We start from the raw sequence: 144,179 nt of genomic DNA, 5'->3' as shown, positions 1-144,179 counted from the left end.
CAGACAACAAAAGATGGTGAAGGGGGGAAAGTTTTTTTTTTATTTTTGGAATGGGGGAGTTGTTTTTTGTTACAGGCCCTGCGTATGTCCTATTTATATTAGCAGGTAAAACCTAATCCTAATTAGGTTGAGGAATACAACAGTTCAATTCTAATCATAGAATAGACCATCAACAGTTTTACATTTAGAGCACAAATTTGCAATAGATTGGTCTACACAATCGAAATGACAAGGTCGACGCATTTTGAATCCCTTAGAATAATGGGATTCTCTTCAGGACCAAACACAAATAATCTGAAAGACATAAATTAAATATCATACTGTCAGTCGTATACATGAACAACTCTCAACTTAACGTTTAGTCCAGCATACACTCAGGTCCTACCTGTGCTTCTTTATGAAGTCTTCTCTGTCGAGAAACTAGAAGAAGGGATGACAAACGGGCCTAATGAATTATAAAGATCAATTGGAATATCTTTCTCACGATATCCAGTTGTGTGTGTTACTCACTTGATTGCTGATTGAGCGTTGCCTACTGTGTCCACTATAATTCGACAATCCAAATCTGTCACATCGTTTTGTGAAGAATTTCTTGTTTTTGGTCGTTTCTGAAAGAGGAACCGGTAATTTGTGTAAGAATCATGGAGCCAAGTGTGTTTTGATGCAGGGGAAACACACTGCCATTTACAAGTGACTGCGGGGTATTAACGTGAACCGATCGTGTAAGGAACCGATCATTCGTGTGAAGTTCTTCAAGTCGAGTGGATTTTAAACATTACTGCGAGGTCACGTTAGAATTAATAGCGTACTCGTGACTGATGGAAATGATCCATTTGAGCTATTGAAAGCTTCACTCAAAGTACTCCGTTAGAAACGGTGTTAAAGAAAGTGCATCTTTGTGATGGCATCCAATCTTATTCAGTCTGGATATGTGACCTACTTCGTAAATATTGATGCGGTGGGCCAGTTTGAGGCTCACAACAATTCAGAATTTTATGCACCGACCTATAAGTACATCTGTTTGTTCTCAAAATCACTTTCTATTCGCAAAAAACTGGGACCTAATTTTCGAGCGCTCGTGACAAATAGAACTTTCATGCACCAGGCCCCTAGTTCGCATTTGAGACTTTTCCTTATTGTTTGATACTTGTGACGGCAATTAACATTAAGAATCACGATTAGTATCACTTACCCATAATGTGAGAGTAATAAAGATAGTATGGACAAAAAAAACACAGAAACAAATGTCTGACACTTTACTCTGAACAGAACTCTTGTCTACTGACCATCCAGACCTTGAGCCATCTTTACCACCTCATCATCAACTCTTTTGCTCCACTCACCATTAACTCCAGATGTTACATATTCCTTGGTGACCTCAACTTTAACTTGGAATACAAAAATGAACCCTGCTCCACAGCATGCCTCGAAAGCTTGAGCAACATCAGACTCACACAGCTTGTCTCAGACCAATACACACCACAGGACACACACTGGACCCCAACTTTTCCATGAGTGACAGCATCAAATACAACTCCGCCACAACACTCACATGGAGCAACCTCTCCATCATCCACATTCAAATTAACACACCTCAAGTTAACACCCCCACCAGGTTAAGCATTTCAAGTTGACTACCTCAAGAAGGACATCAACAACTTCAACAACTGGCTCAAGATCTGAGCAGACTACCTCACACCCATCAAACCCAACAAGCATAGTAGATCAAACAAGAAGACCAGTTGGTACACATAAGGCATCTGAGACAGAAAACAACACTGTAAACAACTGAATGAAATGGGGAGCTAGCCACAAAACCACTGACAAAACTATCTTCACAGCTGCACTCAGAAGCTATCATCAGCAAATAACATACACCAAGAATAAAGCACTAGTGGACCACATCAAAGCAAGCTCCAACAGCTAGAAGGAGATCTTCTTGATCATTAAATATTTCACCTCACGCTCAGCCACTGTCAACAATATTGCTGCCTCCCAAATCTGTGACAATCTATCCAGTTTCTTCCACAGCAAAGTCTCAAACATCTATAGCAAACTCGCACACCAAGCCAACCCAAGAGAAATTGATAACCTACCCACCACCAATGAAGACAGCCACCTGACCGAATGGACTACCCCCACCAGAAACGGCACAGCAGCAATCATGCAGCCCATCCACTCCGGGGCCCCAACAGACCCATGCCCCATCACATCTACAACCTGGGAACATCTCCAATCAGCACCACCGTGACACACATCATCATCTGATCACCTCCAACACTTACCCAGATGAATGGAAACTTATAGAACTCAATGCCCTCTTCATGAAGTGCACAGCTGACCCGAATCAGCTGAGCAACTTCCGATCATCTCCCTTCTCCCCTATTCAGCCAAAGTGATTGAGAAGGCCATGAATAAGCAACTCACAACCCCCTCAAACTTCGCAATTTTCTAGAAAACACTCAATCAGGATTCACAAAGAACCACAAAACCGAAACAGCACTCATTGCTTCCACTGAGGACATTTCAATCATCCTAGATAGAGGAGGAATAGCAGCCTTATCCAGCTCGGCCTCTCTGCGGCATTCAATGTTGTTTCCCATAACACTCTAATTAGAAGATTCTTTGAGACTGGCATCCAAGGATCAACTCCCATGGGAAGTGATCAGAGACCGAGAAACTGATATGAGGGGTCCCACAGGGATCATCCCTTTGCCCCACCCATTTTCAACATATACAAGTTAATGCCTGCCAACATCCTCCAATCACAAGACCACCATAATCTCCTACGCTGATGACACCCAACTCATCCTCTCCCTGATAGACAAGACACCTACCGCCAGTACCAACTTCACCACCTACATGACCATGGTACTAGACTGGATGCAAACCAACTGCATAAAGCTCACCTCAGACAAAACAGAAGTACTGATCTTCTGCAACAAGACCTACGCATGGGACTTCACCTGGTGCCTATTGGAGCTAAAACCAACACCCACTTCCACAGAACACACAAGAAATCTAGGGATCTTCCTTGATGACAAGCTTTACATGACTTTTCAATTCAATGCAGTTTGCACCTCCTGCTTCCACATCCTGCACATGCTGCAAAAGATCTTCAAATGGTTACCTCAGAGCACCAGATGACAATCACGCAATAACTCATCACCAGCAGGCTGGACTATGGCAACACTCTGTATGCTGGAAGCTCCAAGCAACTCCTAGGTAGACTCCAGACCATCCAGAAAAACCTTCAAGAATCATACTTGACCTCCCATGCTGCATACACATCCCACCACAACTCAGGAATCTTCACTGGCTGCCCATTCACATGCATAGCCAATTGAAACTTCCCTCGCACAAATACAAAGCCTTACACAGCACAGGACCAGAATACCTAAGCAGCAGCATACAATTTTGCCAACTCATCAGTTACCTATGCTCTGCCACACTCACTTTCATACATTGCCTGCTTCTGCAATAGCAAAACTAGAGGTTGCTCATTTGCCTACATCACATCCAAGACATGGAAAAATCTCCCACAACACTTCAGAGCTTCCTCCTCACTTCTGGAGTACCTCAAAAAGCTGAAGACCTGGGTCTTCACTTAAACACCTTGGGGACCAAATACCTACACACCTGCCCAAGCGCCTGGATACCATCTTGAATGATTAGTGCTCTATACTGATAGAGCACGCAGGGATCAACTAGCACAAATTTACCATACTCAACTTGGGTCCATATAACATTCACACATTGAACTAGTAGTCCTGCCTAACCAATTTACTAATTTAATCACTCTATCAGTTTGCCCAGAGGTCCGATTTAGGATTTATACCTGAAACCATAACTTAACAATCCTTGTCACCTTACTATAAGTCCTGTGGATGAGGGAGTTAGCATAACAGGTTAAATTTAAGCACATTTACTTTTCTTATAATAACCACAGACTCTGGAAAAGTTTTAAAACCTTTATCTATGAGAGATTTTCTGAGTCAAATGGGAAAGGGCCACAATCTTGTGACCATACATTTTACAAGCAAGAATATAATCAGCAAGACATAAAGTTTGTAAGACAAGGACCAGGCTCCCAACTAATCAGGTGCCCACGGGAAAAGAGAGATGCAGATCAGGACAGATGACCTCAGCTAAGTGCAACACAAGCATCACAACCCTCTCTCTAGGAAAGCCAATTTGTACCCCGATTGGGTAATCGATTCTTCTGACAGAGTGCTCCCCCAGCACCTCTGCTCTCGATCACCTATTGAGTGCATTAGATCAGTGACAGGTCAGCTATTCGGACAAGTCAGACAATTTCTCTATCTAGGCCTACCTTAGTTATACCATTTTGAAGGCAATGTACCTCCCCTAAATGTTGCAAATCTATGTGTTCCCCTTCAGTGATTGGTTGGAAAGACGAGGAGAGGTCATCACACCATACTAAGATGATGTAATTTCAATTTGATTCATATTGATTGAATTCCCAGCCACAATTTACTTTTCCCATGATTTTATTCCTCCCAATAATATTGGTACACATTTTGAATACATTGTATTTGGTAGCTTCCTTTCTAGAGGTCAGATGAGCAGGTTCCCAGGCATATCGTGGGTAGGAAGTGGGCTGGAAGAGGTTCAATGCCAGTGCTTAAGCAAATTCAGAGTCAGGATGCGCATGTGCAGAGTCATCCAAGATGGAAGATGTATCTGGGGTCAGGTCCAAAGTACGAGCTAGTAGCAAAGTCAAAAAGAAACATATCAGAATACAAAAATAAATGAATGCACTGTATACCACTTATCTCTACTCTATTTCCATTACTTTATTTTAACTTGTGCGTTAATGATTAATCACAACGAGCAAGTTTAGTACAAGCTGCAGCATAAGCATTGGCATGTTAAATTTAAAGTAGCCATTTCTGGCATTAGTGCGCATAAGCAAAGTTTTCCCACCAAGCAGAGATGTACGTCACACCACGAGAGTGTGGCAGACGCATGCGCAGAAGGTTTCCCGAGTTTTCAGCGGCCATTTTAATACATTAGAGTCACTATTAGTAAAAGCACATAGTTAAGCTTCCCCTAGATTCTAGAAATGTCGTGAAATGTAAATATTAGTAAACAAAACAAGTTGGTTAATATATAATAAGTTATTTAGAGAGGGCTGAATACAAGTAAGTTTTGGAATATGTGAATCCTTGCTCCATCACGCTATAGAAACCAAGATTACGTAATGTAACATTCGAAGAGAGAGATATCTCAAAGGGAGAGAGATAGTTGCACTTTCCACTTCAAAGTGTATGAGTATATTCCGTGCATGGGCCCAGCAGCGTCCCAAAATGTAGTCATTGCCTGAAAAGTAAATTATGCCAGAAAAGCCAACCATGTGCATCATGACACTGCGACATATTGTGCCCTTGTTCAAAGTACAATCACCACCAGCTTTGTACCCATTCAGACACTACATGATTCTGGACACATGTCACTTTTGCTGAAAAGAGAATGCTACAATGCTACTTGGCTAAGGTGCAGAGCGCTGTGATGTAGTTTTGGCACTGCCCACCGTTGGCAGTTGTGAAAATATTTCATTTTGTCGTCCTCATCAATATACTCCTGATCTTGAGCCAGAAATGTGGTTTCATACTCGTTGGGCTTCACTTGGCAGAATAAAGCTCAAAGCTCACTCTCTAAAATGCATTTTCGAATTGTGAGAAATATTTGCAAATTTATGGTCACTTGCAAACAAGTTGATACAGTTTGTACCAAGCTTCATTTGAATGCAGATTGCAACTTCTTCCGTCAGAGCACCAATTCGTATACCTCTTTCGCTGAGTTTCCTTTTAAAATGTTTGATTAACACTTAACACTTGGCACGTGTCCTGTAGATTCTGAAAAGAAGCCCAACATAGAGTGAAAGATTCTCCTGGTAGAAATGATGTTCTTTGGCAGATGTCTCTGTGAAAGTCCCTTTACATGCCAAGGACACATTCATCCAAAAAATTCACAGCACTCATTCACGCTGTCGTTTTCCACATGAAACACATTTTAAAGCTAATCCACTGATCTGGCACATGTCTGTTTCATTTGGAAACTAACCAAATGAGAAGTAAGCAAGGGCTGCAGAATTAGTTTGGAACAGCAATGTTGCTTTTAGAAAGATGATGAACAGTTTCCAAATGGCATGCAGCAAGATTCGCATATGTGTCAAGAAATCCCTAAAAGGATTCATAAACAATCAGGTTGATTTTTCGTAATATGAAGTGTGAATGCTACAAGTTGTGTGCAAACCCGAAGGGGGCTAAGGAATTTTAAACAGATTGACTGAAATGACGAGTGAGTACATACGATGTCAGTGAAAGAATTAAATAAACTGAAGCAAATGATTTCCCACATAGGCCAGAATACTGCAGAATTGATCATTAATGTGTTTCCTCTGAATAGATACGTTTTGCAGCTTCTGTCTACATAGCAGTGCGGAGTACTTCTTGTCCTAAAATCAAATTCAAACTCTTAAGAGAGTGGAAAGAACATCCTGCTAGAAGTCAGCTCAGTTTCCCCCGTTAACTTCTGGTAGTTGCAGTTAATCGTGTTACTGAAACACTGAATGCGTAGAAGAGTGCTTGTCATCATCAGTGTTGAACAGCTAGTGCTTCAATTTCTGCATATGTTGTTCTGGGTTCTCGCCCATCTTCAGGAGAAAGTAGCAAGTGGGTTTAGTAGTGTTTGAAATACTCCTTGCAGTATATCAAGTAATGCAACACTCCAAGAACGCAGGTGCATTCTATGGCTCGCAACCAACAGTATGCTGGTACTACACCATAGAGGCTTTGGGTTAGATGGAGCCTCCTTACTCAGCGGTAAACCTTGATTATAAAGGGGGTTTGATTGGCAGCACAAAAAACGTACCTTATGGCACAAATAATCAAGCTAAATAGCTGCCAAGCCAATCAGGTGTTGGAACATAGCACCTCTAATGGTTAAAACTAGCAGTCAAATAAGAAAAGCTGGCTCAGGGAAGGAGTGCCCTCAGCAGACCACCTACACTTACTGCAGTAGTTTTCTACCTTCATCTGATCTCCACTGAGGTAAAGAGCGAACTTCAGGGCACTCTGTCTTTTTCTCTCTTTTCCTGTTAAAGGATGGGGTCTCCCATAAAGGAAAAATCAACAGCAGAACTGGCTGCCAGAGCTTTAGCACGGAACCTCAGACTCATTACTAAATAGGAGGAAATGAGAAACACTCAGTTTATTTTTTGGTCGCAACAACAGCAGCAGGACAGTCTCAGCTCCAGGTCCAAGTGGTGTTAAATCAGATGGAGGGAAGCTGCAGATTATATTTCCAGCATCAGACAACAGGAATATTAGTCACTACCAAACAGCGACAGTGCATCCTCCAATGGAAGGATTTCAGTCAATCAGGCAGAGCAGATGTTCCCTCTTTACAAAGGAGGCTGTGAATATCCTCTCCTCAGAATGTATTGAGCAGTCGACCCTTGTATATCATACAGGGGATTTTTTGCTTAAGACACCAAAGCAGCCCTGGAGCCAACCCCCATTAATACACGTCTGTGAAAATCTATGGGCAGCTGTAACAACAGGTTCACCTGTAGTGTTCGTGAAGCATTTACTACGCACACGTGTCCGTCATGGCTAGACGTATTTCAAAAAGTGAAGCATAATGTTTGTGAATGTCTTAAACATTAGAAAACATAAACATGAAGGTGTCCCATCTGCCACAGTTCCCTTGTGCACAACTACTGCACTCCATAAACCATACCGCACAACCACCGGCTAAACGAGTGCAGCGGGATTTCCCTTTTCAGACTACAGAGTCGCAGAGCAGTGGAGCTTCGCCCCTACCAAGGCATGTCAATGAGGTGTCACTGAAGACGCCATTTTCAGTTGAAGTTGTTCCTAAGAGTCAGTGTTCCTCAAAGAAATAAACATTGAATCTTCAGGTGCAAAGTAAAAAATCATGGGGGAAGCACAGCTCCACTAAGTATATATATGTATGAAGCTAATTTTCAGTCGCAAACGCTGTGAATCGGTAATAATAGCGTTTGCGACTGAAAATTAGCAATTTCCAATGTATGAAGGCAAAATTGATCGCAAATGAAGGAATCGCTAATATAGCGATTCCCAAAAATTGCGAGAGGCTGAAATTTGCGAAATCCATAGAGATTTCCAAATTTGCGATTATACCAGTTTGCTATAATCGGAAATCGCAAATAAGGATTCGCAATGATATGTACCAAAAATTCGCAAATTGCGAATTCACGCAATTCGCATTTCTAGAAATCGCAATTACCACCAAGTGGGAGCAGGTGGTAACCAGGTGCAAAGTATTTAAGGAAGCCCACAATGGAACACACTCTTTTCCACAATGTCTGGGCTCTACGTGATAGCGAGGAGGCGAAGAGTGAGAGCTGTGGCGCAGAGGAGGAGACGGCAGGAGAGGATATTCCGTGCGCGCATCACCATCTACCAGCGCACTGAGAGGACATCTACACCCACTACAGACTGGAGGAAGAGAGCATACTAGAATTAATTGAAGAACTCAGACCCTATCTAGAACACCCCACATGCAGGACACAAGCTATACCCACACACATCCAAATCCTGTGTTCACTACACCTGCTGGCCTCAGGTAGGTTTCAGGGGCCACAGCAGGAGGGGTGTCACAAAGTGCCCTGTCACGCTTTTTCCATGCGTTCCTTGATGCCATGACACAAAGGATGCAACACCACATACACTTCCCCAGCACCCCACAGGAACTAGCACAGACCAAGCAGGACTTTTACAACATCGCCCAATTCCCCCACGTCATAGGATGCATCGATGGGACACATGTTGCAATATTCCCCCCCTCAAACGATGAGTACGTATACAGGAACCGGAAATGCTACCACTCACTTAATATACAGGTGGTGTGTGATGCCAAAAACATCATCACTGACATAGTGGCAAAGTATCCAGGAAGCACACATGACGCGTTTATCTTCCGTCACAGTGGGCTATACCGTAGACTCTCAAGAGGTGATTTTGGCGAGGGATACCGACTAGGTAAATGCTCTCATACATAGGCCACATTTCAACTGACTAGCATGTCCATTACAGTGACTAACCGTTTACATTTCCAACCACAGGAGACAGTGCTTATGCAGTCCGGGATTTCATCATGACACCCTACCTCAATCCTGCCACTGCTGGGGAGCAGCGCTACAACCGGGCACACATTTCAACAAGAGGCACCATTGAGAGAACATATGGCATATTGAAGAGCAGATTCAGGTGCATTCATAAAAGTGGAGGAGCACTCCAATACAGCCTCGAAACTTGCTGCAAAATTGTTGTAGCATGTGCCATGCTGCACAATATCGCTACCAGGAAAGGCACACCAGTGGAGTTGAGCGAATCTGAATCCTCTGACGTGGAGGGGCCTGGACGTGGACGCATGGCAGCTGGTGTAGCTGGTGCTGCAGCTGGGCGACAGAGGCGTGATGAGATTACGCGCAACTACTTCTAGGTGAGTAATAGTGACACAATGACAACTTCAATCTGTGCAACTGTGTTTTAATAGCTGCAGCAACAATGCCACACATCCTCATAGGCAAGTACATACACTCCCAATGTAATGCACATGTTCAATTCACTGTGCAACTATGTAACTGGAGTGACTGCAAAGTCAACACTGTAGTTGTCCATATTTTGCCCCTGCTAATCATTGGTATTTGGCTGCACATTCTAATGGTATGTAGCAGGCCTATTGCTCCTGCCACTACGGCGCCTCTCTACGGTGGGTGGTGGGGTGGTGGCGCTCCGCACTGACTGGGAGTCCTCCTCACTTGGAGTCAGTACTCCAGGGCCTGTGGTACGTAGGGCACGCAGTACATCCAGAGCAGATGTGGACTGCACAACGACAGTGGCGATATCCTGTACGCCGTGTGAGAACTCATGCTGTGTTTCAATGGTGCGCCTGGACAGAATATTGGTTGCTGAGGCCAGGCAGTTGATTGCGCGCGTGTACCGGTCCATGCAGCCCAGCTCTTTGCGCCTAGCCACGCGTTCGGCACGCAACTCCTCAGAAAGCACTTGCACAGCACCCCTCATTTCTTCCCGTATGCCCCTGAGTCCTGCCCTCATCTCACGCTGTATCGCCTTCATGTGTTTGGCTTGTAGGGGCTGCACCTGGAGCATGTGTAATTCCAGCCCTGCGAAAACCGAGTCTTCCTGCTGATCAACGTAGCTGCTGGCCGTGTTGGGTCTACGCCTGCCTGTGACCTGTGGACCCTGGCTGTGTTGTGGCCTTGACTCCTGCTGCGAACCTATGGCATCAGACTGCACATTGTTATTGGTGTCCTCATCATCGTCCTCCATGACTGCCAATGGCCTCACAATCTTCCTCCTCGGTCCCTTTGGTGGAATGACAGGGCTGTCCTCCCCATCTGTTTCCTGCACCTGCCCAGCGTCTCCAGAGTCTGGAGGTTCTGTGTCTCTTCCACTGCCTGTGAACTTATTAGTTGCAGGTGCTGTGGATAGAACAGGACACATTAATTTAATTTACTAATTTCCAATGTGAAAATAAAATATTTCACAGTTTACCCTTACTTTACTTTTGTTATTCCTCTTTCCTGACCTGCCCATGTGAAAATTGCCTAGCGTGGCTGTTTCTCGCAACATTTATTTTTCATGTGACTACATCTCCCACAATGCATTGCTGTTACTGCCTGTGTATTTGCTCTAGCGTGACATGTGGTTCCCCTAATCCCTAGGTTGCTGCAGGGGGTGGGGGGGGGTGGGGGGGGGGTTGGGGTGTGATGGCATGCATTTTACCTGGTCTGGAAGCTGGTTGGTCGGAGCTGTCTAGCACAGACACGCCCGCCACACTCTCTGGAGCCAGTGTTCCCTCTACAAGTTCCTCAAGCGGTGTAGATTCTGGTACATTGGAGGTCCTTCCACCGGTGAGCTGTGACTGCTCCAGCCTGGTTGCCAATTTTTCTTTTGAGCGCTGGTGCATTTCGTACCTGCGCTTGCTCAGTACCTCCAAACTCCTGTGTGTAACTCCCAGGGCATTGACTTTCGCCTGTATGCCTGCCCAGATGCGTCTTTTCCTTGCCTCAGGAACCTTGTGTGAGCTCTTTCCAAACAACAAATCGTGGTTTGGCACCATCTCAGTAATGAGTGTCTCCAGTTCAGCTTCTGAGAACTTCATCTTTCTCTTTCTAGAAGTTTCTCCTTCTTGCTGATCCTGCTGGGTTGCAGGCAATTCCTTGTTCCCACTCTCAGCCATGGCTCCCCAGTAGCAATCCTCACTCTCCCACTCTCTGACAAACAATACTGTTGCAGCATGGGTAGTCAGTCACTTCCTAGATGGTGATGTCATCAAACTGCATCAAGATTGCGATTGGCTGATTTTGGAAAATCGCAATTTTGCGATTTTTCCCGTTAAGGAATCGCAAGTTTGCGATTTTTCCCATTTAAGGAATCGCAATTGTATTTCTCGCAAATATTTAGCGATTTTATCCGAATCGCTTAATATTTGCGATTATGTTGATACATTCCGATTTGCGATTCTGAATCTGCGATTCGGTAAAAATCGCAGATTCCGAATCGCAAATCGGAAAATTCATACATATGGCCCTAAGTGTCATAAATATTTATCCTTACAATATGCACATTTTCATGAACCTAAAGTGCAATATTAATGTGGTATTTGTTTTTCCAAATTACACTGTTTTATTGGTTACCAATCATACATTAAAATCAGTCAATTAGCACGGGCTAAGATGCAGAATCTTGATTGGGACTGTCTGAGGCAAAGCTAAATGAAAGGTACTCAGGCTAATTGGGAATCCTTTGTGGGGTGTAACACTAGACTAATCCTCAGGGAAACAGGACATATCCTTTGTACCTATTGTTCTCCTTCCCTCATAAACAGAATGTTGACTCCACACATGGAATGAAGCAGTTCTCCTCCTCCCTGGCTGATCTGCCATGTGTTACAGAAATCCCTTACTGGTAAACATGCAGCTCTGTCCTCTTTCACGGCAAGGAATGTCACAGTCGTGCATAAGAGGGTGTTAATCGACCTAGGAAATGAATATGTTGGCTGTCTTAGTATCTCAAAATATTCACAAAATAGGTGACAACCTTTCCTTTAAAAATAGAAAAGTAAGCCCTCAATCCATATTATGTTATGTTAATTGTGTTTATTCTGTGCATATTTCTTCTGGGTGCTATAGTAATCATCCTAAGCAACTAAAGTGATGTGACGTCATAAGAATATATTACGAATACTTAGGTTTTAGTGATACATAACCCTTGCAGAGTTCAGCTTATTACACGTTATTTTATATATTATTATATTTATATATAATGTTGTATAGATGTATGAGTTGTTAAGTAAGTTGCTTCCCTACACACGCCCATCAATGTCAGCTACTTACCCTCTGCCCATGATGCTGCATTACTGCTGGAAGAGTTATCCTAAATGATGAAAGGGAGAGAAAAACCAGATGGGATATGAGTCAGAGAAAGAGAGCATCTGATAAATCTTGTCAGGCAGTCTTAAAAAAATATTCTTTGACTTATTGAATGTTTTAATCCTATGAAAATACATTGCACATGTTTACTTACATGAAGTATCAAGGAGTAATGTTTCTGGTTCTAGCCTTTGCAACTTACAGAGCCTTAAGCATAATTATTGTAAATAAATTAAGATTCCTTAAGGGCCTCAGGCTTTTCCACCACTTAAAATTGCTCCTATGCAGAAGGGTCCCATTCTTTCAATATTGCAGATGCCTTTGCTCTCACAGGGGCATATTATCAAGGGATGTATCTCCGCTTTTTTGGCTTTAAAAGCCAAGAAAGCGGAGATTGGGGAGTAGGATTGGTCTCAGATGAATAAAGTGTAGAGTAAAAGTGGGAAAATTTGTCTAGAATATCATTGTCTTTATGCCTAAGAACAGCATTGTCATCAAATACAGATTCAATATTTAATTTGTTGTGTTTGATTTTCAAATAATTAGCAGAATTTTCCCTGCCTTATTCCTTCCACCGTAAAATTTCGAGCTAGATTTCAGTAGGTAAAGAGAAGCGTCTTCTGTAGATTTTTTATTAAATTTCAACTTAGCGTCAATAAGTGCTGTCAAGCTTTCCATTGAGCGAGAGGTATAATAGGAATGCTCCAGCCCCTTGATTTTGTGGAGAAGGTCAGTAGTGTATTTACGTGCAGATTTCCGCGTCTTAGCCACATACTGGATAATAAAATCTCTAGCCGTGGCCTTGAATGCATCCCAGATAGTGTGAGTGGGAATAGAAGGGGTATCGTTAAAGGTAAAATATTCATTAAAAAAGTCAGTAAAAGAAGTGGTGAATTTGGGGTCTAAGAGCAAGGAATTATTGAAACGCCAACTTTTAGGTCCAACGACTTTAGGTAAAATATTAATATTAATAGAAACTGGGGCGTGATCAGATAATAGAATGGGGCCAATTTCTGCATGAGTAAGAGACTGCGAGAGATGATGGGATACAAAAATGTAATCAATGCGTGACTGGGAATGGTGAGAGGGAGAATAAAAGGTAAACTCTTTGGCCGTTGGATTAAACAAACGCCAAGAATCAATAAGTTTATGCTGCAAAACTGCGAGAGTAAAGAGTTTATGAGACTTGTTTGGAACGAAGGAAGCTTTAGAATTATGATCCAAAAAAGGATCAAGGGGTTGATTACAGTCCCCTGCCAAAATAAAATTATCATCAATGTGAGTGGTGATGCGAGTAGACTTCTCGCGCCAAAAAATTGGGTCACCACCTGTAGGGGCGTAAACATTGTGAAAAGAGAGTGGAACACCCCTCAAGGAAAGCTTGACAAACAACCATCTACCATCAGAATCCGATTCAGTAGCCAACAAGGAGTAAGTAAGAGATTTACGGATGAGAATAACAACACCATTTCGCTTACCATCTCCAGGAGCAAAACACACCTCTCCCACCCAACCTCTTTTAAGCTTAACAGATTCCGTTTCAGATGAATGAGTCTCTTGCAATAAGGCAAAGTCCATATTCAATTTAGCAAGGTGAGAAAGAATTCGTTGTCTCTTAATGGGAAAGTGAAGACCTTTAACGTTCCATGAGACAATACGTACTGACATTAAAAACCAGTAGAGAAAAGATAGTAACTACAATGAGAAGAAACCTCATAGCAAAGCAAAACAAGAAAAGATGAATGAAGGAGAAGCAAAGGAGATGATGAGATAGAAAATAAATGATGAGAAAGAAACTGAAAATGATAGAGAAGAAGTGACACCTTTAAGAAGAGAACAAGTAGAAAGAATAGCAGGAAAAGAGAACAAGAATAGTAAAGAAGAAATGACACCTTTGAGCAAAAGATAAAGGGGGAGGGCAACATGAAATGGGAAATGGGATCAGAAGCAGAAGCGAACATGACAAGAAAGGAAGGAACTTGTACTTACAGGGAAGAAGAGGAAGGGATCGTTACCAAGGAAAAAACCAAACGTGAAGGGAGGGAGGGGAAGAGCCAACTGAAGGAGACAAGACGTCCGGGCCAGCGAGCTGTCCAGCCAGAAGAACAATACGGAACGCGTTATATGATCTGTGAAGACCAAGAGGAAAAACATTAGGAAAAGGGAATAACAAAATTTAACATATAGAAAAGAGGGCAGTCAAGAAAGATTATAATGAGATATGAACAACATAACTTACATGAAGAACTGATACAAAATGCAAAGGAGGTATATTATGTCTGATAAACCTATGAACGGAAAACAAGAACCCAAAAACAGATAAATTTCAACAGGCTGAGAGAAAAAGTCATGGAGGGAAGGAGGAAGAGGAACCAGAAGCATCCATGTCTGTAGAACCGCAGGAGTACAGAAAGCTTTGAAGTCGCACTGGATCCTCGTAAGTTGTTGTCTTGTTGTTATAGGTGACTCTAAAGAGACAAGGATGAAAAAGCCCATATCTGGCGCCAATGGATCTAAGGGCAGGTCGCATATCCAGGAAGGCTTTGCGGCGATTAGCAGTAGCTTTGGCATAGTCCTGCGCAAAGAACAAGAGGGACCCAGACCATGTAAGCCGTGGAAGTGCCCTGGCTGCGGAGAGGACTTTTAAAAGATCAGTGTATTCTAGAAAATACATAATCACGCCTCTAGGTCTCGTTGAAGCTGAGGTAGATGAGGAGATTCGGCCCAGCCTATGAGCACGCTGTATATTGAGCACAGTGCTCTCTGGAAGATGCAGAAGCTTGGGAAGGAATGATTTGAAGAAAGTGATGGGGTCATTCCCCTCGCATCCCTCCGCAAGGCCGTAAAGGCATAGGTTGTTGCGTCAATTTCGGTTTTCAAGGTCCTCAACCTGTCGTTGAAGAGAGGAAATTTGAGAATGCATATGAGATACCTTGGCGGCTGATTCCTGAAGGGAGGAAACACTGCATTCCACTGACGTGACTCTCGCATCCATTTGTGCCCAGTTGTCAGTCAAGACTTGTAGCTTAGAATTAGTTTCCTCCATGAAGGGTCAAAGTGCTTGAATCTCTGTTAGCAATAACTCCATGGAAACATTGGATGCCGAAGCCAACTGTGAGGGTGGGTCTTTTTTAGCCGTTTAACAGTAGTTTTCCCAGCGGGCTGTGAAGAAGGCTCCATATTTGACTGTGGCATAGAAGCAGAAGGTGTCTGAGAAGCTTCCAATTGGGCCAACTCAGAGAACAGTTTAGAGTTTTTGTTAAAAGTGCGCTTCCCAACCTTGATAGCGCAGTACTTTGTAAGCTTGCCCATAAGAAACAGTCTATATCAAGAAGACATCAAGAAAAAACAGAGCCAAAGGACCTCCACAGCCTCCACGAGGTAGAAATGAAAGAATGGTAGCGAAAGTACACTAACTGAGTCCACTGTAATAAGAGACAGCCAGCAGGAGTCAAGGGGCCATGTCCACAAAGAGGTAAGCACAGATGATAAGCTTCTCTAAAGACAGAAACCGTAATTAGTGAGGGAAGCGCTTAACCCTACAATTCACCATTGCAGCCTCCAGTTCATACAAACAGCGACAGGAAATGAGCGAACATTAAAGCAGGCCATGAGGGAGAGAAGTCCAACTAATGCCACTGAAACACGGTGGTGAAAGGGCATTCATGTGCTGCGAGAAGATGAGGAAACGCAGTATGAGTCACAAAATGGCCACATAACATGGAGATAAAAAAAAAAACAGCTTGCAAGGATATAAGAAACGTCATACCATGTTGAAAAAGTCCATTCAGGAGAACAATATCAGCACATCATGTGGAGTGCAGGAAACGCTGAAACCACAGGACGTTGTAGGGAGCAGGAGCACAACGTCTATGCGCTCGTCACAAAGCCATGATTGCACAAAATGGCGGCCACGGGCGTCAGAGAGCCGTGGTCGCAGGAGTCACGCCGCCGAAGGAAGGAAAACTGCCGAAATAGACCTCAGAAAAGGTCTCAATCCATTCCCCAGGTCTTTAGAAGCTGGAATCCTCCGTTTGCGGGAGCAGGGAGATGCGTGTACCGCTCTTTTCTCCCGGCCGCAACGGAGCGCTCACACCAGCGCTGCCATCCGCGCCGGGCGCTTAGCCACGCCCCCTCCCAGTGTCATCTTGATGTTGTTATAAGTCACACCTTCTCATTTCTAGAACAGAGGTTAAGTTGACCTGACCATTTAGGGACAACCTCAACACTTGAGGGAAGATTTACGGAGCAATGGTCTCAAAACACTAGTTGCAACAGTATTTTTGCAACAAGGGCAGTATTCTGCAAAGTGCTTGATGTACTAACAGGGTGGTTCATAACATAAATATATTTTTGTGGGTTGCAAAATGACCTAACCCATGAACATTAATGAGGTGGGTCGCATTTATGACCCACTAGAAATTGGAGCCATCACAGGGATGGTGGCCTGCTGGGGTCAGAAGACTATCTGTGAAGGCTTTTAAATAAAGTAATTTCCCCCAAATGCAGCCTGTATTCTAGCATTTGTTTCTCCCCCAGATGCAGCCTGTTTTGTAGCATATTTTAAGAGTAGGCAGTGGCCAACTGGAGCTCTGAAGAAACCCTTTTCATTAAATTTACTTTTGCTATCATTTTGGGGAAATCCAGTGGTTGATTTAATTTATTCCTCCTACAGTTTGCTCTTTACATAATAGGGTTGACTCAATCATTGCTCCTCTTTCCTCTTGCCAGTTTACTTATTTTTTTTCTTTTTGTTTCAAATTTGAGGTTTGATATTCTAGTTCCTGTTTTCCTCTATTCTTTATGTGTGTTACATTTTCTCCCTTTTACTCTTGAATGTTCAAATTGATTTTAAGTACATAGAGTGGGTAAATATTTGAGACATGCTCTTTAAACTTTCTGGCTAATCTTTGGTGCAGTTTGTGTCCTTTTGGATTTTCCTAAGTTCCCTTAATAGCTGCTTGATAGCCTGATAATGGTAGGGTTTGGACCCTCCAGTACACACTTCACTAAGATGTAAACTGCTTGTAGAAACATGAAACAATAGTTGCTGTTTCCCTCCTTAGATACGCCACCTTGGAGTCAGATGAGGAAGCAGGAATTCTGACAAATAAAGTATTGCATTTTAAGGCAAAATGAGAAGCACCTCACAGAGCTCCACAAATACAAAATACCTTCCAAGACTGCATCATCAACAGAAAATATCAAATATAAATGTGAGCACATGTTCTAGGCCATTGTATATCAGCCCTATCACATTTGTAGCATCATATTAAGATCCAAATCGGATATGCTAGCCAACTCCCATATCTACCTGGTTGCTTTCCAGTTGGTTGTCAGCATTATCATATTGACACCCACTTTTTTCTAATGAACTAGCCCCCAGCCGTACCCTCTAACACCTACTTCATATTAGGGACAAGTCCAGGAATATAGGACATAACTCTGACATCTTGAACATCTCTCTGGTCTGTTAAGTAGCACCCAGAAAAAATGATTGCTATCCAGACATATGTAACATATCATGATGTTTTATGGCCAATATTCTGTTTTTCTACCAAATGTTTGGTGCTTCTTCATAGTTGAAGGTATTGAGGACGGATTTGAGTGATCACAATATTCTCTCGATGGCCATTGATTGAAAGCCTAAGGCTCTTGAGCCCTGAAATTTCAGAAATTATACTATTGTTAATAATAAAACAAATGGGCACAGTTTTTGGTCAAGTAATATTATGACGAATTTGGCCATTCATGTTTAAGTCCTTCACAAGAAAGCCCTATTGCCTGGTTTGAAAGCAGCTGTTAATGTTGGAATGATGTGGAAGTAAGTAAATACCTACCAGTATTAAACTCTCAGTGGATACTCCCGAAGAGGTAAAAAAGGTAATTGTCAGTTAAATTCCCTAGTAAGAAATCAATTTAAGCAGCCATTGCTATTGAGGCAAGGGGAAATTAACTGGTTAAAACCAGTGAGAACAGGACAGATGGTGTCTGAATGGTACTCAGACAAAATATCGAAAATAAAATATCGTAAAGACAAAATATCGAAGTCAAAATATCGAAGGTAAAAAATATTGGGAAGCAAAAATATCGGATACAAAAATATCGTACTAGGTAAGTAAGTATAAATATCGATAATAATAATATCGTATGACAAAATATCGACAATACTAAATATCGTGTAGTAATGGAAAAAATAAATAGTATAGGAAAAAATATAATAATTGTACATAAAAAATTGATAAAAAGGTCTATATTAAAAAATTAAAATATATTGAATAACATTTTTTTTTTTTTAAAAACATATCTAGTTTTAGGAGCGGGTAATTGGGTTTATAGGGGATAAGGGTGGGGAGTGTATTAAAATGTATGTAAAAATACATAAAATAATAAAAAATATGAAAAAAAAGATTAAATTTAAAATAATATTCACATTATTAATATTAATAAATAATAATAGATATCAAGTTTTAGGAGCGGGTTATTGGGTTTATAGGGGATAAGGGTGGGAAGTAATTTAAAAATAATTAATAAATTAATATATGTTTGTAAAAATGTTTTATTAATAATTAATTGGTAAATAATTAATATTAATTAGTTAATTAATTAATATAATTTTGTACATTATTTTGTATAATAATTAATTGGTAATTAATGAATATTAATTATTTAATTACTAATTATAATGTTGGACATAATTTAAAATAATAAATAATTGGTAATTAAATAATAATAATTAATTGGTAATTAATTAATATTAATGAGTTAATTAATTAATATAATTTTGTACATAATTTTAAATAATAATTAATTGGTAATTAATTATTAATAATTAGTTAATTAATTAATATAAATTTTTACATCATTTTAAATAATAATTAATTGGTAATTAATTAATATTAATTAGTTAATTATATTAATTAGCTTCATTTAGTTAAATATATAATTTTTACTTATTGTAAATTAATTTGGAAAAAATAATATTAATAATTAAATTTATTTATTTACAGCTAATGTGCTAATATATTTACTTTATTGTTATTGTTAATTAATAATTAATTTGTAATTACATAATAATAATTATTTTTGGGTAAAGGAGTATTGTTAGAGTTCAGGGTCAGTTTTCAGTTTTTGGGTAAAGGGGTATTTTTTGGGTTCAGGGTCAGTTTTCAGTTTTTGGGTAAAGGGGTATTTTTAGGGTTCTGGGTCAGTTTTGGGTTTTTGGGTAAAGGGGTATTTTTAGGGTTCAGGGTCAGTTTTCAGTTTTTGGGTAAAGGGGTATTTTTAGGGTTCAGGGTCAGTTTTGGGTTTTTGGGTAAAGGGGTATTTTTAGGGTTCAGGGTCAGTTTTCAGTTTTTGGGTAAAGGGGTATTTTTTGGGTTCAGGGTCAGTTTTCAGGTTTTGGGTAAAGTGGTATTTTTAGGGTTCAGGGTCAGTTTTGGGTTTTTGGGTAAAGGGGTATTTTTAGGGTTCAGGGTCAGTTTTTAGTTTTTGGGTAAAGGGGTATTTTTTGGGTTCAGGGTCAGTTTTCAGTTTTTGGGTAAAGGGGTATTTTTAGGGTTCAGGGTCAGTTTTGGGTTTTTGGGTAAAGGGGTATTTTTTGGGTTCAGGGTCAGTTTTCTGTTTTTGGGTAAAGGGGTATTGTTTGGGTTCAGGGTCAGTTTTAATTTAATGTACGCTGGATTTGGTATAGTAATAATTAAATTATTAGAGTCCAACATATACTCACATTTAATATACAGTGCAAAATTTCTAATAAGATTGTTACATTATAGTAAGATAATGATACAAATTGTTCAACATGATTGTAGAAACATTATTTTTATTTATGTTTCACAAATAAAATGTTATTTCATAACAAAAATATTTTTATTACATTTGGTTTTATAAACATATTTTATAAACACAATGATAAGCAACTATACAGAAGCATTATTATTTTCATCCTTTTTGTAAAAAAAAGAAAATTATTTATTATCTCTTTTACATATTGTAATTTCAGAAAGAAATGTAGAAATAACAAAAGTATTTTTTCCACTTCATTTCAATACATCAAATATTTATTATATAATTCACACATTTTTTACACATTTTTTAATTATTATAATTTGTGACAATGTACTTATATTTCTAGACATTGTTAACATAAATATTATTCTTTTTTTAATATGTATTTATTACATTCATTTATATATTTGTTAATCAAATCATTGTAGGATTAAAGTAAATATTTCTTTACAATAATAGAAACGTAATGTTTATTTTTGCCTATTTAGTTAAGTATAGATATTATATTTTATACTTGGGACTATTTTATTGCATTTGGGTGCTTTATTTTGTAACCGGGTTAGGTCTTTTTGGGTTATTTGGAAGAAGGGCTGATCGCGGTTGGGAGACACTTCACGTCGCTTCAGGTAAGGTTTATTTTATATGTTTTATGTGTATTTTAATGATGTTTTGAGATTAGTGACCTTATATTTTGTGTTGTTGAATGTGAGGGAGTTATGTTTTAGATTTCGAAAACAGATAATTACTTATGGTATATACACGTAGTGTTAGTTAGTTAAATCATTATATATAGAGTGAATTTTAGTCTTTTATGGTATATCTACAAGTGAAATCATCAATTTCAATATGTTTGTACCTAATTACTAGCTAATTAATGTGGGTGGGAATGTCTGTTTTCTATGTTTTTGTCATAGGTGTACGCTACATCGGAAGTTCCGTTTTTTTTTTAAAGGAAGTGTTTGTTTGTTTAATTCAACACTGCTTTACAAACACTTCTTTACATTTTTCGGTTTTGCTGGAGCGATTCTTTCTATTTTTCCAATTTTTTGGGTTTTTTATGGTTATTCGATGGCTCTGGACAACGTGGATATCTTAATTTTGGAACAGTTGTATTTTTACATTTTATTTTGGGTTAATTTTGCACTACCTGGATTACTTTGGTGGAGAAGGACGTTATTGGATTGACAACATGATTGATAAGTCCTTGCTTTCTTATTTTGTGTGGGTGGGTAATGTTATTTTTATTATGGAATTGTTTTTTACTTGTTATTTAGTTTTAATGTGTGCATATATTATAATAATATCTCTATATATTGCATACATTAAATACTTTAGAAGCTCACGTTACATATTTTTGCATACTTAGGTGATACTTTTAGTGTTTTATAACATTTTGGGAATTAATTAGAGTAGTGTTTTGGCAATGATGTTTAGGTATTCTATGCCTTTTGTACTAGGGTAAAGTTTAACTTGTTCTTCCAGGTACTTGTGCATTTGTTTATTTTGCTTTGATGTTTTAGGGACAAGTTCAGTTACAGATTGGTCCATTCTAAATTCCTGGTAGCTCTGTTCTTTCTGTAGGCATTTAATGAAATGTTCTAGAGTTTGTTTGGTTCTGCCAGTTGATTGTACAAATGCATTGTGCCAACCTTCCACTGCATTGTTAGTTTTTGATTCTCCGTTAAGGGTACTTCTGTAAACGTTCCACCAGGGTATGAGGAATTTGGGATTTCGTCTGTGGCCAGATCTGTGGAGTCTGCCTACCCAGGTGTCTTCAAAGTAGTCGAGAAATGGACTTAATTTAGCTTCATTTTGTTTGTAGAAGGGGCTGTCTATAAGAATGTTGTAGTGTTTAGCTACGTCTGTTTCAGGGACATAAGCAAGTGCAATGAGTTTTTTAATTTGGAAAGCAAAAGATGAGTTTGTAGCATATTCGACACTTAGGGTAGTTTTTTGAAGGTGTCTCCATAAACACTGGTTTAAATGATAATAGCAGCCTTGAATGCAGGTATGGGGGTGGATTTTTAGGATAGTTGAGAGCATTGCTTGCTCAAAATCAAGAATGATTTTTTCAGGAGAAAAATCATTAGTTTTTTGTTTAATTATATTTATTAATTCCATATATGTGGAATTATTTTTGTTTGGTAATAGTGCATATAGCAAAGGTATGTTGCAGTTGTGGTAGAGGCCATGTATTGGGTATAATTGGAAAAATGGTTTGGGACAGATGTTAAATGTTCCATCCATCATCCAATGTTGGCTTTGCTGCAGTTTAACTAAATTCATATTGGTACCAAAAATTATAAGCCTTTTGTCATTGTTTTCGTTGTCGTAAACTATAAATGGTTGTTTATTTAAAGTTATTATTTGGTTAGCAGTTAAATTTATATCCTGATATGTTCTGGGAGATGGTGTTGTAGCAGTAGTAGCTTTTTTAGATCGTGCTATAGTTCTTTTTAAGGAGAGGATATTTGGCATTTGAGTTGTGGCAGTTTTTGGGATTTTAGGAATGGCTTCTTTTAAAATGAAATTTGTTTGCTTTTGGGAACCTGTACTAGCTTCTTTTATATTTTCCAAAGCTGTTCTAACTTCTATTTCAGTAACATTAGGTGGATGATTGTGTTCCCTAGTATACAGTACTGTAGCTTCTCTAGTTGTTGCTCTGCCATAGCACTTGTTAGAATAATATTTACAACATTTCCAATTAACTTTCATGCCATATTGCTTTTCTTGTGTATAAGTGTAACCCATGTAGCATAGTAATAGTTTTCCTTTCTGGCTGGTCACAAATTCGGCTCCTTCGGTCTTTTGTACTTTGTATATCTATAAAATATATATATAATAGTTAATGTCAAATTAAATGTGATAAATAATCTATGTTAGTGATAAGTAGGAATGTTTATACTTACGTGTTTTAGAATTTACAGCAAAATTAGGAGTTGCTTGCTTCTTTTGTTGGGGATAATTGTTTGTGATGTTGTTGTAGCTGTTATGAAAAACATGAAAGTAGTATATTATTAATTAATGTTTCGGTACATTTGCAATGTTAGAGCTCATTTCTACTACAAAAGTGTATCTTCATGATTCACATTGTGAAGATACTTACATATTTTTTTAGGTTGGTCTTTGCCTGTATAGTTGTTTCTTCAGCTTCTGGAGAGTAGTTTGTAGTGTTATCTTAAATAAAAAAGGAACATATGTGTTAGAATAATCACCATGTTGGTATGTTTTTTAATAGATTATCTGGTAATTATGTTCTTTAATATACTTACTTTGTGATTAGTATCTTTATTATTCAGAATGTGGAGTTCTGTATTATGTCTGTATATCTATTCGTTGTGTTTGCTCTGTAAATAAACAATATATAATAGAAAATAATTAGAACAGTTCTAAATGTTTGTTTTGTTTTTCCACATTTATTTCAGTTGCATAATACTTACTTAGTAAAATGTATTGGAGAAATAGTACTGATGTCCTTAGTTCATTAGTAGTGCAGTTTTCAGTAGTAGAATCTACAGAAAAAAAGAAATATGTGGGGCAAAAGTCATTATTTCTGTGTGTTTAGATTTATGTGCACATAATGAAACAATGTGAAATTACTTACATAGTTATTAGAATCTGTATTCCTATGCTTTGTTCACAGTTATTTTGAGTAGAATATTCAGTAGTCGTTGTATCTAAAAAAAATAGTTTCATATAATTATTTAGCATGTTAAGTAGTATGAATAGCAAAGGGGCACTGGGTATTTAGCAGGTAAGTAAGTAGTAGTAGCAAATAATGCAGTTTCTATTTTATTTACTTACTTAGAAGATGTGATAGTAGGTTGATAGTCTGGTTCTTCTAGTTGTTGTGCAGCAATTCGGATAGAGATAAATCTCCTTCAGTGACTTTTGGCAAGTAGTTTGTGCTTAGATTTTAATTATTTATATAGGGGAGTGTCAGTAGTAATTACTTTGCTATTGGTTCATTTAAAAAATTAGGTTTGTGATTGGTTAGTTAGTATATTTGAATTTCAGTTGTGATTACTTTGTAATAGAAGTGAAAAACCCAAAAAAATAATAAAATTATACAAAGTAGTATAGAATATTTTTATATGTGTAGGTGATATAATTATACCAATAGGATATTTTTGACAAATTAATAGTGTGTCTATAGTATTAATTTAAGTATTGTGTGTTTATTTAGATGTGAAAACATATAAAACGTTAATTAATTATGCAAACAGATGCATATAAAAAGTCGATATAGCTGATAATCCGATATTGAGGTACACGATATTTTTGATGTCGATATTATAGTTAATGTCATTATTTTTTGTAGATAGCGATATTTTTGTTTTCCGATGTTAATGTAGTCGATATAAAAGTAAACGATGTTTTTGTATATCGATATTAAAAAATCGATATTTGTGTATATATCTAGTTAAGTATAGGAAGCGGATATATTTGATTTCGATATTTTTGCTCCGATATCTTTGTACGTCGATATTGTGAATGTCGATATTTTGACAGACATTCGTCTGAATAGAGGAGGGAGGTGGATCACAAATGGATTAATCTGAAAGAAGGTGCATTTTCTGGTGGCTTGCGTAAATATTGGTCCTTAATAGCCATATACTGTGATTCTAGAATTAAGATTGAGGTCATTTTAATATCTGACGCAGAGTCGACCAAATATATCTTACAGCTACACGCAACCAATTCTGGTTGATTGATGAGTTTCCTTCATTGGAAGTATATGTCCCACCTTCCTGTGAGGAGATAGAGAGTTTTATTAAGGGTGCAATGTATTTCGGGGTGATGGACCAGGTTGAAGTCCCAAAATCTCCTATTAAACAAGAGTTTTCAGCAAGGGCTTTTTTTCTGCCCGTGGTGTTTCAATATTATTACTAGAATGCAGCTATACTGCCTTGCAGTGGTGCCTTTATATAAAAAGAGCCCTAAAACTTCACCTCTAGCTGACAGATTGCATTATTGGATGCAATTGTGAAATTTTTTGCCAAAATTATTCCTCTTCACCGTCAGGATTGGGCATTTTGTAATTTTTGTGCACGGGTGCCCACCCCATTTATAGGAGCCCTGGAGGGTGCCAACCCCGCATGCCTGCTTTGTTTTTGGCATCAAGAGAGCCTACCCCTCACTTTAAGCCGAGAACCAAGATCGCTGCCGCCACCGTCCGTGGCCCGCCTGGTTGTGGGTGGGGCCGCCGGACGGAAGTGGAATTGACATTGCCGCGTGCTGACACGGGGCTCCCATGCGAAGGGGAGAGCCCCGCAGTTGCGGCCGAAAGAGAAGAGTCTCGGGTCCCAAGAGGGGGCCCGGATGAAGCAGTGCAGCCTTTCGTCTTGGGTGGAGGCGCAAGGCACATTGGCGGTGCCTGCCCCGCCGCACGACGAAGAGAGAGACTCCCCTGCGCCGAGCCGGTAAGTGAAGCCGGCAGGGGGAGGTTAGAGGAGATGCGCCACGTCGGTGCCTCTCTTCAGGGCCCGCTTGACAGAGGGCTGCCCCAACAATACGCCCCTCATGTGTGGAGCCCCTGGTGAGTGGGGGCTCCATGTTACCTGGTGCCAGTTGAGGCACCCTGCCTGGGTTATCTCTCGAGCAGCCCCATCTTGCAGCGGGTCGCTCCCACGTGGGGCACAGAGTCAGAGCAGCCCCAGTTGCACAGTGGGGCGCTCCAATGTTGTGATTGTGGTTTAAAGGCCAGAGGGGCCCAGGGGAATTCCGCTAGTTCTCCCTAGAGTGAGGTTGATCTCTACAGCGGCGCCACAGTTGCGGGCCACTGCAACTGTGATGGCATGTTTATTTTAAGAGCCAGATGGCTCCCAACCTTTGGCGACCGGTCTTTGCCCAGGACCTGAGCGGACCATGCTTTATTAGGGTGGCAAAGTTGTTTTCAGAGCCTAGATGGCTCCATCCCTAGCCTACTCTCTATTTACAGCGCCAGTGCGCTCCACAGTGTTTTGAGTGCATCATTTACTTTCAGAGCCCGGTGTGGCTCCAACGTTTGGCGCATTTTTGTTACAAAGGGCCGGGGAGAGCCCATGGCTTTACTCTTTTACAGCTGCCCAGCAAGTAGTGGGCAGCTGCACCGTTTAGGCGCAATCCTTGAGAAAATCCCTGAGAGGGACAGAAGTGGCACAGAGGTGCCAGGCCTTCCAATCCTGTGCAGCACTTTGTGCCAGCTGATATTTTTAGGCTTTCCTGTGAGATTCTCAGCTGCCCAGCAAGTAGTGGGCAGCTGCAACGTTTAGGTTTTGCGCCGTGGCGCATCCTTGACTTTCGCTGCTTAGGCAGCAGCCCTGACTATGGGACATAGGGCATTTGAACCCCTTTTTAGATGGCCAGTTGGCCAGGGGGATTGTTAAATCTATAGGGCGCAAGGCCCTAATGTGATTTATGTGCTAATGCTTTTTGGGTGCTAGGAAATGTATTGTGTATGGTATGTTTTGCGCACCCTATTTGATACCTTTAAAATATGGTTTATGACTATAAGGTTGTTTTACCTATCTTGGTTTGTGTTAGGGAGATTATACGTCCCTGTTTGATTTACGGCCCTAGTGTAATTTTTAATAAAGGTTGTTAGGGTCTAATGTATTTATACTTGTGGGATACTGTGCCTGTTATGATTTATATTACAGGTTGACGCTGAGTATAGTGTCTGATAGTGATTTCTGGCTGTGTTCTAAGTTCATATATATTCTTTTACTATTTCTTTACCATGTTCACTCTGTGATAATTCTGACAGTGGCCCACGTGGCCCTGTCATGTGTAAATAATCCCTTGTAAATATTGCCCCGTGCCAGTTGGCACAGTTTGCATAATGTGATTATTATTCTAATGTGTTTGAGACTACAAAGGCTATTTTTGATATAACCTTGTGTGGAGTTCCTTTTGTGGGGGGCCTGGGATGTTGTTGCTGGTGGGTGCGTGTGCAAATGCTTTACACATTTCCTTCGGGATCAGCCTTACTGCTTGTGCCATGCTACCAAGGAGGTGAGCAGTGGTTATCTTTGGAGTGTAACTCCCTTGCCCTAACTAGAGTGGTGGTCTCTGCCTGGCTTTGGCGCAAGCCTCAGCCACCCAGAGATCCCATTTCTAACAGGCTGCATTCAAATATGGAATTTTTTTATTGTCTGAAGCGGAGAAGTGCCATTGTCTCAAATTACATGAAAGCTTTCAAAGTGTTTGAAGCTGGTCAGAGTGAGGTGGCTTCCTCTCCAAAGCTTATTTTGGAAAATGTGACAAAAAATCAGTTTACAAAGTTTCTATTTTTAATTTTCTTTTATTATTTATGTCAGCAAGCATTCATTATAGATTATCATACAAATTGTACAGACCACATAACTTTATATATACATCATTATTCAATATTTAGACCATTAAACAACAAATTCATATCCATTTTGCCAGAGGAGCTAAAGGTTCTGACCAAATATCGTTTTTCTTACCCCTTTTGATGTGTATACAGCTGTCTCCAAATAATATGTAGATAATAACCTAGATTGCCAGTTATTAAAGTTTGGTGGATCTGAATCTAACCATTGAGAAGTGATACATAACCGAAAGATTGACATGCAGATAAATAAAAATCCTTCCTCTACTTCAGTCCTAGATCCTACTTGATCTGCTTGCATGCTAAGTATTACCATCTCTAATAATAGTTTCAAACGAATCCCCAAAGTAACATTTAAAAAATATTGAACATCAGTAATAAATTGCAACAATTTAGGGCAATGAAAAAACAAATTAATGGAATCTGCAGCAATGCATCCACATCGGTTACATTTATCACCTCTTTTCGAATTTCATTTTGCCAATTTAGCAGGGGTGTAGTATAAATCGAATAGAGACATAAAGTGTTGGCTTTTTAACGAACCATTGATCAGAACTGTAGTTGCTAATTCAATTACTCTAGTCATGACTACGTTATCAATTCCAAACTTTCTTCGCCACTTATCTTCAAAAATACATGGATCATCTTGTAGGTTATTTAACAAAAGCTGATAAACTGGACCAATCTTTACTTTAACTCTTATGGCTTCCAATATATCAATTCTTTTCACCTTTAGCTGATCCTGCATCCTCATTTTATCCAAAAAACTTCGTATTTGTAAATACTTAAAAAAATCTGTCTTGGCCAAATTGTATTTATGCTGCAGCCAAGTAAAAGAGGCAATTTGATCCCCCTGGCACAAATCTCCTAATATACATATCCCTGCGGAATGCCATCTATCCATCACCTGGTCCCTAAAAATATCTGGTAATGTACGACCAGCGTTTAGAGGTGTATAGCAATTCAGATTAAAATTCAAACCAAATCTAACTTTTAATCCTTTCCAGATTTCAAAAACAGTCAATAACATTTTGAATTTCGTTTTTTATAGTAACTGGCCTCAACTATTTTAACTAAACATTGTCTGGCCTTTTCGCCAAATACCATTTCGTAAATTGAGGGGCTAACAGGTTTTTCTGTCATTACATCATGAAAAATCAAGACACCCATATGTTTCAACAATGCAGCCCAATAATACAGCCGAACATTTTGAATCCCCCAACCTCCCCTAACTCTAGGTAATATACACCACTTCATTGCTCTCCTGGACCTACGATAGCCCCAAAAAAAACGAGAGCAAACCCTCTCAATTTTGACAAAGAAGGAGGTTGGAAAAAGCAAAGGGATCGTTCGAAATAAATACAGAAATTTTGGAAAAATTTACATTTTTAAAACATTACTGCGACCACACAGAGATAAGTGAAGATTATTCAGCCTTTCAAGAGTTTTATTTACTGAGTCTACTATAGGATCCATATTCAACCGAACTATATAGTCTATCTTTGCTGAGATTTTAATACCTAAATAAAGGGCCTCAAAGAAAAACTCATATCTATTGGCCGACCTACATCCGAATGAATTAACTGCGTTTTGGATATATTCAATTTATAGCCAGAGAATGCCCCAAATCTTTCAGCCAATTCCACTATCTCTGGTAAAGCATTTTTAATATCTGTGGTTACAACAGCGACGTCATCTGCATATGCAAATACCTGATATGCTACCTGATGTATCCTAACCGGGTTGATTCCTGCTTCTGTTTCTAATCTAATTAAAAAAGGCTCAATATAAAGAGCAAATCACAATGGGGAACAAGGACAACCTTGTCTAGTCCCCCGTGTTATTGCCAAGCTGCCCGAGAGAACCCCGAAAATACGAACTGTAGCCTTCGGGTAACTATAGAGTATTTGTATCGCATTAATGAATATATATATATTTTTTTTTTTTAACTTGTAAGGCGCAACAGCTACCCAAAAAAGGTTTCCCGGCGCCGAGACACAGCACAAAAGGTGGCGAGGGTTTGCAGGGTCGTCCATGTTATTGCTCGAACAACCAGATTTTGATGTTCTTTCTGAACCTAGCGTGGTTTTCCTCCTTACGAATATAAGGAGGGAGTGCGTTCCAAAGGGTTGGACCTAGATGAGCAAAGGATCTGCCTCCCATTCTTGCAAGTTTGAACCTGGGCACGCAAAAATTGGCCACTGATTGTGACCTTAGGCTGCGTTTGGGAGTGTAGGGATGGGCTAATGCAAGTAGGTATTTGGGTGCAGTACCCGCTTTTATTCTGAACATATAGTTCAGGGCTTTAAATATAATTCGATTTTCTACCCTGAGCCAATGCAGTTCGCGTCGGTAGTTCGAGACCCTGGTGTTTTTTGGAATTCTAAACAGCCACCTGACAGCTGAGTTCTGGACAAGCTGCCGCCGCCGTACTACGGCTTTATTAGATCCTAGGTACAGAATGTTACTGTAGTCAAGCCTGAATGTAATGAGGGCATTGACTACGGTTTTTTGGGTGGAAATGGGCAACATCCAGAGGATTTTCCTCAACCCCTTCATGATGGTAAAACAAAGGCCAACAACTTTGCTGGCCTGTTGTGTCATGGAGAGGGAGCTATACACGGTGACCCCCAGATTGCGTACCTGGGTGGCTGGGGTTGGGAAATTTCCCATCTGGGGAGGCCACTGGGAGGAGTTCCACAGTTCATGATGTTTCCCCAGGAAGAGAATCTCCGTTTTTTCTCCATTGAGCTTCAGCTGGTTTCTAGTCATCCAGCTGAAGATGTTTTGGAGACCATGTTTGAGGAGCGACGGGGATGAAGGACTAGATTCAGACAGGGAGAAGATGATCTGTGAGTCATCGGCGTAGGTCATGAGGGTGAGACCTGATTTGTCCACGAGGTCGGCCAGAGGTCTAAGGTAAAGATTAAAAAACAGAGGGCTCAGAATGGATCCCTGGGGCACTCCGTGTGGGGCATTAAACGTTTCAGAGCATGCTGAGGAGGATGTAATTTAGAATGTCCGTTGTGTCAGAAAGGACCTAATCCAATCAAGAGCCATACCACAGATTCCATTTTTTCTTAACGTGAATATGAGGTTTTCATGTGATATGGTGTCAAAGGCCGCGCTCAAGTCTAAAAGAATGAGAGCAACCGATTGACCATCATCGAGGAGTTTCCGGATGTTTTCGGTGACTCCCAGCAGAGTAGTTTCTGTGGAGAAACCTGCACGGAATCCTGATTGAGACGGATGGAGGAGGGAGTTTTCTTCGGAAAAGTAGGTTAAGACCGAGTGGATGTGTCTTTCCAGTAATTTCGAAAAGACAGGGAGCAAGGATATAGGTCTGTAGTTTGCCAATATTTCAGCGTTTGCTGTGGGCTTCTTCAGCAATGGGCTAATCATGGCGTGCTTCCAGAGTGCGGGAACTGTGGAAAATTCCAAGGAGGAATTTAACGTGTCAACGATGACTTCAAGGGAGGGGACATCCAGTTGTTTTAGAACTTTGATGGGGATAGGGTCACGGGGGAGACGGATTTAATGGTCTTAAGGATGGCCTTCAGTGTGTCTATCGTAATGGGAGGCCAGTATTCCAGGGTATTTTTAACTGTGGGGACATGGTCTATGTCTGTGTCAGCCTGCAGGGTGGGGTCATTGTTATTGCTTTTGATATCAATGATTAGTTTGTCGATTTTGTCCGAGAAGAATACGGCAAGATCCTGACATTGACGTTCGTTTAGCGGAGAAGCAGTAGCTGTAGTTTGTGCACCTGCAAGTTCCTTCACCGTATTAAACAGAGTTTTAGGTCTGTTTTGTTGCTTCCATAATGGTATTGGAAACATACAAGGCTCGCGCTTTCATGCAGGCTGTGTGGTATTTGTTTCTGGCGTAATCGTATCTCTCCTTTTTATCGGGTGCATAGTCTTTTCGCCACTGACGCTCTAATGCCTTACATTTGGATTTCACGGTTTTCAATGAGTCGTTGTACCATGGGGCTGGGGGTCGGTGGCTATTTCCCTTTGTATGAGGGTTGGGTAGGCAGGAGTCAGCCACTAAACCACAGTTGTGTAGCATTTGCTATGCTTTCCATATTATGTCCTTTAGTGTTTTTTTTTTTTACAAAGTACCTTGTTGTGTTGTACAATGTCGAGTGATTTCCAGTTTTTCCTGGACGTGGCAGGAAAAACAGGCTGCACAGAAGTGAGGGTTGATAGTTTAAGGCTGATTTTTATTTGGTAGTGGTCTGACCAACATATGGAGGTGGTATCGTGCCATAGTAGTTCGGTGAGATTAGTAATATTAGGGTCGAGCAGGTGTCCCGCCTTATGTGTGGGTCCGGAATTTAGTAACCTCAAGTTTAAAGCTGTCAGGTCTTCTAGCAAGTTGGAACAAGTGGGGTTTGATGGATCCTCCAGATGCAGATTGAGGTCTCCAATTAGTGAAAAGTTTTTTGAGGCTACATGAAAAGATGAGATATAGTTAGCAAAATTGGAAGCCCATTGGGTGGAATTTCCGGGGGGTCGATATATAAACAGGCCTGATAGCGTAAAGTTGGGTTTCATGGATATTTTAAAAAAGGCAGCTTCACAGTCTGGGATGTCAACTGGGTCGAGGCTACATTTCAGCTCTCTATTAAAAATGATTGCAATACCCCCACCGGTTTGGTCCACTCTATCTTTCCTAACGATAGCATAGTTGGAGGGGAGAGCAGTAGCTATGTCAGGGCCTGCACTATCGTGAAGCCAAGTTTCAGTCAGGAAAAGTACGCTAGGTTTATCTTCAAGTAGCAAGTTAAAGATATCTAGTTTGTGTTTCGGTAATGAGCGGCAGTTGGTACTGTAAAGCAGGAAGTCTTGCGCCCTAGCATTTGGGTGCCATTTCCGCTTCCTATATCTGTTACTGAGATCCGGGTACGGTTGAAAATTAATGAGTGTGAGATTACAGTTGGGGCAAAAAGTATTTCCCAACTGGTGTGTCTCAAGTGTAGTGCACAAAGCGTTTGTGGGCGGGCACTTGATTTTAACTGACTGGAGGACCTTACCAGCCTGTTTTGAGCCTCCGGGGCATGGCCCTCAGCCCCGTGCCCCGTCCACGCCCGGACGGGCACAGACGGGCTGGTCTTTGGCGTGTCTTCGGCGCGTGGACGGCGAGGACGCTGCGCGCATCCGCTGCACGTATTCAGAGGCATCTGGTTTATGTAGAGGACGGGCTAGCATTCAGCTCTGCCTCCACACACTCGCCCAATCGGTGCCAGCACCGGGAGGGAACCCGGAAGAAGGTACCGCCCTGCACCCTCCACAACAAACAAGCCTAATGCTTGCGGTGGACCGGGGTTGCAGGGGCGACAGAGTGCAGCGATGTCAAGCGTGAGCAGAACAGTGAGTAATACAATTTATTTAAAAGGGAGCAATTGCTTCAGTGAAATTATAAAATCAATCACACGGGAAGCGTTAAGATATTCCAGGTCACGCTACAACAGGAAAGTGCATCTGTGCATCTGTGCAATTTTTCAGTCAATAATACGAGATTAGTTAAAAATATTCAGGTTACAATACAAGCAAACGCGCTGCAGTCATTCGTGCGCGTGTCATCAATTCTTTAGGGAATCCTTTCCAACTTAGAGTGGACCATAAAAATTTCCAAGAAACCCTGTCAAATGCTTTTTCAACATCTAACAGGGCTACCGCAACAGGGGATCTTGTAGCTTGTGCCCAATCCAAGAGGGAGATAATCCTTTTCACATGATCTGTTGTATCTCGATTTAAAATAAATCCATGCTGCCTTATTGAGACTAAACTTGGCATTAAATCTATTGGCTAATATCTTCGAGTACATTTTGCTGTCATATAGTTGCCATAGACCAAGATTCTGGGGGATTACCTGAAAAAGCTTGTTGAAATAATTCTATCAAATCTGTTTTAGTGCTTTTCTGAAAGTACGATAAAATTCATGGGGAATATTGTCCGGTCCCATAGCTTTTCCTGAAGCTAAACCTAATAAAGCCACTTAAATTTCTTCCCACGTTATAGGGGCTGCTAACAATGCTTTTTGTATTTCTGTGAGTTCTGTAGTATCTACATTCTCCAGATATTCCACAGCGCCATTATCAGCTTGCTCCCTATCTTTCAGTTCCCTATATAATACTTCATAAAAATCTTGAAATACTTTTAATATGCCTGTTTTAGATACTTGCACAGCCCCCTTCAAGTCGAAAATCTTTGAAATATCATTAAAAACTGCCTTCTGACATAATCTTTTTGCCAAGACTCTTCGAGTTTGTTCACTCAGGGGCATATAATCAAGAAAGGGCGTTACATTATCGCCGCTTTTATCAGCAGGAAACTGCCGATAAAGCGGTGATAATGGGCTTGATAATATGCTCTATGAATTCCATTCGAAGCCCATGTTAGATGTGAAGACATTTGTCTTCCAAGGTCCTTAAACACATCCCTAGACCCCGTTTCATGTGAATAGCTACCCCTCTCTTAATCCCTGTTTGTTTTGAGCACACAACTAAATCTAAACCTAAATTTTTCAACCAACCTCTCTTTTCCCAAGCAATGTGTGTTTCTTGTAAACATAATATGTCAATTCGCAATAATTGAATCATTTTAGACAATACATCTCTTTTCTTAAGATCATTGAGCCCACTAATATTTAACGTGCATATCCTTAATTTCCTATCAATTTTTATAGAATTTATTTTTCTAATTTTTAAAATATATGATTTGCTCTACATATCTAAGGTACCTCTTTTTAGCATTTATGTAGTAATGAGCCATACAGTACATTACCAAAAAAACTAACACAGACTTGAAACAATCAGTGAATGCTGCTGAATTTTTACCCCCCCACCACAACCCCACCTCCACCCTTCCCTTCACCCTTCCTCCCCCTTTCTCCCCCATCCCACCCAGCCAACCACATGAGGTACAAGGACTGTTAATACCTGAGAATATGGAGTGCCACCCTCCCCACCCCTCTGCTAGGTTGGAAAAAGAATATAATTTTCATTAAAGTCAACTTTGAATCCCATTAGATCGGGTGTTCACACTCTGGACAAAAAGTTACCTGCTTATCATCATCATAGTGGCATCAAATATTCTTTGGCCACGATCTCAGAAAAAAAAACCTGGTTTGACCTTTTACGATGATCTTTAACTTTGCCGGATGCTGAAGATAGACTACTGCTCCCTTTTCATGAAACCCAGGAATAAGCTGACGCAAATGCCAGCGTTTGGACACTGTAGCCTGACAGAAATCCAGCCGGACAAAAAAACTTACAACCTTTAGCTTGCCTTCTCTAGCTAAGAAATTGTTGAATCGAACAAGAATAGCTCTTGGGCGATCTTCCTCTCTTTGCGTTCCTCTTTTAATGGTAAACAGAAACCGATGCGCCCTCTGTATCTCAGTAGTCCAATCCCACAAGGTCAGCTCTGGGAACGCTTCTGTAAAAAGTTCACATACAAATTTATGAACATCAGATTCTTCTCTTCCCTCCGGAACCCCCAAAATTCTTAAATTATTCCTTCGTGCTTGATTTTTCGAATCCGATAGTTTAAAATTAATATCATCTCCTTGGGATTTTACAGAGCTAATTTCTAGTTTCTGGGCGGCCATATCGTTCTCTAATGTTGATATTCTTGATTCTGCTTCCGTAATTCCGAGCGAAATATCTGAACATGTTTTGGCAACGCCCCGTATAGCATTCTGCACCTTTCGACATGTAGCTTGTGTGCGAGTTATTTCCAACTTTATTTCCGCTCTATGTATATCATAGTCTGATAAATTATAGATAATGTTACTTCCTGCTCCGGACTCCGTTCGTCTGGGCTAAGAGCCTCACTGGGAGGGATCCCCTGTATACTAAGTTCTGGAGAGGCCACACCCATGTCCAAAGATTTGTTTTTACAATTTTGAGTCTTTCTTGCTCTATATTTTTTAACTGTAGTTATTCCTGGAGAGGTCTCACTCGTTCTCAACTCCTCATCCAAACTACTGACATCATCTTTATAGTCAGCCCAATCTTTACTCAGACTCTCATCAGATGAGTGATCAGATATTGAATATAAATTATCTGCAATATCCTGATGACCGGTCAAATCCTGTGAGCAAGCCCCCTCCGTTACCGCAACTGATTTTATACCAGAAACAGGGTTACACAAACTGCCATCAATTTCTGAAGATAGACTACTGCTCTCTTTTCATGAAACCCAGGAATAAGCTGACGCAAATGCCAGCGTTTGGACACTGTAGCCTGACAGTTTCCGGCCGGACAAAAAAACTTACAACCTTTAGCTTGCCTTCTCTAGCTAAGAAATTGTTGAATCGAACAAGAATAGCTCTTGGGCGATCTTCCTCTCTTTGCGTTCCTCTTTTAATGGTAAACGGAAACCGATGCGCCCTCTGTATCTCAGTAGTCCAATCCGATAAGGTCAGCTCTGGGAACGCTTCTGTAAAAAGTTCACATACAAATTTATGAACATCAGATTCTTCTCTTCCCTCCGGAACCCCCAAAATTCTTAAATTATTCCTTTGTGCTTGATTTTCCGAATCCGATAGTTTAAAATTAATGTAATCTCGTTGGGATTTTATAGAGCTAGTTTCTAGTTTCTGGGCGGCCATATTGTCCTCTAATGTTGATATTCTTGATTCTGCTTCCGTAATTCCGAGCGAAATATCTGAACATGTTTTGGCAACGCCCCGTATAGCATTCTGCACCTTTCGACATGTAGCCTGTGTGCGAGTATTTTCCAACTTTATTTCCGCTCTATGTATATCATAGTCTGATAAATCATAGATACTGTTACTTCCTGCTCGGGACTCCGTTCGTCTGGGCTAAGAGCCTCACTGGGAGGGATCCCCTGTATACTAAGTTCTGGAGAGGCCACACCAATGTCTAAAGATTTGTTTTTACAATTTTGAGTCTTTCTTGCTCTATATTTTTTAACTGTAGGTATTCCTGGAGAGGTCTCACTCGTTCTCAACTCCTCATCCAAACTACTGACATCATCTTTATAGTCAGCCCAATCTTTACTCAGACTCTCATCAGATGAGTGATCAGATATTGAATATAAATTATCTGCAATATCCTGAGAACCGGTCAAATCCTGTGAGCAAGCCCCCTCCGTTACCGCAACTGATTTTATACCAGAAACAGGGTTACACAAACTGCCATTAATTTCTTCTTCCAAAAAATTCATGGGGACTACAGCTCCCATAATGACAGTCACTGGATTTATTGCAACAGTGTCTCTTAATCCTCTGTTTTTTCCTGAGTTATCGGATAGTGTTTCTGTTAAATCCGTTTGTGATCCAGTTGATGGAGAGTCTAAAGAAAATTGTGCACCCTGAGCAAGAGAAGAACCCAGAAATATATCTTTATTTACGATTTTAGATGTGTGCTTTATTTGGGTCTCTACGCTCGATGTCTGTATATTCTTGGACAACTGTTTCCCAAATAACGCTGGTAATGTTTGTGTCACCTGTTTTCCAGAACGAGCAACTAAACTTGCCTTCGTAGATCGCTCCCCTCCTTTTTCGTTAGATTCATGAGCGAGGGAGCCTGTGAGACAGTTTGTCCTCCCTCTTCCGCCTCTCCCACCTCTCCATGAGTTTTGCCCTCCATACCTGCAGTCAATACGGGCTGTACTATAGTTTTTCTGCTTCTAGTTGTTGGCTTCGGAGGCATTCTGGGCGCTACTCTACTTCCACAGATTACTCCCAGAGGCAGTCCAAAAAAAAAAAACGGGAACCGCTAGACTGGCGCTCTTGGCGTTCCAAGAAGCAGCAGCTGCCACACCATCCGACCTTACGCATATGGAGTCCGTGGTGTAATCTCAGTAATTGCCAGCAAGCTTCTCTCGACAATGCTGGTAAGTTTGTTTTAATGATTTTGCAGAATCCAGAGTTTTTCAATGCTAGACCCAGTTACAAGGGTCTGGCTAGGACCTAGTTACGAGAAGCACCGTGAACACACCGCATCACGTCCTTCTTTTCCCAACCAGGAGCGGGGAGCTGGCTGCTCACACAGCCATCCCAGCAGCCGCCATCTTGCCTCACGATGCTCCCAGGCAGCAGTTCATCAGTTTACAAAGTTAGTCAGAAAAGGGATCTTGTACTGTGTAATCAGCATGCCTGGAATGATACAGTAGTGATGAGTAGCATTTGTAACAACTCTCAACCGTATGTTCTATGGAACCTTCTCCATGGTTTGGGTAGAACTATTTTGCTCCTAAGGCTGAATGTGCTCCCGCTACGAATGATTACTGGACCCCGGGATTGGATTACCCAGGAACAAGAGGCTTTGTGACCTTTGTGTAAATGATGTCATATATCTTATTCATGTGTTAGTTGTCTGTTCTCTCCTACCCCCATTGTGTCATCAATTGTTAAGACCATTGTTTCTAAAGTATAATATTACTTTAGAAGCGCAGGCTCGGAAATGTCTTTTTCCACCACCTTCAGAAAAAGTTTGTTAACATTAAATTTTTTTTAAACAATTCTTAAAAATGTTTTAAATATGTTTGTATGTTGTAATTCTATGTTAGCCATAATTCGCTCAGCATTTGTGAATTTGAAACTTTAAGGTTATAAGATGTTGCACAGGGTAAATAGATTTATAGTATTTGTATTGTTTTGTAAAAACGTTTTGAATTACTTACTTGTTACATTTTCATTGTCAGGACAGTTTCCTGTACTTTCTAAGAATTGTTTTTACAGATTCAACTGTGCATTTGCACTTATTTGTCCGAGGTTATTATTATTTTTTTTTTTAATGAAAGTAGAGTTTGTTTGTTAACAGAATGGCATTTTCGTGTATTTTATACTTCTGTTTGTTGTATATTGTGTGAATTGTTTTATAAAACTTTGTGTATATTTTAAGTGGACCTCTTTGAATTCCAAATCATAATAAATGTTGACTTTGGTGACATCCTCGCATGTGGAACATACACTGAAATAAGTAAGAGAATCCTGAGGGAGACCTGGATTCATGCATTGCACAGGTCCACCCACCAATGCTCAAACAAAAAATGAATGTTTGTGCACATGACAATGATTTTATGTGATTTTTCAGTCTAAATAATTTATTTCTTAGTATCAACCTGATTAGGCTAAATCTTTGACATTGTTTTGGATGAATGAATAAAGAATGCCTGTAATTCCCGATATCATTCCCAAACCATCCGGATTATCCGATTGCCTCTTTTACAAAATGTAGTTTTCATTTTTTGAGTCAGGGATCTACTGATTTCTTTTTCTTTTAGCATTCCTTATCAACAAACGTGTTTCTTCTTCTCTCTCATTTGTGTGCTTGTTTTGTTTTACATGTGTCATATTTTCAATTTTAGCATCTTCATGGAAACCTGTTTTTCATTGCTTTGTCATTACCCCTGCCCTAATGTTTTACCACATACCAGTTAGTCCCTCTGATCTCTGCTCAATCATTACTCCCCTCCTCCCTTTGCTCCCTACTTAATTTTCCCTTTTTTTTAAATACCAGAAGGTGTTCATATCACATTCCTTTTCCTCCCTCCAACCTCCACTTATCTGTTGCACCTCCAGCATACCTTGCTTTAAGTTTCATTTGCCCTTTTATCTTAGGGCCCAGAAGCTCCACGCTGTTGGCAGTCTATACACTTTGGGGCATATTACCAAGGCAGGCGAAATGAAATTATCGCCGCTTTTGTGGCCGTTTTTGGCCGTAAAGTGGCAATAATTTAATCGCCCTATTAGCAAGCTGTCGCTAACATCAGTTAGGGACAGCTTTTAGGTGATAGCGAGCGGTTTGGGGCCCACTTTGCATGTCAGCGATATTTATCGCTAATGACATGGAAAGTGGGCGTACCCAACCTGTTAGCGACAGAAAGCAGTCGCTACCATCGCTATCGCCTATTATCAACGCAGGCGTAGCGACAAAAAAATGTGCGCTAAGCGCGAATATCACTGAAAACTAACGCCTGCTCAGACCATTTCGTAGCCTGTATATACAATGGGAGGTGGATATTCAGGCTAAGTCCTTATTAGCGATAATGCCTGAATATCGCTAGATTTCCAGCGATATTGACACATTTCGCCACTATCCCCGGATATTTTATCGCTTTGGAGATAAGCGTTGCTAATAGCACGTTATCTCTGAGATAAAATCTGGCGATGCACGGTGATAAAAAAAAATTCGCTAAAAGCTCATTTAGCGATAAATATCGCTAGTTGTGGATAATATGTCCCCTCATTTCTTGTTCTGCTTCTTACATCTTTGAACCAAAAATTACACAGATAAAGTACCGGTGGCCATAAAGCAATTATTTCGTTTTCATAAATGAAGGTCTGGAGATGGCCACTTCTTTGTCTCTACACCAGCAGTGGGTATGTTGGAATTGCCTTCAATGACTGGTTATGCATTGTCACACATTGGTAGCCATTGTTTTTTTTTTAACAATGACCTACAAACATGCATTGGGTAAAAACCAATTGCTTAGGACTGACATTATGGAGGTAAAACCTATTGACTTTGCCATTGCTTGACTAATTACTTTCCCTATATTTGGTCAGAGTTCCTCTGTTGACAGCAGCGACCACTCTCTCCTCCAAATTTTGGCAGGCATATTTAAGGACCTGCCTGTGGTACACAGGAGCGGCCTGTGCAGGTAAGAGGGGTGGGATGGGGTGGAGGGGCAACAGATGACAATGAGGTAAAGTTAAGTTAAAAAAAGAAAATCACTAACCTTGTGCTCACTGCATTGCCGAGTCTGTGATGTGGTGTGCCCAAGGTAAGCAGTTTTCTTTCTTTTTATTTAACTTTACCTCTTCTTCGTCTGCCGACTCCCGACTTCCCACTCCTCTTACCTACACAGGCTGCTCCTGGCAATAGGTAATGAAAGTAGGTTATGCAGTGGGTGAATTTCAATAGGAATAGAAGGCACAGTGAGGGAGAATGAGGCTAATTTGGTCACACCAATTTTCAGCATGGATGGTAACTGAATATTAAAGTTCTGTCATGACTAACATCATTGTATGTTACACATACGCCGGAGTCACACTGTAAAAACTGAGGATGGTAAACTGTGTTCATGTAAGAAGTGTCTTTTTGATGTGGCAGCATAATGAAAACATATTTTATGATATAAGAATATATTCACAAACTTACGTTTCCCTAGATTTCTCTTTGTCTCCTACCTAATACATGCCCTCTCATACCAACACAAATGGAAGTCTGAGGACTTCTGAAGTTAGCACACCTTTACCTCTTTGGCCAAATGAATAACCTAGTAGCTATTCCTCCATCAACAAACAAGTCTGATATGTGACTTTATACTTTTTCGTCATGGAAAGAGCAGTCACACATCTGCCCTGGAACCGTTGCATTTCGTTTGTGCTGTAATTTCAACGTAACAAGACACAGTACCCTTCCACACCCCATCCCAGATTTACTAAGCTTTCAAGCATGGCGATACAGCAAGGCATCTTGCTCCACAGCATGACAGGGACAGAGCAGAAATGCACCAAATCTACTAAGATATGGCACTCTTGCCAGTGCAGGCACCCTTGTGTCATGGCTGGACAGGCAAGATTGTTTTTGGGCAGGACGGGATACCTTCTTGCACAAAATCAGTGATAGGGCAACCATAATGCTAAATGTTAGTACTTCTGGGTCCCATGTGTGAACCTTTTATTAGTTTTTATGATGGTCACATTTTCAAGCTCCAGAAGGAGTTTCATACTAATCCATTGCAAAGAAATGTTTTTCTTGCATTTCTTTTAAAGTATTTTCTTTTTGACCGAAGGTTGTCAACTAAAGGCCCACTATTTTATCAGAGATACAGATTTCCCAGAAGCAAACTGTGTTTCCTGTAAAATGTATGAATAAATCATTTAAATATTTGAAACAAAGCTTTCACTTAAATTTAGCACTAGACTCAATAATTCACTAATGTAATTTACCAGAGTGTGCTGCTTTTATGCACATATACGCATTGTGGTTGAACTGCAGCTAACCAGGACTGGAAACAACATTTTGCCTGATTTAGAATTTTGAAAACTGAAAATGAGAAACGTATATGGGTCATCCAGTGCAGAGAACACAGATATTCTCTTTAGCTAGTCCTGCATCTCTAACATTTGCAAACAAAGGGCATTCCAGAATGTTTCTTTGTTTCATGACATCGTATTGGGTTTTGAGACTAGGGCTGAATCACATAATAACATTTTTGACTTGCACTTTTTCATTTCCTTGATCATGAGATAAAACAGTGCTTGCATCAGGCACCTTTTGTCACTGTACTATGAAAAGTAATTCTGGCAGAGGAAATGTGTGACAAGGATTGCGTGGCATACTTCTTTTCCATATGTTGGTGTGGTGATGTGTTCTATTATTTATTAGGCTTCCATGTATTTCCTTGCGGAAGAGGTGTGGTGCAGCGGCCAGGGTGCCTGACTTCTGACCACAGAGTTTAGGGTTCGATCCCCGGCTCCAGCAGCACATCAGCCCAGCACCATGGGACTCTGGGCAATAACTCACTTAATCTTCCCAAGGCCCCCCGCGCCAGGAAACCACTTTGGAGGTAGCTGTGCACTTTACAAATATAAGGTTATTATTATTATGGCAGTATTGGTATGATTTGTTTAAATGCAGTTATTGCCTTGCATTCTGTTTTACCTCTTTTGTTCGGCTGTGCTCTATGTTTTGTGTTGTTATGCCGCTTTGCATTCACTGGTGTGTTATATTCTGCTGTTAACTTTAGGTGTGTCATCAAATGATTCTATACTTCCAGCCACATGCAGAGAATGCCTTAAAAGTTCCTAGGATAAGCAACCATGCACTACTTTCAAAGCTCTTCAACTTCTTAAGATCAAGCCAGCCAAAAAGTATGGCAAGATTGTGTCTCAGGTTAGGTTTCCCAGTGCTGACTTTATAAGATAAAGCCCCAGGTCTTAACTTAGTGTTCCTAGTACTCTCTATTCATGGTATGGCCGCTCCTCTTAAGTCGACTCTCCCAAAGCACACTGTATAAGATATGGCTCCACGTCTTAATTTAGTGCTCCCAATACTCAGTTTATGTAATGCAATCCGTATTGTGACCCTTTATTTCAAGCATGAGTGAGTTTGAGGTAACAAAAATGTCCGCAAATTTCTTTTCCAACTTCAAAGTAAATAAGCCGAGTGTGTGGTTTCTCACTATAGTTAAGATCCTTACACAACTCCTACAATTCACATGAAACCATCAACAAAAAATATATATTGTGACTAAAATCTGCTTTCACCCATTTGTATGCTAATGTTTGTGCCCTCAAATTGAGCCATTCACTACAATCCATTTCAATGGGACACGTTTGGCAGAGCCTCATCCACAAATGAAAATCACACGATCTAACAATTTAGTGGAATACATCCAAATGTTATGGTCTGGTTTACAATAGCAATATTATCCAGGAGGAATGGCAATCCCAGGTAGTTGCTGTTGAAGGTGGCATAACCCTTGGACTCTCTGACTGTAATTGTATCCCACACCGCGGTTTTAGCGGCTCACCTGCGCGCTCCCTCGGAGTCTCCTCGCCATCTTGGGGGTCGGAAGAGGACGTCGGCCGGACGCCCTTGCGGTTAGCGCTCTAGCAGTCAGGCTGACTGGCTAGAGGAAACCGAAAAGCCTATTTAAGGTGGAGTGAAAGCGGGGTCAGTCTTGACAAGGCAACCCTGTACTGCGCGTAACGCTGTGACATTCTAGCGCTGCTTGATCATTTTAAATCCCTGTTTTGTCTAATTTTAATTTAATTATACTTTTCTCTTTTTCCCTGTTTTTAAACTTCCTCCACATTCTTGCACCATAATTGTATCCCACACCGTGGTTTTAGCGGCTCACCTGCGCGCTCCCTCGGAGTCTCCTTGCCATCTTGGGGGGTCGGAAGAGGACGTCGGCCGGACGCCATTGCGATTAGCGCTCTAGCAGTCAGGCTGACTGGCTAGAGGAAACCGAAAAGCCTATTTATTTAAGGCGGAGTGAAAACGGGGTCAGTCTTGACAAGGCAACCCTTTACTGCGCGTAACGCTGTGACATTCTAGCGCTGCTTGATAATTTTAAATCCCCGTTTTGTCTAATTTTTATTTAAATATACTTTTCTGTTTTTCCCTGTTTTTAAACTTCCTCCACATTCTTGCATCATAATTGTATCCCACACCGCGGTTTTAGCGGCTCACCTGCGCGCTCCCTCGGAGTCTCCTCGCCATCTTGGGGGGTCGGAAGAGGACGTCGGCCGGACGCCATTGCGGTTAGCGCTCTAGCAGTCAGGCTGACTGGCTAGAACCCTACTTAATCTTGCATATGCATGCGCACGGCACATGCGCACGGCGTGTGTGTCGTAGTAACGCCGGAGTCACATCAGAGTCCAGCCCGTCTGTGCCCGTCCGCGCTAAGGACGAGCTGGACGAAGGGGCGATGGGCTCTACTAGGGGTGGACTTGGCTGCAACAGGTATTCTCATCATGACCTGCTGAAACTGAAACCTTCTCGGCAGTCGTGCCACTATTCATTCTCCCCTGAGGCTTTTCAAAATCCACCTGGCTGTAGATGCTTTGGAACAAGCATTACGGGAGCGGGGGTACATCCTGGACCCACTAATGCAGGCACTATTAGTAAATCTATGCAGAGCACAAGTAGGGACCATGGATTTCTAATTAATATGAGGTCCTTAATAAAAAACAATGTGTCTTTTAAGGATTTCGTTTTGGATAGGAGACCCTCTTGGGTCTTCATTACAGAAACATGGGCTAAAGATTCATCTGGACTGGATTTGGTTGAGGCAGTACCGGAGGGTTATACTCTAGTTAGGCAGGATAGAGTGAGACGTATAGGTGGAGGGTTGGGTATTTTGTATAAGGACTCTTACTCATGTCGCATTACTCCAGTATCAGCCCCATATGATGCCTTTTAGGCTCTCCATTTCTCTATCAATGCATTATATGCTGTTCCATTCATGGGTTTCCTTATATATAGACCTCCTGGCCCAGAGTAGATTTTGGACAGCATCTGCTCGGTATTTTGGAACCTCATTTTGGTTGTGAGCATCTAACTGTATTGGGAGATATTAATTTCCATCTAGAAAATCTAGAGGCGAGCGAAACTCTTTCTCTCCTTGATGCCTTATCTGCTTGTAGTCTGCAGCAGTTAGTTAAGGGTCCTACCCACCAGGCGGGCCATACGTTGGACGGGGTTTTTTCGAATGATATTCGGTTGGCTGTCGATGCCCCTATCCCACTCACCTGGTCGGATCATCTTGCAGTCCCCTTGAAATTGGAGGTCACCTCTGTAAACAACATCCCGAAGGGCCCCAGTAAAATGGAACTTAGGCGAAATTTAAAGAATTTAACTAATGATTCTCTGGCGCCCCTGAGTTCCATTTCGTCGATTTCTTTGGACGAGGATGTGTGTTCAGAGGTGTCTAAGCTAGAAAGCTCCATTATAGTAGCTATGGATGAACTGGCACCTGCCTCCCTACGCTATTCTGCCAGAAAAAGGCCATCTGCCCCCTAGTTCTCGGAGTCATTAAGACGTTTAAGACAGGGGTGCAGGAAGCAGGAGCGACTTTGGAGGGCCAGCTGGGATATACAGGATAGGGAAACCCACAAAATCCTTTTGAGGGGATATAAGGCTGAGGTCACGAGAGCTAAGCAGGAGTATTTTGTGAAGCTTACCACCGCCCTTACTTCGCCTAAAGAGCTGTTTAAGATCGTGGACTCACTGACCTCCCTGCAGACCCCGGTCCCCGTTACCTATACTCAGCAGCTTTGTGACGACATCGCCCTTCATTTCCATACAAAGATTATCGAGATTGTCTCGACTTTAGAGCTACAAAGGGCTTCAACTTTTTCTCCCCCCATTCAATCCATTTCTTCTCTAGTATCGGTTGGGCCTTCTACTATGGCAGGTCTGTCTAGTTTTCGCCCTCTTTCTCTACAGGAACTGGATGTCCTCCTGACTAAGACCAGATCGGGGTCTCCTCTTGACCCCTGTCCTCTTAAAATCCTTAAACAGTGTAAGGAAACTCTCTTGCCCCCGCTGTTGGAGTTCATGAACAGGGCAATGCGGGAGGGCATTTTTCCTCCTCAGTGGAAGAGAGCGGTGGTTAAACCCCTGTTGAAAAAGCCTTCCCTAGACCCGGAGGTTCTTAAAAACTTTCGCCCCATTTCACTGCTCCCAGCTCCTGCAAAGATGTTGGAAACTCACCTTAACAAACATCTTCCATCTTTTCTGGAAACCTCTGGTCTTTTGGATCATCCGCAGCACGGATTTCGGAGGGGCCACAGTACGGAAGCGGCCCTTACCATAGTGCTCGATAACATCCACACTACAGTAGATAAGGGCATGAGTACCCTCCTTATCCTGTTAGATCTTACGGCTGCGTTTGATACCCTGTCTCCCTCGGTGTTAATATCTCGGCTGAGGGAGATAGGGGTGGAGGGGCCAGCCCTTAGTTTGTTGGCCTCTTTCCTGGACCAGAGGGAACAGAGAGTCAAGCTGGGGGAATTCCTATCTCCATCCAAGCCTGTGCAGTGTGGGGTCCCACAGGGGTCAGCATTAAGTCCGACCCTGTTCAACATCTATGTGACTTGTCAGGCTTATTAGATCGTTTGGGATGGAGGTAGTCTCCTACGCCGATGACACTCAGATCCTGGTGTCTCTCGCCCAGTCTGCCCAGTCTCCTGCCTCCAATTTTAGACACTGTATGAAGGCAGTTGTTCAAAGGATGATTGACAATTCATTGCGGCTAAATGGCGAGAAGACAGAGATCCTAGTGTTCGGCGGGAAGGATAACATTTGGTCTGCTGAATGGTGGCCTTCATCTCTGGGGACCTGCCCGGTTCCTACGCTCTTAGCCCGAAACCTTGGGGTCATGATTGACCCGGCCTTAGCAATGGGTCAACAAGTAAATAGGACTATCTCCACGTGTTGGGGCATTATTAAGATCCTGCGGAAGATCAAGCATTATTTGTCTCTTCAAGCCCGGAAGCAAATTGTGGTCGCACTAATAGCTTCTCGGCTTGATTATTGCAATGCTTTATATGCAGGAATAAATAAGTGCTTAATACAGCGCCTACAAACTGTTCAAAATGCTGCGGCGAAGATTGTGCTGGATCTGCCCAGGAGGTCATCAGCCACTGCCGCTAGGAAGTCCTTACACTGGCTTCCGATTGAAGCCAGAATCTCCTTCAAGGTTCTTTGTCTGGTCTATGGGGCCGTGACCAGAAAAGAGAGGGGAGGAATGAAAGACCTGTTGGACCCATATGCTCCTTCTAGAAACCTCTGTTCTTCTAAGAAGTTTCTATTATCAGTTCCTCGAGTTCGAAGAGCTAAGTGGGGAGGCAGGGCTTTTTCGAGCCTTGGCCTGAGATGGTGGAATACTTTATCCTGTGAAATTAGGACCCTGCCATCGTTGCAAGTCTTCAGAAAGGCTTTGAAGACATGGCTCTTTGCCAAAGCTTACCCTTAGTTTTGGGCTCTGCCTTTTATGATTTTATGTTATAGGCACCTTGATGCCTTCGGGCAAAGTAGCGCGATATAAGTTTTTATTCATTTCATTTCATTTCTGACTCCACCTCGATCAGCTATTTGGATCTTCAATTGGATATTATTACATAAAGATCAGGTAATCCAAAAGTGATATATTAGAAATCGGTGTTCTAATATTGAGAATTCACTCTCCTTGACAACTGTGCATGGACATTCTTAGATTCAGAGCCATTCTTTGATACTGAGCAAAATATCATAAAAAGGAATCAACACTCATCTTAAAACTTGCAAACATCTGCACTGCTATTTCATTTAAAGAATGCCTTTTATTGCAACTTTTAACATCTTTTTCTATGCAGAGTGAGAATGACAAATGTTTAAGTCATTTCAGACCACACTCGCTGTTTAGCAAGAATAAATACAAATCATAAGCTTAACAACTCTAACCTCTTCCAATTCATCAGTGAAAACGTTTTAACTCCAATGATTACTTTATGCAATATACTATCTCTTTCTCTCAAACCCATAGTGAGGCTAATAACTGAATTTCCTTTTAATTGTTTTAGCCAGCGGCCTGACTAATGTGTGCCAGTTTTTCCCAAAACTGTGAGCCAGCCAAATGTTGGTGGATCAGGAAAGGCTGAGCACTAAATAAAGATGCCTTTGATTTCTATGTTTATCTTGTCTCATTTGCTGGTGCTTCAAAGTCAGAGATTACATTTCAGGCTATGTCTTCTGACGCATTGCTGCTTATCCTTTGAACATGAGGCTTCTTGTTTACAATACATTTCTTTCGCTGACTGCAATGTGAGAGGAGTTTTTGAAGTGAATTGCATGACATCTTCTTGGAGTCAATTAATCAATCAGGGGGTTTGTTAAGCGTGACTACTCACCCATAGAGGTCTCAATGTGCTGGGGGTAGGGGGCGTGCAGGTTTCATTCCATCAAGGCGGGGTTCTGTCGAAGAGCCAGGTTTCGAAGTTTCTTGCGAAAATGGGGAGCAATGTTGTCTGTCTGAGGTGGAGTGGAAGGGCATTCCATGCTTTAGCCACGAGGAAGGAGAAGGAGCGGCCTCCCGATCTGATCTTTCTGGTGCGGGGTACCACGGCGTAGGAGAGCTGGGCTGAACATAGGTTCCTTTGGGGTGTGTGAAATTTGAGTCGGCTGTTCAGGTATGCTGGTCCGGGGCCGTGGAGGGCCTTGTGTGCCTTGAAGGTTATTCTCGCCTCGATGAGGAGGCAGTGGAGTGTGCGTTGGTGCTGGTAGATGTGGCAGTGTTTTGTCAGGCTGAGGACCAATCTTGTGGTGGCGTTCTGGATGTTCTGAAGCTTGCGGGTGAGGTTTTTGTTTATTCCGGCATAGAGTGCGTTACCATAGTTGAATCTGCTTGTGACCAGGGTTTGAGTGATGGTCTTTCGATGTTCGAAGGGGATCCATTTGTAGGTCTTACGAAGGAGGCGGAGGCTGCGGAAGCAGGAAAATGAGACAGAGTTGTTCTGGCGGTCCATTTTGAGCTCGGAGTCCAGGATGATTTCCTGGTTGCGTGCATGGTCCGTGGGGGTGGGCGGGTTTCCGAGGGTGGGGGGTCATCAGATGTCACTCTAGGCATCGGGGTTTGTCCCCATGATGAGTACTTCTGTTTTGTTGGTGTTTAGTTGTAGGCAGCTGTTTTTATCCATTTGGTGATGGCTTCCATGCCTTCTCAAAAGTTGTGTCTGGCGGTTTTGGGTTCGTTGGATAGAGAAAGGATGAGTTGGGTGTCGTCTGCGTATGACACAATGTTGAGTCCGTAGGTTCTGGTGAAGGGGGAAAGTGGAGCCATGTAGACATTGAAGAGCGTCGGGCTGAGGGAGGAGATCTGGGGGACTCCGCAGGTGGTAGGTGTAGGGTCAGAGAGGAAAGGGGGGAGTCTGACCCACTGCATTCTGCCTGAAAGGAAGGAGCCGATCTAATCGAGCACCTTATCCTGGCTTCCTGCGTCATAGAGTCTGCATATTAGGGTGCGGTGAGAGGCTGTGTCTAACGCTGCTGAGAGGTCGAGGAGGGTGACGGCTACTGTTTCTCCTTTGTCCAGTAGTGTCCACATGTCGTCTGTTGCGGCGAGGGGGGCGGTTTCCATACTGTGTTTTTTTTTCCAATGCCTGATTGGGAGGAGTCGAGGATGTTGTGTTCTTCGATGAAAGTGGCAAGTTGGCTGTTGATGGCTTTCTTGATGAGGGAGATGGGTCTGTATTTTTTAAGTTCGGTGGGGTCCACTGAGTGTTTGTTTAGGAGAGGGTTGACCTCTGCATGTTTCCAGTCGTCGGGGAATGAGGCAGTTGCCAGGGAGCTGTTGATGGTGTGGCACAGCATGGCTGCGATGGTGTCTGTGGCTCTGTTGAAGATGTGGTGAAGACAGGTGTCCGTGGGTGGTGAGGGCTGTCCAGTTGTCAATCACTGGTTTACGGTTGTCGGGGTGGTCAGTGAGGGTTCAGTGTGTTGCTTGTCTTCGCTGTAGTTGTTGTAGATGCTCTTGATTTTGTGGTGGCAAAAAGGTGCTGAGTTTGTCGCAGAGGTATTGTGAGGGATGGATTTCAGTAGACTCGCTGGTGGGTTGGGTGAACTCCTTGATGATGCTGAAGAGTTCTTTGTTGTGTGCGTGTGTGGACATTCTGTCTTCAATCACGTTTTTCCTCATTTCTCTGATGAGTTGGTGGTGGGTGTTGGTGACGCTCTGAAGTTGTTGTGGGCTTCTGTGGATTTGGTGTTCCTTCAGACCTTTTCAAGGCAGCGGCAAGTGCATCTGGACTCTCAAAGTATCAGCTCAGGTATTGTTGTTTTTCTTGAGGGGAGCTATGGTGTTGAGGCTGTCCGAGATGCATCTATGCAAGGTTCGGGCTGCGGTGTTGGGGTTGTCTTTTTCCATGAAGGTTGGGGTGGAGTTGTTGTGTGAGGAGGTCATCTGGTAGTCGGTGATTTTGGTCCAGTTTCTTCGTGGGAGCAGGTGCTGGTGTCTGTGGATGGTGGATGTTCTGAAGGTGAAGTGGACGCAACAATGGTCGGTCCATAGGAGTTAGGTGGTGTGGCTGAAGGTGATGGAGTTTCTGTAGTGAAGTGGGGGTCAAGGGTGTGTCCTGCTGAGTGCATGGGCTTGATCATGATCTGGCAAAGTATAATGTTGTGGAGGTTGTCCAGGTTGGGGTCCAGTTGGTTGTAGAGGTGGAAGTTGAGGTCTCCCAGCAGGGTGTAGTTGGTGGACGCGATGGCCTGCGGGAGATCATGTCCGTGATGGAGTTGGCAAAGGGTCCGTGGGGTCCAGGGGGTCGGTAGATGAGGGTTCCTCAGAGGGTGGGGGTGGAGCTGGCCAATATCTTGAAGTGAAGGTGTTTCATCAGTTCTGGGGGCTCTTTGGGAGTGTGCTCAGGCAGAGGCTGTATTTATGGACGATGGATTGTGAAAGGAAAGTTTGTTGTCTGTAATTTTTTTGCAACGCACAAACAAAATGGAACTACCTGTGAATTAACTGTACATATTCTTCAGTAAGGAAAGCTTAAAAATCGCTAAGTGGATTGAACAATTTACATCTGTCCCGGGTGGGTAGATGTAATGTAATCCAGTTGATCTTCTGTCTCCATATTTTGTATTTAATGAAAGCTATCCCACCCTGTTTTTCCAATCAGTGGTTGAAGACATTTGATAATATCTTTTCCCAATTTCTATGGGCTTACCCAAGACCAAGAAGATCTGTTAAGTTTCTGTCACTCCTTAGAGACCGGTGTTTGACTCTTCCTAATCTTAAACTATATTACTGGGCTACCACCTTATTACATTGTGTGGTGCTCCTGCAGGAACGCCCGAGTGATGATGTGTCAGATACTCCCTCTCCCTTTGAGTTATTAATTGCTACTGAAGCCTGTGGCTGTCTTTGGAGGTGGCTTAAATTAGGAGACTATAAAAGGGTTCTCTTTAAGACCCTTCAGGGTGCCCTTAAAGTTTGGACATCAGCATGTTGATTGTTGGGTACTGACAAATTAAATTTTGACATTCCCTTTCAGCGCAATAAGAATTTACCAGAAACCTTTGGAGACCCATATATAATCACATGGTTTAATGCCAGGATTAACAAATTAGGGAATTTTTATTTATTGGATAGTTTTATATCTTATAATTATCTTAGATTTTTTTAATATCTTAAAATTAGGAATTATATACAGTAAAAGTGGGGCAGGCCTGCAGGGTTTTTAAAAGTGATCTCAGAAAGAAACTGATTGAACCAATACCCCTACGCATAGGTAGTACATGGCATTTTTTTAATAATCTAACGAAAGATGATCTAGAAAAATACTCTGTAAAGTGGCAAATGAAATTAGCCTTCTCGGACGTAGTTTTTAATCAAGATGTCCTGTTAGGGCAAGCTATGTTAATGTCCGCAAATCTTCAGGTCCAATTTTATAAGACGTGTTTTTGACTATATTACACCCCACATAGAATCACTAAATGGGGGGACGGGAACGGAACACACTGTCCACGGTGCGGTCTGTATGGGGCAGATATAGTGCATATGTTTGCCACATGTGGCTCTCTTTTCCTAGTAATCAAGTAAATTAATATTTTTTCTAGAGACAAGCTATCATTGAATATAGTTATAACTCCTCCTTTAATTTTACTTGGAATACAAGACTGTGTGGGAATGTATCAGGGTGGGGTTTTTCTTAGTATTCATATGTCTATTTTCAGGCTATGTGTCTTCTCAGCCTGGCTGGATGTAAACCCTTTTCAGCAATGGCCCGCAAGATTACTAATAGTGTATAATTTGGAAAAAGCGGTATATGCAACAAAGGGTCACTGAGCCAAGAAGACAGGACTGAGATTTCGGAAGGATTTAACCAAATCAGTTAATCAATCGGTTGTATAAAATACACATTATATTAGTTTAATATCTTAGAATTTGGCAGGGATTCCACTTAAACTGGGTGATCCTGATTGGTTATTGTATATAAGTAAGCATGAAATCTGCATGTTTCAAGAGACCGGGACAACCAAAAAAAAAATTGTTGATGGTTTTATGACTTATGGTGTAGAAGCTAAACCACCAGAACATTTCGGGAGGGCTTCAGGGGGTCTCTTGATTCTTATGAAAAATTATGTATTTAAGTTGTGCACCTTATTACAATTAGAATGTTTAGATCTAGTGAGGGTTGTCGCTCTGTTACCATCAGGACTGGCTTTGTTATTCCTAAACATTTATGTAAGAACGACTGCAGCTAATATTGAATCCCCTACTCTCTCTATTCTTGAAGAAACTTTAGACTCATTCCATCTGAATTAAAAAATAATACTGGCAGGAGACTTTAACACATCTTACGAGCCATCATCTTATATTAGTGAGGTAACAGAAAAGGAAGATGAACAATGGGGCATTAGAGCACTAACCGGGAAGCCACAAACTAAAAACAGTGGGCAGAGAATTGAGGGCATGTAATGATTGCACTACCTCAGATCCTGATCGAGCACCCCCCTTTAGAAGAGCTAATTATGCAAGTGTTATTGACTTTGCTATCCAAGATGTGAGTTGTGGCCATTTTTGGCTGATATGAGAGTATATAGGCGATTTACCAGTGACCACGATCCATTGATATTATCACTGGTCGGAGCTCCATTAGCTAGGGCAACACATACATGCTATACAGTCGTGCCCTACCTCTTTTATAAAATTGTAGACGCTATGTTTCCTGGCCTAAAGTTATGACAAACCCACTTTAGCTGGCCCAGATATATGGGCTTTATTTTAATAGTTTTACAAACTATGAAGGAAAGAACAAATTGGAAATACCAATATTGAGCATACACAACTTACTCTTTGAAGAGCTGCAACAGGCGTTCTATAAAGATCTGGCCCACAAGAAGCCAGCCCAGGGTAAATATATTAAATGGTATGATCTTTCCTGTAAACAAGCTAAAAATGTTTTAAGGACAGCTGTTCTAGGAGGTGAAAGGAGCCCGATAGCCCAAGCTAGGCATACTTATGAAGTCTCACTAAAACAGGCTAAAAAGAGTTGGGACGACAGAATTTGGGAGTGTTAGAAGTGGCATCATTGGCATTAGTCTCCCTTCCATTTTGACGGATTGCCTCCTCTGTTTTGATATGTTTTTGACGGTTATATGCTTTGGGCACTGTGCCACTGCTATTCTCTGCCATAGTGCAAGTGCTCCCCATGTTAAATTGATGTACTGATTAGTGATTCCATCATTGGGTTATTTGATTTACTTTTCAGACCCTAGTACAGTGCACCATGTGTGCCCAGGGTTTGTAAATCAAGTGCTGCTGGTGGGTTTGCAGCACTGTTTGTGCCACCCACACAATCAGCTTGTAAAGTGTGTCTCAGGCCTGCCATTGCAAGGCCTGTGTGCAGTCTAGTACTGCCATGTCGACTTGGCAAGTGCACCCACTTGCCAGGCCCTAAACCTTCCCTTTGGTACATATTAGACACCCCTATGGTAGGCCCAATGGCAGGGTGCATTGTAATTATAAGGTACGACATGCTCTGGTGTGTGTTGCATGTCCTAATAGTGAATTACAGCCGTTTTCGTTTTTCAGTATTGCAAGGCTACCTGTTCTCCATAGGCTAGAATTGGACAGTTAGATGATTACATTCTTATATTCCTAACTGACTCGGGGAACATGGTAGAAATTCGAATTTAATATGCCTGAACTCTGAATAATAAGATATATATTTTAGAAAAGTTGGTTTTAATATTCTGTGTTTGAAAATACCACTTTTAGAAAGTAGGTATTTTCTTGCCTAACTGTCCAGGCCTGCCTCTGCTAGGTTGTGTATTCCTTGTCTGGGTTTGTGAGTGACAGGGCTGGGGGATTCCAGGAGACAGCTGGGGCAGCCCAGTGGTGAATAGAGAGATCTGCATCTAGATGGGAGGGAGGAGTTGTACCTGGGACCTGAATAGGGCGGGGCCTTCCCTCTACAATGCTGGCTCCACCTCCTGTGGCTTGTCTGATGTCTCTGCCCTGCGCTGTGAGAGGAGAGAAGGAATCTTGTCAACAAAGTGCTCCAGAGCTGTGCCTTCCCTCCCCTGTGCTGGCTCCTCCTCCTGTGGGGCGTCTGATGCACAGTGAAAGGAAGGAGAGAGTCATGTAAATAAAATGCTCAGTAACTGGTTTGGACTAGGCAGAGGCCTCTCTGCCTTCAGAGAACAAAGGATTTTGGGGTATACATATTGGGCCCTGATCCAAAAAATTAGATCACTTCTTGAACAAGAAACCTTTTTCCAAGGAGAAGAACCAAGGAAGCTGCAGGAGTTTGACTGCCCCAGTGTTCTGTTTGCTGGGTTGGCCTGCAGTGGTTGCTTCATTGTCAAGGAAAGGAGAAGGAACTTTTTAAGGACTTTCATCATCTACAGAATATTCACCAAGGGCTTGATCTGTGCTTGCCTCCTGCTGAAGTCTTAGGGACAAAAGACTTCACCTCCAGCTTCCCTCTGAATTTCCTTGCTGAGAATTCTCAACTCCAGACATTTGTGCGTCGCTGGGAGCTGGAAGCGCCACACTTCAAGAAGAAGCGTGTCGCCGCGCGCAGCTGAAATTGTCGCATCACCAAAGAAGCGAGCCTTTGCCGCATCTCCCTGGAAGCGTGTGTTCATCGAAGCTGTCTGCTGTCGCATCACCGGAGAAGCGCGACTCCATCGAGAGAGTCACCATCCATCACCGGAGAAGCGTGTCGCCGGGCCTTTCGTGGCTCCAAAGTACAGAGTCGTCGCAAGGCTGCCAGGGCACCTATGCATCATCATTGCAGCGCCATCGCATTGTCGCATCAAGGGCGCCATCTTGCACATCACGTTGCATCCCTTACTCTGCACAAGCATTGAGGCACGACGCATCATTTCCCCCGGATCACGGAACCGACGCATCTCCCCTTTTGTGAGCCTTTTCTTTACTTTGCGTTACGCATCCAGGTACTTTGTTGGGAACTTTGTTGCATTTATCATAAACTTGAACTAAGTAACTTTTATCATCTTTAAAGCAATCTTTAGTGTAGTATTGTGGATTTTTTGTCGTTTGTGGTCTTGTGTTTAAGTCTATATAAAGAATATCTATTTTTATAAAACCTGTGTTGTGCCCATCTATAGTGTTTTCACTGTATTATTGTGTATATTCACAAATGCTTAACACACTGCCTCTGAGATAAGCCTTAAAAATAACAATAGGGGAGAGAGAGAGAAGTTGTGGATTCGTTCTCCCTGGTCTGAATGTCAAAAACAAATGGAATTTACTGGAGGGTGGGTGTGGTCCCTACAATGGTGGGGAGCACTGAGTGTTTTTAAAATACCCCTCACACACCAAAAGGACCCTTGGTGTCATGCTTCATCATTGGGGTCTTCGCAACCCTCTACGGGATGCGGCGTGCTGCTACCTACAACTACGCGGGAGCACTTATACACAGACTATGTGTGGTGTGTGTGTAGGGTTGTGATGATCAGTGAGTGGTGAGGTTTGGAGTGGTATTAGTGATGGTTAAAAAGTACCTGGCTCGTGGGGTAGCTCAAAAACATTTTTTAATGGGCCCCCGAGCTGGGCTGGTACTGCTAAAAAGTGCGTTGCGAGGTTCTTATGTATTGCAATGTACATCACCTCATGTGTGCATCAACATGTTTCGGAGTAACAACTCCTTCTTCAGGACAGGGTGCACAAATCCCCACCTTACTCACGTATACTACAAACAATCTGTATTCTACAGAAAAGTGAAGATTTATGATTTGCAAATTAAGGCTATATTGTACCTAATTCACTTCATGAGAGGAGGTTTCCGCGAATAGCAAACCTGCAAAAAAACAACATGGAAAGAAACAGTATATTTCAGTCACTATGGTCATGGGTAATTGCATTACTCCTGGTTCAGTGACCTAAAAAGAGTGGTGTGGGCAGCCGTTTCTAGACAAATATTGTCATGCTAATCATGATCGTGCGCCCTGTATAAAAAGGACAGAGACATGACATACATCACACAAAACATAAAACACACGCTACTATTTGCTATCATCTACTTGGTTCTGGTGATCTAGCACTAATGGAAGCATAATGTAGATTAGCGAAGTTATTTATCTAGTACATACTTATTCCCATTGTATGTTGTACCTCATGAGCCTCCTAACGTTGGGGACCAATCGAGCCAGTATGCATCCTGTAAAAATAGAGGATGGCTCAGACAAGTCTACTTACAGGTTTCAGTCGCTGTTGCCTTGCTATCTGGACTATTGCTCATGATTACGAGGAAGAGTTTCTGCTTGTTGCCCCCGAAGCGGCTCCGCTGGAACTGAGATCTCCAGCGGGCTCCACGCTTATATACTGCTCCTAATAAGTTTTAATTAGATGCTGATTGCCTGACTGGAATCGGAAGGATAAGTTATGCCCAAACATGGGTACACCGGTTTTTTCACGGTAACTTGGCGGATATCCGTAGCGCGATGTCTGCGCGCATGTGCTCCTCATTATAGGAAGCGTCTGTGTTCCAACGCGTGCGTCGGTGGTCTGGCAATTTTTCTAGCTCCGTTCGTGGAAGCGCTTAGTGATAGCGCATGTGTAGTGATGGGCACTGGTTTCCTATTTATGTGTACACTCAATTCTGCTTCGCGTTCTGCTAAAGGTGCAATTCCGAGTAAAACTGAGTATTTTAAAAACACTCAGCGCTCCCCACCATTGTAGGGACCACACCCACCCTCCAGTGGATTCCATTTGTTTTTGACATTCAGACCAGGGAGAACGAATCCACAACTTCTGTCTCTCTCCCCTATTGTTATTTTTATGATTTAGACAGCGCACAGCTGTTGGAGCACTCTGACATCTAAAACACACACATCGCACACGTTCTACAATCACTTCTAGCTCTGACACTCAACCAACACCCATATTGGAGGATGAGAATGGCTTAACCTTCGGCGAAGAGGAGATCGATAGGATCTGGGCAGCTGTCAATCCTTTTGAGGGCTTAAGTAATACAGACCCCGGTCCCAGTGTGGCAGACTAGGATGAACTAACAAACCTTAGAAGGACACAAATAAAGGCAGCACTACACGGTCTGCTGATGACAGAATATTTGAGAGGTAAAATAGCACCCCAAAGTCTCATCGTTAAGAATGAGCCCTTCATCTTCCAAAACGACATGCAGTTTAAAAAAGACTGGTCACTGATTTCGTGGCACTGCACGAGAGACTGGCTTGTGTTAATAGTAAAGACCACCACAAGGATTGCACAAGAACTGAAAGTGGACATTCCAAAAATAGAGGTACAACTCAAATCGTACCAAACACCAAATGCCCTAAAAAAACGTCTGGAAGAACTAAACCAACAAATGTCAGACTTTGAGCTCACTCTCAAGCAGAGTAAATTTACCAAATTGAAAAAAAGACAAGTATCGCTTTACAGTAGAAAGAGCATACCCCTATACAAAGGCAGACTATGTTGCCAAGGATAACACTAGCGACGCAGACAGCGCAGGATGTGATTGTAGCTCCACAGGGTCCAACTCTAGTGGTTACCAGAAGTACAGATGCCCCAGAGGAGGTCAAAGACAACAGCGACAACAGTACCCAAGACAGAGAGGCTGGAGAGGTTATCAAGCGCCTCCCCAGTACCAACCATTTCAAGGCCATCCTCCATATGCACAGTACCAATATGGCCCACCTCCTATGGGTCCAATTTACCAACAATGGGCCCCAGAAGGTGAAGGGGTACTCTACAATCTTCAGCCTTTTTTAGGGACATGCCCTGGACCCAGACGGGGCAGGAACAAGAGAGGGAACACTGTAATGTGGCAAGAAGGGGAAGAATCGGACCCGAGAATGAACACCAGGAGCATGACAGGTGCCCTCCAAAACCAACCCTCAACCAGCAGGAGGGGGGCCTAGTGGTCAACATAACACCATGGGTACTTACAGATCTACAGAAATCAGTGCTCAACAAAGGACTAGGTTTCGTCCACACTAACAAACTTTGCAATACGGACACCCTTCTGTCAACCTCAGACACTGGGCTGAAACCAAAGTCCACTTTCACCCCTCCAGATACAGGGTTACCAGTAGAAGTGCTGGTGTTTGAAAAAGCAATAATGAATGAACTGAGTGTATTAAACACTTCAAACACCAAAATCTGCCACGATACTAGTCGCACGGAGCAAGAAGCAATAAGACAACTTGCAACAAACAAGGAGATCACCATCAAACCCGCCGACAAGGGGGGAGCGATAGTGGTGCAAACTACGGCAGCCTACGACCAAGAATGTTTAAGATTACTGTCTGATAGAAGAAACTACACTATCCTACCAGAAGACCCCACAGAGACATTACGCACCGCGATAGGGGGCATGGTGGAGGAGGCATTAGCCCATGGTTGGCTGTCCTAAAAAGAGGCGGATTTCTTGAGCCAAAAGAATCCTAAAATCCCCTACTCTTACAGTTTTCCTAAGTTACATAAGAACCTGGATCATCCACCGGGCAGACCTATCGTCTCTGGCATCGGTTCCATTTTGGAACCTTTGTCGGAATTTGCCGATGCTTTTCTGCGTCCCTTAGTCCAAGCCACAGACACTTATCTTAAAGACACAAAGGCGGTCCTACAGTTACTGAACAATCTGCCCTTTGACCCAGAGACACAGTTGTTACTAAGCCTCGATGTGGAGAGCCTGTACACAAGTCTGCCACATGATGAGACTCTCCCGATCATCGAAGAGGTCCTCTTCACCACCCCTTGGAAATAGCAGACACTGAGGGGCATCGTACTGGAGTGCATCTCAGTGGCACTGACTAAAAACTTTTTTGAATATGGGGACACACTGTACCTCCAAAGCCATGGGACCAGCATGGGTAGCACATTAGCTCCTAGTCTGGCCGGGCTGTATGTCCATCATCTAGAAACAACCAAAATTCTACATACAGACAATCCATTCAGAAACAACATCCTGACCTGGAAAAGGTATATAGATGACGTTTTAGTTATCTGGCAGGGAGACTTACAATCTGTGACGGATTTTATGACATGGCTGAACACCCAGAATGCCTATTTAAAATTCACGAGTTCAGTCTCAAAAGAGTCATTGGTGTTTCTGGACCTAAAAATTTATACCGAAGGTGGCATCCTTAAAACCACCACACATTTCAAGCCAACTTCCAGAAATTGCTTTTTGAGATTCGATAGTTTTCATCTACGACATCTGCGTGAAAATCTCCTCCGATTAATGAGAAATTGCACTGACATATGACAGTACAAAGCACAGGCCTCTGACCTAAGAACCAAGTTACAGCAGAGACATTACCCAGACCGGGTGATAAATACTGTGATGAAATGGGCACGCAACAATAATCAAGAGGCACTACTAGAAGACAGGGTCCAGAAAGAGACGGACCAAAAAAGACCAATCTGTGTAACAACATACAGCACTCATTCTAACGTGGTCTCAAAAATCATCAATAGACCCTGGCACTCTTTAACCTGTGGATAACTAAATTTTGAGAAACCGCTCTTTGCACACAGACGAGGGAAGAACCTAAAGGACATCCTAGTGCATACCAGGCCACAGATTAAGCAACAGCAGCAGGCTACACTGCATGGCACACAAGGCCATCACCCGTGTGGCAATTGCAGCAGTTAACATCGGACCAAAAAAAGTCAACACCTGACCTTCAGGAATGCGAGTAAGTGGGACCAGAGGAGATTCACAAACTACAACAGCAAGCATGTGGTCTACCTGATCACCTGCCCTGTGGCCTTGAGTACATCGGAATGATCACTAGAGCAGTAAAGATCAGGATTAACGAGCACAAAAGTAATGTAAGATGCAAGAAGAGCACTACGAAAATGGCCACCCACTTTCTAAATGAACAACATTGTGTCAACAATTTGAGCTGGCCATTGATCGAGCAACTACAATCTGAAGCAGGACTGTTTGAAAAGGAACAGCGCTGGGTGTTCCGTCTTGGGACCCACATCATCGGTCTCAACGACGATATCCCATGGGGACAACTACGAGTTGGGCCCTGCTCAGTAGTACATGCAGACAGACAGATTTATTTGGTCCAAAACCTCTTTGCTATCTCACCTTGCACCTGAATATAGGTAGTGTATGTGGGGACCCATCTCATGAGATCTTTCACCGACCTAATACACCAGATCACTCTCATAAATACTCATGATCTCCCCGCGAGGAACAATCACTGCACGTGCTGCATCCAGCAGCACCACGTAATATGTATCATTTTCACTAGTATTGACAGGGATAGCTAAGGCACCTGAAAAGAGCAATATCTTACCTCACTATACGGATACCTACACTCATTTTTACTCGGCTCTGCACTTTACAGCATGACTCTCAGCAGAATTAAGTGAATGCAGATCTCGAAAACCAGTGCCCGTCACTACACATGCGCCATCACTTAGCGCTTCAACGAACGGAGCTTAAAAGAGTGTCAGACCAGCAAAACCAGGTCATTTTCATTCATACACCTGATCTCCCCATGTGGAATAATACCTGCATGTGCTGCATCTAGCAGCACTAGTTGTTAAGTATTGACCAGTAGACAACTGAGGCACCTGATAAAGAGCAATATCTCACCCAAAACTATACGAATACCCACACTTAGTTTTACTTGAATTGCACCTTTAGAAGGACTCGAAGCAGAATTGAGTGTACACATAAATCGGAAACCAGTGCCCGTCACTATGCATGCGCTATCACTAAGCGCTTCCACGAACGGAGCTCGAAAGATTGCCAGACCACCGACGCATGCGTTGGAACACAGACGCTTCTTATAATGAGGAGCACATGCGCGCAGACATCTCGCTACGGATACCCGCCAAGTAAACGCGAAGAAAACGGTGTACCCATGTTTGGGCATAACTTATCCTTCCGATTCCAGTCAGGCAATCAGCACCTAATTAAAACGTATTAGGAGCAGTATATAAGCTTGCAGCCCGCTGGAGACCTCAGTTCCAGCGGAGCAATTGTGAGCCACACGGAACTAATACAACTGATTTCGAGCGATGGGCATAAAGAACAAGTTCAGTTCAACTTAATTGATGCTCCACAGTTTCAGCTAATTCTTGGTCTTCCGTGGCTTACTGAACACAATCCTACAATAGACTGTCAGAACCTCAATATCGACTTAGGTGATTAGCACGGTAAAGTCGACTAAAACAAATCTAGAGACTCATGGCACACGTACCTGGTCTGAATTGGTTAGACTGAGGGAAACCAAGATGGCCGCCAAGGTGCTCACGTCCCGGTACGGGATGGCGGTGTAGTCTTTTGATGCACAGCTGTAGAGCAGGCTGGTGAGGCGCGAGCGCTCTACGAACTGCGCACTACACCACAGCCTTAGGTCGGAGAAGACGTTCCCAGACTTAGTGCTAACTAGAATTAGGTTTCCAGGTATTTCCTTGAAGTTTCTTCCCCTTCGCTTTAGAAGCGCAGCGGAAGGTGAATCTAGACAGAGACTCGGTGCGCAACTCAAGCACGAGTCAAGAAAACGGCAGTATCGGAGTCAGAGGCGACTGGAAGTGAGAGGAGTATCGAGGTCGTCAAGCAGAGGAGATGGAGTGACGGAGTTCAGCCGGACTTCGAGAGTCCTCGTTCTCTCAAAGTCAACGCTGGCATCAAAGCGCTAAATAGTCAGAAGAAAACAACGTTGATGATAGGACAGAGACCTACAAAAGACTGAGCTAAGTGAAAGACTCTTGTAATAGTTTGTGACAGGAACAGAACTTACCAGATATAGAGTCATTGTAGAATTGCCTAAAACAGAAGGATTAGTGGCATATGGAATTAACCACGTAAGGATAATGAACAAGAAACAGTGCATGTGTATATATATATATATATATATATATATATACATATATTACCTACTGGCGGTCGCCAGTAGGTATATATAGTTAGGATTTTTTCTCTATGGGATTTTTGAAAATTCTATGTCTAATAACTTTGGCGTTTGTGGACGGAATTGGCTGAAATTTTCAGGAAAATGGCACATTTTGTTTCTGAGCAGCCCTTGAAAATTTGGGGGGGGTTCGTCAAGGGGGGGCCTAGAAAAAAGGGGGGTCCCAAAACGTGTTTTTAACATTGAGTTTTCCATAGGGCGGTTGGCCTCACTTTTAGCCCGAACGGCTGAATGGATTTGCACGAAACTTGGCAAAATTGTAGGGACTGGTAGCCCGATGTGCCTTTTGTAGGTCTCAATATATGTGCTCCAGTGGATTTTGAGAAATTAACGTTTAAAAAAAGATATATATCTGTAACAGCGGACCTGGCAGCGTCCCAGGACGCGTACTTTTCGCGCAACGGAGCTTTGTGAAGCGAAGCTGATTGGTTCTCCGGCGTCTGTCAACATTCCAAAAAGTCCGTAGCGGCCGCCATCTTGTCTCTCGGTAGGATCGAGAGACAAGAGGAGGTCAAAACAAAGGGGGAAATAACTATAAGGGGGCATAGTAGATCCTCGCTGACCCCCTAGGTTTGATGTGGAGGTTTTAAAAGGGCCCCGCGGGGCAAAAAAAACAATAATAATAATAATAATCGAACGGCTGAATGGATTTGCACGAAACTTGGCAAAATATTAGGGACTGGTAGCCCGATGTGCCTTTGCTAGGTCTCAATATATGTGCTCCAGTGGATTTTGAGAAATTAACGTTCAAAAAAAGATATATATCTGTAACAGCGCTCCGCTTCGCGTAACGGAGGTTTGCGAAGCTGATTGGTCATTCTGTCACTGGGCTATAGTTGGGCTACATCTGGCTGATATTTGGGCTACATTTGTTTTTTTGTGTGTCTGGCGGCCATCTTTGGGCTACATTGGGCTACATTGGGCTTCATTGGGCTACATTGGGCTACATTTGGGCTCCAACATATATATAGGCCAATGTAGCCCAATATATATTTTTCAAAGTTAATTTTCGTAAAAACCACTGGAGCATATATCTTGAGACATAGCAAAGGCACATCGGGCTACCAGTCCCTACAATTTTGCCAAGTTTCGTGGAAATCCATTCAGCCGTTCGAGCTAAAAGTGAGTCCAACCGCCCTATGGAAATGAAGGAAATGAATGGGTAATTTGTAATTAGCAAATAGCTAATCGCAAACTAGGAATGGTAAAGAATCGCTATTTATTCCTTAAAGTTCGCTATTTAGGAAATGCAAAAAACTTTGATGATACATATGGCGGTTCATCTCTAACAAGATAAGAAGCATAGGGATACATTTATGATGACTGGCGCATCACCAGGGATGTGTTAGTCATTCTGTGCCGCTGTTCCGTCACCTATGGTGTGCTGCATTTACAATGCGGCGCATCATGGGGCAAAAACAGCACAGATGCGTGATGTATCTGTGCCGTAAAGGTGGTGCATTGCTGGAGTTGTATCGCAAGTGTGATGAAGCTCCAGCAAGGGTCGGGGGTGCCCCTGTCGCAGGGTTTCTGTTCTCACACGGAACTGTGGACAGAGGATTGGAACCTCGGCGAATTAGGGTGTCCCAAAACTCACGTTAGTAATCAAAAACTCCTTAGTAAGCTAGGTACAGTGTCACATTGGATATAATAAACTCTCAATGTTTAGACAATCCAGAATATGAACTTATAGTACCTCAGGATACGTGGAACTCATGAACAGTCGGTCGTTATATATTTCTTAGAAACCAGAACATGGAGTTAAGAAGAACACATGTGTATTTGAAATGTTTATTTACTAATGCCGTCTTCTCAGGCGTAGTATCTTAGATAATACAAGTACACATATTATCAGTAGCAAAATTACCAGCATAGTTACTAGTACATAAAAAGCGAATGGTGATAGTATGTTAACATGCTGTAAATGAATAAGAGTTAGCAACACTTATAAGCAGCCGCGGGCCGTGGAGGGAGTTACGGTGAGGCAGGGAGGCGGGGAGGGGGAGAAGCAGGGTGGAGAATACAAGTACACATATTATCAGTAGCAAAATTACCAGCATAGTTACTAGTACATAAAAAGCGAATGGTGACAGTATGTTAACATGCTGTAAATGAATAAGAGTTAGCAACACTTATAAGCAGCCGCGGGCCGTGGAGGGAGTTACGGTGGGGCAGGGAGGCGGGGAGGGGGAGGGGCAAGGTAGAGAGGGCTCCACCCTGCTTCTCCCCCTCCCCGCCTCCCTGCCTCACCGTAACTCCCTCCACGGCCCGCGGCTGCTTATATCTCACCCTCCCTAATACACATATTATATTATTTGCTAAGAAGGTCTCTTTGTGTTGGTTTAGGGCGTGCCCATACTTTAGTGTCTTAGATTTGAAGGAATCACATCAGCATACACCAGCTCTCTCTTCATGTGAACCGCATCAACTGTTGTGTATGTGTGTTCGGCAAAGCAATATAAAACCCGCCTCATGCCCTGAATTGCAGAAGTTGCACTTATGTTATGAGTATGAAGTCGTGGAGATCAGACCTCATAACAATTCTGTATCGTGTTGTTCTTGAAACTTTAGCACTCGCCGTACAGATATAGTTTAACAAGCAAAGCAGATAGTAGAGCAATAACATATTATTCTCATGTAAACCACGATGAACTACTAGGTGGAAAGCTAAAGCAACAACTAAGTGTCGTGTGCAGAAGTTGCAAAAAAGGAAAAATGGTGTTTAAACCGGTAATGAGCCCATGCTAACTTAACACGGTGTAAAGATATCCAGGACCTAGATGACACCTCCCCATGATCCGGAAACGAACTGAATAAGATAATAGAAGTGCCATCTCATGAGAGCAGATTGCAAGTTTATATGTGGACGGTCCGCAAGGTAAAGCATTAAAAACTAGGAAAATTTAATGCTAAAGAAAAATAAAACAGCCAAGTACTTTATCGAGTCTTAAGCCAATAGGCAAGGTAAATAATAAAAACTTGACAAATAAGTCAATGAATTGTCAATGAAATGCTAGTACTGAGCATATCAAACATGAAAAAGGTCTATGACATAACTGTGTATGCAAAATAAGCTGCAACAGCCTCCAATAGGAAGTCACCGTCTTCATCCGAAAACAGTTCAGCCATCCAATTTAAAAGCGGAAAAGAACATACGTGCTCTCCCAGCACCGGATCCTCTATCACCATCAGAGGACAGCTCGGTGGGTTTTCAAGAAAGCTCTGTTCCAAGAAAGACTGTGCTGCCGCCAGTAAATTCCAGGGACCAAGTAGTCCATGCATCAATGCCACAGCCATAATCCTTTCGCCAGGACAAACCAACTCGTGAGTAATGATAGGAGTCATCAGCTGATTAAAGTCGACGTCAGGAGAAACCGGTCCGCAGAGACACAAATCAATGGCCCAATCGAAATCACAGGTCAGGCAGTGAAATACAGGCTGGACACAGGTGAAGTAGGAGAATCGAAAAGATAATCCATATGCCGTGCTTAATATCGCCAACGGCATTGTGCCATAATATTCTAGCATGCGATTGCGGAACAGTGTCAGCAGCTGCAGGGTGGGAGGTTGCATAGGAGGGACATCCATATTTAAAAATGTAAAAAAGCACAAGAGCGTCCGCTGGTAATGCAAGTAAAAATGCCAATCCACGAACCAGAGTGAAGAAAATAGAATGAAAAGAAGCAGGGATGACTCCAAAGATTTTCTCAAATGAAGTCACGAGACCACTGGTAACAACTTTAAAAAAGTGCGCCAGGGCCTTTGTGGAGGATGCGTTAAAGATAGTCGGAACCATCTTGCTGAAATTGAAAGGCAAATCTGAATTGAAAAGGGTCTGCACCTCTGTACGGGTGTTCGCTATGTGAAGCACGAAAGTTTCACGGGCCGAACTCAAGGCCACCTCTCTCTGAGACAAAAGAGCTCTTATTCTTGCCATGCCGTTGAAATCTGTCCCAAGGTTGGTATTTGTGGCCAGATTGAAAACTCCCTATGTTCATGTGTGGGAGGAAATAGAACATTTCTGCAGCAAATAACCCGTTCACTTACTGTTACGATAAAAGGAATACTTTTAATTAACTCAGAACAATCTTCATTATTGAGCATCAAATAACTACCATTTTCCAACAACTTGAACGTGGGGATGATAGCAGGAACTGGCGTGCCTTGCAACACGCAAGCCATATTTGGTCGGTGTTTGTTGCATGAACCGTGTAACTGTATGTGCCTACACATTAGTGAATGATCTGGCGTCTCAGTGCATTCCTCTCCATTCAGATAAACTTCTTGATCATCTTTGAAACATCTGTATGTGTATGGAAGCGACCAGACCTCATGAAGAAAAGCACTACCTAAAGGTTCATAACGACCTATTGGTATATATTTCATACAATTTGAAAACTTATATAAAGCAAAAGGCAGCGTTATTAAACCGTGGATAAGGCACGTTGCCAAAAAACCCGCAATCCTCTGCTGATGATGTCACTGAGCATGTCATGAATGATGTAATATGTGACATCATCAGCAGTGGATTACGGGTAATAGTATCTCTAGTTTACTCCCCTATAGCTGTCTTTCTTTTAACATAAGTGTCTGTTTCCTTCCCTTATACTTACTGTTTTTGGTTCGCTTCCGGTTCGCGTACCGGCGAGCGAACTGGGAAGCGAACTAAGAGAAATAGAGGTTGGCACAGTTCCAAATATTGTACCAATTTTTTATTAACGGGGAGGTAGTTCTTATTTTTCGGAACATTTTTTTACTTTTTTTGAATTTTTCTGAACAGTTTTATATTTTTTGGGGTTTTTCTTGGAGGGGGCAATGAAAACGATTCATTGTAAGGGGCTCAACAGGAGCAACAAAACAAAAAAAGAAGTATTTATTATTTTGGGCGTTTCGTACAAACTTGCATATGATAGTCAATAGCTCTGTTGATCAGAGTGATGCTTCTTTCTCCGTAGGAAATGAATCCATCGCAAAATACGCAGATGTGTTTTACTTCACCAAATTTCATTTGTATATTTGGCACCATCTCCCTGCCCTCTGGTCCCGTTACTTCCGGTACAACAGATCTTCTGGCCATAATAGGGAGATTATCTAGGTCGTTCCGAAACTGTGCAGCACTGTAGTTGTTAGGATGCCACCTAGTCATATGGCGATGCATTGTGTAGTTTCCGAAACTGTATTTTTTCTCGGTTCCTCTGGACAGTCTATCTTGACATATAAGGCAAGTTACGTATCTTGCATTTACTTTTTTCTGACCTTTGGGAATTTTTAAAAATTGCCAAATGAAGTTTTCTTTCCGGTGAGACGTCCTGGGCTGCTCAGGCAAAAACTGCCTCTCTTCGTGCTCGTCGTCCTGTTCCTCTTCTTCCTCTTCTTGTTGAATTATAACTTGAGCAGGTGGTCCACTCTTCCTTGGATGTGGTGGAGGTGGTGGGGAAGCACCAGCTGAAGCTACTAAAGAAGCCATTGCTCATTGATCACAAAGGGTCTTTCTCTCACAATGATGAAAGTCAGAGTGAGGAAAGAAGGAGGGATTTTCATCATTTGGGAAAAACAAGAGTTCTCAACCAATCAAAAGTGTTCATTTTAGATTATATGACCTAGTCTTACATCATTAGGAAACCAAAAGTGAAATGAACCAATGAAAAGTGTTATTACCAAGTCACATGACTTGCTGTGTTTACGTTAAGCGCTTTGCAGGGCCTCCCGGTTTGCTTCCAGAAACCTGCGCTTTGCGACTCGCTTCGCGTACCAGTTCGCTAACGTAGCACGTCATATGACGTATCACGCGACAACGTGAAACGTCATGCGGACGGGAGGCGTCACGATGTTGTTTTCTAACGCGGCACTTGCGGTAAAGAAACGTTTACCGGCTCGCGGTCTATTTCGCGGCATCAAGGTCAGCTAACGGGAAGCTTCCCGATTCGCGAAGCGGGAACGAAGAAAAAAAAATATTTAAAAAAAAAATTCTTCATAAACATATAAAATATATTTTTGGATTTAAAGAAGAATACATTTTACAGCTACAGATATTAGCTGTTAAAAAACCAATGAAATTCACAGAAAAAACCATAGGTTATAGACCATATATAGTTAGGAATTAGCATTTACAAAACCTTGAAAATTCACTGAAAAAACCATAGGTTATAGACCATATATAGTTAGGAATTAGCATTTAGAAAACCTTATTTTACTCACACAAAACCATTGAAATTCCATATATAGTTAGTTGCACTAACTATATATCGCGCACCCGCAATCCACTGCTGATGATGTCACATATTACATCATTCATGACATGGTCAGTGACATCACTGATGACATCACTGATGACATCTCAAATGACATCACTGATGACATCATCTAGTGTCTGTGTGTTTTTGTAAAGTTTAAATACGTTTTACATATTGAAGAATGAGTGGATGTATGGAAGACTGAGTGTGTGTGTGGCTGGCTGGGAGGTGTGTGACTCTGTGCATATCAATGTGTACTTGTATCAGTGATTGTATAAGAGAGTAAGTATGTGTTAGTATATGTGTGAAAAGTACGGTGTTCTGTGTTTAACTATAGATGAGGAAATCGAAGTGTGATTGATTCTTCACAGGACTGACTAGGTGTATGAGTGCATATGATAGTGTTCTAATAATAACTGACTGTATGTATGAGTAATTGTATGGGTGAATGAGTGAATGTGTGTGTAGACGTACGAATCAGTGAGTGCGTATGTAGTAACTGGTATTGGTGTGTCATGATGTCATCAGTGATGTCATTTGAGATGTCATCAGTGATGTCATTTCAGATGTCATTAGTGATGTCATCAGTGATGTCACTGAAGTATGGTGTTCTGTGTTTAACTGTATAGATGAAGAAATGGAAGTGTGATTGATTCTTTACAGGACTGACTTGGTGTGTGAGTAACTCCATGGATGAGTGGCAGTGTGTGACTGTCTGCATAGGTGTATGAGTGCATATGATAGTGTTGTAATAATGAGTGACTGTATGTATGAGTGATTGTATGGGTGAATGAGTGAATGTGTGTGTAGACGTAGGAATCAGTGAGTGCGTATGTAGTAACTGGTATTGGTGTGTCATGATGTCATCAGTGATGTCATTTGAGATGTCATCAGTGATGTCATCAGTGATATCATTTGAGATGTCATCAGTGATGTCATCAGTGATGTCACTGACCATGTCATGAATGATGTAATATGTGACATCATCAGCAGTGGATTGCGGGTGCGCGATATATAGTTAGTGCAACTAACTATATATGGAATTTCAATGGTTTTGTGTGAGTAAAATAAGGTTTTCTAAATGCTAATTCCTAACTATATATGGTCTATAACCTATGGTTTTTTCAGTGAATTTTCAAGGTTTTGTAAATGCTAATTCCTAACTATATATGGTCTATAACCTATGGTTTTTTCTGTGAATATATATATATATATATATATATATATATATATATATATATATATATGTAAATACTTACCAGAAAACGACCTAATTGATTCCCAAATTCTCAACCAGTAAGAAAGAGAAGAATAGTGAGTCAAGAGAGTTGGTCGCAGATATCAGACAATACCAGAGAATACAGAGGAATAACAGAACCCCAAATAAGGACCAACTCTTCTAGTTAGTGAAGTAAGTGCACTTACTATATCAGACTATAGAGATAGTTTAGGAGAGTTGAAACAGGTACTGATGTATTATTCTTTTCAATAGTAACAACTAACCAGAGGAGGAAATCAGAATAACAACTAGAACAGAAGAGAAGCAAACGTCCAGCATAGCCAGGGTGGGTGAGATATGAATGCCAATTAGTAAAAGAAGAGTAAGAGAGAGAGTAGAGTTGGTTAGTTATAATTGTGCATTAATTTACAGGTTCCATAAGAAAGACAGAGAACGTTGTATTCACCAGGCGGAAGGAGCCAATACTGGACCAGTCTCTTCTTTGTTTATTATTTTATCCAATTCCTCCGTCCCCCGAGGTATTGACTTGGAGGTTCTGTGAAAAGACCCCCATGCATTGCTAAGAGGGATTTGGGACCTAGCATCTCTGTTCCCGTGCAAGAACCGGTGAGCCGAAGTAATTCACAAGGTACGAGTTCTGACAGAGTGAAGTGCCCAAGTTGCCTTCGCACCTGAACAGAGATGACGGAAGGAATTGATTTGCAATCCTTAGTGGCAATTTTAGACGCCATACAAAAAGAATTGGGAGCAGTCAGAGAAGAAAATCGTAACATTAGACAAGAGGTAGTCAGCGCCAGGAAAGAAACTGCAGAATTAGCGCTACGATTAAGGCAGTCTAGTAGCTTGGAGAGAGAGGCTATGAATCCTGTATTAGAAGCCACTAATAGATCAACCACACAAGTCATTCACTCCCTATCCCCCGTTATACCATTAGCAGCCCCAGAAAGATTTAACGGGGATCCACAGAAGGCGGAAATATTTCTCTCCCAATGCTCCTTACACTTTATGTGCTGCCCTTCGATATTCCCTGACGCGCAGTCTAAAGTGGCCTTTATGCTCCCATACCTGAGTGGGGATGCAGCCTCGTGGTCCATGCCCCTAGTCACCCGGGACGATCCTTTGTTGAGGAACTTTGAGGAGTTTAAACAAGAATTTCTTCGGATGTTTGCCAGGCAGAGAATATCTCAAGTGGTGGATAACGAACTACTTGACCTGCGGCAAGGGAATCGAGATCTAATTGCCTATCTGGCTCAGTTCAATAAGCTGGTTGTGGAGACTAATTGGCCAGAAAGCAAGAGAGCGGCAGTGTTTTACCGTGGATTAAGAGACGAATTAAAAGACACGTTGGCCCAAATTCCAAATCGACCCACAGAGATCTCAGCTTTAATTGATCTGGTCTTGGACATAGATTTCCGCCAAGGAGAAAGAAAGGGAGAAAAGAAGAAAGACCTTAGAACGATAACCCCCAGGTTTGATAGAGCTTGACCCGAAGGTGCAAGAAGTTCGGACGCCCAATTCGGAACAGAACCAATGCAGATTGGAACAATCAGAGGGCCTCTATCTAAGGAAGAGAAGGACAAGAGACGAGCTAGCAATCTGTGTATGTATTGCGGATCCAATGGGCATTTTGTTAGAAATTGCGCGAAGAAGCCCAAAAACACTTTCAAGCCGAAGGAAAACTAATGGCACCACCTGTAGAGGGAGTTGAACAGGTGGGTGCGATCTCAGAAAAGACTCCACAGGAACATCAGGTAGCGACTACTCTACAATCGGCGGCTCCACATTTGAATTTGCCCATGGAAGTGAGATTCAGGTACAAAACTCTGGCAGATGTATCGGTCATGATAGACTCGGGAGCCACCGGAAATTTTTGCGATTTAAGGTTTGCGGCCAAGGTGGGCATTCAGGCCATCCAGAAGAAAAAGAGTGAACCTGTCCTGGCGGTGGATGGAACAAATCTGTCTTCAGGACCAATTGTGAGCCACACGGAACTAATACAACTGATTTCGAGCGATGGGCATAAAGAACAAGTTCAGTTCAACTTAATTGATGCTCCACAGTTTCAGCTAATTCTTGGTCTTCCGTGGCTTACTGAACACAATCCTACAATAGACTGGAGTTCTAGAACCATTGTAATGGACTCAAATTATTGCCATGAAAATTGCTTTGGTACCAAAGAGAAACCCTTAGAGAGTAATCCGGCCTTATCTCTGTGTTCAACTGGGCATACCATATGTGTAATACATGTCCAAGAAATTCCAGAAGAGTATAAGGAATTCAAGGAAGTGTTTAATGAGGTGGAAGCTGAACAACTACCTCCACATCGAGTCTATGACTGCAAGATAGAATTGGAACCGGGTTCTAACCTGCCCTGTAGCCGTGTCTATGCGTTGACGGAAAAAGAACATCATCACTTGAGAGAGTACCTAGATAAATATTTGGCCAACGGGTTTATTCGGACTTCGCAATCCCCGGTCTCTTCTCCGTTATTTTTCATGCCAAAAAAGGAAGGAGACTTCCGATGTGTATCGACTACCGGGCCATCAACAAAATCACCAAGAAGAACCGGTATCCCCTACCATTGATCTCAGTCCTTCTGGACCAAGTCAAAGGCGCCCAAATCTATACCAAACTGGATTTAAGGGGCGCTTATCATCTGGTTCGAATGCATGAAGGTGACGAGTGGAAGACGGCATTTCGGACTAGATTTGGGCTTTTTGAATATCAGGTAATGCCTTATGGATTGTGCAATGCGCCAGCTGCCTTTCAGCACTTTATTAATGACGTCTTGAAGGAATTTATTGACCAGTGCGCAATCGTGTACATTGATGACATCTTAATATATTCATCTGATGTCTCTAAACACCACGAACAAGTGAAAGGAGTTTTGAGGAAGCTGCAAGAGAATAAGTTGTTTGTTAAATTGGAGAAATGCACCTTCGACGTCTCGCAGGTGGAATTTTTAGGTTTCGGTATTTCACCCACTGGAATTCTGATGGACCAACGAAAGGTGGAAGCTGTTACGAACTGGGAATCTCCAACGAGTGTAAAAGAAGTCCAAGGGTTCATTGGATTTCCTAACTTTTACCGGAGATTTATTAATGAATTCTCCAGGAAGATCCTTCCTCTTACTAAACTGTTGAAAAAGGGAACCAAGTTTGAATGGTCAAGAGAATCGGAGGAAGCCTTTCAGTCCTTGAAAAAAGATTTCACCACGGCGCCTGTCTTGTTACATGCGGATCCAACAGAACCCTTCTACATGGAAACGGATGCGTCAGACCAAGCCATGGGTGGAATATTATCTCAGCGCCATAAGACCACAGGTCAATTACATCCTGTTGCTTATCGTTCCAGAAAACTGACCCAGGCAGAAATCAATTACACCATTACCGAGAAGGAATTATTTGCTATTAAGGATGCCTTTAAAGAATGGCGACATTACTTGATGGGAGCCCAGCATCAAGTGACGGTGTTTATGGACCATCGCAATTTATAATTCTTAAAGACCACCAGGACCCTTACACCCAGACAATTGAGATGGTCTTTTTACTTTGCAGATTACGATTTTGTAATTACGTTTCGTCTTGGAGCTCAAAATGGGAAGGCGGATGCCTTATCCCGAATAGGCACGGAACCTCAAAAGACCCTCACAGAGAATCAACCAATCATTCCTAGTGTAAGAATTATTGTAGTAACCACCTCAATCAGTTTGGAAAAAAATATCGCCGAAGTTATGAGTCCAGAAATTATGCAGGAATGGGCAAAAGAAGATTCAAATAGAAAGATCGTTCGGCAACTGCCCTATTACCAAGATGCCTTGTATCTTCCCACTACGGAATTGCAACAACAAGTGATGCGGGAGAGTCATGATGAGAAGATGGCAGGTCACAAAGGAGAAGCCAAAACAGAGGAATTGATTAAGAGACACTCTTGGTGGCCCAGGATGACTTTAGATATAGAGAGGTATGTTAAGTCATGTGAGATCTGCGCTCAGGGAAAGTCTGAACGGCGGGCCCCGAAGGGTCTCTTACAGCCCTTACCCACACCTCCTTATCCATGGCACACAGTAACACTTGATCTTATTACAGATCTACCCAATAGTCAAGGTTATGACACCATTCTTGTAGTTGTGGATGCCTATTCTAAGATGGTCCATTTTACAGCATTAAAAGGGGTTCCTTCTGCCAAACAGTTAGCCACCCATTTCAGTTCCCAGATAGTTAAGATACATGGGAAACCTAAGATTGTAATATCAGACAGAGGCTCGCAGTTTGTGTCGCATTTTTGGAAGACCTTTATGGAAGGATTAGGTACAGAGGTTAGATTCTCCACCAGCTATCACCCCGAAACAGATGGGCAGACAGAGAGGGTGAACCAAGAATTAGAACAATATCTGCGACTGATTCTTTTGAAAGAGGAGGGTGATTGGTCAGATTATCTGTGGACTGCGGAATTTGCTCACAATAATGCGAAGAATAGTTCTACAGGTTACTCCCCCTTTTACTTAAATTATGGCAGACATCCAAATGCCACAATTCGACAAACGGAGATATCAGTCCCCGCAGTTAAAGAGGTAGTTTCACACTTACACCAAATACAGCAAAGAGCAGGAGACAATCTTAAGGCGGCTAAGGAAAAGTACAGGAGTAACGCGGATAGAAAAAGACGCGAGGGTCCTTCTTTGACTGCTGGAGATCGAGTTTGGCTAAGCACAAAAAACTTGAGATAAAAAGGAAACCGAAAATTTCAACCCCGTTTTATTGGTCCGTATCCAGTGGAAGGAAAAATTAATCAGGTTACCTATCGATTGAAATTACCCACTAAATTGAGAATCCATCCAGTTTTTCATGTTTCTCTGTTGAAAAAGGCTTCCACAGATTTAAGAATACAATCGCCCCCTAAACCAATCCAGTTAGAGACAGGAACTGAATTCGAAGTAAAAGAAATCCTAGACTCAAAAAGATCCAAAGGAAAATTGTATTATTTAATAGACTGGAAGGGTTATGGCCCAGAGGAGCGATCTTGGGAGCTGAGTGAGGATGTTCATGCTCGTAGATTAATCAAGTCATTTCATCAGCGATTTCCCATGAAACCCAGGGAGAGAGAACCTGCCTTGTTCGGGGGTACTGTCAGAACCCCAGTATCGACTCAGGTGATTAGCACGGTAAAGTCGACTAAAACAAATCTAGAGACTCATGGCACCCGTACCTGGTCTGAATTGGTTAGACTGAGGGAAACCAAGATGGCCGCCAAGGTGCTCATGTCCCGGTACGGGATGGCGGTCTAGTCTTTTGATGCACAGCTGTAGAGCAGGCTGGTGAGGCGCGAGTGCTCTATGAACTGCGCACTACACCACAGCCTTAGGTCGGAGAAGACGTTCCCAGACTTAGTGGTAACAAGAATTAGGTTTCCAGGTATTTCCTTGAAGTTTCTTCCCCTTCGCTTTAGAAGCGCAGCGGAAGGTGAATCTAGACAGAGACTCGGTGCTCAACTCAAGCACAAGTCAAGAAAACGGCAGTATCGGAATCAGAGGCGACTGGAAGTGAGAGGAGTATCGAGGTCGTCGAGCAGAGGAGATGGAGTGACGGAGTTCAGCCGGACTTCGAGAGTCCTCGTTCTCTCAAAGTCAACGCTGGCATCAAAGCGCTAAATAGTCAGAAGAAAACGACGTTGATGATAGGACAGAGACCTACAAAAGACTGAGCTAAGTGAAAGACTCTTGTAATAGTTTGTGACAGGAACAGAACTTACCAGATATAGAGTCATTGTAGAATTGCCTAAAACAGAAGGATTAGCGGCATATGGAATTAACCACGTAAGGATAATGAACAAGAAACAGTGCATGTGTATATATATATATATATATATATATATATATATATATATATATGTAAATACTTACCAGAAAACGACCTTATTGATTCCCAAATTCTCAACCAGTAAGAAAGAGAAGAATAGTGAGTCAAGAGAGTTGGTCGCAGATATCAGACAATACCAGAGAATACAGAGGAATAACAGAACCCCAAATAAGGACCAACTCTTCTAGTTAGTGAAGTAAGTGCACTTACTATATCAGACTATAGAGATAGTTTAGGAGAGTTGAAACAGGTACTGATGTATTATTCTTTTCAATAGTAACAACTAACCAGAGGAGGAAATCAGAATAACAACTAGAACAGAAGAGAAGCAAACGTCCAGCATAGCCAGGGTGGGTGAGATATAAATGCAAATTAGTAAAACAAGAGTAAGAGAGAGAGTAGAGTTGGTTAGTTATAATTGTGCATTAATTTACAGGTTCCATAAGAAAGACAGAGAACGTTGTATTCACCAGGCGGAAGGAGCCAATACTGGACCAGTCTCTTCTTTGTTTATTATTTTATCCAATTCCCTCGTCCCCCGAGGTAATGACTTGGAGGTTCTGTGAAAAGACCCCCATGCATTGCTAAGAGGGATTTGGGACCTAGCATCTCTGTTCCCGTGCAAGAACCGGTGAGCCGAAGTAATTCACAAGGTAGGAGTTCTGACACCTGACAACTTTGGTTCCCAAGAATAAGAAATCAATCTTCAGAGTCGTGGAAACAATAGATAACTATTTTACTCAGTCAATCGTGCATACTTAGTTTCACCAGAGTTGCTGAGAAATTAGAGAGACGGGCATTTTCAATAAAAGGTATTTATTGAACAGTCTTCTATCTCAAGTATGAGAAATGTACTGCTACAATAGTAATGCTGGTTATAAAGTACAAGGCATATAATACAAACAGTATTATAAAGTAGTACTGTAAAAGCATGATATGGTTTCTAAGCCATAGGTTGCTTTAAATAGATAAAATGCATAAAATACATACAATGATAAAAGAGATGGCTAAAAGTACTCAACTGGTGCTTCTAAAATACGCCTACCCCAATGTACCTGACCTAAGCCTAGCACAAGGGAAGAAATAAGTTTAGGCGTAGTTTTAAGTTTAGTATTCTTTGACTAGAATCTGCCAAGAGTCTAATCAAGAATTCTCTAAGGGTCTATTCAGCTCCGTACCTTGGTTTAGAATGAAGGAGGTCTTGTATGTCTCTCTCAGGACTCGATCTCCCAGATACCCGCAAGGGTAAGCTGGAAACACTGGAGCTGGATTTCTCGTCAAGAGAAGAAACTGCGTCTCTCAGTGCGTCTGCTGGAGGGCCGGCTTCCTTCGGCACTTGCTGCTGCAGGGCGTCGGGCAAGTAGTTAGTCGATCTGCTCCAAGAACCACCGTGTGTTAGTTTAGGCAAATGTAGGCATATTTATACCATGAAGGTGCCGAGTTTGACGCATGATTGGACTTAATAACGTCACTCAAAGGTTCAATTTCCAGAAAACTCCAGGATTTCTTGGATAACTTAATATTCAAGCAGGTGGAAGATCCTAGCTGCTGAAGGCGGGTTTTTCCAAGTAATCGTTGTGAATTCTCGGAACTTAGTGGAAGTAGCCTTGCCGTATTTGGGCTGTAAGGCTCAGGCCAAATATGGTAATGATTTCTATGCCTATATAAGGATAGGGTAAAGTAAACCTATATAAGGGCATGAATCGGGAAAAGTTACACTAGGGTCCTAGATTCGTTTACAACACCCACTCCACGATCTTAAGTTCAATAAGACTAGACCTATAAGCACTGATCAAATCTAAAGTAAGTGTTCACATTCCCACCCAAAATACAAATTTGCATTTGAAAAGGCTTGTTTACATGATAAAACAAAAGTGAAAGTACACTGTATGAGCTTATAAGAAAGCATACATTCAAATATTTACAAAGCAAAAACGAAAATATACATTCATGAAATGTCTCTTAAGTCTGTACAGAAAAGAAAAATTAAATCAAGACCATTCCATAGCATAATATTTGAAACCATTGTGTTATGATGGCTAGGCCAAAATATTGTCAGTAGGAAGTTCTATAAAGAAATCTTGTTCTCTATGAATAGTTCTACTTTAAGCAGACTACTCTGTGCAGAGTTCAGGGAACGCCGGGTCAATATTATCAAAAGTTATTTTCAGAGTCAGGAGAAAACATCAGATCATCGAGGCTGGCAAAGAAGACGTCTATCGTAGTATGCGAAAGTGGAACTACTTGATCAAGCAGATCAAATGAGCATAGGTGTGGATCATTGGCGTCAGCATAGGAAGCATCAGCAACGTCAGCAGTCGATGTTACCTGTATGCCTGACCTCACCCGCAGTTAAACTTACCGGTGAGACCTCAATGAATGCCGTCATCAGAATTGGCAGCCGTTGGGGACAACACGATGCATGAGCCATTACAGGACCTAGCAAAGCATTAACATCCGAGGGCAGTACTGATGGAAGTGTAAGACAGATGTCTAACATGCATTCTTCTCCGCAAAGCAGGCATCGCAGAACAGGTAAGATGCAATCTTGCCAGATTGGTCTGAACGAAAGAAACCATGTGGTGTTCAGGTCTCTTAAACGAGCCAAGCCGAGAATCTGTGTTATCCGCTCACAATACCTCATTGCACGGAGGGCTTCTTCCATGGATATCTGGGTATCGTTGTTTGCCGGACTTGCCATATCGAAGCAGGAGAAATAAAAATAGTATCCCAGCTACGAGTCCCAAGATGAGAGGTAGTCCACCGATAACAGAGTGTACGAAATTTGGAAAAATGCCGAGGACTGCTTCAAAAGGTGCTAACAGTCCCGAAAAAATTGTCTTAAATACATGTGCGATTCCGCTGGTATCAGACATGTTTGAGAATTGGCTCAACATTTCTACAAAATGCGTAGGACAATTTGTTGATAATAGGGCATGCATCTCTGCCGAAGTCCTTGCGACTTGCAGATCATACATTTCTCTAGACGAGGTCAGTGGCACATTTCTTTGCAAAAGAATGGCTTTCATTCTGCTTAAAGTATAAATCCGTATAGAAGAGATATTCAGTGAAGGCCATAACGCCGTCCCTCTGTCTGACTTGCTCCTCGGATACAATACTTGCATACAACAAGTAACCCTGGAGGACACACTAACGAGATAAAGTTTTCCTGGCAACATGCCACAGCAGCTGTGATCATTCAGTAAAACGTAGGTGCCATTGGATAGCTGTCTGAAAATTGGTTCTATTACTGTGGAGGGAGTTCCTTGCAGGTGGCATGAGAGGTTATTTGCAGAACCATCGCAGGCTCCATGTAAATTAATACCTTGGCACAAAAGTGTACCACTTAGTGAATTTTTACAATTATTACCACTAAGGAATACCTCTGTTCCCCTATTCCAACATTTGTGTGTGTAAGGTAAAGTCCAGGTTGACTTAATGTATTCTCTACCCATCCTTTCATAGAGGCCCGCTGGTATATGCCGTAGACAATACTGAAATTGGAAAATCGTCACCCGTATTGTCATGGTGCCATGAATTATCCATTCAGTGACAGGTTTCTCAGAAACTGTCAATGGCAACCTTTCCAGTTTTTCAATGTTCAGCACCGTATAGTCTGCTCCTTTTTGTGCCAAAGAGATTTGTTTATCTGTAAGGTTAAATACAGAAAACAATGACGTTGTGTTGATTAGACGCCAAGGCACGTAGCCTGAATGCAGATTTTGAAACGTCCAGCCTAACTGCATGATAGAACGTAATTGGGACTGGCCATGCTGTAGCATTAGCAAGTCCTGCTCTATTATGTCAATGGCAGAAGATACAATGTTGTCCAAAGAATAAATTCTGGAGGAAAGAGTCGTTAACCCATTGTCCATTACAGAGAGACTTTTCTCTAAATTAATACGATCAATTTCTCGTATCTTTTGTGCAGTTTCTATTTGTGTTACTTTCCAAGCTTCGTTACACCCAGCGTATATACCGGCGTATATGAAAAGTTTTTGACGTGGTTTGCGAGGTCCAAGTAAGAAATCTCGCAAATCATTGCCTTCTTTAAGTAAAGATAAGTGTTGTTTAATCTCCAAGAGAGTAGATGTCTGTAGCCATTCAAGGCATAGCTTCCCTACAATATAAGTAGTTACTATCCCTGGATGTTGTCTCTGGGAGTATCTTGGATCTGGCCTGTTCATTTTGAAACCTTGTGTTTTGTTCAGGAATCTATCTCGACAGTTATTAGTGTCTGTGGGCCAGATTAACCATTTTTTTCCAGTCAGGATCAGTTCTGTTTTGTTTCAAAATGTGGGATACGTCTAAGTCCTTATCAGTATTGTTATTACTGTCAGGTATGGGATTAGGCATAGACGGTTTGTTTAAATCTGTTATTTTAGCAATGCCAAGACAAGATGTTTGTTGAACAGTGTCATTCAAGAACATTATTTGTTCTGGTATTATGCAGGCTCTGAATAATGCTTCTAAACCTTGCACCTGCCAATCTTTTGTAACCCCATACGATCTTCGTCTCAATGTTGTTGTTCCAAAACTCAAAACCCAATGTAGACATTTGAGCATAAAAGTTTGCAGAATAAATTTGTTTAGTGTTGGTCAACATTGTTTTCATTCCTGTCTTATTTTCATTTCTAAAATAAAACGTTTCTGGATTGGTAACATTATACCCTGCGAAGTATTGAAATTTCACATAAAATGTTTTCGAGCTGCCTTTTGCTGGTGTTGGACAATGTTCGCATTGATTGTAAGTAAAAACATTTCTAGGGTTAGCAGATTTATGCAAATAATGATGACCATAGTGATTAAAACAATACATTTGTTCATAATCTGATGAACCTTGTAATTATTTATGTTCTGTGAATTTTGCTGACATCATGTTATTAACAGCTTCAAAGTCCCAATCATCACTGAATGTGCTGGGTGATGCAAAGTCACTTAAAGAAACCTTAAATTGGTGTGGAATCTTCAGCAGTTCCACCGGGCCATAAACCACCAGGTATAGGTACGGCTGTGATTTTCACTGATGACAGGTCTCTTTTTTCACGATGAGATGATTTGTGAGGTGTCAGGACCAAGTTTATTTTCTGACTTGCTGTGTCCATAGAACTATATTTTCCATCTATCATCCTTTCCAAGCTTAACACAAGTATGAGCCAGAGCAGGAGAAAAAATGCACCTAACCCAATCCAAAATTCAACCCATGGTGAAACCAGATATGTTTTCCAAGTTGATGAAAGAGTTCTGTTAACTTTTCTTTGTATGTTTTTATTTTTCCTGGCGTTTCTTCAATTTCACTGGGATCTTCTGATAAGGTATCAAAGTTTATGAAATAGCCAGAAGCAGTTCTGTCAATTGTAGGGATAGCTTCAGGATTATTCGAAGTCACTGGAGCCTTTTCTCTTTTTACCATATCTATGTAGTCAGATGTCACATCATTGTAGATAGGTGTGTCTTGACTAACTGTTATTTGGGTATCCAGAGGCATGAGTTCCATCGCTTTGTTGCATAGTCCTTCTTTTCTTACTGCAGGTTTATCAAATGTGATAAGTCTTTCAGTTTGAACCTCTTGGATTGTATCAAGATTTGGACGCCTGCTACTTCTCAGGAGTCCACTGGGCCTACTACTTATTATTGATGATTGTGGTTTAACCAGGTCGATTGGTAACTCTGTTCTCCCTTTTACCAGCAAGGGGCGGTAGTACTACTGATCTTGTTCCGTGGATTGCCAAGACAGGTACAGCTTTTCTATAAGAAGGCCCAAATTCCTTCTTTACCGCAATTTGTTCTCTGACTAGATCTCCAATCTTTGGAATCCAGACAGGTCTTGCTGGGACAGGTGGTTTTTCTTCAGAGGTCATTTGTTTCTGTATTGTATTACTCAGACTTCTTCTTGATTCATTTAAGTCCTGTAAAACAGCCAAACGATCTTTGATATCAAAGGGTTTTTGTTCTACCACTGAAGTCTGACTATCGAGGTCCCCGATATTCATTCTAGTACCAAACATTAGTTCATACAGAGTGACTCCACCCAGAGAATTTCTTGGCAGATTATTAATACTACGTTGGACACTTATTAGATGTTTGACCCACCCGTCACCCGAACCTAATACCTTCGCTGTTATGGATTGCTTTATGTCACGGTTTTTTCTTTCCACTACCGCATTACCCTCGGGATGGAAGGGACTTAGAATACCGCAATGCAACGCCCAAGCTGACCATGGCCTCCTTGTAAGCCCTAGAGCTAAATGCAGGACCCTGGTCAGAATGTAGCGTGCCAATTGTGTATGTATAACATAAAGACTCGCAAATCTTTTATAACAGTTCTGGCGTCAGCCGAGCTCTGAGGCCACATGCAAATGAATCTTGTGCAGGAGTCCACCGCGGCCATAATATATTTATAGTTGCCATCCCTAGTACAAAATGCACATAGTGCTGCACTGATTAATAACATCGTGCGCAAAAAATATAAAACCACATGAGAATTTCATTTCAGCTTGGTTTAAAATCTGGTTTGATTAGTTCTTAGAGAGGTTTAACCCTCTCTGCGTAATTCAAAACATAAGTCCTACCAAAATTCAGGAAACCTAGAATTGACTGTAGGTTTTTCAGTGTTTTTGGAGGTTGAAGCAGCGCACACTTCTCAAGAAAGTTTGCTGCCAGGCTTTTGCCTTCACATGATAACTCGCACCCTAAAAATAGGACATTCAGGTGGGCAATTCGTGATTTCTTAAAATTGAATTTATACCCTTCAGAAGCAAACCCAAGTATTATGGTGTTCACTCTTTTCAAGTGTACATCCAAATCGTCATCTGTAAGACAGATGTCATCGACATAAGATACCGCCTCATCGTCGTACATTTGTAGTAACTCTGTTACTCTGGCTGAAAATAACCCTGGATTATTCTTGAATCCCTGTGGGAGACTGCAAAATTGTCTCTGTGTCCCCAAGATTGAGAAAGCGGTCAGGTGTCTGCTTTCTGGTGCTATGTTTTGACAGAAAAACTCATTTGAAGTGTCCAATGTGGTTTTATATTTTTTGCGCACGATGTTATTCATCAGTGCAGCACTATGTGCATTTTGTACTGTGAATGTTTTACAACAGGAGTTTAGGTGTCTGTAATCCAAAACTAAACGATATGAATTGTCTGGTTTGGAGACAGGAAACAAAGGATTGTTCATAGATGAGGTGCATGTTTCAATCACCCCTTGATTTTCAAGTTGATTTAAAATCTCCCTGACTTGTTTTTTAGCTTCCTCTTTAACAGGGTACTGTCTCTGAGCAGTAGGTTGGTTTTTTAACTGTATTTTGTGGTGAGGAGATTCCTCATCCAATCCTACGTGATTTTTATATATTTTTAATAACGTCACTCAAAGGTTCAATTCCCAGAAAACTCCAGGATTTCTTGGATAACTTAATATTCAAGCAGGGGAAAGATCCTAGCTGCTGAAGGCGGGTTTTTCCAAGAAATCGATGAGAATTCTCGGAACTTAGTGGAAGTAGCCTTGCCGTATTTGGGCTGTAAGGCTCAGGCCAAATATGGTAATGATTTCTATGCCTATATACGGATAGGGTAAATACCTATATAAGGGCATGAATCGGGAAAAGTTACACTAGGGTCCTAGATTCATTTACAACACTTCAAGCTGGATTTCGCCCCAAGATGAGTACCATAGACCACGTTTTCAGTTTGCCACATTATATTGGAAATATGGATTACTTCAACAGCAGAAGCTCTATGTGGTGTTTGTTGATCTTAGTGCTGATTTTGATTTCATTCCCCATTCCAACCTGTGGTATATCCTAAATAGGATGGGTGTTCCTGGGAATTTAATTAATCTCAAGTCCAAGCTGTACAGTAATAATTTTGCTCAGGTGCGGTGTGGGCATACAGGACAGTTAACTGAACGCATCCCTATACAGGGGGGATGCGCAAGGGGTAAGTCCTTGCTCCTACGCTGTTTACTCTCTTTATAAACGAAGTGGCTGACATTCTGAAGGATTGTAGAAATTATTCCCCTACACAGAACAGCAGTGAGGTACTGATTTGTTTATTTGCTGAAAACTCCCTCCTCATCTCCAAGACTCCAATGGAACTCAAGCTCCTTGTTAACAAATACACAGACGTCTGTGTGTCAAGGGGTCTGGAGCTCAATACTAACAAAACCAAGTTTATGGTGTTTGGGAAGGGAGTGGCTAAAATCTTAGTCATATGTGCTAGGGGGAAACAATGGAGAGGGTGAGGAGCTTTGATTATTTCGGAGTCAAGGTAATGGAGAACTTGAAGTGGAATGACCAGCTCAGGAAAAGCATGTTACTACTCGAGCATAGAGCAAATGCTATTAGCAGGTTGCATCGAGAAATAAGCTCTCGTGCTGGCTCACAGGCTTTAGAAGTTTACCATGGTAAGACAAAATGGGCTGCTCTATATGAAGCCGATTTATTGAGATGCGCTGATGTTTCCTTACTTACTGCTGCAGAAAATAGATTTGTAAGACAGTTGGTCTCTGTCCCTAGCAGCATGTCAGATCTCTATATTATTCTTACCTCGTACTTGCACAGGAACAGAAATGCTATTTCCCAACTCCCTCCAGAAGATACTCCAGAGATCCAGATGTATTACCTAGACTCCAGACTACCCTCAAGGGGGAAGGGGGAGTGGATAAAATAATAAACAAGAAGAGACTGGCCCTGGAACTGGTTCTCTCTGCTTCTTCTGTCCGTTCTAGTCCGACCTGCAGACCTTCTCTTTCTATGTGAACCTAAATATATAAACACAAAGATATTAACTTCATATCCTACTCTGCCTTATTCCTACTCCTATTCTATTATACTTTAACTACCCTTTTGTTCCAAGATATGTGCTTCTCTTCTATCTCTTTTAGTTTTCTTTCTTCCTTTCTTTTATGTAACACAGTTAGATACTTATCCTACAAAACAAGATATTCCTCTTAACAACTATCTAAAATCTTCCTCTGTATTCCTATTTATTTAGCTACTTATAGTTCCTACTTACTTCTCTTTCTGTGCCTTTAATCTTATATTTGTTTTCCTGTCTTCTATCTTCTTCTATTATTTATTGTGAACCATAATATGTACAGTGCTTCTTATTAATGTTTCGTATACTTGTCTTCTTTTTCTTTACAGTACTTTACAATTGCCCAAACTTCTGTCAACAGTAAGTACATCAAAATTCAAATTATCAATTTTTACTATAATTAATTAGTCATTCTTTTGTTGTGTCACTTATTTCTGGTTTCTCTTTTCTCAGGAACCGCAATATGAACTGAAATCGCTCTTCTGAAGCGTCGACGACGGTTTCTTTCAGCTGAGAGGAGGAGCAAGTATGATAATGTCAGATATGCCCTCTCTGCTTCGTGCAATGATAATGAGGAGGCAATGGACGAAGCCCGGATGAACTCCCGACGATAAACTGGGATTTCGTTATTCTCACAGAGCACTTCAAAAACAGGTGTGCACTGCAAAATACTTCAGTGAAGTGCGCAGTGTTTTCTCCGCGCACGCCTCAACTAACCTTAAGGCACCTCTGTGGCAGAAAATAAAATAAACTTGACCGCAAACTCGTTTTTGAGATCGGCAGCCATCTTGAGATTCTGGGACCGATGGAGGTCTGCCCAACTGCTGATTCCTGACCGGTTTTTTCCATTCAAGCCAGGACCTTTACCAAACTGTGTGCCCCCTATTGCAAGCACATGATTTGGAGGTCTGACACAGCACCCCGCCACCTCCCCTGTTCTTTGATTTAGGACTTAAATGAATTACAGATCTAGCCGCTCTAAGTCCACTTGTCTATTGGATTCGACTATGGGTCACCCCTGAGTTAAGGGAATTTAAAAGATTGTTTTGTTGAAGTGCTCTCTACTATTGGTGCTAAGTCAATATCCTGGGTCAGACATGTTTCCAATTGACTAAATAAGCTGGGCTTAACAAGATTATGGACTAATACGGAAACAATTAGCAAAATTGATCCGAACATCACGAAATCTAGTTACTGGGTTTAAATCCAAGACAGTTATTTTAAATACCCAGCAAGTAAGTACATTGATGAATAGATGTTCAGACATTAAACCATTTTCCCATTTTGAGGAATTTTTAGATTTTGTTTCCTCTCCTTTATATTCATTTTCGATTTGATACTTTACCCTTAAGATCTCTAACTAATAAATGGCATTATGTCCCATGTTCCAATATTTGCCCAGTGTGTGGCTGGGAAAACGAGGATGAGGCACATATATTATTTTTCTATCCCCAGTATCTTGGCCCACGCCAGAAATGGATTATTCCTTCCTGTCATAACCTAAATGTAATTAAATATTTTGTGGCTTTTGGAATTTAAAAAAGTGATACTACTCCTTTTATTGTTATTGCTGTCAGCAAATTTCTTCAGGCAGTATGGCATATATGTAGTAGGATTTTGAATTTGATTCCTAGTGGTCTATTATGATGTAGGGAGGATCGCCACCGCTCACATGCACATGGCGGTGGCGATCCACCCTACATCATCCCCCGCCCGCCTTCCATTTCCCCCGCCATATTACGCGGAGGCCGTGGAGAACGGGAAGACTGTCTGACGCTTTTCCGCTCAGCCGACAGGGCGGAAAAGGGTTGCATATGGTGGCGGTGTCTGCTAGGGATGTATGTCACTACAATGCACACTTTTACAACGCATACCTTTACAACACATTTTTTACAACGCAACATCCATTACAACGCATTCCATTACAACGAAAATTTAAAAACTAAATTTACAACGCATTCCATTACAATGCATAGCATTACAACGCAAAACATTACATTGCATGTTTAGGTAAGTATTGGATACTGTAGGGGTAAAATTTACTATTCTAACTCCAGAGGGAGCAACAGTAGGGTAAGTGTTGGGTAGTGTAGGGGTAAAAATTACTATTCTAACTCCAGGGGGTGCAACAGTATGGTAAGTGTTGGATAGTTTAGGGGTAAAAATTACTATTCTAACTCCAGGGGGTGCAACAGTAGGGTAAGTGTTGGATGGTAATGTTATGCGTTGTAATGGTATGCGTTGTAATGACTGCGTTGTAAAGACATGCATTGTAGTGGTGTGCGTTGTAGTGTCATGCGTTGTAATGGTTGCGTTGTAATGGCATGCGTTAAAATGGATGTTGCGTTGTAAAAGTTTTGTTGTAATGGTAGTGCGTTGTAAAAGAAGCGTTGTAAAGGTTGTTTCCCGTCTGCTAGACACCGGCAACCATATTAGGATGCCAGCGGGAAGCAGCCTTTCCATGGCGGCATTGCCACCATCGAAAGGCATGCAGATTCCTGGGTTGGGGGCAGGATGTTGGGGGGTGAGTCGGCACACGGGGGGTACCTATGGTACCCCCGAGCATTTGCATGCATAACGTGCCAGGCAACGCGTGGTGCCTGCCACATTGTGCCTGCAAATGCACACAGTGCACCCACAGCTGTGAGCAGTGCCCCCCACAATGTTGTGCATGGGGATGCCACCGCCACCATGGTGGTGGCTGCCTAATTGCTGGTGCGGGACCGTCACACCACTGGCAGCCGGTCCCAGCAGCACTAGGGTGGCGGGCGGACGAAAATTCGCCCACCATCCTAATAGGCCCCCAATTGTTTATATTAATTTTTTTTTTAATTATTGTCTGATTTTTTCTGTGCTAATCTTATATTTTATGTATTAAGTAGAGAGATATGTTTTACATGTTTTAAGTGTTTGCTTGAATTGCACATAGCCCTGCCTGATCACAAATTTGTTTTACATGTTGGTAATAATGGAAGGGAAGAAACATAACTCGTATCTATTTACAAAAAAAAAGGAAAACAAACTGTGATGAAAGATGTTTTAAAATGCACCTTGATGTATTTATTGTAACATTATGTGGTGTATGCTTTGATGGTACCTGGCTACCAAATAAAGTTTCACTACTACTACACATGTCACTTTGAGGGATAATCTGTGTCAATTCTGAGCTTATGTTGGTTGCTACCCAAATGATTGCTGCTATATTCTTTCTATTTGATATTATATTAGATATGTATGGGGCTTGTTATTTTTAATAGAATGATTTATACCTCACCAAAATTGATTTGATCTTATTTTTCAGGCTTTAATTGAAATTTAAATGCAATGTTTACTGTGTTGTATATATTCACATGTGTTTTTTTTTATCTTGGTAAATTATTGTGCGGGCATGGGTGGGGGTGGGGGATGATGCTGATTGGCATAAATTTAAAATGTTAACAACAACTATTCAAATGAAAAAGGAAAGCAGAAATGAAGCACATTTCTTTGTAATACTGAAGTGTGCTGGAAATAGGGATTTTAATAGAATCAAGACTAATCAAAACACTTTAATTCGTGATGCACAAATGAAAAATATTCACAGAAACCTGATTTTCACACATTATAATTCGTGTGAGCTAAGTTACCATGAATTTTCAGCTAGGCAAACCTCTGCAACTGTATGAAACACATGGCAGTTAGAATTCACGCAGCACAGTGCAGCAAGGCAAGTTGATACTCTGTGTTGAATGAATAGGAGAGAGATCCAAAGCAATATATATGTAAAGATATTGCATTCTTTAGCTCTCTCCCTGTGCTGGTGCACTTGTGGCTGCATAGCACCAATGCAAGCACCCTTGCACTATGGTGAAAAGAGTGCCTGTGTTATGGACAGTGTTGTTTTTGTGCAGGAAGCGATGCCATCCTTCACAATTGTTAGAGGCATACTCCTCGATTAATGAGAAGAAATAAAGATATTTCTCCTCGCCCCATCTCACGGAGGAAGGCACAGCATTTTGATACATTCCCAGGCTGCAAGCTTTAGTAAATTTGAGAATGCACCAAAATCCATGGGTGGATGCATGGGAACGTCCATGCTTCACTCATGGAATGCCTTTTCAAAGCAAGGCCATGGAAGTCAGTGCTATGTGCTTGGTACATTACTTTGTATTTGCAAAACCATTCAAAGCCATGCAAAGTGGATTTGCACGGCTCAGGAACTACCAATATGATTTTGCATCATGGCTGTGCCACAAAAGTGATGGAACGCTGATGTAAAATCACAGTAAATGTGCCCCACATTTGTAATCAAAGCATCTCTAGGAGTGTGCAGATTTTAAATTCTACTGACTGGAGTTTGAGAAATTGAAAAAATGTTGATCTTCGCGTGGTTTGTAAGCTTCACATAACTTTGCATACAGGGGATCAATTCTGCAAAACAGTTATTATGACAATTTCCTGGCAATTAACGCATTTCCTACTAAAATTAGGCATGTGCAGAACATTTCTCATGCAAAACTTATTTTTAGTGTTTCATTACATTTTTAAAGCTTTCCAGATAAGTTTATAAAGTTTTAAAACTTCAAATTGGAACAAATTTATGTAACCAGAACATCTATAACGTGAGTATGTGCTTTCCCGGAACTTTGCTGAAGATTTTGAGACATGGAGAATTATTGAATAAAGTAGGGTGTAGGGGTGACCCATTTAGATGTAGTTCAACGTTTGTAACCATGGCTCTAAGGTTGCATGTCAGTGTGCTTGTCTCAGGGACATGTGCAGTGCATTTAACCAAACTGCAGAATGTAGTCCATATGACCTGGTAGAAGGTGGATTATTATTTAATTTACAGGTCATGGGTTTATAGTATACTACTCTATGGGGACAACAATTTTACCATTATTAAAGGTGAGACCACAAGCACTTTACGCTGGTTAACAGTCCTAAACCCAACAAAAACAAAATTAGCAAAAAGAGGAGGGGTGAAGGCAAAAACGTTTGGGAGTCACCATGCAAAGAAGATCAAGTCCAACTGGGAATAAATAGGGCAATGCTTCTTTCACTCATTTGAATTCTAATTTCAAAACCCTCATTAATGGTAGTCAGATTTTAGGTTACTATTCTTAAATGCCATTTTTATTATGTTGGGATTTTCCTGTTCAAAAATATGACTTTCTGCCAATGTCCAGCCCTACTTGACTGTGTATGGATCTCCTGTGTTATGTTGTGTATTTCTACCAGGCAGGGGGACAAAAGGGGAATGGCTGTGACAGAATGGCTGGGAAGGAACTGGATTCTGACCTGATTACACTTCAAAGGACCCTGCCTGCAGCACACACAAAGGAACCCAAAACTTGGCCTACACATGTCTTTGAATCCCTCGACATTTTGGACTCATTTCCAGGGGAATAAATGATCAGAATTAATTTCTGAGTAGCCCAGGTACTGCCTTCCCCATGCAAAGGCTGGCATTAGATATAAATGTTGGACCATCAGAGCCCCTCATCGGAATACTCCTGCACCTATGGGAAATTCAGAACATTGCCAGCCCTCCTATATGAATTAGAAAAACTGGACCTCTGTGCCCTGAACCCAGGACCCCAGAAGTAATTTCATGGGTCAGTTGGCTGACCTCCTGTGTGAGCTACGTGGACAGAACAAGCTCCAGAGGCATACTCTGTAGCTGCCAGCTGACTAACTCCAAGTACACCTACCCTAGCCCTGCTGCTGCTAGCTGGTCCTGCTTCTGGCCTCTTCTGGAGTGAGTACTGATCTTCCAGGTGTGCTCTGCAGATCCTGGACCATTGTGTGGCATCAGTGTCTACTCTTTTTGCTTCAGAAACAAGCCCCAGGCTAATCTCCTGTAGATTGGGGCTCTCGTGGCCGTGAGTGGGCTCCTTGCATCACCCAGGACGACTGCATCTGCCGCCTGTTGCAGGGATTCTTCTCAGTAATAGAACTATGCTTGAGACCATAGAACATCAGCAGGTAGGGACTGAGCCACCATACCACATCAGTATCCCTGAGCCTGAGTCCGAATAGATATAGTGCCTCACTTGACCTCCTAACCTAAGCCGAGACACATTGCGGTAACAGGACACCCCCTTTTGATCTCTCACTTGTACTTGTCCAAAGTAAAAAAAAAAAAGACACAAAGACAGTTTAGAATATTTATTCAAACTCTCATGTTAAAAAATTTAGTATTCCTGCGGGAACCAGAACTCCTTTCAGAAAACAAGCCAAATTAGGCGCTGAAGCTGTTAATTTTAACCTGTTTACAAACAAATGAATGCCCAAGAGAGTCGCATTCTTCTCCAGTAATAAAAACTTCCGTATTAGAATGCTCACAGTGATATGTAAAGGGAAGTGACTATAACTCATGAATGAAGCTGCTTCCAAGGGGTTCATATCTACCTATAGGAAAATATGTCATGCATGCTGTAAATTGAATTGCTGAAATAGTCAATGAAATAACACTGTATTAACCACTATGCCGAAGGTGTTTCAGCTATGGTGAATGGAAGTTGATCTCATTTTTCAAAATGCAGCATTTTGTAGGTCGCGTCTTTCATGGCTATCAGTTCTTGTTTATGTATGAAATTAAAAGGAAGAAACAAATTGTTGTGATTCAAGTAATGCCATGTAACACACCCATTTTTGATTGGTAACAGGTCCAGCTAAACTCTATAATAGAGCTAAGCTGACTGCCCATGATATAATGTTTACATATCACCCTGCACAATATCAATAACAGATGATACAATGTTGTTGTTTAAACCCTTCGCCGTGCGGCAAATTCCTCTGCGGTGTGAGGGGGGAGGAGGCTGGGCGTGGCGCTCGGGTACCCAGGACGGCTCCCGGCCATCATAAATTAGGGTGGGTGTGTGCTCATGAGGGCCGGGAGCCGTCCGAACCCCGCCCACTGATTAATTCTCCCGCACTGGTGGGGAATTTATTAATTAGCATATACAAAATCTTTTAGAATGTGGCAATTTGGGACATAAGAGAAAATCTGATAAATTTATGTCCTTGGACAGAAGAGATAGATGTTGTTTCACTGAGGATAGTGTGGAATGCTCCAACCATTTTTGGCATAACCTTCTCACCAAATATGTAGTAACAATACCAGAACATGCTTGATGTGAGTATTGGGGATAAGGTCTACTTGATTTAAAACCTAACATGAAATTAAGGAAACAGGCATTATGTACCATTCCGTACCATGGTATCTAATTGCTCTGCAGGGTAATTTGTCAAATTCTGTCAGCTGTCAAAGTGGGCAACAGGGAGAATGGTTGTGACAATCATTTCTCAAATTTTTGTCAATCCCAGGCAGGTAGTCTGCTGGATCGTCTCATTCAAGAAACGTTTTTGTGTGGCAATTAAACAGCCTCAAAACAAAGTTTCCATGCCCTGAACCTGCCAAGACTTTGTGCCCCAAATCGATTTTAAATCAATAGGATCCTTCCAGTAATCAAAGCCTATAAAGGCTAACTAGTCAGCAAACAAAGCTGAAGATATGAGCTTAGTCTGCATATAAGCAAGCATATATTTTTTGGGTGGGGTGGGAACTCATTTGAAATTTTATGATGTGGTGTCTGAACTGAAGTGCCATATCCTTCAAAATATGTGAACTTGTCTTTTTCCTTTTTGGAACATCCTTCTGGGGCAGTTGGACAATGTTCCAGGTGTGTATAATTGAAATGCGGACGTTGTCCACTGGCTCTGTAGGGAATATTATGTCCATGGTGATGATAACAGAACATATTGGCGTAGTCAGCAAAATTAGGATAAAGGTCCTCCAATTCAAAAACAGTATAATATAATACAGAAAGCATGTAATTTACAGTGTCAACATCTCCATCACCTTACTGTAACCCCAGGACTATTACATCACCCATAGAAATTTTAAATACATATGGCATCTGCAGGATCCCAAACAATTCCAGCAGACTCTGGAAAGGCTGAAATGTTAATGAGTGACACGTCTCTTTTCAATCTATGTGATGAAGAATGAGGGGCCAACATTCTGTTGACATGTTCTGTAGCAGAACATACTGGGAGGAAATGGGCATTAATTAACAAGGAAAAACCTGCAAGTCTTTATTAACAGCTTGAGCATCATCTGAGCCCTATGGCCAAACCCAGAGGAACCTAGTGCAAGAATGAACTGCAACCAAAATACATTTTAATGCCGTATCTGAAATCAGTGGGCCACAGTGATCCAAGTAAATGCCGCCAAAACAGTTGTTGGAAATAAAGAGGTGTGTCTGTGGGGGAGAGACACCGTAGAATTTTTGATCTGCTGACATATGTCACAACAGAGAACATACTTTCTAGTTTGCTGTTATAAACCCTGCCACCAATAATTTCACAGTAAAAGTGAAATAGTGGTAGCTACTCCAGTGTGAGGGGAAGCTACACCTTTAAGTGTGGCTACAATTAGAATATGTCTACAGTCTGTGTTAGGAATCACACAATCACCAAATACAGGAATAGTTCCAAAAGGAACATTCTGGTCATTTAAATGATAAGAATATTTTGAAAGAAAGCGCTTCAAGGTAAAGGGGTGCCATTCCTAAAAGAACTCATGGAAGCTAAGATATCATTGCTAATAAGAGTTTCAGAGCATGTCACTGCAGTAAATTTAGCTGTGGCTACTGCAGATTTGGTGGCTCCATCAGCCAGAGAATTCTCTATGGTTTGTGCTCTTACATGTTGATGAATCAATGTATGTATACCATGAGTTTGTGTCATCCTACACTTAAGGTCTGCCACTTTAACCCAAAGCAGTTTGTGCTTGATTGTGCTACCTTTGGAATCGTGTAATTTGTTTTGTACCAAAAATGTAATTGAAAGATTGTATGCAATAACAAGAATCACACAGAATTATTGTGGGAATTTCAGGATCTGTACGTTCAAAGGCAAGAGGCAAAGCCTTTATTTCAGTCAACTGTACAGTGCAGTCTCCTAGAGACTGTGTGCATGTTGTTTTGGGGTGAAAACGCATTTCATCTGAGTACCAATAATGATGGCGCATGTGTTGGAATACTGCTGCTTAGAACCTATAGTAGGTTATGAAGAACAATCAGTACAAACAATATGGTTATATGGATCAATAGGCAGAACCGAAGAAGGTAAAGGATAAACATGCTCATATTGCAAAAATTCTTGCGTTTGCAAGGAAGGGTCAAAGATGAAGTCTACATCTACGGCTGTTCAAGACATCGCCTATTGTATCCATTGTGGATCGAGGGCTCTTGCATTAGGGATGCTAGCTTTTGTGACAGCCTCTAAGGCTGGCACAGGGGAAACAGCAATGATGTGTTTACCTTCAACAAGTGGCCGTTCTTTAATGATGGCCATCTGTACAGCAGTCAAAATGTTTTCAGAAGAAGCAAAATGCATTTCCGCTGGGGAATATAAATGTGATTTGCAGGCTATAGGTACTATTTCACCTTCATTGAAGGTGATATTTGTAAATCCAATTGCACCCGGTAAGACATGCATGACCAAATTTGTGGTATTGGCACATGTATGTAAGTGGCTTGTTTCAAGAAAGTCAGTTTGTAAAGATCGAAGAGTGTCAGTGTGTTCCGGTGTCCAGGAGGAAGCGGAACATCTGAATGTATCAAGGCATAGAGTAGCTTAATACACTGTGCATAATCAAGTATACATCTTCTGCCAAAATGTTTAAATCCTAGCAGGGATTATAACTTGTTAAGAATATTTGGAGGCTTCAAAAGCACACACTGCTCTAGAAAGTGTTGGGCAAGACTTTTTCATTCATCGGTAAGTTCCTCTCTCAAACAAAGTACAATCACAAAGCTATATATGATTGTTTTAAGTTAAACTTATAGCCAAGGTTTGCAAATCACATTATAATGTGATCAACTCTTGCCAGATGAGGGTTTAATTAATTGTCTGTCAGGAAGATATCACCTACATAGGACAGAGCATCATGGTCAGCTTCTTGAAGAATCAACACAATTTGTGCCACAAAAAGTCCATGGCTGTTGTTATAGCCCATAGGAAGTTGAGTGAGGCGCATTTGAATTCCCATTGCACTAAAAGTGGACGAGTCACAGCTCTATCCAAAGTGGTTGTAAATTATGTACGACAACATTATTGATGAGCAATGTACTATGGGTATTTTGTACCGCAAATGTGTGTGTATGACTGTTCAAATCTCTATAATCTAGGACAATGCGATATGAATGATCTGGTTTCAGAACAGGAAAAAGAGGCTTATTCATCAGAGTTACACAAGGTTTAATAACTTCATGATACTCCAACTGGGAAAGAATTTATTTATCATTCATCCCTCTAAATAGGACACTGTGGTTATTCCTGAGGTGTGAACCATATAGGAATCACATGATAAGGATAATCCTTATCCCAACCAGGATGATTACAACGAGGGGCAAGGGCCAAACAAGGGCCTACTCATATGCATAAGCCTATATGACTTCATCTGGGACAAGATGTAAGAAAGAAGGGAGAATTACATCGAAACCCTGTGGGCATGCAAGAACAAAAGGTGGGGACCAATCAATCTCTGCCAAGAGAGTATGATAAGAAGTAGTTGAGTTGCCCCAGAATATTGCTTTAATGGTTCGTTTAATGTCACCTTCAATTTAAATATCCAAGTGATATAGTCTGTCTTGCGGTCCTTCACCATAATAGGTATGTCAGTTGCTTTCCGGAAATTGGTGGAGATTCCAGCATTCTATGGTGTCACGCTGTCAAGGAGAGTCACTGCCCAACTCCTGTTCAGTAGGAGGGTTTTCAATGTCTGTGGCATATTTAGCAGTGTAACCTTCTTTTTCTGAAGCGGTGGTTTGTATGGAGGAAGCCTGTCCATCTCCATATTCACGTTAGACGAACGCTGTGTCTCCCTTATTAATTTCACATAGTCTTCATGTGTGTGGTCCGATCACCCTCCTGCGTCATATTGTTGATCAGACAATTCCTGACACAAATGAGGAGAATGTGTATCAGATGACTGATACCTGTCTGGAGTCTTTATTTTAGTGTGATCACAAAAATTGTATAGTCGTTCAGAGGACTAAGGTGGCGGAGAACTTCCTAGTTGTTTACTTTTTTATTGTTGCTTAGATTTATCCCATTTCTTCATGGAAAGCTTATGTGCTGGTCCTGCTTTCTTGTCAGAGCGCGGCTTCCCAAGTGGTTGTATGGAAGGTCTGGTTCTAAAAGTGTTACATCCTAATGCAGTGTATGCATTAAAAATAATAGCAGACAATTTGCATTGGCCGTCGGCCACCGCCATCCTGCAAGTCGCAGGGGTATAGCAAAATACGCAGCTTCACCCTTAACATTAGAAAATATAGTTTCAGAGACAAAAGGACAATTACCCATAAGTTTCATCCCCTAATTGAGTGCAGGACCTTCCCCATGTTCATTCTGTATTCATTTGAGGACGTTCGGTAGAACAGTCATTGAGGGAGTGCCATGAAAAAGAGTGTAGATCATGGCAAAAAAAGGCCCCAGGTGTTGCAGTCATCTAGAGTGGGAACAGGCCCAGTGGGTAAGCCCATCGTAAAAAAAAATGTTCTTGTCTTGTGAATCCAAAAAGTAAAACACAGTTTTAAGTTAATAATTTTTCCGCGTGATCCAAAATCGTATGTACAATTACGTGACTTATAACAATCCCCGCAGGTTGATGTGCCTGTCCTTTTAGGACAATTCTAGCTGGACCAGCTAGTATAGCACATGAAATATATTGAATAAAATGTCTATATGAGATGACAAGAATATTGTACAAAGCACAAGTTTGCATGAATTTCTACCAGCCATATCAGGAATCGGGGTATAACCCGCATGTGCTGGCCATGTTTCCCCTTCAGCAGTACTGGCCGTGTAGGTAAGTGTGGTGGGGTGGGGGCGGAGTTGTGCAGTAGTCGACAGATGAGGATGAGGGAAAATAAAAGAAAAACACGTACCTTGTGCTTGCCAAATCACCGACTTGGCAATGTGGCAAGAGCAAGGTAAGTGGTTTCCTTTTTTTGTCATTTTCCTTGTATAGTCAACTACCTCCCCCACTCTGCCTCCTGCTCCACCTTGCTTACATGAACTGGCCACTCCTGCCCTTCAATATGTGGAAGGGTGCCATTAAACCAAGACTTGTGTTCCCACACAGCAAGATGAATTTAAAGAAGTGCATAAGGACGATATGCATTATGTGTTGGAAGCGTTGAATACTCATGAAAAGTATAATCATTAGCATCTACATTGTGACCAAGAACAAAAAACTTCAAAGTGGAACGCTGTGTCTTCTTCAGTAACAGAAACCACAGGACTCCCTCATTAGGGACTCCATTTTGTAGTAAATGCTGAGAAATAACTGTGCAGCAATTAACAGCAATAGGAATGGGCTGTACCATATTTGATTTATAATAGATTTAAAGATAAGCACAAATAGGGTTCAAACCTTTCATTATTCAAGCTTGAAAAAGTGGCAGAACTAGGCAATCTCGAAAAACTGTGGAGGACAAATCCTTAACACCACAGACATCTCTGAAGGTGTTAGATTATTGTGGAAAAGCACAAGTACCTGACCAAACGTTAGTGGCATCATGTTGCAGCGATTCTGCTCAGGAACAGAACTATACTTGGGACCATAGAAAATCAGTAGGTAGGGACTGAGTCACCCTACCACCTCAGTATCCATGAGCCCTAGACTGACAAGGTATAGCACTTCACTTGTCCAGAGAGACAAGTGAATTGGCACCCCAAAACTCAACACTCTTAACCCTCCCAGGTATCACGGTAACAGGATACCCCCTTTTGCTCTCTCACTCATACTAAATCTGAGGAAAAGAGCGGAGTGCAAAAACATATGCAGGTTCCATGTGAAAAAGCAAGTATGTTCATATAGTAATATGTACAAGTGAAAGGCTGCCTAAAACATGTGTTATTAGGGAGAACTGCAATAGGCCATGAAGAAAACACATGACAGACCTACACGAAATTCAGACAGTGACCTGTTTTCATGCCAAACAGCGACCCCCTGTTTTTCTTGCTTGTGCGAAGTTTGAGTGAGGACCACTTCTAGCATTGTCATTGACCTCCTTGTTTCCCCCACAAATGCAGGAATCCAGCTAATGCTTTTCATGTAGACTTGGACTTCGACAAGGTAAACCCTTCACTGGGATGAACCTGTTTCCTGTATCTGACCCACGCTCTATTGCGGTCAGCCTAAAGTTTTGACCTTGACCCGGTCCAGTGCAACCAGTTACCCGCAAGTGACATTTTGCACTTTTTGGTGCTGTTTTCAACTGAAACTTTAAAAAATCATAACTCTGGTTTCACTATTTATTGTTGTTGTTTTGGTGTCATTGTATGTATGACAATTTACCCTAATTTTTCCAAAATATTGGGATTTTCTTATGTTTTCACTTTATTACTGTTTGAGTGGTGCATAAATACTTTATACATTGCCTCTAATTTAAACCAGAGTGAATTTGTGCCAAGCTACCAGAGGGTTAAACACAGGCTTTATTTAATGGCTTTTGTGGGTGTCCTGAAGAGTACTGTGTTTATTATGTGAATGGAGCTCTCACAGTCTCTACTAATAACTCTTACATAAATCCAAAAATACTTTTACAATGGAAGATGTGGCTGGACACTAAATACACAGTGACACACAATATCTCTTACGCTACTTGTCACACTCCGTAAACCACTTGATGGAGCCAGAATTGTGAGAAACTGGATGTTCTTTACCCCCCCTATTTCTTGCCTGTTTTTTGAGGCAACTTTGACTGAATTGTACTGGGTCCCTGCAAACCAGGCTCCCAGTAGCAGTGTTGTGTCTTTAAAAAGGTATCACAGTTTGCTCAACTTCAGCTACCCCTATACGTCCCAGGTAAATGGTACCCACAGTACCTAGGGTGAGAGGGCTGAAGAGGGCCCACTAGGGCTGGAGCACAAATTGTGCCACCCCAGAGACCCCTTACGAAGACCATGCAAACTGACATTGCAGGCTGTGTGCCATGGTCCAGAGAAAACCGCAGAGTTGACATAACACACAACCCTGTGTGACGTGCCCCCAAACACTTCATGAGGTATATAAGTAAATCACAACCCTTAAGGCAGGGTGCACTACAATCCATGTATAGACAAATCTGCCTGAGTAGATATGACCCTTCAATATCAAGTCCATTCTTGGATACTGTAAGTGCACAGGGAAGTCATAAAGATTACATGGGCTGGATACGTGTCATTGTGAGTTTCATAGCTCCATGATGACTTCATTGTACCCAAAGATGTTTGGTACCAAATATCTCCAACTAATAAATTGTCTCTGATGCTAGTGCTGGATTTATTTATAAATGCACACAGGAGACCCTTTAGAGGGCCCGTGAAAACCTGTCAAGCACTTGTGTGGTCTCTGCCTAGTTTTAGCCAGCCAGGAAAAAAACCTACTCTCGGCGGAGGCATTTCTAATCTCCATCAGAACAGGATGGGCTTCTGAAGCTGGAAGCCTCAAAGTGATGCCACCTTTGAAATGAATCCCAAACATTTCCAGATCATGGAGGATGCCAACCCCCCTTTCCTGCTCCACTTTTGGCGGGAGAAAATACAGAACAATAGGTTAGATAAGGAGGTGTGCGCACATTCAGCCTGCACCACCCCTAAGGTGTGGCAGGTGATGTGGACCCCACTTTTGAAAATCCACCATCTTGAAAAGTATTTAAAAAACCTTTCAGGGCTAGAGCAGGGCCCCTTACCACAGGAAGTGGTTACTAAGAGGGTGTAGATACCATAAAACCAGGTAGTCCATTGGCTACTACTTTTCTCTCCCTTTCACACCCATTAATACAGTATTTAGGTGGCATACCTGGACCTTGCACCTGAGATTTAACAGACAAAAAGAAAAAAAGTACCAAGAAGAGCTGCTGCCCAAGAACTGAAGCCCTGATGAAGAAAAATTGGAACCAAACACTGCCTGCTGCCTGAAGGACTCGACAATTATGGTGTGCTACCTCGCCTTTCCACTGTGAGGACTCCAAGAACTCTGGAGCACCTCCAGTCTTTGATAAATTGCCAAAGTACATCCCTTTGAGCAGAGGCTCTGCTTTCTGCGACTACAGGCACGGAACTGCAGACTCCAGACTTACCAACATCCTGTTTCCAGGTGACTCCAATGCGGCACCCGGACCAAAAGTGGTACACCAGCTCTGAAGGGTCAGATTTGTCCCCCCCAACACGTTTGGTGACACCAGGACCTACCGGAGCTGTAGCACAACAATACCTGTGGGACAGGACCCCCCCGCACCCTGCTGATGAATGATGAGTTCTTCCCGCTTTCCAGCTGCCCAGGAAGCAAGAACCCATCAAGGGACAGTGAGACGCCTAAGACCCACTTTGTGAGTGGCCCAGCTGTACCAAAATCTCCTCTGCAAACTGCATGCTCCTGACCACAAGGACATCCCGACGCACAATACCAGACTAATATATCTGCCTTCAACCAGCACAACCAGCCCAAGGAGCAATGGCTCAGCTGCTCTCCCATGGTCTGAGGTCCCTGCAACTTTGGAAAATGAAAAACACTGGGAAAAGTGTATATTACCTTAAGATGGCATCCTAACTCTACACTAAATTGATATATCGATACTGGAAACACAAATACTAATACACAATATGTATAGATTGTTTAGCATTTTCTTTTTAATATTCTTATATCTTTTTTGAAGAAATATACTTTCTGAATGATATTCTATGAACCATATATATTCTCTTCCTTAGACATAAAATACATTTCAAATGATTTCATGACTTTATATTTTAGATAACACAATTGTCATAATGTCAATTCATTTGTACATGCATCATTTTCTCTTTTTTTCTATTTTAGTCAAAGGGAGTATATAATAAAAACCCATGAATCACAGATAGCTAAATGCACAGAGACTGCCCTTTGACTGGACTCCGTCACAGTGGTTTACTAAACAAAAAATATATATAAACATGGTTATAGTATAGAGTTGACATGACCTTTTCAATAATGAAAACCAAGTATTAAAACCAAAGGTACCCATTCAGTAAAAATGGTACAGTCAAAGGTTTCTATCCTCGAATCAGGCTAAAACACCAACAATGTATGACAACTACATATAGTTAAACATTGAATCGGCAGCTAAACCATAGTTCAATTTGCATACTGACTGTGAAAGATAGGAAACAGTGTCAAAACCAGAAAATTCTCAAGGTGTTAATAGTTTGATTTATCAGTCATTAGAACCAAACTTCCCAGCATCAGAACATAGAGAAAATTAATGTGTGTAAATATGTCCTAATCTGCTTAAAGTGCCCTCACATACTTTTAGGGTTATCCCGATATATAACATGTTATATTGCTCAAGCCTACCTCATAGGTGTCTGAATGACACTACCTTCGAGCAGATTGGAATGTAAAATAACTCTTCCTGGATATGCAATAACTGTATTGGTAAAACAAGAGAGGCAATACTATATCCTCCTAATTTCCTTGTAGGCTCTAGATGGCAATGTAATATCATGCAGAGTCTGCCTTATTTGTTAATAGATACCTTGTAATAAAATCTTCTTTTCCGGCCACTATATAGCGTTGTTATTGAGATTCCGGCTGACTATGCACTTTGTAGAGGGGCTATCAAGTGTATTTGCTTCCTGGATAGCAATACAATAAATTAAAAAATAAATGAAAGGATAAATGGATATCTGTTTTGCAAGGAAGAGACTGAAGATATGTATCTCAACAGATATGTCAAATTCCAGAACATTATATTACATGCTGCGCCCCATACCAAGGAATCCTTGGATAATAGATCTTCTTTTTACCTTTCCACAGTTATTCTATCTCTTCTTTTAGAATGGATACTCCATTTCAATATGTCCTGGGTGGCATCAAGCGAGGATTACCTAAGAGGTTGAACATGTATGTATGCAATCCATAAATCAACAAGACCCATCTACTTGTCAACAATTTATATAATATATCATGTCACTGAAAGTGTCCATTAACCTTATGGTGCTGGGTGGGAATAATCAATCTTGCAATGTATTTTAATGTGGATCAGGCTGAATTCTCTTTATAACTTACCAATGTCAAATGATGCTAAAAATGAAAAAGATGATGGAACAAAAAGAGGGGATATTTAAGATCACATGGTTCCTGGACCATTATTGCTATGCTGTTCTTTAAGAACGTCACAATGACAATGTGAGCCTCCCTACTACAAAGCGGCATCCTGTAGATTAATATAAGCTTACATGTCTCATACTACTTGTGCGACATTACCGGGTTCAGTCACTAGACCAATAAGGTAATTCTGGTGTTTCTGAAATCTTGTAAATTTAACTATGATATTCTACAACCCCTAGTGTCTATCTTATTTTGCCCCCATGTTGGTAGTAATGTCTTAGCAAAATGAGATAGCTCGAGAAGTATCTATGTCAATGACTTAACAATTTAACCATGCAGAGGGTCTCCTATTCCCTCTATGCCACATACCGTTGATCTGACTACACGTAAAGTTGTTAATACGGGCGGGACCCTACAAGCTATATGTAAGAGAGGACTGATATTAGAGCTTACAATAAATGAGCATTTAAATGTTGTATCAATGTTATGTTCTGTAGCATTGCTAACTATTGCTAATCCGGAATATAATTTCTAATTAGGAAGAGCGGTTACATGGCGCAATAGTCCCATAGTTGCTTATCATGGCTAACCGTGATGACATGTCATCCATGCTCTGCAATGCTCCAACACCCAAGCAGCGCAAACCAAGCATGGCGCTACTTATGCTTCTACCCTTACATGTGTCTCTTAAATGATGTCATCAACGCGAGCCGTTCAACATCAGATAAACTGACCCGATACGCCGGCGCCATATTGAACTACCTTCGCCGTCTTAAATAACGTGGTACTGGTGTCTAGATACGACAACATGAATGTGCACGGCAGTTTTGTGTCTATATTTGATTGGAATTGGAATTGGAAGTGGATTTGTAGAGCGCTTGGCCACCCAGGGGCGTCCCAGGTCTGAACTCGAAGAGTTAGCTAGGGAACGGATGTGACCTAGGGGAAGAGCCAGGTTTTCCGGAGCTTACGGAACTTTGATAGGTTGGTTTCCATCCGCATGTTCAGGGGGAGGGAGTTCCAAAGTTTGGGGGCATTGTACGAAAAAAGGTGTCCTCCTGACCGTGCCTTCTTGATTCTGGAAATGTTTGCCAGAAAGAGGTGATAGGATCTTAGCTTCCTGTTGGCTTTATATAGTTTGATCAAGGTTTTCAGAATTGGGGGGCCCTTGTCCTGGAGAAATTTATGTGTTATGCAGAGGGATTTGAAATGAATTCTCTCTTTGATTGGGAGCCAGTGTAGTGAGCTTAGGGCAGGCTTGGCGGAGCATCGTTTTTTTGTGCCCGTAAGCAGCCTAGCGGCCGAGTTCTGGACCAGTTGGAGTTTGTTTATGACTGATTTTGGGGTGCCAAGATAGAGGGCTTTCCCGTAATTTAGTCTGGAGAGAATGAGACCCTGAATAAGAAGTTTTCTGGAGTGGGAGGGTAGGAGGGGGAGAATCTTCTGTGGGGTGCGTAGAAGACCAAAGCAGATTCCTGCAGTTTTCCTGCCTGGCTTGGGTTTGAAAAGTAAGGTCCTGATCAAGCCAGACACCCAGGCTTTTTATTTATTTCTTCGGGGAGGGAGCTTGTCCCATGCAAGTTGGCCACATCCGTGTGGGGGAGGATTTAGATTGATTTCCTAGCACTAGGATCTCTGATTTGTCTCCGTTTAGTTTGAGGAGGGATTTGCTCATCCAGCTGGAGATTTCTTTGAGAGAGGAGCATAGGTTTTCTGAGGAGCGGTCTGTATGCTTATGGGAGACAACAAGTTGGGTGTCGTCTGCGTACGTGACCAGCTTAATGCCGAAAGGGGCTACGATTTCCTCCAGTGGGGACATATACACATTGAAAAGTGTAGGGCTTAAAGAAGAGCCCTGAGGCACCCCGCATTGGAGTGGAATAACTCTGGATCGAATGTTGCCTTCAGAAACCTGAAAGGTTCTATTTTCTAAGAATGACTTGAGCCAGGATAGGGCGACCCTGTGACTCCTTTGCTGTTTAGACGGTGGACAAGGATACGGTGGTCCACCGTATCAAAAGCAGCATTTTAAGTCTAGGAGGATCACTGCAGCAGATCCACCCGAGTCTAGGATCGTTTGCGCTTCTTGTCCGTAACCTCGGAGTAATGTTTGACTCTAACCTTCAGTCGGACGCCTTCGTTAATAAAACTATCTCCACATGTTTGCTGCTACTCCGTACCTTGCGGAAAATCCTCCCCCTGCTCCCGGTCCAGGCTAGGCCAGAGGTGGTGCGTGGCATTATACTTAGCAGGATAGATTATTGCAATGCACTGATTTTAGGGGCACCTGGCACTCTGATCTATAAGCTGCAGCGCATTCAAAATATGGCTGCGAAGTTAGCTCTCTCCAGGCCGCGCGCTGCTTCCTCCTCCCTTGCACTTAAAGACCTCCATTGGCTGCCAGTCCAGCAGCGTATCCTTTTTAAAGCTTTACATGACCAAGGCCCAGTCATGCTTCATAACCTCTTCTCTTGGTACCACGCAGTGAGACCTTTGTGTTCCTCCTCAGCATATCTTGTGGTGGTCCCGAGGATTCATAGGCTACGGATGGGGGGTCGGTCCTTCGGACACGCGGCTGCTAAGCTGTGGAACTCCTTCCCCCTGTCTTTGAGGAGCTTGAAGGACCTGCCATCCTTCAAGAAAAATCTAAAAACCTATCTTTTCCCTAGAACAACCTAATAACGTGTCTATGTAGCTGGTTCCTACAATACATACATACATACATTCTTCTACAACTGCCAGCAGGGCGGTGTCCATGCCCTGGCCAGGCTGGAAGCCTGTCTGCGAGCAGTGTAAAAGGCCATAGGATTCAAAGAAGGTGGAGAGCTGTTGGTTAACAAATTTCTCTGCCACCTTGCTAATTCCAGGGAGTAGGGGGATGGGCCGGTAGTTGCCCAGCTCTAAGGGATCCAGATGGGGTTTCTTTGTCAGTGCTCTTACTGTGCTGTTATCAAGTTGGGGGAACAGTACCCTGTTCTAGGGAGGCGGTTATTAAGTTGGTGATGGGGAGGTGATGGTAGGTGTCACAAGTTTCAGGATGTTAAAAGGTGCAGGGTCGAGGGGGAACCACTTTTGATTGGTTTTAAAATGTGGGGAAGCATCTCCACGGTGAGGGGGAGAAGGAGTCTAGGTGGGGGGTATTGATTGCGGGGGTCGGGGTGGTGTTCTGGGAGGTGGTCGGAGGCTGGGAGGGTATTTAGGATATTTAGAATTTTGGAGGAGAATAATTCTGCCAGTTCGTTACATATGCGATCAAAGGGGTCAGTGACGGGGGTGGGTCTGGGACTTTCCCTAGAGGAGTTGGTGGAGGCTTGAATTTTTTCTTCGAAGAAGGCCGCCTGGGTGGTTTTCAGGGTGGCTTTATAGGACCTGATGGCTGCTCTGTATTCTATTTGTTGTTATTGGCCCAGTCCTTCCCTCATGTGCTTTCAAGTTTTTTACATTGTTTTTCAGGTCGCGGAGTTCTGGGGTGAACCAAGGGGATTTGAAGGTTTCATTTGTTTAGGTAGGATTTTTCTTGGCAATACTTGGTCTAAAGAGTTTTCTATCCAGTTTGAAATTTGCTTATCCGCTGACAGTGGGTCTGGTTCGAGTGTGGGGATGGTTAATTCAAGTTTGCGTCTCCAGTCATCAAGGACTAGTTTTGACCAAGCGCGTTCTGGTAGGCGAGGTTATGGCCTGTGGGGGGGGGTCAGTGATGGTTTGCCAGATGAATGGTACTAGGAAGTGGTCTGACCATGGGAAAGGTAAGGGCTCACTAGTTTTTAATCCAGAGATGTTTGAGAGGATAGGGTCTAGTAAATGGCCTTTTTCTTGTGTAGCATGATGGTTTTTTAAGGGAATCTGATAGGTAGCCAGGTCGAGTGTTAGGTCACCTACCACTTTGTCCAGGGGGTCATCGAAGTGGAGGTTTAAGTCTCCTAGTACTGTGAAGTTGGAAGAGAGGCAGGCACTTGAGATGATGGCTTCCAACAGTGAGCTACAGAATTGCCCCTGTGCTCCCAGTGGGCGTTACAGGAGAATGCCGGAGAGTGATTTAGAAGGGGAGAGTTGAATAATGAAGTAAGCATTTTCACAGTCGAGGATCGGGCTATCTAGTAAGCGGCAGAAGAGATGGCTTTCATAGATGATTGCAATTCCACCACCCTTTCCACCTACTCTGTCGAGGCCCTGGATGAGGTATACTGAAGGGATGGCTTGCACAACATCCGGCTCAGAGCTTGGGGATAACCATGTCTCTGTCAGGAACAGAACATCTGGTTCTGTGTCCTGAAGAAGCAGGTTGATTTCCATGGAGTGTTTGGGCAGGGATCTGCAAATTAAGCTGGGCCATGCTGATTGAGGGCTTGATAGGGGATGGGATTGTCTTTGGTGGGAGAGTGTAGGAGCAGTGGGTGCAGTTACTTTGTTGTCCCTCCAGGGAGAGTGGGTGAAGGCAAGGTGTGTTTGTAGCCTGCCTAAGTTGAAGTAGTGTCTCCCGGGTGTACTATCTGGGGGCTGAGGAGGCAGGGGCAGAAATTCCTGGCCCTGGGACCGTTCTGGCATGGACAGGCACAGATGGGTTTGCCTTTGGCATGGCTTCGGCGTGCCACCAGCGTGCCCATTGCATTCGTCCGCTGCGCGTACAGAAAGGCATCATTCTTTATAGAAGGACAGGGCAGAACAACTAGCCTGCTTACCTGCGCGCTGCAAGCGAGGGTAAGTTGTAGTCACTTCCGGCCCACCTTCCCTCCACAACAATCTGACTACGTCAGTGGTGGACCGGGGAAGGGGGTGTTTTGGCCAGGTGAGAGCTGCGTGATTTAAAAACAATATTTTCCTGATTTAAAAAGCGTAATTGTGCGCAAGGTCTGGTGAGCAGCAATGGGTTAAAATCAATCTACGGGAGCCCTTTGCCACTCGCTCCAGCGATGTGGCAATTTGGTCTTCGTTACCTGCAATGTCGAGTCTATCGGTGCGTGGTAGTGCTCTGCTCTTGTACTCCTGGTGGGCAGAATAACTGTTATGTTATGTTAGTATAAATTTGTAGAGCGCACGTTCACCCTGGGGTTTCTTGGAGCTGTGTACCGCTGGGGAACCCATCCTGGCTTTTCCCTGTGAGATGGTCCCTATTGGGCATCCCCAAGGTGAAGCCAGGCATCCCCGGCAGCGAGGGGGCCGTTGTGGAGATTAAGCAAGCTATTGCCCAGAGTTGCAGCGTGGGACCCATGGTTAGAGAGGCACCGAGGCGAGATTTATCGAGCCCGCTGAAATTGGTTCCGTACCCTGCCGCGTCGGGAATTGAGCCCTGGTCCCGGGCCGACCTCTGCTTCTGGGTCTGCTGCCTCTAACCGGTGAGCCACACTTCTCCTGTGCGCTCCAGCGAAGTGGCAATTCGATCTCCGTTACCTACAATGTCGATTTAGTGTGGAGATACCCCTCTTGGACTATGCAAATTTATTATGAGTCCAAATTACCCTTCCACATAGTCTAAGGTCCTATAGAATGTAATAGTGTACCTCTACAAAATGAATTGTCACCATCTTTGAGTTGCCTGACTTTGCCAGCTTGAATACACTAATGTGCTCGTTGGTGTTGTTAAGCCTGTAGGTACACCCTCAAATCTCTCCTGAAAGGGGTCATGGATGTGAACCAAGGTGAAGGGGAGAATGAAAATTACCCCACTGCACAAACTTGATCTAAAATACTTGTACCATGTTTCAAGAATTAATTGGGTGTTTATGGGACGCAGTACAATTAACTTCACCATTATATATATGCTTGTTTATGGAGGACGGGCCCCACTTAGAGTATACGGTTATGCATGTATCTATATTTCACCATTTGGCTTGGTAATAAATCGTACATCGTATAATGCCAGCAGTTATTATGAATAAGACTTTGGTCCATGAGGTTTAATGTGGAATTTACTCTCTTGTCTTTATTCTCTAAATGTGATGTTGCATTACAGTGTGTAAAGAGGTAGGATCAACTAGGTATTATATTTGATAGCTTTGTCCCAAGGTATTTACTGGTTCAGATCCTTGACTGCTGTGCCCAAGATAATGATCCGATAAACTTCTCTCAGTTTCCTAATCCTGTCTGTGGTAGTGCCAGGTTTGTGATAGATCTTCTCCAGAATGTACCATTGCATATCATCTGGTGTATGGTCTTTCTCAACATAATGTTGTACCATAGGTGATGACATTTTCTTCGTTCTGATTGCCGATCTGTGTTCTATTAGCCTAATGTTAAGAGTTCTTCCAGTCTCGCCCACGTATCCCAGTTTACATGGGCATATTATTAAATAGATTACATAAGTGTATTTAGAGTTATTTAGGCTGGTGGGGGATATGCACTGACCATTGAAATGTAGGGTTGATCCTTCAATGGCAGTATCGCAGGATTTGCAGGAGGTACATTTAAAATTCCCTACCACTGCTCTATTACTCTCAATACTTCTCTGGAGAAATCTATTTATAGTTTTCATCCTTGAGTGGACTACATGGTCTTTTAAGTTTTTATTGCGTCTGTACGTAAAGAGAGGCTTGGGTATAGGACCTGTCTTCCTAGACTTGTCTATGTTGCGAATTTGCCAACTGAGCAAAAATGCCCAACGTATTCTGTCATTTAACATAGAGTGTCGTGTCACGAAGACTATTGAGGAATCACTTTTAGCTTTGGTATTGGTTAGCAGATGCTGCCTGTCATGAAAATGGGCTCTTTTATAGGAGTACTGTACAATGTTTTTAGGATAGCCCCTAGCCAGGAACTTATTTTTCTTAGCGACTGCTTTTAAATCAAAGTCCTTGATATTTGTGCAGTTACGCCTTGGGCGCAAAAACTCTCCAAAAGGTATGCTGTTTTTTTGGGTGGTTAGATGGAAACTATCATACTGTAGTAACGTGTTAGGCCCTTGCAACCTTCTCCCTTGAGTGGACCCCCTCAGACTTACCTGTAAGTCCCCTAGTGTAGTTCATTTTCAAGTGGTGCCCTCTCCCTTTGAGCACCGTCTACCACCGTCCTCAGCAATCTGCTCCCAGCCAAATCTGGGACGCTCCTGAGAATCCACTGGTGGAACATTGGACTTGACCATGCTAACTGCTGAAGGGGTTGAACCTTGAAAGTCGCCTTAACAATTGTATGTGCATTTTTGTCTATTTTCTTATTGACTTCAATGGTGCATGATTGTGCACAAAAGTGACCTATTTTGCAAACTATAAAAATTCATAACTTTTCAGTACTTACCATGGAACAAAGTTCTTGGTCTAATAAATTACATACAAATTAGTATTATTTTTGCAAATTGGTCTCAGATTTATTCTTAAGTGTGATAAGAGTGTCTTATCTCTGTGAGTACAACAAATGTTTAGCACTACCCTCTGATAAGTAAAACTGCTCACCCAGACTACTGCAAAGAGAGCATTAGTATTATCTACTTTTGCCTCTATGAACCAATAAGGGACCCACTTGGCTTTCTGCACAGTATACTTAGTTTTAGTAGACTATATATAGAGTAAACCTGGGTGGAGTTCGCGGAGTTCAAAAAAACCTCTGTTGCCCTATGTGGAATGATCACGAACGGCACAATGCACAGTGCAAATGGGTGCTGCTTCCTTTCTGCCACTCAAGTAGATTTATACCCCGCAGCTTTCTCAAACCAAATGGACAGTTTCCCAAAGCGAGCGGTCGCGTGCATACGAAAACCTACCAACCACTGACATTTTTTTAAACCTGACAACTAGGGAATTCCACGTTAGTGTGCCTTGCATGGATACCACGAGGCTTTCTTATCAAATTGAACTAAAAACCTCAAACTATGCCTGAATCTCTAATTTCCATACATTTCTGTGATGGAAATATTCAGAATATGCAGGAATACCCAGCATTCCTCCCACCCATCGTTGCACCCCATGTGCTGATAATAACACTACCCCACTTGCTTGGTTGGGCATAGTGCCCACAACAGGAACAAATCAAAAAATAGTCAATGCGAATTCCCTCACAAGGGCTTCCATTCAACTTGTTTTGATTTGTTCCTGTTGCAGGCACTAGGCCCAACCACACAAGTGGTGCAATGTTTATCAGCACATGTGGGGTAAGGCTGAGCAGTAGGAATTATGTGAATTCCAACTGGTTGCAAAAGTGTCCATCAAAAAGTGTAAGGAAAATGCTTGATTTCAAGCAAAATGTGAGATTTGCAAAGCATTGTGTTTAAGAAAACCTCATGGAATCCATGCAAGCACACCACCCTGGAATTCTATTGTTGTCTAGTTTTCAGAAATGTCTGTGGTTGTGGGTTTGCATTGGTGGCGCTACAGGAGAATACCAAATACTGCAGCTAACCCTATTTAGGCCCTTTTGTGTTATGGAACCTTTGCCCACTCGCACAACTTGGGTACAGTTCTTTTTGGGGAATATGTGGGAACACAGGGTTGTAGGAATTGTTTGGCTCCTCATAGATTCCAAAGTGTTCCATCACTGAACTGTGAGGAAAATGTGTGGTTTTACATTTGCAAGAGCTACTAAGTAAAATTACCTAGTGAAAGCCTTGCAAGTCATGCTCCACTAGACTCCCCTACTTGTCCAGTTTTCAAACTCTTGCAAGTTTTCTAGGTTTTACTAGGTGCTGGCTGAGCTATGACCCAAAATCCACAGCTAACCACTTTGCAAAAATAGGGTCAGTTCTGAGTGAAAAAATGTGAAGGATCCAACATATATTTCGGGCCATTTCCTGTCACCAGCACTAGGTCTATCCACACAAGTGAGGAACCAGTTTTATCGGGAGACTTAGGGGAATGCTGGGTAGAAGGATGTTTGTGGCTTCCCAAGGATTCCAGCATTTTCCATCACAAAAATGTGATGAAAATGTGTTTGTTAGTCAGGTTTGAGGTTTGCAAAGCATTCTGAATTTTAAAAAAAATGGTGTGAGCCATGCAAGTCACCCCAACTTGGATTTTCCTAAGAGTCTAGCTGTCAAAATGTGCAAGTTTGCTAGGTTACCCTGGTGCCGGCTGAGGTAGGCCCTAAACTCCACAGCCACCCACTTTGAAGAAAATGGTCAGTTTTTAGTTGAAAAATGTGATGTTTCCATATTGTGTTTTGGGCCATTTCCTGTTGTAGACACTAGGCCTAATCACACTAGTGAGGTACCATTTTTATCATGACTTGAAAGAAGTTTATGGCTTCCTTCAGATTTTAGAACTTTCCATCACCAAAATGTGAGGAAAATATGATTTTTTTAGTAGAAGTTTGAGGTTTGCAATGGATTTTGGGTAAAACACCAGGTGAGTGCCACAAACATTATCCCACCTTGGATTTACCCAGGAGTCTAGTTCTAAAAAATGTGCACATTTTGCTAGGTTTCCCTGGGTGCCGGCTGAGCTAAGGCTCAAACTATAGAGCTTCTACATTGGGGAAAAAGGTCAGTTTTCAGGGGAAAAATGTGAAGAGTCCATGTGGTGTTTTGGATTGTTTTTGATTGTTGTGGGCACTAGGCCTACTCACACGAGAGATGTGACATTTTTATTGGGAGACATTTGGGAGCATAGAATAGTAGAACATTTGTTATTACCAATTACATTTTGCTGCATTTGTACCTTCCAATGGATGCATTATTGCAGAGGTTCCCAAACCTTTGACTTCTGAGGACCCCCATTGAGTCACCACTGGAAGCAGGGGACCCCAAAGCAATTTGTAGGATTTAAATTTCAAACATTAAAACAGTGATTCGGAAAAAATTGACAAACAAATACTCGAATTACTAATCATTATAGGAGCGTATTTACAAGCCCCTATCACCATGGGAACATCACTTTTTGAGCCGTTCCCGTGGCAATAGGGGCTTTGTCTTATTTACAAGGCAACGTTAAGCCACTTAACGTGGCTTAACGGTGCCTTGTAAATAAGATTCCCTTTCACCCAATGCTTAGCATCGAAAGGGGTGGGCAGTGGGTGTTGCGCTGGGCGTTTCCCCTGCAAACCCCATTGATTTTGACATTTCCCCTATTTACAAGGGCCGCGTAAATGGGAGGCAGCGCCAAAATTAAGACCAGGAATAACCTGGTCTTAACTTGGCGAAACAAGGAGAAATGCTTCATTTCTCCTCTTTGTTGCAAAACGCTTTGGATTGCTTATGTTCAGGAAGGTGACCCTTCCTGCACGTCAACAATCTTTAAAACTAAAATGACATTTTGTAACTTCCATGTGTGCTGAATTAAGCAGCACTCATAGAAGTGACAAAACGACATTTCAAGATTGTTTATGTGCAAGAAGGGGGACCTTCCTGTACATAAATATTCTTCCCCTGTTAAGTGTAGAGCCAGCGCAGAGGAAACACAGGGCTGCACCATATGCTTGTAAATATGGTGCAGCCCTGCGTTTTTGAAGTGGCGGAGTGTGTTGTTAAGCCAAGGAGGCTAACGACAACCTCCGCCACTTCTGCTGTATTTTATATTGAAAGAATTTGCAAGAAAACCAAAAAAAGTTGATGGGAAGGTTGGTTCTTCAACTCCGTGACTAACTTTTCAATGGTTGGTTTTATTTCTCAATACGAGGCTCCTGCTCCTACCAGGGCCAGACTGGAAACCCAAAGCTGCCCTGGCAAATGATTTCAGACCAGTCCCCATACAGTGCACACCATGTGCAGTGAGTGAGCCTGACCACTACAAAGGGGGCTTTGGAAGGCTCTCCCCCCAAAGAAATTAGGAAACAATGGTGCAGTCTAAAACATATTTATCATTATATCTTGAATTGTATCAGCTTCTAAAGAATAGTAAATGAAGACCTGACTATGCACAAGAATATGACAATCTTTCTCGGGTTTCTTCAATGATTCCCGCACTATCACCCTCCAACAATGTTTCTCATCTCTCCATAGCCCCTCTGTCACGTGTATTTCATTTTTTATAGCATCTCTCATACAATTGTAGGATTTCAGAGCACTTTACATCACACAAATATAGAGACAGTGAATCATACATGTAAATCAGTTTACAGAAGGCAAAGGGGACTACAAGGTGTAGCATTCACATGTCTTGCAAGTGGCCTTGCAAGTGGTCTCTTTATTGCTTAAGTTATTTAAAACCATAACAATGTCATAAAACAGATATAATGCCAATTTAAAGATTGTACATAATTCTACGACATCGTATTGTTATTGATTTCAAGTTGTAAAACATAAAACTTTCACTCTTTTTTTTTTACATTTCTTATAAAATGACCATAAAATTCTAACCATTATTATTTAGTAAGTGCCACATAGTTTGTCTCATAATACAGTAAGAATTTCATTTTTTTACAAGTCAGCTGAGGGTCTGTCGTGCCGAGTCCTCTAATAATTGCACCTCTACATGTTCAAATTCCTGTCATTAAAAGCCTTTTTTAGTAATACCATACGTTGCATTCACATGTAATTCATACTGGTAGACATTTTTAAAGAGTGCTTGGTCTGGAGAAGCACAAACTCAGGATTCAGGACATAGCATTGTGGTTAGCATTGACTTTAACAATAAAAATGTATTTCCACTCAAATAAACCTTTTTAGCAGCATCAGCATAATGAAAGACTGGGAAAAACATAAGTCACCAACTTGTACCTTGCAGTTTGCAACCAGCTGTTTGATGACAGTTTATAGGTCACTGTGCTAGGTTATGGTTGTCACTCATGAACTGCACTGTCACACAAGAATCTCTCTGACAAAAGCAGTAACCCACTGACCTATGCATATAAAATACTTGTTTATAAAATGCATGGTACACTGTTCTTTGCAGTAGGCATATTAACCCTCTGTGCTACATTAGATAAGTCAAAGCTGCCACTGGACAAAACTCTCATGTCTCTCCAGCAGGGACATTAATCACTGGCGTTATCTTGACATTTTTATTGTTCTTTGAAAACTGCTAATTAAACAAGATACTTTGCAGTGCTTTTAACCTCTTCGCCGTAGGGCTAATTCCCCTGCAGCGAGAGGGGGAGGTGATACCGTGCGTGGAGCCGTGATGCTCGTGACAAGCTCAGCTCATCATGCAGCACAGTGGAGCTGTGCTCATTACGAGCTGAGCTCATCATGACTCCGCCCACTCAATGGAATGCCCCGCACGGGAGGGGAATTATTCCTGTGTGGGCGTTCCGCGGCAGTTATGACGAGCTCAGCTCATCATGAGCACAGCTCCACTGTGGCTCATGATGAGCTGAGCTCGTCATGAGTCCCGAAGAAGCTAAAACTGCTGCCTGCGGACCCACTGGGAATGTGTCAGGGACCCCTGGGGGTTTGCGGACCACAGTTTGGGAATCATTGCTTTAGAGGAAGCTAAAAAAAAGCTTGATAAAATTCACAGTGATGTTGCAGGATATAGGGAATATATGGTTAATAAGAAATCAAACAAACTCAGAAAGGATATTTCCAATTATAATCTTCAGTCTGTACATCCATATTTTCAAAAATATTTTTATGACTGACCAAGGGAATATAATACCAACAGAAGACCATGGTTAAAACCAACTAGGAATGTCCCCAGGAAGAATGTGAGCTCCTTTGACACTTCAATCAAGAAAGAGAGTCTGGCCCTAGAACCAATAGAGAGTTGTTTTCTTTTTTAGAACAACAACAGAAGAACTTTGGACCCACAAGGGGAAGAGGGAGGGGGAGAGGGAATTTCAACCCCCAGAATCAGTTCAAACAACGTTCCAACATGCATATAAGAAGCCATAAAAAATGGGACTAGGAGATAAAGCCCCCATTTTGAACCTTTTGTGTAGAGCCCTATCACAAGATGAAGTTGATGTCTTAGAGAAAGGGCTAGGTTATGCCATTGCATTACCCTTTGACGAATGCAATGTGGTGAGGGATTTACAGAGCTTTTTTAGAAAAATTAGATTGAATGCCTTCTTCGAGGGTAAAAAAAGAAACCAAGTTAATAACAAGTCGGGGCTTAAACCGAAATCAATATGAACCCCACAGATTCACCTTGTCAATAAAGACATTGAAGTATTTGAACATGTTGTTGAAAAAAGTATTGATGATCTGTGCAATAAAAAAATCTGGGTAAACAACAATTTGAGTAAACAGGAACATTTAGCCTTAAAATCCTTAGAAAATATCATAATCTGACCATAAAACCAGCGGACAAAGGGGGCAGTATTGTAGTGATGGAGACCAGAGATTACAACAGTAGAATGTGTTCCATGCTAAATAATGAACAACATTACGTTAGATCTAATAGAGAAGAGGGGAGCACTCTAACCCACAGGATCAAACAAATTTTAGATTTTGCCAAAGAGGATGGCATCATTTGTAATGAAGAATTCAATTATATGCAGAATGACAATCCCGTAATACCAGCATTGTATGGACTTCCTAAAGTTCACAAAAGTATAGAAAATCCCCCTATGAGACCAATAGTCTCTAACATCAACTCATTAACGAAACCACTTAGCAAATATGTTGATGTCTTTTTACAGAGAAAAACCAAAGGTGGTGATGGACGGAGTGTTGACAATACAAACACTCACCCCCAGTCAACTGATCTGGGTTTAATCCATCGCCGTTCTTTAGCTCACTCCGCCACCCCAGTTCAGACATGGCCATATGCAAATCAGTCTGACCCTGTGCCTCATGGGAACAGTCCAGCCCGGACTGCCAAGCCATGTCTTCCCTGGACCGGAATCAAGCTTGCCAGGACCGGTTTCTGGCATTACAGTCGTCTTCAGCCGGGCTTGCTTGCCTCCAGTGGCAAAGTGAGCAAGGGACTCACGTCTGAGCATACCCTGCCAACTTAGGGCGAACAAAGAAAAACCAAAGGTGGTGATGGACGGAGTGTTGACAATACAAACACTCACCCCCAGTCAACTGATCTGGGTTTAATCCATCGCCGTTCTTTAGCTCACACCGCCACCCCAGTTCAGACATGGCCATATGCAAATCAGTCTGACCCTGTGCCTCATGGGAACAGTCCAGCCCGAACTGCCAAGCCATGTCGTCCCTGGGCCGGAATCAAGCTTCCCAGGACCGGTTTCTGGCATTACAGCAGTCTTCAGCCGGGCTTGCTTGACTCCAGTGGCAAAGTGAGCAAGGGACTCACGTCTGAGCATACCCTGCCAACTTAGTGCGAACAAAGAAAAACCAAAGGTGGTGATGGACGGAGTGTTGACAGTGTTGTCTTTTTACAGCCCATGGTAGTGCAGCAAAGAGCATATATCAAATTTACCACTGCCATGATTAAAAAAATAGAGAATCTAGATTTTTGTTCTGAGATACAATTCCTTGTGACCTTAGATATTGCGGCACTGTACACAAATATTCCCCAAGACTGTACCATTGTTGAGTGTGTTACCATTATATTAAAAAAACATATTTTTATTTGAAAAGGATTTTTACAGACAGGTCAAGGGGACCAGCATGGAGCCACTTGTGCTCCCAGTCTGGCCTGTGTGTATGTAGCTAATTTCGAGGAAATACATATTTTTAATACTTTGGCACCTTTCTATGAGAATATATCACAGTGGTCCCTATACATAGATGTTGTGATTTTTATCTGGACAGGTACTGAAGAACTCCTGCTAGACTTTATTGAATGGCTAAATCTCGGCGACACTAACCTTAAATTCACATCAGCTATACATAGAGAAAAATTTTAATTTTTTGAAATTATAATAATAAAAAAAGTGGACGTTATACTGAATGTGGAGCTGTTTACTAAATTTACTGATAGGAATACAATGCTCCACTACAAAAGTAATCATCCTGCATGCCAAAGGGATAATATTCCCTTTGGACAAATTTTAAGATTAAAGCGTAATTGTACCAATATTAGAGATTATGATCAACATGCTCATGTCCTGGCCCAAAAATTCTTAACCAAAGGCTATCCTAAAACATTAGTTAGGCATGCATACAAAAGAGCTAAATATTTCAACAGAGACTCTTTCTTTGAGAATAAACCAAAAGAAGGTGCCAATGACAATTTATCTTTAATATTCGTAACTAGCTACAGCAATATCAGTAATAAAATTACAAATATTGTTAATAGAAACTGTCAACGCATTACTAACCACAAAAAGGAGACATTGCCTAAACTCATATTCTCCTTCAGACGACATCGCACAATCAGAAATTGTCTGGTGCACACATACAGATATGTTAAGGTAAACGTACAACTCTGTATTCCCAATGCCCCATTACCAACTGGCACATTTGCATGCTGCGGCAGTAGCATCTGCATAAGTATTATCAAATGACCATTAATAACACTTAATGGAGTTAATCATAGATTTACCAATTTTATCAACGGCCGCACAAAAAATCTGATATACCTGATTATGTGTCCTTGCCAACTTGGATACATAGGGGAAACCTCAAGAGAAATCAGAACTAGGATCCTTGAACATAAGTCATCTATTAGAACAAACAAAAGAACTGCTCCCTTGGTTGAGCACTGGATTAAAGAAAAACATGCATTAGAGGATCTTAAATGGTGTGGTATTGAGGTCATGCACATAAACTATAGAGCGGGAGACCCTACTACTAAATGAAAAAACAGGAAAAATTGTATATGTCCCGCTTTAATACCTTTAGGAAAGGACTAAACAGCAGACCCATTCCTGCATCACGTCTTCAACAAAGCAAGCAGCTCCATCGTACCCCACCTACGCAACGTCATCAATCTCTCCCTTGAGACCGCGACCTTCCCAGAGAGCTGGAAACATGCTGAGATCAACGCCCTACTCAAAAACACCAAGGCAGACCCAAGAGACCTCAAGAACTTCTGACCCATCTCTCTTCTTCCCTTCTCGGCCAAGGCCATTGAGAAAATCATTAAGAGACAGCTAACCCAATACCTCGAAGAGAACAGAATCCTGGACCCTTCCCAGTCAGGGTTCCTCAGCAACCACAGCACCGAGACCGCCCTCATCGCCGTTACCGACGACATCAGGACCCTGCTAGACAATGGGGAGACTGCAGCACTCATCCTTCTAGACCAGTCCGCCACATTCGACACCGTCTGCCACCACACACTACGCGCACGCCTCCATACCGCAGGGATCAGAGACAAGGCTCTGAAATGGACCACCTCCTTACTCTCCGGCAGAATCCAGAGCGTCCGCCTCCCCCTGCTCCGTTCCGAAGCTTCTGAGATCATCTGCGGCATACCTCAAGGATCCTCCCTTAGCCCGACACTGTTCAACATTTACATGGCCCCGCTCACACACATCGCCCGATAGCACGACCGTAACATAATCTCATACTCAACTGATCCTCTCCCTCACCAAGGACCCCATCACCACCAAAGCCAACCTCCATGAAGGGATGAAGGCTGTTGCCGACTGGATGAAGATCAGCCGTCTGAAGCTGATCTCGGACAAGACGGAGGTCCTCATCCTCGGCTCCAACCCCTCAGCCTGGACGATTCCTGGTGGCCAACGGCACTGGAGGCAGTCCCGACCCCCAACAACCATGCACGAAACCTGGGAATCATCCTCAACTCAACGCTCTCAATGACCAAGCAAGTCAACGCCATCTCCTCCTCCTACTTCAACACCCTCCGCATGCTCCGCAAGATCTACAGATGGCTCCCGACAGATACAAGAAAGACAGTCACCCAGGCCCTCGTCAGCAGCAGACTCGACTACAGAAAAGCCCTCTACGCAGGAGCCCCGACCAAGCTCATCAATCGACTACAATGTACCCAAAACGCCTCGTCACGACTGATCCTCGTTGTACCACCTAAGAAACCTAAACTGGCTCCCCGTCAACAAGAGGATATCCTTCAAGCTCATCATCCACGCAGACAAGGCACTCCACAAGACCGGCCCAGCCTACCTCAACAGACAGCTCTCCTTCTACACCCCCAACTGCCAGCTATGCTCCACCGACTTTTCACTCGCCACCATCCCACGCATCCGAAGAACAACCACTGGTGGGGGATCCTTCTCCCACCTCGCCGCCAAGGCATGGAACACCCTCCCACTGAGCCTACGACAGACCCAAGACCTGCTGACCTTCAGGAGGATACTAAAGACCTCGCTGTTCGATCAGTAGCACCCCTCCCCACCCCCAGCGCCTTGAGACCCTCGCGGGTATATAGTGCGCTTAACAAATGACTGATTGATTAATTGACTGGGAAAAGTTTATTTAAGTCCATGCAACATAATTTGTTCCCTTCTTTATGCCATCTTTGGCAACATCTTGTCCATCCCAGCAAACTATCTATATGTCTGATGTGTATTCAAAATATGTAGCTTTATTGAGACCCTAGTAACAGCAACCACTACTAAGGTTTTGCCCACTTCACCATTAATTCACATTTTCATTCTCTGGAGCAATCGACGTTTTGGCACTATTATATTTTGCTCCAAGTGAACACTCTATGCCCATTATGATAAAATGATCCATATGCATTTGGGTAGCTTTTGCAGAACAAGCGTTAAGGAATAATAGCCGGCATATATGGTGAAAGGCTGATCATGGTGCAGACATTTTTATTTATCTGGACCTAAGGCGTTACTAGGATGAGGTTAATTTTTAATTTTTAAGATTATCTCTTAATTTGTCCTACGATACAACTTAATATCATGTTTTAATGCCGATTGAGAAATCCAAGACGATATTGGTATCCGGGTATACAATGGCCACTTTCAAAATATTGACATCCCGTTCCAAGATGGCCACCATACCAATGAGACGATGTTCATCTCTAGTGAGCACCTGTAGTGGCTTATCTTGGTAAAAAGCGAGTGGTAATACCTATGTGCCTTGTAAAACAATATTGCAAGCCCTTAATACTAATTAACATTGTGCAAACTTTTATTTTAGTATATTTATTAATATAGCCAAGATTTTGACGAATAATGTCTCACAATTTATATACGTAACAGAGTGGTTTCTAAAACTCTTTATCATTAATGCTGGGCACCCTGTTACTAAACGTATAATTTGGTATCAAGCTCCTGGGATAACAAGTTGAACTTTGACACTCGTGCAACGTACTTAAACAGACATTGTGGTAGCAACGAGACAAACTGGAACCCGGAAGTGCTTTCGTTGGATGCAGGGAGGCCATTTTTCATTTACCAGGTGAGCGTTACGCTGAAACGACTCTAGGAGAATTAGAACGGATTTGCTTTTCTCGACTTCGTCAATATAGACTTTTATCGAATAGTCACGAAGGAAATACTTATGGGAGACGTTTTTTTTTTAAGCGCACGATAACAATGTTTCAAGAATGGCCCGATGAAACTTTTAAAGGACACCCTATAATTGTTTTATAAACAGTTTTCCCAATATATTCTTTGACCTAATGGGGGCATATTTAGTCTCTAGACAAAAAATAAATGTGTCGGAATCCACTAGATGTTGCAGCAGTGACGGATTCATTATAAATATGTAAATTAATGACTCAGATTGTAGGTAACCACGCAATAGATTGCTGATTTGGGCTATGCGCTATGTATCTCTTGTGAGAACTGAGTCTACAAAATAATTTGATTGGAGGAGGGATAGACCAGGGCGTTAACAACTAGGAAGTGAGATATATAGAACATTTACATTTAGAAAGTGTAATAGACATTAGGTTGACCCAAGCCATTGTTCTATCTTTACAGGCCTGTCATGTGAATTTAGTATTGGCCCAAAGACACATCATTTTCAGGTAACTCCTTGACACAGTACTATATATTACGGATATGTCAGTGGATAAATGCAAATTAAATTTGAATATATTCCACTGTTCTCTATATATCTCCTTTGAACAGTGTACAAACCTATATTTGGTCCAACTTGGGTCTGTATCCAATCACAACTCATTCCTTGGCTGAAACAGGATCCAGGACAGGCCACCTTTATTGTGAAAAATTATTTTTTTTAGAAAAGTAAAAACACCTTTTCTTGACCTCTCCCTATATTGAATTGGAGTTGTATATCTAGATATGGGTATTACCTTTTGTTTTTGTCGCCCAGATAGTCCAAGTTTGAATAAAACTAGACGGTGGCTCCAACAAACACTACTTATATGTCTTGAGCATTGACCCAGCGGTATGTAAATGCTGTGCAGCTCCTAAAACTAAACAACAGATTGATGATATAACTAGGCAGTCTAAAGTAATTCCTCTACCTCTGTATTTTGTCTCTACATGACGCATAGGTTTTAAAGTTTGGGATATCATCAAGATCCCCTGCCTCCATTTTTAATACTTATCGATAAGGAAGAAACACCGCCTTCCTTACACTAGAGGTATGGGACTATACATGCTAACCGTGTTGTTAATAATTTGTGGAATACAATGTGCAGATTAAAAGACATGTATTATGATTACCTAGCCATGACTGTGATGCTTGTTAAAGAGACTGAATAGTTAATAGGTAAAAAATTATGTTATGCTTAGATCTTACTATTTTTACAAAACAATTGTTTTAAGGAAATGTGAACTTATAGTGGAAAAGGGTAACAATGATGTTAAGTAGTGAAATTGGTACATCAGCAACACATGAATGTGTAAATAAAAAATTGTTTCCATTATTTAAAAAACTGTCCTGAAGAAGGTGAACATCTTTCTACTCACTCAAACGCCGCTTCGACCTTGTTTTCTAAAACGCTATTATGAAATGTTTTTATGTGTAAAAACTAACCCTGGGCGAAGAACTACGCTCCGTTCGCGGAGCTTGCGGAGTTTCGGCAACTCCGCGTTCCGCGGAGAACGCGTAGCTGTCGATTACTCCGCGATCCGGTGCGTAGCGTAGTTCTCACGCGCTGAATAACATTATCGCGTGCGCGGCAATGGCTTACCTTGGTTCTGCGTTCGCTTTTTCCCGGTCGCGTGTGCCACCATGTAGGTTCGCGCGATATTTAGCGTGATCACATACTTTTGTAGTGCGAACGAGAAGATGAGTTCCCGAACATGTCTTGCACAACCCGAACATGTTACTTGTGACCCGGAACAGGAAATAAGGGAACGCAAGCGGGCGGGACAAACCTCTTGGGTAACTTAGCGCGCTAGCCATCCCGAGCATGCAGGCAGCGCCCCGAACACGCGCACCGTGCTCCCGAAGACGAAAAACGGCACGCGAACGGGTCTAGCAAGCAACTACGCATGTCAGTGGAGCTACGCGTAGGTCGCGGAGTGCAAGTGCGTCTTCGCGTAGCTCCGCGGAGTGCGGCTCCGCGAACTACGCCCAGGGTTAGTAAAAACTGTTTTTAACTCTTGATTGTAATAAATGAATGAAAACAATTTAATGACACTATTGATTGTGTATTTGCTTTTTGTGTTGAACTGACGTACCTTATAATAATACTTTTTTGAATTATTCTTAATTTTTTTAATTACTCTTGCTGTATTACTCTTGATGTTGTTGATGGGTTTACTTTCAATGTGGTTCTTTACATAGTATTGGTAGAGCTGTCCCTTTGAATAGGGACATCCTTGGTTTTTGAACTGTACTCACCCTGTCCCTATCTTTTATTAGAGTATCTCCTCTTTTTGTGACCCTTTCAAATGTAAGCCAGTGTGTAAGAAAGAAGACATTTTGAAAAATACCCTCTAAATCACATGCTGGGATACATACCCACAAATTCAGCGATGTAAAAAATAACCATGGCTCCTAAACTCAATACTATGTGCCCATATTAGAAATACATAGATTTTTTTGATACCCATTCTTCACTCTACCGATTTCAATATAACAAATGGTCTATTCTTGGTACACAATGGAAAACCATTGTACGGCGCAACTCTGTTCTTAGCCCCAGGATACCATGTAATCTTGGAGAACCTACACACCCTATATATCCTCACAATTTTATGGGTCTAGCGGACTTAATGCTATATTGTTTTTTATAAATTGGCGTTCATGGCCAAAGGTTACAGATGTACACGCTGTATCAAATGCCCATTTTTCCAACTCATTTTCAATATTTTTTTAATTCAACAGTTAGGGCCTAATTGATAAGCACTTTTGCTCTGATGTAACATCACTTTTTTGCAATTCCTGTGGCTCAATTTGACCAAGTATATTTACTATGCCAATTAAATCTATTTTACGTGGCTTTTCTTGGGCTTGTAAATATGTGCCCCTTTCATGCAGAACACTGTGTGAAAGGGGCGTTCCATGGGTGTTACTGTGCGTTTTCCCATGCAACACCCATGAATCTGAAGCATTCCAAGAATTACGAGATATCATAAACCTGAGAATGCATCAGAATCTTATATCACCCCAGGGGTGGCATTAAGGAGGCACTCCGAGGAGAAATGTTTTAATTTCTCCCTGTTTTTTTCATTTGTATATGTGTGCTGCAGAATTAGAAAGACGAAATCAACTGAATTGATTGATTGATTTTGTGCCGGAAAGTGTCCTTTCCTGCACAAAATTAATCCGCCAGCAATGCAGGAACCCTTGCACCATGCACCAGTGCAGAGGAAAAGGACAGGAGTGCACTGTATCGCATAGATAATACGCATTCCTGTCCTTTTGTTTTACGTAGGGCACCACAGCAAGATTTCTTGGGGCACTGCCCGATGTCAAAACCTCATAAATGAGGCTCTTAGTTTCTTTGGGAAAACACTGGAGGGATCTACCATTTGAGCTCTTGCTAAATTCATAAATGTGTCTACTTTTCAGAAATGTATAGCTGTCCTGGATTGCACACTTTTTTTCCACCACAAACTGGAAGTAGGTTAGAGCACAAAAGTATGAAAAATTGATTACCTATTTGAAAAAAGTCAAACCTCTGGGGTGGTGAGGGGTGCTTGAAGCTTCTTGCTTTGAAGTCGCGGATAAACCAAACTAGGAATCTAATTAAAGAAATAACAATGGTATTTTCAGGTGAGATTTCCTCAGACAACCTTTAATTTGGAACAGGCATTTGACTTTTTTTTTTCAGGACTTGTATACAGAGGACCTAGTGCTTTCAGAGTCTCAAATTAAGAATCATGTTGAGGAATTATCTTTACCTCACTTCACAGAAAACCAAACCTGTACGTTGAATCAGAGTATTTATTTGGTAGATCTTAAGACGGTGATGTACCACCTAAAAAAGGGCAGTGCAGCGGGAATGGATGGTATCCCTAGCGAATTCTATGTGACTTTGGCAGAAGAGATAGCCCCCGTCTTTGTTATCCTGCTTGACAGGATTTTCTCAGATTATAACCCAGTCCCTAAGTCTTGGGATGAGGCTGCTGTCTCTTTGATCTTAAAACCAAACAAACACCCAAAGAATTGTGAGTCACATAGACCTATCTCCCTGCTGAATTGCAATTATAAAATCGTTGCACAAATTCTAGCAGGGAAGTTGAAACTGGTAATGAGGTCTTTGATTCATCCTGATGAAAAGGGGTTCATAAGGGGACGCCAACTTCATGACTTAACACATGAGTTAATTGGGGCAATTGGCATTGCTACCACTTATAATCTCCCCCTTATAGTCTTTGCATGTGATGCTGCAAAGGCATTTGACAGAGTGAACTGGCCCTTTTTAACCTATATGATTTGGTGGTTTGGGTTGGGTGAGCACTTAGTCAGAGCAATCTATAAAACTCCTACTGCCAGATTGATTCTTAATGACAACCTCTCTGAATCTATTAAGTTAGAACGAGTAACGAGACAGGGTTGTCCCCTCTTTCCATTATTATTTGATTTATACATAGATCCCTTGGCCTGCAGTGTTAGGGCTTGTAACACTTTTGCCTCATTTGGATGGGAGGGCTGGGAAAATAAGGTTGCGCACTATGCGGATGATTTGCTGGTATTCTCTAGAGATGCCCCTACCATTTTGCTCGGCCTGGAGAACATCTTGTTGAATTTTGGGAGGGTCTCAGGTAATTTAATTAACGCCCAAAAGACAGAAATCATGACATGGAACAAATTATTGAGTAATGTACCAGTTAAACAGCAAATTAGTTTTTTGGGTATACAAATTAACCAAGATATCACCTAGTTGGCCTCAGTAAATTTAGATAGTGAATGTGAAGAAGCGGCCACATTATTGAGATCTTGGAGCGGGCTCCCTTTGTCCATCTTGGGCCGGGCAAATTTGATGAAAATTTCAATTTTACCAAAGATTACTTTTATTTTCAATGTTATCCCTTTAACTTTTGATCAGTCTTCCTTGAAAGAAATACAAGCGTTGATAAACAGTTTTCTCTGGTCCAATAAGGGGGTGAGGATTGCATGGATGAAGCTGAGGTGTGCAAAGGTAGATGGGGTAGAGCAGGTCCTGATTTCAATGTTTTTATTGTTTTGCCTTTCGATTAAAGAACGTAAGGTCCCTCCTGTTCAATTCTTCATGTTTTCCTCCCCTGCTTCTAGCAATGTCAAAATATACGCCACAGGGGGCAAAAACTGTTTGTTTAAGTTTGGGTATCCTACATATTTTAAGAAAATTAAACTTAAGCTTTTAAGATCTGCCTGTGAAGTTTGGTGTCAGTGCAGGAGGATCTAGAAGATCCCATATTATAGTGCAGGGGTCCCTATTTGGAACTCCCCCGGTATGCCAGTCTGTCTAAAAGATAGTCTATTGACTCCATTACTAGAAGAATGTATTTTAAACAGGGTCAACTGCTTCAAGGAAACAAACTTCATGGATATACTTTACAATACAACAAATCAAAAACTCTACATTTAAGTTTTACCAGTTATCAAGCTGGGCCTCTCATTTAGCAAAAGTAGGAGAAGTAAATGAAGAACATGAACTTTCTCTACGAGGGCCCCTATTGCAACATAAAGAGGTCACCAAATGGTACAGGCTTTTGATTAAGGGGAACAACCTTTAGTACCTATGGAGGAGCCCTGGAGAAGAGTCTTGCCTTCGACCAACGTAACATACTTATGGCAAGTATTGATATGCATTTCATGCAATGTGGTCAATTCTGCCTGTCTTAAGAGGAACCATTTGTTCACACTCCACAGGGCATACTGGACTCCAAAGAAACTGGTTAAATTGGGAGGTGATGATCGGAAGGTCTGTTTGAAGTGTGCCTCTGAAAATGTGGATGATACCCATATGTTTTGGCAGTGTCTTCCTATCCAGGGCTTCTGGCAAGATATTGGTAAAATTGTCTCAGAGGTCTTGGGGCAAGAGATTATGGTAAGCCTGATTTTCGTTATTTTTGGGGTCTTTCCAGAAGAGAGTACTAGCTACAATATGTCTCAATCACAAGTTTCCCTTTTATTTGTGCTGATTTTCCTTGCAAGGCGTGAAATCTGTTTAAAATGGATTACCTTACAACCCCCAGTAATAATAGACTGGGTTGCTTAGGTGCGACAGATTCACAGATTGGAACTTGCAAGCTCCTCGAGAAAAAGAATCAGAATATGGCGGAGTTGGGAAGATTGGGTTGATCATTTTTGATTTAGATTTATCCTGAAATTTCACAACACATCCCATCTAAAGTCCAATGATTATGATATTAGTGAGATGTGAGGGAATGGTTTCATCTATCAAGGTCTTGGCAGCTGGTTTTGTTGGACCCCCGGGTGTTTATATATTTAGACGGTACCGTTTCACCGGGGGCTCCAAGAATAAACCTTTGGCTTGCAAAAAAGACTTCTCACTTATTTTCTTGAATGAGGACAAAAGAAAACCTCTGGTAAAGAATTAGTTTTCTTATACAGCTCTGCATGTTCCAGAACTCAGGGAAGATGGTGACTGTAGCATAGCAAACCATTCGTCGGTGCTACTTTTAGGGGGGGGGAAACCGACACTTTTATCTGGACCAATATTTTTTCTATTTCTCTCCAAAAACCTACATTTTAGCTCTTAGTCTTGCTTATTTTGTCAGTCCCCTCTGGGGAAATCCTCAAACCCTGGCTAGCTTTAGAACATCCAGGATGTTGGAAAAAAAGGGCACGCATTTGGGAGTGAATACCTTATGTGAGAAAAAAAGTTACAGGGACATAAGCAGGAAGTACCCCACACAGCCAAAAAAGGGGCTCAGCACTGGGGTCGGTGGGACACCTAGCAGTTAAAGGGCTAAAACAGCTGATGTTTATTTGTTTAGATGTCCTCAACCTTTATTTCAATAGTAACAAGGTCACTATTGAAATCACGAAGGTGACTATTGAAATAGGTGTATTTCTGGCAAGAGTTGTAGGTTCAAATCTTCTTTTATTTGGTAGACAGAAACACCCACAGGGATAAACCGCCGCTCGTTTCCAGGACTCCAGGCAACTGACTATCGTTGCCCAGAGCGCTAGAACAGAACGGAGGAGTGGAACAACCACAAGAGAAGGTAATCCCTCGTGCTGTTCCCAGCACGAGGGAATGTATATACTACAACTTCTCCCTCTTCACAACATTTCAAAAAATATATAAAGAACAATAAAAGTAAAGCAAATACTTGTGGATAAAGACATCAAAAGTATTTAGGACCAAAGTAAAAGAAACAAATTTCAGCTTAATACATAGTCATTGAACTTGATAGGTAACCTCCTACACCGAACAGATGGAGTGGAAACTTGATGGGAAACTTCCTTACCAATCTCAGAATGAAAGGAAGACGAAGAGGGAAATTGCAAAGAAGAGGAGGAATAAGAAGAAGGAGGAGAGGAAACAGTGATAGATGGGGATGCATCTGATGAGGGGGAAGGTGAAGATGAGTAAGAAGAACCTGGGGAATCTAACCAAAAAGACCAGTCACACTGATCAAATTGTTCTTGGTTCAAACTTACCAAGGAGCGAGCTTGTGAGTCAGATAGATGAACCAAAGCTCTTTTGTTCCACCATCCTCTGCTGCCAAGTAAAGCAGAAGCCTTACTGACTGCAGTAACCTGGACTGGGGTGGAGAATTTAGAGAGTCCTTTAGCAACTTTTCTTGGATTCTTGATGAGGACCCAATCACCAACTTTTAAAACAATAGAAGTGAAAGATTTACCTGAATCATGTTTGACCTTCATAAGGGATTGTTTCTGAGAGACTTTTTCAGAAAGAGAAACTTGAGAAGGATGAAGGGTCTGAACGTTTTTCTCAGATAACCAAGTAGGACACAATCTGGTGTGAACATTCCTATTTCTTAACAAAGAAAAGGGAGATATGCCAGTCGTGCAATGAGGAGAAATGTTGTATGACCAAAACTTTTCTTCAACAAAATTTCTTACATCGTTGTGGGAGGATATGGCAGTCTGAACAGCATCTTTGAGCAATCTATTGGCCCGTTCAACTAAACCGTTTGAAGTGGGCGAATAAAGAGCAACTTTGAAATGAACAACATCATGTTCTTTTAAAAATGAGTCAAATTTCTCGGATATGAAATGAGAACCATTGTCGGTAACAACCACAGAAGGACAACCTTCAATGATGAACAAATTTCGCAAAAATTTGATGGCATTAGCAGAGGAGGGGGAGTCACAAAACATGTGATACAACCATTTAGAATGATAATCAATTAGAAGAATGACATATTTCATGTCATGGGGAAGGATTTCAAAGGGGCCAGAAAAATCCAATCCAACCTTTTCCCAAGGTTTAAGTGGAAAAGGAACAGGATGGAGGGGCGTACTAATGAGTTTCCATTTCTTATCCGAGAGTAAACATTCATTGCAGGAATCAATGTAAAACTTTACCTGGGATTCAATAGAAGGCCACCAATAATGTGATTTGATGAGTTGGGATGTTTTGGTGATGCCCAGATGCCCTTGATGTGCAAATTTAATGATATCGGGTCTGACATCAGAAGGGGGAACAAAAACATCATGTCTCATAATTAGATTGTCAACAAGGGAGAGTTCAGAAGAAATCATGGAGAAGACCTTTAGCTCATTGGACAATTTTCTATTTTCAGGCCAGCCCTGAGAAATGTATTGTGCAACCAATTTCAAATTGTGATCATTTTCATATGCTTTTGACCAAGAATCCTCTGAAATGAAAGGGCACAACTTGGTGGCGTCAAGAGTGGCAACTACACATTCAATGTCACCTATATCTTGAACATCAGAAGCATTATTTAGTGACATGCGAGATAAGCAGTCGGCACGAAAATGTTTGCCACCTGAAATGTGCTTAATATTGAAGTGAAATTCATGTAATTTTGACAAGAGTCTGACAAGTCTTGAGGAGGCTTTACCTAGGCCATCACCATTGAGAAGTTGAGTTAGAGGCTTGTGATCGGTGAATAAATCAAATTCTCTACCCCAAATGTAGTTCTTAAATTTTTCAATTGCCCAAACGCAAGCCAATGACTCTCGCTCAATGGTGCTATAGTGGGTTTCAGAATCCTTAAGTGTTCTGGAAGAAAAAGCGATAGTGTGTTCTCTACCAGAAACCCACTGACCAAGGACAGCGCCCAAACCAGTTAAGCTGGCGTCAACCATGATGAAACACTTGGCAGAGTCTTGAAAGGGTTGCAAAGCAGGGGCACCAACAATCATGTTTTTGACATGTGAAAAAGAGGTATTGATCTCTTCAGTCCAAGTATATTTGGAACCTTTGCGAAGTAAAGAGCGAAGGGGTTCAACAATTTGGGCATAGCCTTTTACGAAACGGGCGTAATATTCTGCTAAGCCCAAAAATGAGCGGAGAGCATCTTTGTCATTGGGAGGAGAAGCTTGAGAAATAGCTTCAATGAGGGAGGACTTGGGTTTTATGCCTTCGGGAGTTAATGTGTGACCCAAGTAATCCAGGGATTGAGAACCAAATTTACACTTGTCAGCTCTGACAGTCATGCCAGCTTCATTAAGCTTGCACAAAACAGAAGAAAGATGGGATAAATGAGAATTCCAATCAGGAGAAAAAACCAAGATGTCATCTTGATAGGCCTGAACTCCAGGAACAGACTCGAAGAGATGATCCATGATTTTTTGGAAAACACTAGCTGCGCTAGCAAGTCCAAATGGGAGTTTTAAATATTTAAAAACACCAAATGGGGTGACAAAAGTGGTGAGGTCCTGAGAAGTTTCGGTAAGTGGTACTTGATGGTACGCGGAGCGTAAGTCAATAAGGGAAAAATACTTGGCACCACCTAGGTTGGCAAGTAGGTCGTGGATTTTGGGAAGTGGGTGGCAATCAACCAAAATATTTTTGTTTAGGGTGCGAAGGTCGGCACATAGTCTGACCTCACCGTTCCTCTTGCGAACGATAACAATGGGGGAAACCCATTCGGAAGAATCTGAAGGTGCAATGATACCATCCTTTTTGAGTGAGGTGAGCACAGATTTAAGTTCGTCTCTGGCACTGATGGGGACAGGGCGGACTTTATGAACAATGGGTTGGGCAGAGGCTTTAAGTTTGATTTCATGTTTAAAACCTTTGACGGTGCCTGGTTGGTTGGAAAAAACATTGGGAAATTTGTCTAAAATTTGTTTGATGTCTGACTCATGATTTTCAGAGAGAAGACAAACTGAAACAAAAGGTGGAACAGGGGAATAACCTTCAGGAGGATCACCAACTCTAATGGGATTATCCGAACCAGGAACTAGGTAGATACCCATTTTGGCAAGATCTTGCCAGCCAACTATATTGGGACCTTTGGTTGCTATATAAATTTTGGTAATAATAGATCTTTCAAAACATTCAAGCCTATAGTTGAAGTAGCCAAGCATTATAATATCAGACTCATTAAATGCTTTGGGACTAAGGTCAGATTTGATTAAAGAAATGGAATTGTTCCATTTTTCAAGAAAAATTGCTTCATTAATAATGGTTATGGGGGATCCAGAATCTGCCATGACTGTTATTTCAATGTTACCGAACAGTGCAGAGCAGTAAGGACCTTTGACCAAATTAGAGGTATCAATGAAGTTGCAATGGATAGATACAACCATGTCTTGAAATTCATCAATACAATCATCCAAATCAGGACATATAATACTATTTACAGAGGGTCTGGATGATCTTTTGACAGATTTGCACATACCTTGGAAATGTCCTAATTTTTTACATAAAACACACCTTTTTCCTGAAGCAGGACAAGAGGGGTTGTTGCCAATATGGGACTTAGAACCACACCTGTAACAATAAGGGTTAGTGTTAGGTTTCTTTTGAAAAGATCTAAAAGACCTATTAGTGTTAACTACACTAATTGAAGTGGCATTGTCATAAGAAGAAGAATGAAGAGAAGAATGAGCTTGGTCTTTTTGTAGTGCGTTAGAGGTGGTGATGGATCTTTCGATGCTCTTGGTAATGTCAATGGTTTCTTGAAGTGTAGGTTTCTTGCAGCTCAAAAGGCGTTGTTGAATCTTTTTAGAAAAACAAGCAAAAACAAATTGATCTCTAATGTAAATGTCGGGATTAGATTCGAATTCGCAAGTAGAGGCCAAGATTCTTAACTGAGCAATGTATTCTTCTATGGACTCGTCTTCTCGCTGTTTCCTTTTAAAGAAGTTATGTCTTTCAAGCATTTCATTAGGTTCTTCGCCATAATGTCTTGCGAGTCTGGATAAGGCTTCTTTATATTCATCCCAATTATCACCAGCCTCTCCAGTGGGAGGAGAGGATCTTGGTAGGTTTTCAAAAGTATGTTGTGCAGCAACACCCAAGCAACCATATAATATAGCAACTTTCCTCTCAGGAGTGAATTTGACTGCATCAATCGCTACAATATGGTTGGCAAAAGCTCTAACCCATTGACGCCAAGGAATGGTAGGTTTTCCAGGGAGCTGAAGAAAAGGTGGGGGTTGAGCAAATTGCTGAGAAGAAGCCATTTAAATAAATTGATAAGTGTCACAGATAAGGTTGTGAATGTGCCCAGTAATTAACACGTATGAGAAAAGCTTATGATAATATTTGAAATGCAGGCAGAGGTGTGCCTGTCACCGAAGGAGTAAAAACAAATTGAATAAGTTTGTCAATTGTAATAATTATTGTTGTAAAATTACCAGTATTTAACTCCACAGTGTTATTGAATGCCAAGGACACGAAGCGAAGGTCGCGCTGTGGTGTCAGGAATCAGGAAACTGACTCGGTGTGTATAATAGCGCAGAGCCTATTGTTGTAGTTAGTTGTAGCTAGGCAACTAGCTAAAATGGCCGCCGTGCGCAAGCGTGTTGACGTCAGGGCGTGATGAGGTGGAGCGCTGGAGCATCGAGTGTGTTAGCGTCAAGTGCGCGTAGAAACTGATGACGCGCTGGTACAATGACGCTGTATGATGCGCAGTACTCACTGGATGAAGCGCGAGCCTCCAATGCAACCGTCACCATCCGCAGCCGTGATGCTGCTATGTGGAAGAAAATCAGCACAAAATGCAGCCACAGATGATTTGAAGATTAGGAAGATGAGGCGTGATGCAGGTAAGTAGATTAATACCTGGTAGGAGGGCGGGTATCGAGGGGTTGAGCCGAGTGCTTCCTGGTGGGTGTTCGATGTTGAAGTTCGTAGGTTCGGAACCCGCTCTTCGCCAAATGAAATAGGTGTATTTCTGGCAAGAGTTGTAGGTTCAAATCTTCTTTTATTTGGTAGACAGAAACACCCACAGGGATAAACCGCCGCTCGTTTCCAGGACTCCAGGCAACTGACTATCGTTGCCCAGAGCGCTAGAACAGAACGGAGGAGTGGAACAACCACAAGAGAAGGTAATCCCTCGTGCTGTTCCCAGCACGAGGGAATGTATATACTACAACTATCAAATATACTTTCTTATCTCTAGACATTTATTTTAAAATTAGGAGAGTTGCATTATCTTCTCAAATTAAAACATAAACAGTTTTATTCGAATTTTAAAACATTTGCTGAGCTGGATAGTCTTGTTCCCAGCAAGAGATGTATTAAAAAAAATGCTCCTCTTTGTGATAGCTGTCTCATGGATAATAGAGGGCGCGTTGGCAGATGTTTGTGTCACTTAAAAAAAATATTTATTTCTGAACATACCCCCACGCAGAGAAAGTTCTTACTAAAAGTAAAGCAAATGATTCCTCCTCGGGTGTTGTACCTAGAGGCGACCGTAATCACCCTGACCTTCTTGCTTTAATCCATTAACAACCGGGCATTAGTTTCTCTCAAAGTTCTTTTGAGAAATACCTTGCAGAGCGCACGCCTTTAAGCACAGAAGTAAGGGGAAGATTGAAAGGCGCCGTGACTCCACATGTACGTTTAAGAGAAAAACAGGAACAAAATACCTAGCCAATCCAAACACAAAAGCACTAAATTCAAGGCTGATGCGATTTGAACAATCTTGGGCTAATGACCTGTTAGGCTCATGTATTACTGTACTTTTCTAACAATACCGCAGTTTTGAACATTTTCACAAAAGATGTCTGCGCTGAGTGCCACTGAAGAGGTCACCGCAAATGATGTTAAGAAGTAGGTCCAGGAAAGTTGTAGTTTTTTAAATGCCGCGTAAGAAAACAATTTGTTAGTGATGTGTCTGAAATGTCTCCTCTTCACTGCCTGGCGGATAACTCAATGATAGCCTTGGATCTTGCCAGATATTTGCAGCCATTTTCATAGTTATTGTTAAACTTGATGAAAGACCTTTCCATCATTACACTTCGATATGTTTGTTTGTTTCTGAAACTCCTGAAAGGTGCAGTTGTGCATCCTCTTTCTGTGGAACGAACACAATGTCAATAGCTGACTTGTATCTACGATTACAAAAATGTCAGTTCGTTCATTTTTTACTTTTTATTTTATGAGTAGTATGCTTGTGAAAAGTGGCAGATTTAGAGAATTTTAAACGTGCATCCTTTAAGTTTCAGCACAGGTTACATGTCATCCCTCCAATTCTATTTGTCGTCGGTGTCAATTTGACTTCTAGTCACATCTCACAGACACACAAATAAGCAAATACGTGGCTGGCAGGCTCAGGAGGAAAGAATGTTGACTGCTTTCTCCACAGAAGGCATCCTACTCAGAGCCAAGCGCGTCTTCCCAGATTCCCAGTTTGGTCCGTTGGAGGGAACGCTGAGGCAATAAGGACACGAGCCCATCGTTCTACTTCAGCATTCGACAACTCTGCAGGGCTTTACCACCACGCCGTCACTCATTCCACTGACGCATAGCTCCATAAGGTAAGGAACAACATGGACATTGTTTTGAGGTGACTAGAAGTTAAATCTATTACCCCCTCCCTAACTGTTGTGCATCAATTACAAACTTTGGCTTAGGAATCAGAAGGGCAGTGGCATGGACAGAAGACAAACCTTTCTAAAAGCATGGGTTCCTGGCCATCTCTACCCAAGTCAAAAAGGAAGATCATCCTGGAGTCATCATGAAGTCATCTAATGACTTCAGCCAGGCTATTCCTGCAATTATCTGAGGAAGTCATCATCATCATCAAAAGTCTTTATTTCGGTTTTACAGTACCATAATAGAAGTAAGCACATTAATCTTATACGATAATAAATATGATAAAAGGTACTATAAAATACTTCCTATACAGACTCTTGGAAATAAAAAAAAAAGTATTAATGAAAAAAAAACATGACACAAAAATACAAATACATAAAAAGTACAACGCTAGACGAATTTCAGTATTTAAGTCCTTCGTCCTATCAAAACAGAGCTAAAGTGCTAGTGCCTGTGTAACTTTTGTTTTTATGTCAATTTTACAAATATGTATCCCAATTACACAACAACTTCCAATTTAAAACCCATGCCCCATGTAACCGGGAGAAGGATAAAAGTTTAAAATAATAGTTTAAAAAACAATTATTTACAATCCAAAGTGCTAGTGCAGGGTACACGCCGGACTGGTATGATCATTTAGATCTCAGTATATTTTATTCGCACCAGACGGGGGAGTAGATAGAGCCCTCCTTCTTATGGTCCAAAATTGACCCAGAAATGTTGCTGTTTCACGAGCATAAAGTGGTCTCACATCTGACTTTAAAATACATAGGGCATCTTTATGGCTATGTGTCCCAAGTTGTCTACATACCGGAGTTAGCCAGTTCCTTCTAGGTCCGGCGTATTTATTTATTTATTTATTTCGATTTATATAGCGCGTTATAACCCGGGGGTCTCTAAGCGCGTTGTCAGGTACGCACAGCAGACATTCAGAGGGCCATTCGAGAGTTTACAGCCCCATCCAGGCTTGTTGGAAGAGCACAGTTTTTAACTTCTTCCGAAAGCACAGCAGGTTGGTTTCTTTCCGTGATTCCACTGGTAGCTTGTTCCAGGCTGCTGGAAGGGTAATAGAGATAGCGCGGCCAGCAACTGTGGCCAGCCTAAAACGTGGTTGGGTGAGGGGAGTAACTTCCGACGATCTTAACATCCTACCAGGCCTATAGGAAGTCAGGCGGGCCTTCAGATACCCTGGCACCTTTCCGTATAAGGATTTGTGTGCAATGCAGAGCCCTTTAAACAATACCCTCTGCCTCACTGGCAGCCAGTGCAGCTCACGCATGAGGGGGGATGCATGCGTATTCCTCGGTTTCTTAAAGATGAGCCTTGCAGCGTCATTCATGACAACTTGCAACTTGTCCAGAAGTTTTTGAGGCAGGCCTATATATAGCGAATTGCCATAATCCAGCCTCGCTAAGATCATAGCAGAGACCGCACGCCTCAAAGTTGAGAAGGACAATAGTGAATAGATTTTTCTTAGTTGTCGGAGAAGGCCAACACAGGTTCCCACCACCGCTGTGACTTGTTTCTGCATGGATAGCTTGCCATCCACATGGATACCCAGGCTTTTTACTGCCGCCTCTGGTTCTGGGGGTGTCCCTAGTTCTCTTGGCCAGAAGCCATCATTCCAAGGGTTGCCCGCAATAGTAATTGGCAACACCTCGGTCTTGTCAGGATTGATTTTTAGCGAATTCATGGACATCCAATTGGCTGTGTGCTTAAGAATATTTTGTAATCTCGCAAACGCCCCTGGCTCGTCCTCCATTTGGATGACAATTTGGGTGTCGTCAGCGTAATTGTAAACCTGGCAATCCATCTGATTAAGCAGTGAGATCAGAGGCTGTAAATAAATGTTGAATAAAAGGGGTGAAAGGGTGGACCCCTGCGGCACCCCACAGGTAATCGATGTTGTAGTGGAGAACAAGTCTCCGAGCTGTACTCTCTGCGTCGTCCCTTGCAAAAAGGAAGCAAACCAGGCATGTACTGTGCCCTGAATGCCGAATTCCCTCAACCGCGACAAAAGTTGTTTATGACAAACGGTATCAAATGCCGCGGAGAGGTCTAACAGCACCAGGGCACCTGGAATTTTTCTATCTGCCCTGTTCCTCAGCTCATCCAAAATGGACAGCATCACTAGCTCCGTGCTATGATTAGCACGAAACCCAGCCTGATTCGGTTCCAACAAGGCATTCCTCTCCAGATGGTCAGCAAGATCAGAGAGTACATGTTGCTCTACTACTTTGGCCAGGAATGGTATTTGGGAAATTGGCCTGAAGTTTTTCAAGCATTTCACATCAGCCCCCGTTTTTTTTAGCAGTGGGATCAACCGGGCCTCCTTAAAGGCCAACGGAACTTGAGATGCATTAAGGAGAGTCAAAACCTCTTCTTCTATACCCGGCATTGCCAGTTTGAACACTTCTGGTGGCCATGGGTCAGCCTGGGAGCCCGACTTGACCCGCCCCAGGAGCAGTGTCAGCCTATCCTTCGTGATCAAGGGTAAAGTAGTTAGTGGGATGTCCACTGGCTTCTTGGCTGGAATAGGCTGTGGGGCGCAGTCAAACGTAGGGGTGAGAGCGATTTCCGATATGAGGTCTGTGATCATACTGTAAAAGAAAGTTTGGAATTTTTGACAGTCCTCTTGTGTGAACTCCGGACTCTGCTCCTTAGTTTTCCTGAGTTCCGTTAGGACTTTAAAGATTTCTTTTTGAGGATCCTTAGCTCTAACAATCCTCTCCTCATAAAATTCAGCCTTCCTAGATGTAATCGCCTTTTTATAGCTCGCTAGTTCCTGTATATAAGAACTCCGGGCATTTATAATATAGGCTCTGCGCCAAGCTCTCTCCATTTTACGTAAAGCCCTCTTCTTCTCCCTAAGAGATTCATTGTAGAGATTTGACTCCGGGAAATCTGGCGACGCCCACGGAGGACGGTACACTACCAAGATGATCATGCAAACTGTCTCCAATCCCAGCTTGACACCCAACACCTCAGCGCCGCCCATACTTTCCGCCAGAATTCTTTCGCTCCGCATACGATTAGCATAAAATAGGGCCACCCCACCCCCTGTCTTATCATCTGCTCTATTGTGGTATAGAACCGAAAAGTTAGCCGGTAATGAGGCCACTTGGTCAGGCAGTAAGGAGTCCTCAAGCCACGTCTCTGTTACTCCCAGCACATCCAAGTCCCCATCCTCCAGTAATGAAAACACCCCCAAGTTGTGTTTCTGAAGGGAATGAGTGTTTAGGAGGCCGTAGTGCAGGACACTGGCTTTGTGCACATGATTCCGACCTGCCCTTATCACAGGAACCCTCAGCAGCCCTTCCCAGTGGAGTAAGGCCACACACCCCTCACTACGAGGTATATAGCCCTGGTTGGCCTCCAGCAACTCACCTCTACTGTAGATAAGGCGCGGGCCAGGGGTCGTGGCCCCGGGTCCCGTTTGGTCACGGATGGGCACAGATGTGCTCGCCTCCCGCGCACCCATGGCGCGCTCGCTGCGCGCGTGCGCTGCGCGCTTGCATGTGGCAGGTTTAAGTAGCGTCCTATCGGCCTAGCGCATCAGGCAGCAACTAGCCTGCTGACCAAGATGTCGCCCACAGCCGGCACTTCCTCCCCCAAGATGGCTCCCACCCAAAGAAGCAGCTAACGACCCGCTATAGCAGCGGTGCAGTTGGGTATTAAAATGCAAGTATGTCCTAACACAATTCCCCGTTAAAAACAGGTAGAAGCAGCAAAAAACGGCTCTAAATGCCGAAAATTAAAATTACACAAGCGTGATTGAAAGCGCAATATGTACGCACAAGTGCACCAGAAATGCAGCCTTTAAAATCACAAATGAGCCTTCAGAGATTGTGGCGCCTACCTTACAGGGAAAGCACCCCTTAAGGACTGTCTTAAGTAGTGTCCTATCGGCCTAGCGCGTCAGGCAGCAACTAGCCTGCTGACCAAGATGTCGCCCACAGCCGGCACTTCCTCCCCCAAGATGGCTCCCACCCGAAGAAGCAGCTAACAACCCGCTATAGCAGCAGTGCAATTGGGTATTAAAATGCAAGTATGTCCCAACACAATTCCCCGTTAAAAACAGGTAGAAGCAGCAAAAAACGGCTCTAAATGCCGAAAATTAAAATTACACAAGCGTGATTGAAAGCGCAATATGTACGCACAAGTGCACCAGAAATGCAGCCTTTAAAATCACAAATGAGCCTTCAGAGATCGCGGCGCCTACCTTGCAGTAGGCAGTACAGGCAAATAATACATGGCCTACAGTTTCATTAGGGCATGGACAAGAGTGACAGCCTTTGTGCTGTGATGTATTTGACAGCCAAGTGTTGGTAAAAGCATTGATGAGTAGGCAGCCGAATCTGAACTGAGTGTACAAATATCTGTCTGCTTGCACTTTTATAAAATCAAGATAACTTTCTAGCCAGCTGCCAGATTTAATATCAGTGAACACATCAGCTAAGCAGCCATATATATTTTCCAGAAATTCGTCTGTTCTACCCATGCCCAAAACTGTGATTTTTGTGTGCACCTAGAGTATGTGAGCAGATGACCTTCTAGCTCCTTAGGCACACCTATGTCTGCCCGGATGGTATTTATGAATTTAAACCACCCAATTTTATGGTTTATGTCCAAGGCTGAAACTTCTGTATAAGCAGCACCATAGAACATCAGTTTGGGGTTTGTGACCAATCTATGCCAGAAGAGCAATGGACGTAAGCTCGCCTGGTCATTGATAGACTTGATACCCATGTCAAGTTTCAAGGGAAGGAGGGGAGTACTCTGTGGAAGTGATACCAGACTCCAATGAAACTTGTTGTCTTTTGTTGTGAGGATGTTGACATTTGTGGAACCCCAGAGTTCTGTCCCATAGAGCACACAACTCACTACCTTACAGCTATACAACTTAAGTAGGGAGGGCTACAGACCTGGTGTAAGAAAGGCAGTGCTCCCGTCGCAAGGCCCCAGTTAACTGGGAAAATTTCAAGGACGCCCTCTCTCTTCCATGCCATTCCCTCCGGCAGCTTTATTCCCAAGTAATCAAAGGAACTCACATGTTCGAGCGGAACATTATCAAGGACCAGGTTACCTTTAAAAGATTTGTGGGGATTTAGCATCATCAACTTTGTTTTAGTGATGTTGATGACCAAACCCCTCTCATCACAAAAATTCTTAAACCAATTTAAAAGTTTTTGTAGGCCCATGGGAGTTTTAGACACCAGGAGGGTATCGTCTACAAACAATAAAGTAGCTATTTTGTGATTTGCCAACGAGGGAGCCTCGGCCGGAATGGAACACAAAAGGTCAGCCACCTGGTTTACATAGAGGGAAAAGAGGGTGGGGGCCAGGACACACTCTTGACATACCCCCTCCTGATTTTGAATGGCTCGGTGTTTTGGCCCTGGTTTCCCCATCTTACACAGGCAAAATTATCCTTGTGTAGCCTGGTAAGTGGTTCTAGAAGTTCCAAGGGCATTCCCATGTCCCAAAGGACCTGCCAGAGTAAATCCCTGGGGACTAGGTTAAAAGCTGTTTTGAGGTCAATAAAGGCAAGATATAAACTGCCTTTTCCCAACACAACTACCTTCCAATACAGCTTAACCAAGTGAAATGCCTGGTCAATGGTGCTGGTCTTCTGCCGAAAGCCCCCATGTAGAGGAGAAAGGATGTCATTCTCGTCCATCCAGGTCTGGATTTTATTGAGGAGCGAGTGGCAGAAGACCTTCTGGGCACAGTCTATCAAGCTAATTGGACGGTAGTTGGCTCGCTTTGACCTGTCCCCCATCTTGAAAATGGGTATTACTTCTCCTCCCTTCCAGGTGTCCGGGATGCTCCCCCCACCAGTAATGTCGTTGCCCAGTGTTCCCTGTCAGCACAAAAAAGGTCTCCGGGGAGCACAATATCTCCTCCATAATGAACGTGAGTGTGCATGCAGGAAGACCTATGTCGTGGAGCATCTGGGAACTATCAATAAAGGGACCACTAGTATATAACTCACTAAAAGGCTTATGCCATTCAACGGCCATTATAATATATGCCTGGGGAGGTGTACGTTCGAAATTACTTTTGGACACCAGGGACCAAACCATCCAACCATCAGGATGCCCAATGGCTTCTCCTAGCTCCTCCCATCTCCTCTCATCCCATTATTCTTTTGCTTTACCCTGCAACTGTTTATAATCCTTCCTAGCTTTACAGATACTGGCTGGCTCATTGTTCTTAATAGCAACAGTCAGTCTCCCTCTCAGGGTCCTGCACTATTTATTGAACCGTGAGCATCTTCCCAAAGGTCTTCCCTGAGATAACCTGGTCTTATTAATTGAGGCATGGAAAAAACAGGCCAGACGATCAAAAAATTCCCTATGGAGTGTACTAAAACTGCTCTGTTTAGGCAAGTCCATGGTCACTGATGTTAAAGTCACTAAATGGTCAATTAGGGCATCCTTAATCAATTTGATCTTTGATTCATCCGGCAATACCGTAGGCTATTTGAGTTGTCACTTGTCACTCGAGGGGATTACAATCTTTGTACTTACTGGTGTTGGGGACTCTCTCCCAACACCACCCCATGGATTATGAATTGACAGTATAAGGCGATTGTGATCACTGTCACACGATGGAATTATGGCCATATCCTGTACCAATTGGCGAAGTATCATATCCACTAGTAAATAGTCGATCCTACTTTACCCATTTAATCCAACAAAGGTAATTCCTCCTCCTCCTCTGTCTGAAGTTGTTCTGTCATTTGTGGCCCTTAACCTATATTCTAAGGATATCATGTTTAACTTAAGTGCAGCTTGTGAATATTTTTTAATCGGAGTGAGCTCCAGCGGGGGTACCCTCCAAAATGTGTCCTCCTCATTCACATCATTGGCCTCTGCCCAATCGAGAGGTTCAACGGTTACATTGAATTCCCCACCAACTATTACTGGGTGACTACCATGCCTGGCTTCCGATAAGTTGTCCAAGACTTGAAGGGTTTGAGAACTACCACCTCTGGTATTCCTGGCGTATACATTATATATGTCAGCCGTCCTACCCTTGTCATTGTTTATACTAATCCCAAGGCCATCTGGACTGTTCCTGACCAACTCCTTGGCATCACAATTTACAAAAATGAGCAGCCCTCCTGAAGGCTACCATGTTTTGATGGAATTGCGGATCTGTGGAAGGTCATGAAGCCTGGAATAAACGTAAGGGTCAAACTCCAGGTTTCTTGGTAAGCAAATCTCAGTCTGTGTGATGAGCTTCTGCCAGTACGGGTGGTCAAGCTTCCCCCTTATACCCGCCATATTCCATGTCGTGATTCCGAACGTTTGCCCATTGACTTTAGAAGTGGAAGCCAAAATAAGGGTTGAAACATCCAATTTGGCTAATGCCTGGCAAACGGTGGTCGTTTCCGGGCAGCTAGCCCGGGTACCATCACTCATCACCGGTGGTGGTTCAAGGACTAAAGCCAACTTTGTGTGGTATAACATGCTCTCTTGCTCTCCAGGTGTTACAGTAGAATGAAAAAATGCGTGGTCAATGTTGTTCATAGGAACTATAGTAAGGTTGCCAGGGAAAACTTTGTTGGAGTCTAGGGTTAGTCAATCATTCTGGGATAGGGATGAGATGGGAGGATCCCCAACAGGCAGGCGTGTATTTCCAGCTTGGACTGGTATTGGAGGCATGTTTAGTCTCAACCTAATTTTAGTGAAGGGGCATCACCTGTACTGAGATGTGAGGAGCACCTTTTAGTGTATACAATATCATCCCTGATTACTGACCTACACCCCCTAATGTGCCTCAACCAATGTATAGCTTTATTTTTAGAGCATCAGCCTTCTCATACTTGATATGTTAAGGGTCTACTTTAGGAACATTGGTCATGTAGATTGACAATAGTAATGGGTTGCTCTGCTTATGACATAAAGGTGATGTAGGCTGGCAAGGTAGAGATACCCTATTGTAACTTGTAGCCATACTCCACACTGATGGCCCTCTCGTTAGCCCATGCCCACCTTGGTTCTGTGGCTAACCCATACATTTCCTACGCTGCTCAACATTTGGCCCACATGGCTCCTTTAGTTGCTCTTGAGCTGAGAATGAATTGGTGATCGGTATGTAGGGGCAAAGCATTGCAATCAAGTCACTTCCCAGAGGGTGTTGGAGGTTCTATATTTGGACCAACAGCGGTGGATGAATGGGGCAAGTGCAGAGATTGCGATAATTGGTATAGGTGTGGTCTAATATGGCCATCTAGTTGCTAATAGAGTTTGGATACCAAGGTAGATAATGGCTCAACACTTTTTCTTACAGGTATAAATTCCCTTTGGAGTTTAAGGTTTGAGGCTATGGGACCAGGGTTACTTTCCCTTTCTCCCTGTAGAGTCAAATCACTATTAGTTGTGTGGGTGCTGTTCATGTTTGTGGATTGTCAGCAAGAAGAGCAAATCGATTACTGAGTGGTAGCTCATCAAATATAACACTATCAGGGAGACTCGCTTCCCTTTGGGCACACAAGGGGCTTGGAGTATTACTATTACGATTACGCACTTCCGCTGCTGGGGACGTTTTTCTTTTTTGTGATGCCTTCTTAAATAGGTTGGGGATGTTCCTGTACCCTACGATAGTGGGTCCGTTAGAACTTAAGGAACATGGGGACTTGGTGTGGGTGGTATCCTTGTTGAGGGGATGGAATTAGTGCAGGTGTGAGTAACAATTCTTCACAACAGCAACAATGTTCTCTATACGACCGAGAACATCCTCTACTGTCCCTCCATCACACCCTGTTCCCGTACCAGCGGCTGATGCAGTTTTTTATCTTTTCCTAACAGTACCTCCCAGCCCAATCTCGGTCCCTTTTCTCTTCCTCCTGTCACGAGTTGAACAATCAGACCTCAGCAAGGGTACTACAGACAGTGCTAGCCCCAACAGGACTATAGCGGCCAACAGAGAGAAAGCTGTTAGTCCAAGCTTAGAATTCAAAAGTACAAGAAGCTGCAAGGGTAGTTCTGCAACACTACCTTAATATGATGTGGCTTGGAGCTCCGTGCCTGTGATGTTAGGAAGGTGGCCCAGCCCGGCCTCCTCCAGGTGATGACAGGCAAGGATGGGTCTACCCTTGTCCTGGGCTTTGCCGGGGCGCTGCCCGTGTGCATCCCACGCTGCGGGAGCCCGCTCTGCTGGTTAAGCTGGTACCTCCCTGCGCTCGCGATGACATTTGTTGCTTGAGCAAGGCGTGAGGCACCCTGGGGCGGCGAGTCCTAGCGCCCTCTGGTCCTGGTAAGGCTGCTATAGTCATGGGTGTCCCCTGAGGAAGTCATCAGAAGCCATCTTGAAGTATGCCTATAGGGCACAATATTTAAATGAGATGACTCTTTAGTCCTCAGAGAAACTACACCAGGATTAGTTCCTGATTACTTCAGTGGAAAACAGGTGATGCTCTTGTACTTCTGCAGGATAATCCCATGATGATTTCAGGATTAAGCTGGATTACTCTAGGATAGGTTCCTGATTACTTCTGTGGAAAACATGTCATGATAATGTACTGCTCCAGAATGATCTCATGATGATATCAGGATTAGGTTGGATTACTCCAGGATGATCCTATGAGTATTTAAGGATGGGGCTGTATTATTACAGAATGATCTTGTAATTACTTCAGAATGAAGCTGCATACTCAAGGATGATCCAAGGATAATTTTAGAATGGAACTGGGACCGCATTAGTCTATGATTTCATGATGGGGATGTATTACCCTAGGTTAGATTCTGGCTATGATACTGCATGGAGGTTTCAATATGCAGATGCATTATTCTATGATGAGCTCGAGTAGTAATACTTGTTTGACATACATTGGATGTTAAGAAATACACAGTTTTATTAGTTTGTTGGCAGAGCAAATTATTGCTACTAAACAAGCATTGGCAAAGCTAATAGGTCATGCCTTTTTGACCAAGTGGCTTGCCAATGTCGTCTGTCGATGGTTTACAGTATTGGTTAAAATAAGCAAGCAGTGGCAAAGTAAAATGGTCTGACCTTTGCAAGAGCTATTGGCTTTGCCAATATGTTTCAGCCATATTGTACACCAGCGTGTCTGCTGTTCAGCATGGTTAAAAGTAATTGAGGTGAAGGAGAGTGGTGTGTCGGAAAGTGTAGTGTGATTAAGTGGCGTAAAGTGCAGTGGCATAGAGTGCACTGGTGCAGAATAGATTAGGGTGGTATGGAGGGATTGAGTGTAGTGGTGCAGAGTGCAGGACAGTTGAGTGGTGCAGAGTAGAGTGCAGTGACGAGTGTAGAGTGCAGTCGCTTAAAGCACAGGGGTGTAGCATGGCATAGCGTGCAGTGACTGCGTGCTGTGGTGCCGAGTAGCATTGCATTAAGTTTAGTGGCGGAGAGTGCAGTCTTGCAGAGCGTCAGAGTACAGTGGTGTTGAGTGCAGCAGCGCAGAGTAGAATAGTGGTGAATAGAGTGGTGCAGCTTAAAGTGCAGTGGTGTAGAGTTCACTGGCAGAAAGTGCATTGTTTCAGAGTAGACTGTCGTAGAGTGCAGTGGTATATAGTAGAGTGGCATATAATAGATTGGCATGAAGTGCAGTGGCCTTAAGTGGTGAGTAGAGGGGCTCTGAGAGCAGTGGCAGCACAATGGTAGTGACAGAGTGGAAGCATTAGAGTGGAAGTGTAGGGTGGTGTTGAGTGGTGGCGCAGAGTGGTATTGTCGAACAGAGTGGCAAAGTGTAGAGTCTTGTGGAGGGGGAGAGGGTGGACCGGCAGAGAGTAGAGTGAGTGGAGTGGCATAGAGTTGTAGAGAAAGATCAGTCTACCATCCTTCTGAGATTGGTAAATGGATAATTGGTCTCGCATTTGATTGAGTTAGAGCTATTGGCATTGTAAATGGCAATGTATTTTACCTATGTCTTATGGAATGTATGTATGTGGTGTGT

This window comes from Lissotriton helveticus, chromosome 1_1 (assembly GCF_964261635.1).
Source record: "Lissotriton helveticus chromosome 1_1, aLisHel1.1, whole genome shotgun sequence".
Lineage (NCBI taxonomy): Eukaryota > Metazoa > Chordata > Amphibia > Caudata > Salamandridae > Lissotriton > Lissotriton helveticus.
This window is presented reverse-complemented; position numbering follows the sequence as displayed.